This window comes from Schistocerca gregaria, chromosome 7 (genome assembly GCF_023897955.1).
Source record: "Schistocerca gregaria isolate iqSchGreg1 chromosome 7, iqSchGreg1.2, whole genome shotgun sequence".
In the NCBI taxonomy this organism is placed as follows: domain Eukaryota; kingdom Metazoa; phylum Arthropoda; class Insecta; order Orthoptera; family Acrididae; genus Schistocerca; species Schistocerca gregaria.
In genome coordinates this window covers 330,169,924-330,314,102 of record NC_064926.1, presented here as the reverse complement: position 1 = coordinate 330,314,102, position 144,179 = coordinate 330,169,924, and the positions used below count along the sequence as shown (strand labels likewise).

Sequence of the window (144,179 nt, the reverse complement as noted above, 5' to 3'; positions counted from 1 at the left end):
ATTCTGTCGACAAGACAACTAAATTTGACTGCTTTCATCCATATTCAACCTCAAGAAGTTTTTATCATCTTTAATGTGGTGAAACTCGGTACGCAAGACACTGCAGCTATGTGTCACATAAACTATATTGGCGGTGGACGTCTGTTATATGGTAGTGGTTTGTTTATCATGTTACCTGGATGAAATGGTGCTATAGAAACGACCCTGTGACAAGGACGTGGCATTTACCGATGCGGGCTGAGGGGAAGCCGTCTTCTCGTAGGCAGAAGGTAGGAACACGAGTGGTAGAAGAACTCACGTACCTCCGTCGGTCAGATCTCAAATCGTTTTTCTTACCTGATTGGTTTATTTTGTTCGGTCTGCTATTGCACCTCCCGTGTGCCCGGGGCCCACCCTCGATGTGACCATGCCCCTCTGGTGTCCAGCTTTTCCTTAAGAGCCGACCGGGGTAGCCGATCGGTTCTAGGCGTTTCAGTCTGGAACCGCGTGACCGCTACGGTCGCAGGTTCGAATCCTGCCTCGGGCATGGATGTGTGTGACGTCCTTAGGTTAGTTAGGTTTAAGTAGTTCTAAGTCTAGGAGACTGAAGACCTCAGAAGTTAAGTCCGATAACCGCTACGGTCGCAGGTTCGAATCCTGCCTCGGGCATGGATGTGTGTGACGTCCTTAGGTTAGTTAGGTTTAAGTAGTTCTAAGTCTAGGAGACTGATGATCTCAGAAGTTAAGTCCGATAACCGCTACGGTCGCAGGTTCGAATCCTGCCTCGGGCATGGATGTGTGTGACGTCCTTAGGTTAGTTAGGTTAAAGTAGTTCTAAGTCTAGGAGACTGATGACCTCAGAAGTTAAGTCCGATAGTGCTCAGAGCCATTTGAACCATTTTTTTCCAAGACAAGTTTGTAGCACAATGACGTGACCTTTCAAAAGACTTTCGTCATATTTTTTGAAACAAGTCTCATTGCATAGCATGTTCTTTTTCCTGAAATATGTATAAATCCCTTATCTGGCTGACTGCCGAGAAGTTAGCCATTCTCTTCTTTTCAGAGGTATGAGTTCGATCGCCAGATTCAATTGTACGAAGAAATATGCTGTTTATAGATTTTAGACTCGATGGTTTGCCAACTACCAAATGAAACAGTTTCTTCATCGAGTCTTCTGCATTTAAATTCTTAGATGACTGGCTCACAAAATATGTCTCACAAAAGGTTTCACATTAACAACCAAACATGAGTACTATTTACAACTGTCTTTCCAACAGTCCGTCATGAAACAACGCTTCTCGAAAGTGCAACCAAGAAGAAGGACAAAGATATACATACACATGTAACTAAGAACTTAGTCGTCGTCAAAGATATTCAGTGGAAATGTTACACTGCTTTTAGATAAATTGACATTTAATATTACAAAAGTTTGCGTAACATTTGTGGAGATTGTTTTACAACGCTAGTATATTTGTGTTTTAGTTAATTTAATTGCAAAGACGTTAAGTATCTGTTCAGTGAAAAGGTAGTTCACAAGCTGTATATGGATTGATTTTTGTAGAAATTTGCTACTTACATTAATGTGAAGAGAGCCATACCCATTGATATCGTAACTTTCATGATATATGTTCATCTTGATTACATCACAATATTCTGATCAATTCTGTTTACAGCAAAAATTCCGCTTCTAGTATAATATGGGTAATATTGCTATTACTAAGCAAGACTAATCACGCCTTAACATGGAAGCTTCTCTAATTAACTAATATCATAATAGTATCTCTTTCTGAATTGATGTTATGAATGCTGCCCACTGTTCTGAATTTGGCTGATCCCTTGCGCTCCCTGGATACGGCATGTAATTGCTCATTGGGTTTATTGAGGGGTTCATCTTTCTTAAAAAGCCTACAGATGTACACCAGTTCCCGCGTGAGTCTTCAGCCATAGCATTGCTTTACAGTACCGCCAATCTTCTAGAAATGAATAATGGTTTATCAGAGAGGATCACCAGCAGTAAGACGATGGCTGACGATTGTGTTGTCTAGTCGAAAGATCAAAGCTATATAACCGAAAGAAAATGTAGAATGGCTTGGGCTGTATTAGCATTTCCTTTGCAGAACGACAGCTCTATGGTGATTTTCGTTACAAAGATAAGGAATTATGTAGCATCCAGTTATAAGTTTAATGGTTAACTCATGATCCCCCTCACATGACCTACATATTTAGGGGTAATACAATGAAGGGCGTATCGAAGACTGACTTGTCAGTAGGACTCTGGGAAAATGTGGTGTCGGCGTACAGAAAACCGTGTGCAAGATGCTAGTGCAACCACTTTTGGTACTGCCGTCAAGTAGACCTCACAACCGACGCCGAATTTAGGACCGTCAGAGGTCAGTACAGTCCATACGAAACAGCAACTGAGATGCTTATGGTACTGAAATGGGAATATCGGGACGAAATGCAAAATTTTCGCGCGAAACCCTGCTGTGTAAACTTACAGAACCGATATTCAGAGGATGCTGTACAAACATTCTGCTGTTTCCCTTGTCTGTTGCGCTTAGTTATTAGTAGAGTAAGATAAGAGAAATAAAGGCGTATGCTGAGGAATGTAAACATTTTTGCCTCGCTCCATATGCGAATGGAAAAGGACAGAAGATCGTTAATATTGGAATGTAGTGCCCTCCACCATGTACTGCACAGTGGCCTGATAGTATATACACTGATGGTATCAAAATTTCAACATTAAGAAAAGTACAATCAAGGCTAAAAAAAGGGCACTGGCAATTACCAAAATGATAGTGTGTTGCGTCTTTCCCAGCCATATAATGTACAGAGAGAAGTTAAGAAGAGAATCAATATTCTACGCACAACATACTAGTTGGAGTGCAATATAATACCAATACTGAAGCTCTCCGGTTCTTCCACGGACAATGTATATTTTCCCAGGTTATGATATTTCAATGAACTGACATTAGAGGACCAAGAAGAAGAGAACAAATTTTCACATACTTGTGCCTTCTTCCGCAATTCAGGGCGAAGTAACTGTAGCAAGTTGTTAAAAGTCTGACTGTCCATTCGGAGAAAGTTCATGTAATGATCGTATTCTAAGTGTAATACTGTATTTCCTTTAGCAGGTTATCTTGGGTATATTTACACTGAGGCGACAAAGAGTCATGGGATACCGATATGCACATATGTAGATAGCGGTAGTATCACGTACGCAAGGTATAAAAGGGCAGTGTATTGGCGGAGCTGTCATTCGTACTCACATGATCCATGCGAATAGGTGCCTGACGTGGTTATGAACACACGACGGGAAGTAACAGACTTTTAACTAGGGATGGAAGTTGAGCTTAGGTGATTGGGACGCTCAGTTTCGGAAATAGTTAACTAATTCAATATTCCGAGATTTACAGTGTCAAGATAGTGTTGAGAATCAGAATTTCAGCCATTACCTCTCACCATGGGCAATGAAGTGGCGGACAGCCTTCACTTAACGACCGAGAACAGCGGCGTTTGCATACAATTGTCAGTGCTAACAGACAAGCAACACTGCGTGAAATAACCAGATAAATCAACGTGGGAAGTACAATGAACGTATTCGATAGGACAGTGCTGCGAAATGTGGCATTAGTGGGCCATGGCAGCAGACGGACGACGCGTAGCCTGCAGCGGCCGTCCTGGGCTCGCGACCATATTGGTTGACCACGAGACGACTGGAAAACCGTAGCCTGGTTAGAAGAGTCCCGGTTTCAGTTGTTAAGAGCTGATGGCAGGTTTGGAGTGTGGCGGAGACCCCACGAGCCATGTACCCAGTTTGTCAACGAGGTACTGCACAAGCTGCTGGTGGCTCCATAATGGTGTGAGATACGTTTAGATGCAGTGGACTGGGTTCTATGGTCCAACTCAACCGATCATTGACTGGGAATGGTTACTTTCGGTTACTTGGAGACAACTTCCAGCACAAACCACGATGGAATTTTTATGCATCACCGCCCGCAGTTGTTGACGACTGCTTTGGAGAACATTCTGCAAAATTCGAGCGAAAAACCTGGTCACCCAGATCGCTCGATATAAATCCCATCGAACATTTATGGTACATAAACGAAAGGCCAGATCGTACACAAAATCTTGCACTGAAAACTTTTTCGTAATTATGGGCGGCCACAGAGGCAGCATCGCTCAATATTTCTTCAGGGGACTTCCAACGACTTGTTGAGTCCATGCAACGTTGAGTTACGCCACTATACCGGGCGAAAGAAGGTATGACACGATATTTTGAGGTGTTCTGAGGATTTTCTTGACTTTTGTCACCTGTTTGTCTCTCTCAGTTTCAACCAGTTCCTGGACCAGCGTCTTGTTTCCTTTTACTTGTTTAGTAAAGTCAATACAAGAACTGCAGCGTCTGCATAGGTAGCCATTCTCACTTGTGTCAAAATACTTCGCGGCACAAACAGCGTCTGCTTCAAAAGTAAATTTAGAAACATTGTTGGAAGGCCGTGGGTTTGTCTGACAAACCTGTTGATGGGAAAGAGTGAATTTGACCAAGAAGTTTGATCAATTATGAGGGGCCTTAAGAAGAGCTGCAACAACGATTACCGTGTTTACAGTCACTGGTGCTCCAGACGTTGCAGCACTGTGTGTTGGGGATACTTGTCTTGCTGCAAACAAGCCCATTTTCTGTCTCGAGTAACGTGACGTGGCTATACGACATAGCGAGGGAGAGCAAACCATAAATATGTCCTCTCAGGCGCCAGTCACGTGGAGCTGTTCAAATACTTCATTGCGTCGAGTATGGCCCTCATGAACCCATCGATTCTACACGATGATAATTATTGAACTGCATGAAAGAACAACGTAATAACTTCTGAACGGTTTGCACTAGGACGTTCAAACTGCATGGTTGGCCACAGGGCATGATGGGAATTAGTAGGCGCATACCTGTTTCGGTTTAGTGACGAAGCCCATTTCTATTTGGATGGGTTCGTCTACAAGCAAAATTGTCGCATTTCGGAAACTGAGAACCCGCATTTCGCGATGGAATACCCTCTTCACCCTCAACAGGTGATTGTGAGGTGTGCAATGTCCAGTCACGGAATAATCGGTTTTGGAAGATGGTTTCATCCCCATTATCCACAGTGACCCTTATTTCGAAAAGATATGGATCATCCAAGACGGTGCTGGATCCCATCGATGCAGGAGAGTGTTTGATGTCCTGGAGGAGCACTTTGGGATCGCGCTCTGGCTCTGGGATACCCAGAGGCCACTGGCATGTCCCTCGATTGGCGCCATATTCTCCTGACCTGAACACATGCGGTTCCTATTTCGGGGCTATATTAAGGACAAGGTGTACAGCAGTAACCTCAAAACACTGCTGAGCTGAGGATAGTCATTCAGGAGGTCATCGACAGCATCGATGTTCCAACACGTTAGCGGGTCATGCAGCATTTCGCTATTCGTCTACGCCACATCATCGCCAATGACGACAGGCATATCGAACACGTCATAACCTAAATCCGACCACCTACAGTGACGTTTACATGTTGAATAAAGCTTATGTACTCCCTAGTTTGTAACTAATTTACGTTTCTGATAGCGTGTTGGACCTCCTTTTGCCCGGCGTTGTACCCGATATGGTATGGACTCCAGAAGTTGTTGCAAGTCTCCTGCAGCCATGCCGCCTCATAGCCGTCAATAGTTGTGAAAGAGTTGCCGCTGCAGGAGTTCGTGCACGAACTGATCTGATGATGATGATTTTTGGTTTGTGGGGCGCTCAACTGCGCGGTTATCAGCGTCCGTACAAATTCCCAATGTCGGGCGATTTGGGTGGCCAAATCATTCACTGGAACTGTTCAGAATGTTCTACAAACTAATAGCGAACAGTTACGGCCCGGTGGCATGGCGCACTGTTACCCATAAAAATTCCATCGTTGTTTGGGAACGTTAAGTCCATGAACGGCTGCAAATGGTCTCCGAGTAACCGAACAAAAAACAAGCGGTTCCGTTGGGACACAAGACTCAGTCCATTCCATTTAAACGAAGCCCACACCATTATGCAACCACCAGGTTGCACAGTGCCTTGTTGAGTACTTGGGTCCTGGCTTCGTGGAGTCTGCTCCACGCTCGAACCCTACCATCAGCTCTTAACAACTGAAATCTGGTCTCATCCGAGCAGATCACCGTTTTCCTGTTTCCTAGGATCCAACGGATACGCTCACGAGCCCAGGAGAGATGCTGCAGGCGATGGCGCGATGTTACCAAAGGCACTCGGGTCGGTCTTCAACTGCCGTAGCCTATTAACTCGAAATAACGCCACACTGCTCTAACGGATACTTTCGTCGTACGTCCCACATTGTTTTTTGCTACTATATCACACAGTGTTGCTTGTCTGTTAGCACTGACAAGCCGGCCACTGTGGCCGAGCGTTTCTAGGCGCTTCAGTCCGGAACCGCGCGACCACTACGGTCGCAGGTTCGAATCCTGCATCGGGCATGGATGTGTGTGATGTCCTTAGGTTACTTCTAAGGGACTGTTGACCTCAGATGTTAAGTCCCCTAGTGCTCAGAGCCGTTTGAACCATTTTTTTTTTTTGAGCACAGACCATTCTGCAGTAATGCTGCTGCTCTCGGTTGTTAAGTGAAGGCTGTCGGCCACTGTGTTGTCCGTGGTGAAAGGTAATGCCTGAGATGTGGTATTCTCGGCACACTCTTCATCCTGTGAATTGAATTCCCTAACGATTTCCGGAATTGGCATGTACCATGCGTGTAGCTCCAAGTATCAATCTGCGTTTAAAGTCTGTAAATTCCTGTCATGTGGACATAATCAAGTCGGACACCTATTCACTTGAATCACCTGAATATACGACAGCTCCGCCAATGCACTGGCCATTTATAACTTGTATACGCGACACTACAGCCATCTGTAGGGTAGGGTCGGCTAAGAGTATGAATCTGGCAAGAGTTCGCAGTACCATTTTTTCTACATTGGCAACAGTGACCAATAACGGAAAACTGCAATGGTTGTATATTGAATCCATCACTAGCAATCTTGAAGAGCCCTGCCAGATTTTTTGGCTGTAGCACGTAAATATGAGTTTTTATTTCAAATTGCGTAACCTTTAAGTTGTATATTGCAAGCAGTAGCACTGGCTAGGTATGCGCTAGAAAATTAAATTACGGGATATACATAAAGTCCGGGAACACTTTCAATTATTTATTGCACAAGAACCAGACATTATACAGATATCGTATATATGTCATTTTGAAGAGAAACCGAGAAACATTTTTTCATATATACCGCAGCAGAGTTGTTTGTTAATTTGCCGATAGTCAGCGCTAGTTGCAAACATGACGAGTTCAGATGCGGAGCGAGCTCCCGTGTGTTGGAATTCGACAAAAACGCCAGAGCTCACTCCGTGTGGCTTTTTTCTGTGAGGACACATTAAAGACCTGTAGTATGTACCACCTCTACAACGTGATGTAGCAGAGCTCCGGGAGAGAAAACGGGAAGCGACTGCCACAGTCGACGATACCGTGCTGGGACGGGTATGGCAAGAATTCGATTACCGTATTGGGTCTGCCCAGTCACTCATGGTTCGCATGTCGAATCTTTGTATTAAAAAAAAAAAAAAAAAAAAAAAAAAAAAAAAAAAAAAAAAAAAAACCTTTCAGAGTTTCTCTTCAAAATGCAATATGTAAGACATCTGTACGATGTTTAGTTCTTGTGCAATAAATAATTGAAAGTGTTCTCGGACTTTATGTATTGTAGCAGTTTGGTGCCTTTGAAATTCACACACATTTGAACATTTGAACAAAAACCAAGAATGTAACACAAATGAAGTTCGGGGAGCTAATTGCCGAACAGTTGTATTTGCCAAAAGAATCAACCACGGCTCGACAAACAGCGGAACAAAGCAGAAGCTGCTATTTGTGATTTTTTTTTTGAACTCTGTTGCTCATTGGTTAAATGTACGCTGTTAGATAGCGGGAAAGACTACGCGCGAACTCTTAACCCCCCCCCCCCCCCCACTCTCCCTCTCAGTTTCTAACAGTTACTAATCCAGGAAGAATCGTTAGACAGACAGATGTGAGTGATTTTGTTTCGAGTTGCATGCTCCAGAGCAGCTGAAATCCAAACAGCTGAGAAGTACTTCGAGTGAACGGGCACATTCAATTTCAGTCCGGATGTCTCCATAGCAGAAGACATTGCTGCATTAGAAAGCACTGAGAGCCGAATTTTCAACAACGTAAGAAGGGAAAGGCATTTAACAGGTTGCTATAGACAAATGCAGCTCCTCAGTGACAGATGATTTGTCTGTTCAGCCATTAGGTAAAACCAAGAGTCATGTCACTGATCGCGCAGCCCCTCCCGTCGGAGGTTCGAGTCCGCCCTCGGGCATGGGTGTGTGTGTTGCTCGTAGCATAAATTAGTTTAAGTAGTGAGTAAGTCTAGATGACCTGAGCAGTTTGGTCTCTTAGGAATTCACACACATTTGAAAATTTGAACAAAAACCAAGAATTTAACACAAATGAAGTTCGGGGAGCTAATTGCCGAACAGTTGTAGGGGTATCCAGTATTTATCCAATGAAAAAATATGATCGACACAAGGCAAAGAAGGAAATGTCAAAAAATCCGAGAAAAATGGATTCTTAGACTAACAGGCTTAACCAGATAAAACCAAGAAGAGACTAAATACTGGTACCAACAACACAGAATCTCTGAGGCTAATCTGGACTTAACAGCGCCGTAATCTTCAGGAATAACCAAGTCCAAATCCAAGGAGTCATCTCATGCCTTGAGCTGCCCAGGCTGTGCTGAGGTCTACAAAGAACCTGTCACGGGAGACTGGTGTAAGTGTGATAATTGCTCCTAATTGTGGAATGAAGAATGCACAGATTATGAAGAACATGGTGAGTTTTCTTGTGGTTTATGTTAACGCATACTCTTTGACTACATGTCACGTATTCTTACGAGACGATGTGGCTAAGAGTACGAACAAGTTGTATCTTAAGTATGTTGAGATTTGAGGTTTACGTCAAAAGTTATGCAGCTGTAACTGATTGTGTTGTTCCCAAACAATCCAGAGTTAATTTATTATAAGAAAAGTTTTTTTAAGCTTCTCATTTACTAGGTATGTGATGTTAATACTAAGTGCGTACTCTTTCCCGACTTGCCACTATATACAGGGTGAGTCACCTAACGTTACCGCTGGATATAATTCGTAAACCATATCAAATACTAACGAATCGATTCCACAGACCGAATGTGAGGAGAGGGGCTAGTGTAATTGGTTAATACAAACCATAAAAAAATGCACGGAAGTATGTTTTTTAACACAAACCTACGTTTTTTTAAATGGAACCCCGATAGTTTTGTTAGCACATCTGAACATATAAACAAATACGTAATCAGCGCCGTTTGTTGCATTGTAAAATGTTAATTACATCCGGAGATATTGTAACCTAAAGTTGACGCTTGAGTACCACTCCTCCGCTGTTCGATCGTGTGTATCGGAGAGCACCGAATCACGGAGGGATCCAAAGGGAACGTTGATGGACCTTAGGTACAGAAGAGACTGGAACAGCACATTACGTCCACATGCTAACACCTTTTTATTGGTCTTTTTCACTGACGCACATGTACATTACCATGAGGGGTGAGGTACATATACACACGTGGTTTCCGTTTTCAATTACGGAGTGGAATAGAGTGTGTCCCGACATGTCAGGTCAATAGATGTTCAATGTGGTGGCCGTCATTTGCTGCACACAATTGCTATCTCTGGCGTAATGAATGTCGTACACGCCGCAGTACACCTGGTGTAATATCGCCGCAGACTGCCACAATACGTCGTTTCATATCCTCTGGGGTTGTAGGCACATCACAGTACACATTCTCCTTTAGCGTACCCCACTGAAAGAAGTCCAGAGGTGTAAGATCAGGAGAACGGGATGGCCAATTTATGCGTCCTCCACGTCCTATGAAACGCCCGTCGAACGTGTGCCTCACCCCTCATGGTTATGTACATGTGCGTCAGTGAAAAAGACCAATAAAAAGGTGTTATCATGTGGACATAATGTGCTGTTCCAGTCTATTCTGTACCTAAGGTCCATCAACGTTCCCTTTGGATCCCTAGGTAATTCGATGCTCTCTGATACACACGATCGAACAACGGAGGAGTGGTACTCATGCGTCAACTTTAGGTTACAATATCTCCGGATGTAATTAACATTTTGCAATGCAACAAACGGCACTGATTACGTATTTGTTTATATGTTCATATGTGCTAACAAAACTAACGGGGTTCCATTTTAAAAAAGTAAGTTTGTGTTAAAAAACATACTTCCGTGCATTTTTTTATGGTTTGTATTAACCAATTACACTAGCCCCTCTCCTCACGTTCGGTCTGTGGAATCGATTCGTCAGTATTTGATGTGGTTTACGAAATATATCCAGCGGTAATGTTAGGTGACTCATCCTGTATATGCTTATCGCTATTCCATGACATTGGTCACCTCAATTTATAGCACAAGGAATGTAAGTAGGCTGTTTAGGTTTTTATGTTGGTAACGCCACGTAGTGCTCTGTATGAAAATCCCTGACTGCGCCGTGTGCAGTTTGTGGCTGGTTGGACTCATTGTTGGAATATTTGCTTGCGTAGTGTTGCGCAGTTGGATGTGAACAGCGCGTAGCGTTGGGCAGTTGGAGGTGAGCCGCCAGCAGTGGTGGAATGTGTCGAGAGAGATGCCAGAGTTTTGAGATCGGACGATCTGGACGTGTGTCCGTTAGAAAAAGGAAATTTGTAAGACTGGATGTCATGAACTGATATATTAATGACTTCTGAACACTATTAAGGTAAATACATTGTTTGTTCTTTATCAAAATCTTTCATTTGCTAACTATGCCTATCAGTAGTTAGTCCCTTCAGTAGTTAGAACCTTTTATTGAGCTGGCGGTATTGGCGCTCGCTATATTGCAGTAGTTCGAGTAACGAAGATTTTTGTGAGGTAAGTGATTCATGAAAGGTATAGGTTATTGTTAGTCAGGGCCATTCTTTTGTCAGGATTATTGAAAGTCAGGCTGCGTTGCGCTAAAAAATATTGTGTGTCAGTTTAGTGATGATCAGAATAAGTAAAGAGAGAACTGTCTGAGTACGTTCAGTTTTGTTCAGCTGTTTGAAAATCAAATAACGTAGAAGTTTACCAGCACAGTCATTCTTAACTTTTGAAGGGGAAGTTTCAGGAAGTGTTATTTTATATTTAAGGAATTGTTCCGCCATTCTCTTTGAGTTAACCGATAGAAAACTTAAATAAAGGTATCAAGGTGATGCTTTCAACCCTTTCTTCCTGAAAGCATATCCAGCCTTTAACCAGCTAGCTTAGTTAAACCACCGTCACGATGTTCCATGAGAAGCTCACTGCATCCGCAGCTACGAAAATGATCTGTCGCAGGCGCGGTGCGCTGATGGCCTGACCATGATTATATGTGTTGCATCTTGGCTGCTCTCTTCGAGGCTCTTTCTGTCTCGACCAGCATGCCGTCTGACGGCATTACTATCACGTGCCACTCTCACGAGACGAATGGACACATCTGCTGTCTCTGGTTCAAGTGTTCATCAGTACTGTCTGTCGACATACTTCCAGAATGATGATAGTGCTTGCGTGCAGGTGTTCCGCAGGGGCACTTTCGTGGCGCGACGTTTATCAGTGATAAGAAACTGTTTCCGTTCTGTAATCGGACACCGAAGAGGTGGAAAGTTCCTTAATCTATATAAATAAAAATCAGTTGCCGCATGTATGGAAGATCATCACTTGAGAACGGCTTGACTGATTTGGTTGACTTTTTTGGTTGTGTTTGTTATTGTCAGGACAAGGTTTGTATAAATAATTTTTTTTAGTCCAATAGTAAAGTCGGAAATTAACAGCAGTTGTCGCCTATGTGAAATATCATCAATTATTAATGGCTCGACAGATTTAGTTGGTTTTTGTCTTTGCTGAGTTCATAATTGTCAGGACAAAGTTTGTACGAAAGACACTTTTTGGATCATCAACCGGAAAAGTCATAAATTAAAATCAATCACTTGAGAACGCCTCCCCCGATTTGATTAATTTTTTAGTTGTCCTCGTAATTGTGGGTGGTAATGGTATTTTTGATATGAAAAAGAAAAAAAAATGCTTTCAGTCTGACAGTTCTGCTGTCATGTGTTTTCATAACAAAAAAAAGTCAGTTTGACGATACAGGAGGTTATAAGATGAATGTCAACTAAAGCAAAATAGGGATAATGGAATGTAGTCTAATTAAATCTGGTGATTCTAAGGGAATTAGATCAGGAAACGAGACACTTAAAGTAGTAGATGAGTTTAGCTATTTGGACAGAAAAATAACCGATGATGGCTGAAATAGAGAGGGTATAAAATGTAGGCTAGTAATGGCAAGAAAAGCGTTTTCGAAGTGGAGAAATTTATTGACATCGAATACAGATTTAAGTGTGAGGAATTCTTTTCTGAAAGGATTTGTATGGAGCCAAGTGAAACGTGGTTGATAGACAGTTTAGACAAGAAAAAAACAAAACCTTTTGAAATGTGCTACTACTGAAGAATGCCGAAGATTAGATTGGTAGATCATGCAATCGTGTAACTAATGAGGAGATACTGAATAGAACTGGGAAGGCAAGAAATTAGGGGCACAGATGGATAAAAAGAAAGGATTAGTCGTTGGGACACATTCTGAGAAAAGGGGCCACCAAATTAGTACTGGGAGGAAGTATGGGGAGTAAAAATCGTAGGGAGAGACCAAGAGATGAGTACAATAAGCAGATTCAGAAGGATGTAGGTTGCAGGAGTTATTTGAAGCTGAAAAGGGTCGCATAGGATAGTGTAGCATCGAGAGCTGCATCAGTCCAGCCTTCAGACTGAAGACCAGAACAACAACAACATACATAACATAGATCTAAAAAAAGAATTTCTTATTGTCAGGGATATTTAAACGTGTACTCGGTTATATTTAATATGCTGAATCTGAATCCCCAGTTGACTCTATTTTCTAAGATACAGGCTATCTCTGACATGTAGCGTTTAATCGTTAAATTATCAGTAAATCGGTGTGAATTCCATAACTCTGTATGACTATTCATTTTATATTTTGTGACTACATATGCACAAATGCAATATCTCATATGTTACACATTATATAGAAGGTGACATTATGTGATGAGGTAGTAATCTGAGACACCCTCTTTTGTCTCGCAATTTCAAGGAGAGTCAGTTGGTAACACTGGTGCATTGAAGGTCAGGGTCGCCCCCAAGCTAGGAACGAGCGTGTCAAAGGACGCGATAGGTGTAATAGATGTTAAAAGTTTTTGTTAGTGAAAAATTTCTCGTTCATCATATCAAGAAATAGTATTTCACGATTAGTTATTACATTATTGTTTGTTAAATGTAAGTTATAGATCATATTGTAATTACATTGTCTTACTGGATCCACCTTATCATATTTATAGTAATATATATTTTTGCAAATATAATTTTTATTTTATTTTATTCGTTTCATAGATAAACATGGGTTCTTCTCCTAGAGGTCGTTTTAACTCTCGTGATGTGTTTTGCTATATTAGAGGAGAATACACCCTTCGGGAACAATGGAAGAACATCACCGATTTTGTGAAAGAGGCCATCTTGCGTATTTTGGGATTAAACTGGGAGACCAAGATAAACATTGGGCTCGTTATAAAGTTTGCAGAAGCTGTGTCGAGTCATTACAACTATGGACTAATGGTAAGCGCAGGGATTTAAACTTTGGAGTGCCAATGGTGTCACGAGAGCCAAAAAAACCACTATAATGATTGTTATTTTTGCATCGTCAATGTAAAAGATTTCAATCACTGCAAGAAGCGTAAGTGGGAATATCTCAATTTAGAATCAGCAAAAGAACCATTAGTTGACAGGGACAAGCGATCTGTGAAAGCATTGGACAAAAATAACAATTGTTTCAAATATATGTGCAAGTCATTCACTGGATTCAGTAATGAAAAATTAAAAGCTGGTATATTTGATGGTTTACAAATTTGGAAGCTTATACATGATATAGAATTCATTAAAGTTATCAGTTGCATTGAAGCATCTGCCTGGAGCAGTTCTGTCTGTGTTTCCAAGAATTTCTTGGGTAACCACGACGCACATATTTATGAATAACTGTTGCAAAACATGCTCAGAAACTTCAAAAGCTTGGGGGCTAATATGAGCATTAAGATTCACTACCTCCATAGCCATTTTGATAGATTTCCAGGCAATCTTGGTGACAACAATGAGGAACAAGGTGAAAGAGTCCATTAAGGTTTTCAGATGATGAAACAACGATATCAAGGTAGATGGGACAAGCACATGATGGCAGACTACTTCTTCTATTACGTGCTAAATCAACAATGAAACTGCATTTTTGTGATCCTTTTCATATATTTTTCTCATTTTCATTTGTCTGTGTACACAATGTATCTCAATTAATATTTTGAATTTCTGTTTGTTTATCTAGATACTGTACGTTACCATAATAAATAGAGCCAATCTAGCCAAACAACCAACGTATTGGGATTCAGGGCCATAAAGTTATCCTAAATTCACTGTCAATTAATTGGCAACAAAATCACTGTTGACCAGTGTGATATATACATACATGTGTAATTTATAAAGGGGAAACACTGTTACTGAAAATCTCGAAAAGTTATTGCCCGATTTAGTACAAATTTTTACATGACACTAACAAGGATTCAGACGGACATAGGGTCTATTTTTCTTATATATAATGGTTCATGCTGTGGGTTTCTGTTGTCATGTCCTAGTTCATGAACCACAGGCAACGTATGGGTGGCCAAGTAAGTGGTTCTGACGGTCGGGATACCAGTTTCTTTGGAAAAAGGCTGGGCATCTCGGACATATTCTGAGTCGTGGTCACCTTTGTGCTCAGATGGCAAAGACTACCAAATCCACCGGTTAGTCCCTCAATCCTTAGGGGTAAAACTCAATGGGACCTGGGGCAAGTAAGGCTAGCAACCTGCTTCCATGGTACTTTAAATATGATGCTGGCAACAATCAGAGTAAAATGCCTTGGACCTTTGGAGGTGAGGGAGTCCCACCTCTAATTGACAAACCAGGGACTCCTAAGGTACGACTTGGCAAACGAATGGTAACGAGATGGGGAGCTATTAATATTCAGGTAAGGGGTGAGGAAGAGAATACAATGTCTACCTGACAGGAGTCAAAGCAGGAATAGCACAATGGGGTGTAGGGCTTTACATCAGGAAAGAAATGGAACCCAGTGTAGTTGCAATACGGTATGTAAACGAACGACTAATGTGGATAGATATGACAGCGTCTCGCAAGAAAATTAGGATTGTGTCAGTATATTCACATTGTGAAGGGATAGATCAAGATAATATGAATAGCTTTTATGGTGCACTCAGTGAAGTAGTTGTTAAAGGACAAGGACAGTGTTCTGTTCATGGGTGATTTTAATGCCACGTATGGAAATCGAACAGAAGGGTATGAAAATGTTATGGATAAATTTGGAGAGGATATGGAGGCCAACAGGAATGTGAAACAACTCTCGGATTTCTGTGCCAGCATGGGCTTAGTAATGACAAACTCATTTTTTGAACATAAGAACATTCACTGGTATACTTGGGAAGGCAGGGGAACCAGATCTGTCATTGACTATATAATAACAGATCAGGAATTAAGGAAGGCTGTGAGGGACACACGTGTATTCAGGGGATTCTTTGATGACATTGATCACTATTAAATCTGCAGTGAAACTGGTATTGTGAGGTCGAAAGTGCAGGAGGTCAGGTCCATATGTAGGATTAGGAAATCAGGCACAAGTACATGACAGGGATCTCAGAAAGGTACCAGTTAGTTGAATTTAATCAATTACAGTCATTGGAAAAGGAATGGACAAAGTACAGGGACACAGTACTAGAAGTGGCTAAAGAATGTCTTCGAACAGTAATGTGTAAAAGTAGGATGAAGCAAACAGCTTGGTGGAATGACACAGTCAAGGCAGCCTGTAAAAGTAAAAAGAAGGCATATAAAAATGGCTACATACTAGAACTGAGGTAGACAGAGAAAGTTATGTTGAAGAAAGAAAGAAAGCCAAACAGATAATTGCAGCATCCAAGAAGAAATCTTGGGTTGACTTTGGAAACAGGTTGGAGACTTTGGGTCAAGCTGCTGGAAAACCATTCTGGAGTGTAATTAGCAGTCTTAGAAAGGGAGGTAAGGAGGAAATGACAAGTATTTTGGACAGGTCAGGAAACCTTCTGGTGAATCCTGTTGATGCCATGGTCAGATGGTGGGAATATTTTGAAGAGTTACTCAATGTAGGTGAAAATATGATCAGTAATGTTTCAGATTTCGATTTACAATGGGATAGGAATGATGTTGGAAATAGGGTCACATTTGAGGAAGTGGAGAAAATGGTAAACAGATTGCAGTGCAATAAAGAGGCTGGGTGGATGAAATCAAGTCGGAACTCATCAAATTCAGTGGAATGTCAGCTCTTAAATGGCTACACAGGATAATAGAAATGGCGTGGGTGTCGGGACAGGATCCATCAGACTGGACGAAAGCAGTAATCCCACCAATCTTTAAACACGGAAACAGAAAAGATTGTAACAACTACAGAGATATCTCTTTAATCAGCGTTGTGGGTAAAATCTTCTCAGCTATTGTTGAAAGGAAAGTGCGAGTATTAGTTGAGGAGAAATTGGATGAAAATCAGTGTGGATTTAGGCCTCTTAGAAGTTGTCAGGACCAGATCCTTAGCTTACGGTAAATAATGGAGAAGTGTTACGTGTGCAACAGGGAATTGTATCTATGCTTTATAGATCTAGAAAAGGGATATTATCGGTTTCCTAGGGGGAAGTTATTGTTTGTTCTATGAGATTATGGAATAGGAGGCAAACATTTGCAAGCAATTAAAGGTCTTTACATAGATAGTCAGGCAGCAGTTAGAGTTGACGGTAAATTGAGTTCATGGTTCAGAGTAGTTTCAGGGGTAAGACAAGGCTGCAACCTGTCTCCACTGTTGTTCATATTATTTATGGATCATATGTTGAAAACAATAGACTGGCTAGGTGAGATTAAGATATGTGAACACAAAATAAGCAGTCTTGCATATGCGGATGACTTAGTTGTGATGGCAGATTCGATTGAAAGTTTGCAAAGTAATATTTCAGAGCTAGATCAGAAATGTAACGACTATGGTATGAAGATTAGCATCTCCAAAACGAAAGTAATGTCAGTGGGAAAGAAATATAAACGGATTGAGTGTCAAATAGGAGGAACAAAGTTAGAACAGGTGGACAGATTCAAGTACTTAGGATGGATATTCTCACAGAATGGCAACATAGTGAAAGAACTGGAAGTGAGGTGTAGCGAAGCTAATGCAGTGAGCGCTCAGGTACGATCTACTCTCTTCTGCAAGAAGGCAGTCAGTACCAAGACTAAGTTATCTGTGCACCGTTCAATCTTTCGACCAACTTTGTTGTATGGGAGTGAAAGCTGGGTGGATTCAGGTTACCTTATCAACAAGGTTGAGGTTACGGATATGAAAGTAGCTAGGATGATTGCAGGTACTAGTAGATGGGAACAATGGCAGGAGGCCGGCCGGAGTGGCCGAGTGGTTTTAGGTGATACAGTCTAGAACAGCGCGACCGCTACGGTCGCAGGGTCGAATCATGCCTAGGGCATGGATGTGTGTGATGTCCTTAGGTTAGTTAGGTTTAAGTAGTTCTAAGTTCTAGGGGACTGATGACCTCAGAAGTTAAGTCCCATAGTGCTCAGAGCCATTTGAATATATAGGGGAAGCGTAGTTACCACAAGTGTCAAGAAGTTCTTGACCGATTTAATTCAAATATTCCTGTAAACATTCAGACGGAAATGGAAAAGAGAGGGTGGAGGTGAGGAGGAGATGGACAGAGAGAGGAGGGGGGGTTATGGACAGAGAGATAGGGTAGGAGGAGATGTACAGAGAGAAAGAGAGAGGGAGAGAGTGAGAGAGAGAGAGGAGGATGAGAAGCTGGGCAGAGAGAGGGGAGGCGCAAGGAATTTAGGATGTATGTGCAATTCCTGTACATATTTAGCAGATGAGAAGCATTGCTGTGTTTACTAGTGATACATAAAATGCTCCATTCAGTATCCTACATCACTTATCCATTGCAACTGTTTTCCTCTGGTGCTATTTTTACTGCCATACATTGTTCACGTAATAGTTTGATCACGACCAGTGTTAAGGCCCACGCAGCGCAAGCTAGCGTTGATGACATTACAGACTTTCAGGGATGATGAAGGGTAAATGTATCATCGTCTTTTTTCTGTTTTCCGTCTTTCCCTTAGTTGCTTTAACTTCGTAGAGGTATTTACCGTCTGTGCAACTAACTGAAGGCATTGTCTTTATTGCCATACGCTTTTTCTCTGTTTTTTAGGTCAGTATCAATTTATGTAGTACAAATTTCCTAATGTGAACTTATCATTCGGTGTTATTTACGATTCCCAGGGCTGTTAACTCATGTGTGTGGTCCTGGAGATGTATTCGTTAGTTTCCATACTCCAACTGGCCGATTTCTGGCGTTCTTTCACCCACATTTGTCACATCATGTGTATCACTTGCAGTTTCCATTTTGCGATCAACATATATGTGTTTTCATTGTGTAGTGTTGGCAACTGTTGTTGTGTGTTTATCTGTCTTTAGTTTGTGTTTTGTTGTGGTTTGATATTTTTCATTTGTTGTGTGTGTGTATTTCCTATGTGTAATTCTTTCTTGAGAGGGTGATTTTTGTATGGATATTTGTGTGTGTGGGTGTGTGTATTTTGCTATGTATAATGTGTGGTTTATATGAATATTTGTGTGTGTGTATTATATATATATATATATATATATATATATATATATATATAAATATAAGGCAGAAAAATGACTTCCTCTCATGTTAAATCAGTGTCCAGAGGTGAAATAGTCCCCCATTCGGATCTCCGGAGAGGACAACTTGAAAGGAGGAAAAAAATCAAAGCGAGGATTGGTATCTGGAATGTTAGAACTCTGCTAGAAGCAGGAAAACTAGAAAATCTTAAAAGAGAGATGGAAAAGAATCAAAGGAATGAATGGAGTAGGAATGATTATGACAAAGGAATTGGCTAAATGTGTGGAATATGTAGACTATGCAAATGACCAGGTTATTGGTGTAAGGCTGAAAGGAGTACAAAAAGATTTACCGATTGTCCAGGTGTATATGCCAACTTCAGAACATGATGACCAAATTGTAGAGGAAAGATACAATGTAATAGAGACAATAATGGACGAAAATAAAAAAATGCTGCAAAATAGTAATGGGAGACTGGAATGCCATTGTGGAAGAAGGGAAAGAGGGAAACGTAGTAGGCACTGATGGTCTTGGAAAGATAAATGACAGAGGTGAATGGTTAATTGACTTCTGCAGGGAAAGGCAGCTGATAGCGGCAAACACATGGTTTAAGAACCACAAGAGGAGGCTCTATACTTGGAAACCACTAGGGGATAAATACAGAAACGAAATCGATTTCATACTGATAGAAGAAAGATACAGGAATGGAATCAAGAAGGTGCACACATTACCAGGTGCAGATATTAATAGTGACCACAACTTACTTATAGCAGAAATAGAAATAAGAATGAAAAAATTGAAGAAGGCGAACATGGTGAAGAAGTGGGATTTAGAGAAGATAAGATCCAACAAAGAACAAATTACAGAAATGCTCTCTCGGGCATTTCTAAACACATTACGAGACAAAGAACCACCTGATAATGTCAACGAGTACTGGAATATGCTGAAAGAAGGAATTATTAAAGCAAGACAGAAAAATATAGGATATGTAAAAGGGAAAAGGTAAAAAAAAACCGTGGGTCACACAAGAAATGATTTCCAAGATGGAGGAGAGAAGAAAATTGAACAACAAGAACACTGAAGATGCAAGAAAGTCACATTGAAGGTTAAATAATGAACTGCGAAGAGAAACAGAGCAGGCTAGAAAAAATGGCTAAAAGAGGGATGTGATGAAATTGAAGAACTGGACAGGAAGGGAAGATACGACCTACTATACATCAGAGTAAAGACAATGACATGGGGTCAAAACAGAGCACGAAGTGCTACTATGAAAATTTTGAGTAAAGACAAAAGGTAGTGTACAAAGATTGTGACGATGTCCTCCAGAGATGGGAAGAATATCTAAAAGAGCTATATGACACAAATAGCAAACCAGAAACTCTGGAACTTGAATCACACAACAGTGTAAGTGATGACAAGAAAGGATCAACCATCATAATGGAAGAAGTAAAGTCTGACATAGGTGCAATGAAAAATGGCAAAGCGGTAGGTACAGATACAATACCGGAAGAAATACTAAAATGCTTGAACCAAGATGGAATAAGAGAAATATTGAGGTTATGGAATAACATATGTGACAGTGGTGAATTTCCTGAGGACTTTCTGACAACAGTAATGATTCCATTACCGAAAAAACAAGGAACCAAGAAATGCGGCGGGCACAGGACAATCAGCCTCATTTCACATGCAGCCAAGGTGATCTTAAGAATAATTAATAAAAGACTTGAAATAGTAATGGAGGATAATCTTGGCGAGGAGCAGTTTCGCTTTAGGCGGAATACGGGCACCTGAGATGCAATAGGGCTCCTATGAGTCTTGGGAGAAAGGTTTATTGAAAAAGGAAGAGACCTATATATGTGGTTCATCGATCTAGAAAAGGCATTTGACAGTGTGGTTTGGGACAAGCTTGCGACTATAACGAGGGAAAAGAGAGTGGACTGGAAAACCAGACGACTTATAAACTCATTATATCTTAACCAAAAAGTTTCAGTTAAAGTGAGAGGAGAAAGTACAAACTGGATCGGACTAGGAAAAGGAGTAAGACAAGGATGCTGTCTATCACCTACTCTTTTCAACCTCTACTTGGAAAATGTGATTGACCAATGCTCATTAGATGACAAAGGAGTAGAAATTGGAGGAAGAAGAGTAGCGTGTTTGAGGTTCCTTCTAGCCACAGGGGAAAAAGAATTACAGGATTTGGTGGACACCATTGCAACTAACGGAAAAAATATGATATGAAAATTGACACAAATAAAACAAAAGTATTGGCACTAGGAGGAAATAATGAAATAAAAATTATGCTGGATGGAGAAATACTAGAACAGGTGCAAAATTTTAAGTATCTTGGAAGCAGGATAGATACCGACTGGAAGTGCACCACAGAAATTAAAACAAGGATAGCAATGGCAAAAGAGGCGTTTTAAAAGAAAAGGAGAATTTTCTGCAGCGGTCTGGACAGAGAACTCTGAAAGAGACTCATAATATGTCTTGTATGGAGTATTCTTCTATATGGTGCTGAAACATGGACTATGAGGAAAAAAGACAGAGAAAGGCTGGAGGCTTTTGAAATCTGGACATGGCGGAGGATGGAAAGAATACGTTGGATGGACAGAGTAAAAAATGAAGAGGTTCTGAGAAGAGAGGGAGAGAATAGACACTTACTAGATACAATAAAGAGAAGAAAAAGAAATTGGATTGGGCATGTATTAAGAAAGAATGACGGACTGATAAAAACAGTTTTAGAAGGTTATGTAGAAGGGAAAAGGAAGCGAGGAAGGAAGAGATTCCAGATACTGGATGGCATGATGGACGGTACAACATACAGCAGCCTTAAGAAGGAAGCAATGGATTGCAGAAAACGGAGAGGCAAAGGAGCTGATGTGTGTGTGTGTGTGTGTGTGTGTGTGTGTGTGTGAGAGAGAGAGAGAGAGAGAGAGAGAGAGAGAGTTATTGCTTAAATGGATTTAGTTCTTGAGTACCTTCTTTTCCATTGCAATGGCTCTTTGTATGTGAAAGTTTTCTTGCAATGTCAGGAGATTTATGTTGTATTTATTCACTTTGATAACTGTCATGTCACATTCCATGTTAGATGGTTCGTGTCCATGTTTTAGCAGGTGTTAAACGAAGGTAGAATGGCCATTTTCGTATTTCCAATTTTTCATATGTTCTTTATATCTAGTTTTTAAGTTCCTGCTTGTCATCCCCAGACGTACTGATTTACATTCTTGGCACTCTGGCTGCTATATACCTCCTCCTTGCTATTTATCTGGTTTGTCTGTTGTTTGTAAATGTCATTGGAGTGTGTTTCTTCTTGTGTAAGCTATGTGTAACCGCTGTTTCTTTAGTATATTTCCATCGTGTGTGCTGCTTAGTATTTGTATGTAAGAGTGTACAATTTTTTTCTGTTATTCATGTCAGGAGTGTTATTAGTTTGTGTTTCCATGTGTGCTGTAGTGTCTGTGGGGTTCTTTGGTGTTTGTGTTCTCTGCTTGTTTCGATTTTTCTTTAGTTGTTTTTTAATTTTTTAGTTGAGTTTTTGTACTATATGGCTGTTGTAACAATTTTTTGTGGCTATGAGTTGTACTGTTTGTAATTCATTTTCATAGTTTTCTTTGGTGAGTGGGATGTTATTTAGTCAGTGTAACATGTCTTGTAGGGCCGCTAATTTTTGATTTTGTGGGAGTTTGGAGGAAGCATCTATAATTATGTTTGTGGCTGTTGTCTTTCTGAAGATGTCAAATGTGTATTTATTGTTGTCTCTCTTTATTGTTATATCCAAGAAAGTATTTGCTTTTGTGTTTCTTTTTCCATGGTGAACTGAATATTTATGTGTATATTGTTTATATCTGTATGAAAATTATCAATTTTCTCTGTTGGTTCATCTGCCACACTGATTATATCGTCTACATATCTATACCAGTAATCAATATTGTAGCCTTTCTTTTTGATGACTGTATCAAAGACTGTGTTTTCTGTGTGGTCGATCAATACGTTTGCCAGTGTCCCTGAAATTGGGGGATCACATTGGAAGTCCATCTTCTTGTAAGTAAAGTTCCTTTTCAAATTGGAAGTAATTATGGGATGTGATTGCTTTGAGGGTTTTAGTTATTTCATTAATATTGTCTTTTGTATGTCAGTAAGTTTTCTTCAATTAGTTTTATTATGTCTGCTGTGGGTACTGAAGTGTACATGTTTTCTATGTCAAAATAGATGAATGATGCTGTTTGTGGGATATGTAAGTCTTTTATTTGTGTTTTGAGTTCATTTGTGTTTTTCAGTGCTCTGCTGTTTTTAATTTCATAATTTTGCTTGACGATTTTGTTGTTGTTTTTTGCCACATGGTGTGTTAATGAAATTAATAGCAGGCCTCAGTGGAGTGTGCAGTTTGTGGACCTTCGGTGGGCTTCTGAGTGTTGGTGCACTTGGATTCTTCTGTGTGATGTGTTGTTTTTGTTTATCTGAGAGTATGAGTCTGAAGTCTTTGAATTTGTTTCTTACATATGTCTAGAAGCGTGCTGTTGTATTAGATTTCAGTTTTGTGATGTTGTTAGAGGAGATGAAATCTTTAGTTTTTTTCTATTTATCGTTCTTTGTTAATCAGTACTGTGCTCTCCCCTTTATTAGCTGTTGTGACTATGATGTTGTTAGCTTGTAGTTTTTCATTTATTTTCTTAGTGGTTTTTTTGTGTTTGAAGTTGACTGTTTTGCTCTTTCCTTGAAATGATGATTACGTTATTTCTTTCTTTCTCTTCTAGTTCTCGTGATAGCCTAATATTTATAGTGTTATTTTCTTTTTTCTCGTCCTCTGTCAGGATGATTTCTGTTACTACAATCAGGTTTTCTATGTAATGGTTATCTATTTTCGTACTGGTGTTGTGTTTGTGCCCTTCCTCTGATAGCAGTATTTCTTTCTCTGTTAATTCAGTATCTGTGAGATTTATTAATTATGGGTGAAATTTGTGGTAATGGATGTGTTGCATTTTGTCATGGTTTGCTTTCTGGTTGTTTTTGTTGATGAGTGTTCTGCTTCTTCGTTTCTGTTTGTTCTGTGTATATTGCAGTGTTCTTGCTGTGATGGGTTTAGTTTTTTGTATTGTGTTGATTATCACTGTTGGTTGTTAATAAATGGTGGTAACTCAAGATGTACATCATATAACATCCTATTAAGTATGAATTTCTCAATGTAAAGCGATAAGATTTAATTTTTTAACCAAGTCTGTTCTTGCAATGATTTCGTTCTTTGTACAATGGCAATGAACAAACTGCCTTCAATTAGCTGCATAGACGGTACATATCTCCACACATGTAAATGTGTAAATCTGAGGTAAGGGACTTGGTCAGAAAACGACCGAGTCGAAAGGTATAAACGAAGATGAATCTTATGCCTTTGGCAGTGAAATATATGCACTGGTAATGCTGTTGCTAACACTACAGGACAGACAGATTAGATTAGATTAATACTAGTTCCACTGATCATGAATACGATATTTCGTAATGATGTGGAACGAATCAAATTTTCCAGTACATGACATAACTAAGTTAATATAACAACTTTATTTTTTTATAATTTGTATGTTTTTTTCTTTTTTTCTGAATTTATATCTAAAAATTCCCCTATGGAGTAGAAGGAGTTGTCATTCAGAAATTCTTTTAATTTCTTCTTAAATACTTCTTGGTTATCTGTCAGACTTTTGATACTATTTGGTAAGTGACCAAAGACTTTAGTGGCAGTATAATTCACCCCTTTCAGTGCCAAAGTTAGATTTAATCTTGAATAGCGAAGATCATCCTTTCTCCTACTATTGTAGTTATGCACATGGCTATTACTTTTGAATTGGGTTTGGTTGTTAATAACAAATTTCATAAGGGAGTATATATACTGAGAAGCTACTGTGAATACCTCTAGATCTTTAAATAAATGTCTGCTGGATGATCTTGGGTGGACTCCAGCTATTATTCTGATTACACGCTTTTGTGCAATAAATACCTTATTCCTCAGTGATGAATTACCTCAAAATATGATGCAATATGCAAGCAATGAGTGAAAATAGGCGTAGTAAGCTAATTTACTAAGATGTTTATCACCAAAATTTGCAATGACCCTTATTGCATAAGTAGCTGAATTCTAAAGTTTCAGCAGATCATCAATGTGTTTCTTCCAATTTAATCTCTCATCAATGGACACACCAAAAAATTTTGAATATTCTACCTTAGCTATATGCCTCTGATCAAGGTCTATATTTATTAATGGCATCATATCATTTACTGTACGGAACTGTATGTACTGTGTCTTATCAAAATTCAGTGAGAGTCCGTTTACAAGGAACCACTTAGTAACTTTCTGAAAGACGTTATTAACAATTTCATCAGTTAATTCTTGTTTGTCAGGTGTGAATACCATACTTATATCATCAGCAAAGAGAACTAACTTTGCCTCTTCATGAATATAGAATGGCAAGTCATTAATATATATTAAGAACAACAAAAGACCCAAGACCGACACTTGTGGAACCCCATTCTTGATGGTTCCCCAGTTTGAGGAATGTGCTGATCTTAGCATATTATGAGAACTGCTTGTTTCAACTTTCTGCACTCTTCCAGTTAGGTACGAATTAAACCATTTGTGCACTGTCCCACACATGCCACAATACTTGAGCTTGTGGAGCAGAATTTCATGATTTACACAATCAGAAGCCTTTGAGAGATCACAAGAAATCCCAATGTGTGGTGTTCGGTTATTCAGCTCATTCAAAATTTGATTGGTGAAAGTATATATGGTATTTTCTGTTGAAAACCCTTTCTGGAAACCAAACTGACATTTTGTTAGCACTTCATTTTTACAGATATGTGAAGCTACTCTTGAATACATTACTTTCTCAAAAATTTTGGATAAAGCTGTTAGAATGGAGATTGGATGGTAATTGTTGACATCAGATCTATCCCCTATTTTACGCAAAGGTATAACAATAGCATATTTCAGTCTATCAGGGAAAATGCCATGTTCCAGAGAGCTATTACACAGGTGGCTGAGAATCTTACTTATCTGTTGAGAACAAGCTTTAAGTATTTTGCTGGAAATGCCATCAATTCCATGTTAGTTTTTGCTTTTAAGCAAGTTTATTATTTTCCTGATTTCAAAGGAAGAAGTGCGTGATATTTCAGTTGTATCAAATTGCATAGGTATGGCCTCTTCCATTAACTGCCTAGCATCTTCTAATGAGCACCTGGATCCTACTATATCCACAACATTTAGAAAATGATTATTAAAAATATTTTCAACTTCTGACGTTTTGTTCATAAAGTTTTCATTAAATTTGATGGTAATACTGTCTTCCTGTGCTCTTGGTTGACCTGTTTCTCTTTTAATAATATTCCAAATTGTTTTAATTTTATTATCTGAGTTGCTGATTTCAGACATGATACACATACTTCTGGATTTTTTAGTAACTTTCTTAATATAGCACAGTAGTTTTTATACTGTTTGATAGTTTCTGGGTCACTACTCTTTCTTGCTGTCAGATACATTTCCCTTTTCCAATTACAAGATATTTTCATGCCCTTAGTAAGCCATGGTTTGTTACATGGTTTCTTACGAGTATATTTAACTATTTTCTTGGGGAAGCATTTTTCAAATGCATTTACGAAAGTATCATGAAATAAAGTATATTATAAATTGCCGTCAGGTACAGCTCATCCCAGTCTAACTGCTGCAGGCTTTCCCTGAAATTTGCAATTGTTAAATCGTTGACTGAATGTACTACTTTGGACGACTGTTTAGTATTGCTGAATGGAGCTATGTCATATATTGCAACTAGCTGTGCACCATGATCAGAAAGACAATTCTCAACAGCCTGAGCATTTATCTGGTTAAACTTATCTTGATCTATAAAGAAGTTATCTATCAGTGAGGTGCTATCCTTTACCACCTGAGTAGGAAAATCAATAACAGGTGTCAAATTGAAAGAACCGAGTAATACTTCAAGGTCATTTTTCCTATAGCCAGAGTGTCAGAGAATCTACATTCAAGTCCCCACAAATAATAATTTGCTTCCCCCTGTCTGACAGATAGCACAACAAGGAGTCCAAATTCTTCAGAAGTAGATGAAAATTTCCTGATGGGGACTTCTATACAGTTGCAATTATAAATGTGCCTTTTTTGATTTAAGCTTACTGGCACATGCTTCTATACGTTTTTCTACACAAAACTTTTTTGTTTCTATACTTTTGCACAATGATAACTTTTGACATATATGGCAACTCCTCCTTTCTCCATATTTTCTCTGATTACATGTGCAGAGAGCTTATATCCACTTACATTTATCTTATCCATATCGGTAACAATGTGATGCTCAGACAGGCATAGTATATCTATTTCATCCTCAGCTTCTAAATCTTCTAAACAAACCAGAAGCTCATCTGTTTATTCTTTAAACTCCCAATATTTTGATGAAATATACTTACATTATTTTTAATTATACTTTTATGAAAACCTTTCCTTATTCTAACATTTGCAGTACTCTCCTGTCTGAGTTTCTCATTGTGCTTAGGCATAGTTCCTATACCAATGGTCACATGGTGTTCAGAGAGGCAGATTATGTCATCTGGGTTCAATGACCTTAATTCATCAATGCGATTAACGAGGACTGAGATACAACTTGGTGGAGATAAAATTTCTGGTGATCGGTGAAAATTTATAATTGACAGCTGTGATTGGTGATCCAATGTGCTAGAATTGTGCTGTTTAATTTCTTTCCTAAACTGAAGATTTGTTTCAATTATGACCTCTCTTAGAACTTGACATCTTTCTGTCTTACCTATCCTAAAAAAGGTGCTGCTCCAACACCTGTAACCACTGGTATTTTACCATTCATGGCAGTGCCTCCCCCCTTAAATTTGTTGCTATTACCCCAGCCAGTTTCCCCTTCCCTTTCCTGTTGAGATGTAGGCCGTGCCTGGTATAGTCCCACCTACTGAGAGAATCAACAGGAACCACACCAATATGAGATCCCACAACCGAACCAAGCATCCGTTCCAACTCCAAATTAACTCTCCCAACAGAAGAGTTCAAATGAGGCTGGTCATGGCGGCTCAGGAAAGATACAAATTCAACATTGGTGTGTCTCGATGCCGACGCAATCTTTACCAGGTCACACTCTATACTGTACCCAGGCTCTCTATCGATACTGCTCCCTGGCACTCCCACAATAACCATGGTGTCTTCGCTGGTAAATCCTTTACAGAGTGAACCTAAATCCTCTATCACCTAATCCAGACTAGCACTTGGTTTGAAAAAAATCGTGACCTGGTATTCTGGTCCTAATTCCTCCTGCAGAAGTTGGCCTACACCTCTGGCATGAGAACTGCCTAACAACAAAACTTTCTTCCTTTTCGATGACTTTCCTACATTCTTTTTCAATTTCCTATTGAAAGTTTGTTGTGTCCTGTCTACACCTACCTCTGCTTGAGGCTCATCAGTTTCTCACTGAAGCAACAGGTCAAACTTATTTTTGACATTCACCACAAAACTGTCAGACTTAGTTCTAGGCCTGTTCCTTCTGTTACCTGTTGCCACTTCCCACCTCTCTTTGCCCTTCTCCCTCCTTAACCTGTCCAGATCTTCCCTAGCCTGATCTAGCTCAGCCTGAGGGGCAGCAATTTTCCCATCCTGTTCCACTATCTTCCTATCTGTGCTGCAAATCCTACATAACCACTGATGAGACTGATCCACTTTCCCGACACCCACGCCACTGCAGTCCCCCCAATGAAAAAAACTACTGCATCCATCCCACCAAACCCCGGAACTAACAATTCTATGGCAAGTCAGGCACTTCTCACTCATGGCAAAAATAATACTTTAGCTAGAATCAATCAATTAAATTGCCGAAAATCAAAAAGGACGTTACGAGAATTAGGCCTATAAACAAATGTATATAAGGAAGTTTCTGATATAAAGTTACGCTGTTTTTCTGAAATCTGTATTAAAACAATGAAGTTATACGCTATTTACGGTAGTTTACTTATTTGTTACCGAGCAACTAGTCAAATTACCGTGAAACAAGAAACAAACACGTTTACAAGATTTGAGCCTAAACGTGACTTCGCGAAGTTACGATCTTTCCGTGTTTTCTGAAAAAATACGCAAAGAAAAGTGAAACCTTTAACGGCAAGTCTAAACGATACACTAATGCACGTATTTAATTTGTTTTCGATGTTAAACTAAATTATATTCCTGTGTAATTCACTTAACTTTCTGGTAATAATTTATGGCGTCACTTACTCGGCGGCCATCTTGGACATTTCTAGACAGGTGGTAGTATGGACCAAAACTAGAAAAAAAGTCTAGTAAACATTGATTCTAAAATTCATTTCTTCAGAGCTATGAACACTTGTTCTTCTATACTGTGAAATAAATATCTTCTACTGCAAACTCTTTGGTTTCCATAATTATGGAGAATGTAGTACGAACCAAAACAAGGAAAATATATTCAGTGAATACATTGAGGTGACTAAAGTCATCGGACATCGATATGCACATATGAAGATGGTGGTAGTATCGTGCACACTAGCATAAAAGGGCAGTGCATTGACGGAGCTGTCATTTGTACTCATGTCATACAAGTGAAAACATTTGCGATGTGATTAAGGCAGCACGACGGTATTAACAAACTTTAATTGTACGAGTATGTCGAGAATACCAAATTTCAGGCATTACGTCTCTCCACAGACAACGCGTACTTTAGGACTGAGAGTAGCGGTGTTTGCGTAGAATTGTCAGTGCTAACAGACAAGCAACACTGCTTGAAATAGCCGCAGAACTCAATGTGGGGCGTACGACGAATTTATTTGTTAGCACAGCGGGGCGCAATCTGTCGTTAATGGGCTATGGCAGCAGACGACCAATGTGGGTGCCTTTGCTAGTTGCGCGACGTCCCCTGCAGCACCTTTCCTGGGCTCGTGACCATATCGGTTGGAAACTGGACTATTGGAAAACCGTGACCTGATCAGATGAGTAGCCATTTCATTTGTTTTGAGCTGATGAAGTTCGAGTGTGGCGCAGACCCCATGAACCTTGGATCCAAGCTTATGGTGGCTTCATAATGGTGTGGACTGTGTTTAAATGTAATGGACTGGGTCCTCTGGATCAACTGAACCCATCACTGATTGTAAATGGTGATCTTCTGCTACTTGGAGACCATTTGGAGCCATTCATGGACTTCATGATCGCAAACAACGATGTCATGTTACCGGCCACAGATGTTTGCGACTGGTTTGAAGAACATTCCGGACAGTTCGAACGAATGATTTGGTCATTCAGACATGAATCGCATCGAGCATTTATGGGACATAACTGAGAGGTCAATTCGTGCACATCACCCTACATTGCGAGTCCGTGCCACGTCGGGCTGTTGCACTATGTCGGGAAAAAGCAGGTTCCATACGATATTAGGAGGTATTCCATGAATTGTGTCACTTCATGCTCTAAAATTCATGCCTTAAAAGGTATGAGCACTTGTTCAGCCAATGAGATGAGTTTGACACTAGCGAAGATGAACAAGAGATCATAGTTCCCTAGGTATGCATTTTAGAGCCCATAATTACTAGATATTGTTTTCTTGTTTTGGTCCATGCTACTTGATCCAAAAATATGGAAACCGAAGAGAGTGCAGTAGAAGATATGTGTTTCACAGTATCGAAGTTGATCAAGCGCTGATAGCTCATAAGATACGTATTTTAAAGCCCATGTTTACTAGACAGATTTTTCCTTGATTTGGTCCGTGCTGCCACCTCCGAAAGACGCCTACCTTAAAATCTTAACAGCGAAGTACCGGAACACTCATTTCACTATCAGAGGTATAAGAACGGTTTTCGTATATAACTTTCGAGTCAGTCATTTACGGAGCAGGGAACTTTACCACAGATTGATACGTTGACCCATTTTTCATTACCCCTGAATGTTTGTAACTTCATCGCAGTATCATCCTTTATAATACTAGAAGTAATTGCGTCCCAGTAAACATTGGTTCGAAAACAAGCCATCTGCGAACGTGTGGTTGCGAACGCCACATCCTAGTTAGTATAAACGTATCTGAAACGTAAACTTGTCGGTTGATTCTCCATCTGATGGGGCTCAAAATTCATCAGTTTTTATCTTAGCGAACTTCTTGTTGTTGAAAGTTTTCCCCAAAGTTCATTGTCTTAGAGACAGACATTTTATTGTCTTTTTTTCCCAACACTCTGGTAAGCTTATAAATTCTCCTCACCTTGGCAACATCTGTAGGTAGGGGTGAAAGGAGTTTCTCGAAATTCAGTTTGATAAGGACGTACGTTACGTCAACAGTTTTTAAAGAAAGATTGTGTGGACTGTCAACTATCGTTCTAGGATCTATTTTGAAAAAAAAACCTTTTGTTAATTTAAAATCTAAAAGTATTTAAAATAATGTTTTTAAGCATGGAAATTTGTCAGTCAGTGTACTGAATAACGTTTGGAATTAAAGCCTACATGAACAGAAGATTTCTCTTTCGTACAACAGTCAAATTTGCCTTTTCTATTTCAGTTCAATACATAAAAATTTTGATCTTGTCTATTAGTTTTCAATTACTTCCATCACAGATTTTCTAAATTTTAACTACCGCCTTTGACGAGGATCTTAACAATGAGGCACTGAAGTTTTTCCATGACACTCTGTCATGATAATTCTCTTCTGTTTCCAGCACACGTAACTTTGATCACAACTTCATTTAAAGCTGTGCAGATGTATCTAACAGGACTCATGGCTATTACAAAAACCGGGTGTTTTTTTTCTTCAGGCTAAAATGATAATGTACTTAAGTTCCACAATGAGCTATGAATGGTTATCTGATAATTGTACCTGTAACAAAAAATATCGTGAACGAACTGCTTGTACGACATAAATAATATTAGGCTTGATGAAGTAATTTGTAAAGGCAGTGCCACAGGATGGACCCTGCTTCAAGTAACTTTCCAAGAAATTTCTCTTCATCACATGAGACAAATTGAAAGCTGGAATCTCTCAGTCCTCAAATAAAGAAACTGATGAAGTATGAAGATTCTGAGAAGACAATGAAGGAAAAGGGAAAAAGGTGCATGACCGCATTCCAATCACTTACTGAGTACGTTCTATGGTATAACAAAGATCCTAATTAAAAGGTCATTGTTGAAAAAAGTTGCAAAATTTCAAGAAGATGGGTTGTTAAATGAATGTGAAAGTCCACATTCTACACTCACATATCGACTACTTTCCGGGAATTTGGGACAGTATATTGTAGGGCAGAGTGAACGCTTTCACTGAGATATTAAGAGGAGGTTCCAGCGGCACTGGACAGCAGCCATGTTGGATGTTGACGAGGGACAGTCATCATATACAAGGATCTACAAGGAAGTCAAAGAATAGAAAATTTAAAAATTTATGAAACACTGTTGACTTCTTGTTTTTATACAATGTACTCACGAAAAAAATTAGTGGAGTTCTGAGGAGTTTATTTAAATGTATTTAATTTTTTAAATGTGGTTTGATTAAAAAATCACCTTGTGTGAAATAATGTCAAGATATATTTGTGGGTGCACAAGTGAAAATCGACAAAATGTTACTTCTTATTTTGTGAAAAAACCTGACGTGACAGACAAAAACGGTAGTTATTTCTACAGTCAGCATAAAACATTGATTCGAGAACACCTACTTTCAACAAATCGTCTGACAAAAAGTTTTAAAATGCAGGCTAGTGAATCTATAGGAGAAATATGATGCGAATAGCCATGTGCTTGTTTGTCTGGGGAAAGCGTAACAGAAATATTTTAAAAAAAAACTTAACTGGTAGAAATCTAAGCAGTACGTCCTACATCCGTTACGAACGGCCTTGGAAAACTCCAAGATTCATCTTGGAAACCACGAACGTTGTTCAGCTCCCACTGTGTAAGTCCCATAAAGTCGGTGCAGGTAATATTGCGGAAATAACAGCTCGTGCAGAGGTGCAGAAGCATTCATTCGTTGTACGCTCCATACGCGAACGAAAGAGTGAGGCGCAGCGCTTCATATCGTTCATATGTTAAATAAGGGCTGTTACGTTGTGAGTAGTTGAATGTAAAAGGCGTGGGACTGCACGGTTTAACACTAACATCGGATTGGCTATGACGTGTATTAGCCAGTCGGAGTACAGTTCGTTCAAGCGTATTCTGTGGGCTAAGAAATTTCTTTGTGAAGTCTAAAAAGTTAGTTAGGAAGTCAGCCATCAACATGTTCGGATGCGGATATAAAGAGTTCCGTACAGGTGTGATAATTCCTCAGAATAATGAAAATAAACTTGACTGTGGAATGCCGCAAAGTGGATGCAAACGTGTGAGGAAAACGAACAAGATAAATTGCGACTTTTATATGTACACTCTGACTTTTGAATAATCGATGTGGCATATTATACACGTCGTGATCGCCAGCTGAACGTTTGTAGAGGTCAAATTTTGCAGTATTTGAGCGAGCATTCCGTCACAGGTATTTCGCTTGGTAATCCTTCTGGTAATGGAGTCAGTTAAGTACCATAAGCTGGCAGTGATGAGTGACTGTGATTGCGTGTGTTTGTGTGCCGAAGTTATAACTTCAGATTAGCATGGACATGACGTTGTTTTCTGTGAAACAAATCTGTTCAAGCTGTCGCTCACAAAGTATCCATCGTTTAATAGCGCAGATAACCGGATACTAACATAACGCTTGCACGCGTTGGAAGGGTGTAATGCTACTGGTTTTACTACAGCTTTTCCAGTTGTATTCGTTTTAATCAGTGCAGGCTTATGGACTGGACTGCAGGAAGAAGAAATCACCCCAGTGTAAGTGAACACCATTTCTGCAGGGCGAGCGTGTTTTTACGTAAGTACCGTTTTGAAATTAAAAAAAGACGTGCTAAGATATCTCAATAATTTTATTTGTACATGAAAGCCTTTAAGTTAATCTACTTTCCTACATAATTTCCGTCAATATTGAGGCACTTGTCATAACGTTGTACCAGTTTTTGAATACCTTCCTCATAGAAGTCTGCCACCTGACTTGTTAATCACTGCATCACCACTGTTTTGACTTTGTCATCGTCTTGAAGATGCTGACCGCCCAGGTGTTTCTTCAAGTGCAGTAACTGGCCGCAAGATTAGGTTGTACAGAGGATGATATAGAGTTTCCCATCGAAAATATGTGATGAGATCTTTGGTCTGATTCGCCACATGCGGACGGGTATTGTCTTGCAGCAAAACGTTGTCCTTGCTCAACTTGCCACATCTTTTGTTTTGAATTGAGCGGCGCAGATTGTGCAATGTCTTACAGTAAGCTGCTGCATTGATTGTCTCATTATGAGGCAGAAATTCCACAAGCAATACTCCTTTTCTGTCCCAAAAAACTGTGCACATGATTTTCCGGGCAGAAATTGTTTGCTTAAACTTCACTTTTCTGGGTGAATCTGAATGCCGCCATTCTGTTGCGTTGATTCTGGTGTCACGTAGGCCACACATGTTTCATCGCCCATAACAATTTGGCTTAAGAAATTATCACTCTCGTTGTGGTACCACTCAAGGAAAGTCAAAGCTCTGTCTAAACATTTGATTTCGTGCACAAATCCGTCAACATTTTCGGTACCCAACGTGCGCACAATTTCGGTAATTAAAGTGCCTGGTCACAATGCCATACAACACACTATGAGCAACATTAGTAAAGTCATCCCGAAAGGAGGAAATCGTAAAGCGTCTGTTTTCCCTCACCTTATTGTCCACTTCCTGCACTAAACTTTCATTAACGACCGAAGGACGCCCACTCCATTGTTCATCATGCACATTTGTGCGGCCATCTTTAAATGCTCTCACCCACTTTCTTACCATTCCATCGATCATAATGTTTTCTCTGTAAACTGCACAGATCTCACGATGAATATCGATCGCTTTTAGTCCTTTAGCACTAAGAAATTTTATAACAGCCCGTACTTCACAGTCGGCGGGACTCACGATTATCGTAGGCATCTTAAACACTCAGTACACAACGTAAACAAGGAAGAATCAGACTGTAATGGCGTCAGTGCGTAGACAACAAATGTAGGTACCCAATGCGATTGCGCAAACGCCGACCGCAGCACTGCGGCCGCGGCGTGGCAAAACGGTACTTACTTTAAAAAACACGGCTTGTAGTAACCGCGACGTTGCAAGAGAAACAGACTGTAATTCGTCGTTCAGTAAAAAGAATACTCTGCTACGCAATATACGGTAATTCACAGAGCATGGGAGTGTGTTGTATCTTGGTACACATTTTAGGCTTCGCTGTGAGAGAAGTTTAATATATTTTCATATTCCGTTTTTTAATGATGGCATTCGTTTTTTATGTGCTGCAGTCTTTTTCAGAAATTAGAAAAATTACTCCGGAAAGTTAAGAATTTTTCCAAATGTGAAGACATGTTTCAAGTTACAACATGGTCATGTACATAGGAACAAATATTCTGTTAAGTTTTAAAAGCGTTGGGATCGAGAAAATCTTGTCAACTCTTTATTTAACAATCTGACTATTACATTATTAACTTACTTCACATCAATGTCCAGTAAGTGCAATCAAATTAAGAAGAAATATTATCAAAATCCACTTATAAGTTGCATACTTTTTGAAATAGTAGCTCTTGAAAACTAACACAAATTTCCACTTTTTAAGACAGAGGAAATTGTTAATACATTAAAGAAACCCAATTCATTAGCAAATATCACATGTTCCATGGAAAAAGGTCGTCTTCTGTTTCAAGATACAAGATGGCGCACGACCGACAAAGTGTGGGTTAACTGTCCACACATTATATAAATAGATCTAAAAGTGTATAACATTTTAATCACAATAAAATTCTGTACCTTAAATCTGTAGAACTAGAAATATTTACAACTGCTGCACAAAACACAGCCTCATGTCTAACAACGGCAAAAACTACAGAAACCTGCTTTTTGCGGTGCCTACGCATTTCTTGATGTGGTTCTCAAATCAGTCACGAGAGTGAAGTACGAACTAAAAATTATAGTGAGTTCCGAGATAGACTATCCTCTAGGTAGAGCACTCTCCCCTAGAGATTAAGATGTAGTTATACAACTCATGTAGAAAATAATACGAAACTAAATGTTGATTTTTGTAAAGTAATGGAGCATTTTGCACATACAAGAACGAAGAAAAACTCCTTTAAGTGAGACAGGAATTTAGGTCTCTAAGGAAATTAATTCATTTAGTTGATTATACAGGACGTCCCAGGAGGAACGGTCAGTATGCAGGGATATGACAGGAAAGATCACTAGAAGGAAAGAAGTGTAGTAAATATGAGCTCTAAGAAGCATTCCTTAAGAGGTGAGCACTTTTTCATCTTCGATACTGAGAAAGAAACCTCTTTTGCCGCAAGCTCTTTCTTCTTCGCGTTGCAGTGATCCTACAGCTGTCGCCTCATTCCCCATCTATGTCGTCAAATGCCTCGATCTCACCATTTTTCCTCATCCCATTCCATCTCTTCAATTCCTCTGCTCGCCATCGCTTCTTGGAGACTACTTGGTTACATTTTCCGTGGTCTTCCTGCTCTTCTCCTTTCAAGAGGTTGCCATGAAAGTACTCTGTTCGGCCACCTGTCTTCATCCATTTTTTTGATATGCCCAAGCCACCCTAACTGTCTTTCTTTTATTTTATACGTAATGCTATAATTAATCTGTGTCCTTTCTCTTATTTCCTTATTTCTTACGTGGTCAAGTCGGAAAACTCTACAGACTCTTCTCAAGTAGTCAATTTCTAAAACTCGAACCATTTTTTATTTCTTTTTGTGAGTTCCCGGCACTCACTTCCACATCTTGTTATTGGCTCAGCGATGGGGATTTGTATAAACGATTCTAATCCCTTAAACTCGTTCTTGAGGATCAAAGTACAGGCATTAAATTTTGGATAGCCACCCTTCCCTGCCTGTTCCGTTGTTGGTTATCTCTGTCACCTCTTCCATCAAGCGACAGGATAATATCCAGGTACTCTTTACACACTTTAATGAGGTCACAGTCCAAAGTGCTTCCCTCTTCTCCGCCACACAGGTATTCTGTCTCCTCAAAATTAATTTTCAAACTCCACTTTTCATACTCTTCCAGTAACTTCTTAAGCATGTAAGATATATTATCTTCAACGAACTGAGCATCAGCATGGAAAAGTGTATACATACACTCGTTCTCTATTTCAGTCTCGATACCCAATGCACTTTCTACACCACAGACCGAGTGCCTTCAGCACATACAATCTTAAAGAGTGTAGGAAACAGACGGCATCATTGCTTCAGTCCTTTAGTTATTCTGAAGGCTCCTCTAGAAATTTCTTTTGCAACTTCAATGACACATTCTGCTGAGCTGTAGAGATTTATGGTACTTCTTACATAAAATTTGGCATGTCCCCTGACCACAGGACCTCGAACAATAGGTTTAGTGGCATAGTGTCAAATGCCTTCTCAAGATCTAGGATAACCAAATGACTGCTTAGATACCTTTCCATCTCTTCTCCATGCTCTGTCTTATGTTAAGGATGTTATCTACACATGACCTGCCTCTTCTACAGCCACTTTTTTTCTCCACTTCTTTTACAAACTTCTCCAGTCTTGATTTTAAGCTACAAGCACTTTGCTTCTCGTGTTTTGAGACGTGGTACTATAGACCAAAACAAGAAACAGATATCCAGCAAACATGGGCTGTAATGTGCATATTAAGAGCTATGAGCATTTGCTCATTTTCGCTAGTGTGAAACATATCTCTTCTTCTGAACAAAATATGGGAAGCAAAGAGGTTGCACTAAAAAATATCTGTTTCACAGTATCGAAGATGAAGAAGTGCTCATGGTTCTTAACGGGTGCATTTAGAGCCCATATTTACTAAACACTTTGCTTCAAGTGATTGTTCCTGTCATATTCCTGAATCCTGATCATTCCTCTTGGAGCCACCGTATTTTTCTCTGATGTTCCATGTTATGTATTTGTTTGACGTTTCGTTCTTTTTGTGTCTTGCAGTACAATATTAGATAATATTTCACTTCTGTGCCTTTATTCAGTTTTTAAATTAAGAAGTATTTTATGTTTTTATTCTGAATGGAAGAAGACAGTTACTAGTTAAAGATTCTCATTAGAAGCAGTTTGGTTTTATATTTAATTAAAGTGTACCTTGAATACTGTGCAGCATTTGTTATAAGAAATGATACAGGGACGAACAGCTGTTTTATGTGTGGAAAAATCGGCAAAAATTGTTGAGATGGTACTTCAGCTCTCCAAAGTATTTGAAATAAAATAGACTGCTCATTTTAAGCTTTCTTTAGTTATTTTACATTTTGGCTGAATAGGAGGAGAGCAACAGGAGTACTAGTGTAATGTAATGTGTGTATGTGAGAGGAAAGCCCGAGGGATGGCTACTGACTTCTGGCTGTGAAAGACGGAGTGTGGGCAATGTTTTGGTGAGTTAGATGGAGTGGGTTTGGTTTGTAGGAAAGGCAGAAAGCCCCAACTTACGCGTCACCCCGGGGCTTCCACGACTGTACTTATGCCCTTGATCGGCGTGTACAACTGCTACCAGTCCCGACTGGGGTATGAAGCTGTATAAGGGTGTCTGGGGAGGAAAGGTCAATATTTTAAACAGTGAGAGTATAAGTAATTCTGAACAAAAAATGTTATATGAGTATAGGTCCGCAAATGCTACGTTAGGGAGGTATGGGTATTGAAAGGAACTTTAATTCTACAAAACTGATGTACACAACGTGAATGTATACGCAATACGTAATACAATCATCCGTTGTTTGCACAGTTGTGCCGTGTAAGCCGCATTGTGTGTTGCACCGGCGACGGATCGGTCAGCTGTGTAGTATATGGTATTAACTGTGTTCGTATAAGCGCTGCTACCAATGCCGCACGTCTACAGTAATCAGGAATACACAGATATGGCGTATGTTTATGGCTTCTGCGACGGTAGTGCTACCGCTGCAAGAGAAGAATACCACAGGCGCTTTCTGACTCGACGAGTGTTTGATCTCAGGGTGTTTACCTATGTGTTTATCACTCCGCGTGCAACAGGCTCCCTTCCAAGCATGCATTTTTCGTCCGAGCGTGCATGTCAACAAACTTCGCGAGAACAGGAAGAAATTATCGCAAGTTTTGAGCGAAGTCCCATTACGAGCATACGAAGAATGTCCCTGCGTATGAATGTCTCACAGACACGCGTATGGGAAACATTACATGTGGAAAACCTGTATCTATTTCACATACAGCCTGTCCAAAATGTCCACATTGGCGACAATGACCAACGACTTCAATTCTCTCACTGGGTACTTGAGAATAGTCATTTGCTTCCATACATACTAGTCACAGACGAAGCCCAGTTTTCACGACATGGAATAAACAGCACACGCAATAATCGTCGATGGTCACGGGAAAATACAAACGCTTCAGTGAATAGCAAATTCGAAGTTCGTTTTGCCATAAATGTTTGGTGCGGCATGATCGGTAAACTTTTGATAGATCCATTTATAATCAGTCAGCGATTAACGGGAGAGAGGTGCCTGCATTTTATGCAAAATTCATTTGTGGAACTATTGGAAGACGTTGATGTAGCCAAGCGAAGACTGTGCCCCTCCACACGTTACCTTACGTGTGAGGGACCATCTCAACCGCACCTACCCTAATCGCAGGATTGACCGTGGCGGTGCTATTAACTGGCCTCCAAGATCACCTGAATTACAACTCTAGATTTCTGTTTGTGGGGTTAGATGAAATAAGAAGTCCACAAAGTGCAGGTAAATACACGAGATGAACTGTTTCGTTGCATCGTGGGCGCTGCTTAATTGATTAGGAACCAACCACAGGCAGCTGAATAAGCAATACAACATGTTATCGCTAGAGAGCAAAAGTGCATTGATGTTCATGGTAGGATAGTCGAACCTGTTCTGTGGACTTACAACATCTGTGCGATAAGTGTTAAAGCCGTTTGTAGAAGACGTGGTACGTTTTTTTCAACTGAATACAGGTAACATGTATGTTGTAACGCATTATGTACTAATTGCAAAGTAAATAAACATTATGTAAAAACGTGTAACGTATCTTAGGACACTAGATACCCTTTTTCTTACTTGCCTGTAGTGACACAAGCTAGTGTTACCTTCTGGGAGGAATTTTGTATTTGACCGTGTGTTTGTCTAACGGAAGAAAGGGTGTCGGACAGTAATTTTGTAGATATTGCAATTAATAGAAAACTGGCTTTACTTTGGGGGAAATGAAAGAAGAAAAGTTCATAAAAATGAAACAATAAACGGTCGCCAGCGCAATTAGGCATATTAATTGGAAACATTATGTTTAAGAAAATTGAATATTAGTTGTCATAGTGACTTTCATTTCCGATTCCCTCTGAATAGCAATTTGGATGCACACGAATACAGAACGATCTAAGTTGTGGGTAGCAGTAGTTACCATTAATTCACCACCCAGATATCATAGTAAGCAAGATTGTACCCCACTCATCATAATAACAGTTACAATTACTATCATCACTTGATTTAGTACTGAGATGTTGCTGCAGGAAACACTGAACTAAAGTTGGGAATGAAACGATTTCTGGCTTAAATGATGTACAAATACCACAAATAAAATTCAATAATACTACAATTACTGTGCTTATATCCTCATTTATGGAATACATCAGATTTCTTTAGTAGCGACAATATTCCATTTATCTCTCTGTTGTTGGTGTTGTGGTCTTCAGTCCTGAGACTGGTTTGATGCAGCTCTCCATGCTACTCTATCCTGTGCAAGCTTCTTCATCTCCCAGTACCTACTGCAACCTACATCCTTCTGAATCTGCTTAGTGTATTCATCTCTTGGTCTCCCTCTACCATTTTTACCCTCCACGCTGCCCTCCAATGCTAAATTGGTGATTCCTTGATGCCTCAGAACATGGCCTACCAACCGATCCCTTCTTCTGGTCAGGTTGTGACACAAACTTCTCTTCTCCCCAATCCTATTCAATACTTCCTCATTAGTTATGTGGTCCACCCATCTAATCTTCAGCATTCTTCTTTAGCACCACATTTCAAAAGCTTCTATTCTCTTCTTGTCCAAACTTTTTACAGTCCATGTTTCACTTCCATACATGGCTACACTCCATACAAATACTTTCAGAAATGACTTCCTGACACTTAAATCTATACTCGACGTTAACAAATTTCTCTTCTTCAGAAACGCTTTCCTTGCCATTGCCAGTCTACATTTTATATCCTCTCTACTTCGACCATCATCAGTTATTTTGCTCCCCAAATAGCAAAACTCCTTTACTACTTTAAGTGTCTCATTTCCTAATCTAATTCCCTCAGCATGACCAGACTTAATTTGACTACATTTCATTATCCTCGTTTTGATTTTGTTGATGTTCATCTTGTATCCTCCTTTGAAGACACTGTCCATTCCGTTCAACTGCTCTTCCAAGTCCTTTGCCGTCTCTGACAGAATTACAATGTCATCGGCGAACCTCAAAGTTTTTACTTCGTCTCCATGAATTTTAATACCTACTCCAAATTTTTCTTTTGTTTCCTTTACTGCTTGCTCAATATACAGATTGAATAACATCGGGGAGAGGCTACAACCCTGTCTCACTCCTTTCCAAACCACTGCTTCCCTTTCATGCCCCTCGACTCTTATAACTGCGATCTGGTGTCTGTATAAATTGTAAATAGCCTTTCGCTCCCTGTATTTTACCCCTGCCACCTTCATAATTATCTCTCTAATAAGAGAAGATTATAGTGGGGACCCATAAACTGATACTATCTCAATAGGGAACTCTATGATTATTTCAGAGACAAAGTTGAATTCAACCGAAATTAATGTTTAGCCCCACTTGGAATAATTTATATTTTCATCCTTTAAAGCAAATTACTCAACACTGATCTATTTAACCTCGAAAAAAATTGTTCATGATAGCAATCAAGGCTAAGTTACGTTTCAAATAAGTTTAATTTATATGGCTTTTTCATCACCTGAGGAACAGGTATTTTAGACAGTAACATTTATACACTCTGCCACAGAATTTTTGCACACTTAATACACAGAACCAAATCACTAGTTTGTTAGAAACAGGATGCACACTTAGGATGGGATCCTGCATCGGTCTATGATTAGGATAACGTTAAGGTTCAAAACACAGGGTTATAGCGCTTGGATTATTATTGCAAAACATCCACACAAATTAACTGTTCCATGCTACAATACATATCTGTGTGCCTGAAGGTGGTGTAGCAGTGGCAGAAACAGTGGCGGCAAGCGACGTGGCGGCTAACTGTACCCACGGCTCTTGATGTTGAATGCTCTTTACAATTTCTTCTTAGCGACGGACTTTTATCGCACTAGAGCCATTCCTTATTGCAACAGTCGAATCCACACACGAGGCAAAATTCCATACAAAACGCTATCCAAATGCCTCCCTTGGCACCCTCGATGTATACCGTGCAACGGCTAGCCACTGACTGCGCACCGTCCCCACCAAGAAGCCGCCGCTTCCCTAGAGCTTTTATATTTCACAATACAAGTTCCCTCAGCATGAACCAGCTTCCAATACACAATTTTTTGAATCTTCCTGGCAGATTGAAACTGTGTGCCGGACCGAGACTCGAACTCGGGACCTTTGCCTTTCGCGGGCAAGTGCTCTACCATCTGAGCTACCCAAGGACAACTCACGCCCCGTCCTCACAACTTTACTTCTGCCAGTACCTCGTCTCCTACCTTACAAACTTTATAGAAGCACTCCGCTGTAGAGTGAGAATCTCATTCTGGAAACATCCCCAAGGCTGTGGCTAAGCCATGTCTCCGCAATATCCTTTCTTTCAGGAGTGCTACTTCCGCAAGGTTTGCAGGACAGCTTCTGTAAAGTTTGGAAGGTAGGAGACGAGGTACTGGCAGAAGTAGAGCTGTGAGGAGGGGGCGTGGCTCTTGCTTGGGTAGCTCAGATGATAGAGCACTTGCCCGCGAAAGGCAAAGGTCCCGAGTTCGAGTCTCGGTCCGGCACACAGTTTTAGTCTGCCAGGAAGTTACATATCAGCTGCGCTGTAGAGTGAAAATCTCATTCTGGACACAAATTTTTCTTTATGAAAATACATATTTCATAAAATTCCATTATTTTAAGTATCATCTAACTTTTTTCATACATACATTACAAACTTTAAATTTCTCTACACAAATCAATAACCTTAACTAACAAAGAACAAACAGTTAATAATCATAGATACACGTTTACATAATATAAACCTACTTACAGTCGATATTGGAGTTACAAACTGTACTTCTCTGTAACATTGTTCTCAAGAAAATGACGTTGCGGTCCAGTTGTATTCCGTATACGTTGACGTTGTGCACACCAGTTTTGCAGAATTAAAGTTTCTTTCAATAACCATACCTTCCTAACCGAGCATTTGCGAACCGATGTTCATACAATAAACTTTGTTCAGAATTACTTATACAATCACTGTGTAAAATGTTGACAATTCCTCGCCGACCACCTTGTATACGCATACGGATCTAACCAATGAAAATTTGTTTCAAGGCCGAGATTCGAACCCAGGTGGACTGAGGGGGGAGCCGTGCTGGGATAGTGCGTGCAGTTGTCCAAAGCCACTGTGCCAGGGAGGTGTAATGGATAGCGCATCTGCCCATTGAGCAGGAGACCTAGTTTCGAATCCCAGCCTTCGTACAAAGTTTCATTCGTCGCTTGAGTCTGCATGTATGCATCACAGGTGTTTGAGGCTTGAAAAGCTCTCTGGAAGCGTATAGTTTCATTTAATACCTTTGCCTCACGTAAACAACGTAGAGGATATAGAGAAGAGATAGAGATAGAGATAGAGAAGATCCAAAGAAGAGCGGGGCGTTTCGTCACAGGGTTATTTGGAAAGCGTGATAGCGCTACGGAGATGTTTAGCAAACTCAAGTGGTAGACTCTGCAAGAGAGGCGCTCTGCATCGCGGCGTAGCTTGCTGTCCAGGTTTCAAGAGTGTTCGTTTCTCGATGAAGTATCGAATATATTGCTCCCCCCTACTTATACCTCCCGAGGAGATCACGAATGTAAAATTATAGAGATTCGAGCGCGCACAGAGGCTTTCCGGCCTGTCGTTCTTCCCGCGAACCATACGCGACTGGAACAGGAAAGGGAGGTAATGACAGTGGCACGTAAAGTGCCCTCTACCACACACCGTTGGGTGGCTTGCTCAGTATAAATGTAGATGCAGATGTAGATGAAGTGCTCTACCCACCCCCACAATTTTATTTCCACCAGTACGTCCTACTTCCATACTTCAGAGACGTCCTCCTTACCTCGCGGGACTAGCACCCCCGAAAGAACGGATATCGCGGTGACATGGCTCATCCACAGCCCGGGGAACTGCTTCCAGGATGACCTTTCCGCATCACAGAAAGTGCTTCCCACATGTGCCTGCGCAATCAGCGGTAGGCAATCGAGATGCCCCGTCAGAGACGAAGTCCAGATAAGCCGGCGGGTACTTAAAGTGGCCGGCCCGCGGCGGCGGCACTTGGCGAGCAGGCCCAGCCACCACCGCCCACCATGCCCGGCGCCGCCTCCCCCGCGATCCTGCTGCTGCTGGTGGCGACCGCCGCTACCACGGCAGCCGCTGCTGTCCGCGGGGCCGTGCCCTACCACATGGAGGACGCCGACCTGGACACGGTAAGTCGCAGGCCGGCGGAAACTGCCCAGCCACACGCGGTCTGTGGACTCAGCCCGGTCAGAGAACAAGTAACCTTTAAATTGCGAGGTGTGAGCAGCTAATTCGTTGAATATGTAGCACTGCATATCCGCGAACGTGTGTAGGCTAAACCTCAAAGACAACAGATACGAAATAACCCTCACGAAATTACACTACTGGCCATTAAAATTGCTGCACCAAGAAGAAATGCAGATGATACACGGGTATTCATTGGACAAATATATTATACTAGAACTGACATGTGATTACATTTTCACGCAATTTGGGTGCATAGATCCTGAGAAATCAGTACCCAGAACAACCACCTCTGGCCGTAATAACGGCCTTGATACGACTGGGCATTGAGTCAAACAGAGCTTCGATGGCGTGTGCAAGTGCAGCTGCCCATGCAGCTTCAACACGATACCACAGTTCATCAAGAGTAGTGACTGGCGTATAGTGACTAGCAGTTGCTTGGCCACCATTGACCAGACGTTTTCAGTTGGTGAGAGATCTGGAGAATGTGCTGGCCAGGGCAGCAGTCTAACATTTTCTGTATCCAGAAAGGCCCGTACAGGACCTGCAACATGCGGTCGTGCATTATCCTGCTGAAAAGTAGGGTTTCGCAGGGATCGAATGAAGGGTAGAGCCACAGGTCGTAACACATCTGAAATGTAACGTCCACTGTTCAAAGTGCCGTCAATGCGAACAAGAGGTGAGTGAAACGTCTATCCAATGGCACCCCATACCATCACGCCGTGTGATACGCCAGTATGGCGATAACGAATATACGCTTCCAATGTGCGTTCACCACGATGCCGCCAAACACGGAAGCGACCATCATGATACTGTAAACAGAACCTGGATTCAACCGAAAAAATGACGTTTTACCATTCGTGCACCCAGGTTCGTCGTTGAGTACACCATCGCAGGCTCTCCTTTCTGTGATGCAACGTCAAGGGTAACCGCAGCCATGATCTCTGAGCTGATAGTCCAGGCTGCTGCAAACGTCTTCGAACTGTCCGTGCAGATGGTTGTTGTCTTACAAACGTCCCCATTTGTTGACTCAGGGATCGAGACGTGGCCGCACGATCCCTTACAGCCATGCGGATAAGATGCCTATCATCTCGACTGATAGTGATACGAGACCGTTGGGATCCAGCACGGCGTTCCGTATTACCGTCCTGAACCCACCGATTCCATATTGTGCTAACAGTCATTGGACATCGACCACCGGGAGCAGCAAGTAGCGATACGATAAACCGCAATCGCGATAGGCTACAATCCGACGTTTATAAAAGTTGGAAACGTGATGGTACGCATTTCTCCTCCTTACACGAGGTATCACAACAACGTTTCACCAGGCAACGCCGGTCAACTGCTGTTTGTGTATGAGAAATCGGTTGGAAACTTTCCTCATGTCAGCACGTTGTAGGTGTTGCCACCGGCGCCAACCTCGTGTGAATGCCTGTGTAATTATGCCTAACAACGAAAGTGACGCACCTGGAAGTCGAGGTCGAAACGAAATGAAGCTTCACACGTTGAGAGGGTACGTCATGTTATTTCAAGGAGTACAAAATCGAGTCAAATTTGCAAAGGCCTTGTTATTACGAGGCTACTTATACGTATGACGTTGTACCCCCTGTCGTCTGGATGAATCCACTAATTCGTCGCGCAGGGTCTCATAAAACCGTTGTTGCATCTTCTCCTGAGGTAAGCAGCCCAAAACTGCAACTAGTCCTACATATACTGGCACTAGGACGAAGATGACGTCTGGTCCCACATCTTTTCTATTTGGGGACAAATATGGAATCTTCCTAACTATGAGAGTACCTCAGCATCACGCAGACAGTTCATAGAAACACTTGTAACGTGTGGACGAACATTGTTCTGTTGAAAAATGACATCACGTTACTACTACCTGATAGTCTAACAAGCGAAAATTATGGGATTTCCATGTCAAAAGCTTCCACCGTCAGTTTACCAAAAACTGTGATATTATTTCTTTTTTGCTTCAGTATTCATATTAACTACAGTTATAAAGTGCAGGCTTCATATTCTGGGCTAACAGGTTACACTAAAGTATTTAAGTAAATTCTATACTTTTTCAAATTATTGAACAAACAGAACTGAAATAATATTTGTATCTTTTAATGTGAAAGTTTTTCGTCAGAAACATTAGTTATCCTATAGATTTCACTTTGCATAACAACTGCAACGAGGTTAAAATTTTTTGGTTCAAACGAAACAGCTCTGAGCACTATGGGACTTAACATCTGAGGTCATCAGTTCCCTAGAACTACTTAAATCTAACTAACCTAAGGACTACACACACATCCATGCCCGAGGCAGGATTCGAACCTGCAACCGTAGCGGTCGCGCGGTTCTAGTCTGAAGCGCCTAGAACCGCTCGGCCACATCGGCCGGCAAAAATTTTTCAAAATGTTAATTATATAATACAATGCGGAGCCGTCTGCATGATTAGCTGAGTGTTGACGTGTTTGCCTACCATGCAGCGGGCCCGGGTTCGATTCCCGGCCGCGTTGCAGATTTCCTCTTCTCGTGGACAGGTCGTGCGTTTTCCCCATCGTCACCGAAGCGCAAGCCGCCCAGGGTGGCGTCAACTGTAATGATTTGCAACCCAGCGGCCGAACTTCCCAGGATAGGGCTCCCGGTCAACAAAGCCGTACGATCACTTCATTTTTACTGAGGAGATAAAACTCACGGGATAGCGATATGCACTTTTACACATGACAGTAGTATCGATTACACAAGATTTAACAGGGCAATACATTGGCGGAGCTGTCATATATACTCAGGTGATTCATGTGAAATCACGTCCGTCATGAGTATGGCCCCACGACGGGTATCAACAGACTTCGAGCGCTGAACGGTAGTTGGAGCTAGACGCATGTGACATTCCATTTCGGAAATCGTTAGGCTATTCAATATTCCAAGATCCACACTGTTGAGAGTGTCCTGGGGATATCAAATTTCAGGAAAAACCTCTCACCACGGACATCGCAGTGGCCAACGGCGTTCAGTTAACGGCCAACAGCAGCAGCGTTTGCGTGGAGTTGTCAGTGCTAACAGACAAGCCTCACGTCGTGAAATAACAGTTGAAAATGTTCAAATGTATGTGAATTCCTAAGCGACCAAACTGCTGAGTTACTTACACACTACTTAAACTAACTTATGCTAAGAACAACGCACACATCCAAGCCAGAGAGGGGACTCGAATCTCCGGCGGGAGGGGCCAATAACAGTTGAAACCACGGCGAACGGACATCCTCAAAAACATACGTTTTTAATATTAGGTGCTTTCTGCTGCCACCTACTACCAGGTTCTCCATATCAGCGACGTCAATAGTCATTAGACATCGTGAGAGAGCAAAATGGGGCGCTCCGTAGAACTAAAGGACCTCAACGTGGTCAGGTGATTGGGTCTCATTTGTGTCATACGATTGTATATGAGATTTCCACACTCCTAAACATACCTAGGTCCACTGTTTCCGATGTGATAGTGAAGTGGAAACGTGAAGGGACACGTACAGCACAAAAGCGTACAGACCGACCTCGTCTGTTGACTGACAGAGACCACCGTCCGTTGAAGAGGGTCGTAATGTCTAATAGGCAAATATCTATCCAGACCATCACACAGGAAATTCGAACTGTATCAGGGTCCCCTGAAAGTACTATGACAGTTAGGCAGGAGGTGAGGAAACTTGGATTTTTAGGTCAAGCGGCTACTCATAAGTCACACATCTCGCCGGTAAATGCCAAACAACGCCTCGCTTGGTGTAAGGAACGCAAACACTGGACGATTGAACATGGGAAAAACAGTGAGTGGAGTGACGAATCAAGGTAAACAATGTGGCGATCCGATCGCAGGGTGTGCGTATGGCGAGTGCTCGATGAACGTCATCTGCCAGCGTGTGTAGTGCCAACAGTAAAATTCGGAGACGGTGGCGTTATGGTGTAGCCGTGTTTTTATTGGAGGGGCTTACACCCCTTGTTATTTTTCGTTGCACTATCACAGCACAGTCCTACATTGATGTTTTAAGCACTTTCTTGCATCTAATTGTTGAAGAGGGATTCTAGGATGGCGACTGCATCTTTCAACACGATCGATCACATGTTCATAATGCACTGCCTGTGGAGGAGTGGTTACACGACAATAACAGCTCTGTAATGGACCTGCCTGCACAGAGTCCTGGCCTGAATCCTGTAGAACACCTTTGGCATGTTTTGGATTGCCGACTTCGTACCAGGCCTCACCGACCTACATCGATACCTGCCCTCAGCAAAGCACTCCGTGAAGAATGGCTGCCATTGCCCAAGAAACCTTCCAGCTCCTGACTGAACGTATGCCTGCGAGAATGGAAGCTGCCATCAAGGCTAAGGATGGGCCATCACCATATTGAATTGCTGCATTACCGATGGAGGGCGCCACGAACTCGTAAGTCAGTTTCAGCCAGATATCCGCATACTTTTGATCACGTAGCGTATCTATTACGACAGAGTTGGAACACAACCTACGACCAGCTTAGAGACAGAAGTGATGACAATTACTGCAGGACCTGATCATCATTTAGCAGGACAATGGTCAAGCACGTACAGTGCAAGCTGTTATTGATTTGTTTGACTGATGGGGCTGCTAAGCGCTACACCATCTACTGCACTCACCTGACTTAAGCCCTCGTAAGTTCAATTCGGTTTCTAAACTGAAGGAAACACTTCACGGCATTAGCTTCAGAACCGCTACAAATTCGTCGGGCAACAGACAGCGCCGCTCGAACTGTCACTGGCACTGCTAAGAGTATCCTACGACTTCCACATCGCTGGCAACGGGCTATACACAATTCTGGTGACTACTTTGAAGGTCAGCAAAACTTCGAAACGCGTATCTATTTTGTACGAGCTGTAAATAAATAGTTACCACTATTAAAGTCCCAGCCCTCGTATTAATGTTTCACGGCAAGCAAATTACCCATCCAGCATTCTTCCAGTATTCGAGAAAGAGGGCACTTAGCGAATTCCAACAAACGTTACGCATAATATCAAACCTTTCCGAAACTTTTACTTACTGCACACTGCACAAAGTAATGAAAGGAAAGATGTTTATTGCTTATGGTATTTCCAATGTTCACGAAGTAAAACGGCAGTGTCAGGCATGAAATTTTAATGTGATTCTTTCCTACTACTAACGTTACTAATAAACATTTTGCAGACAGTACCGACATATACCACTGAATGCACCTGGACAATTGTATAAGTGTACGACAGATAGTTTAGGAGGAAAAGATACGTTACTTTTTTATAGCATAATTATGGTTTTGAATCTTCATCCATAAAGGTTTCACGTACTTAACGTCGAATGTTTAACGCATGAACTCATTTGTGAAGTAATCAGACAGAGGTCTGAAACTCTTCATGGGAGTTCGAGTCCTTAAAGAATCAGGGTGGAGTTACTGGTAGAGTCTAAATCTTTAAAATTCAGTGCTTGCCTTACTTACGTGTATTATTCGGAATCCCATCCCAGAATTTGTCGTCCTCCGGCTCTTTCCTTTGTGTTATAGAACAAAAGGAATATTTGTGACAGGATGTAACATTCGATAACACATTAATGAACTTGTGGCAAGCAGATGTGTGGAGCTAGTAGATAAACAGATGAGTCGGCAAAAAGACATAAGTGGTTTGTTTTCGCAAGATCTACAAGTTAACCTACGATAAATTCATCTTCGTAGCCCAGAAATTAAAAAGCACTTGAAACCCATGTGATACCAGCAACGCAATTATTTCCACGCTTATCTTCGATAACACTTTTCCTCTGACGATTTTTCTGTTTGTTTCACCTGTTGATTTAAGAATGCAGCTCACAACAAAACATTTGCACATCCGTTCATGTTGCTTTTGCAATTAGTAATCTGTCATTATGATTTTAGATGTATGCTACAGCTGTAATCAGGGAAACCATTATTTCGGTGAAGTTTTTTCTTAGTTTGTACGCTAACAAAGCATACCACAACGTTATCATGGAAACAATACTTTCTAAGTTACTCTCCATATGACGGTATTTATGAGAGACTTTATGCAGTTAATTGGTTAGGTGGTTTTGTTCCTTTTATGATTTTTGTAATAGTGTCAACTTGATATAGTAACTTTTAAATGTACAGTAAGATTCTGGGAATGCACTTTTCCACAGAATTAAGCAGTTCTTTTTCGCAGACGACTAAAGAGATTGTAGCTGTTTTCGACTATATACCGTTGTTGGACCAATGTGATAATCAACAAAATATGTAGGTGTAACTTTAAAGTAAAGAGACACACTTTTGATCGTCATAAAGACTTACTTCAGTCGAAAAGACCTAAGACATTGTTCGGAAACACCACCCTGATGACCCACAATGACTCCAAACCAGTGAATCACCGAAGTGATTCCGTACAGCTTGGAGGGTATTATAGAGCTGGCAGCAAAAACAAGAGCTGCGTTTTTGATAAGGAACCGGTAATGAACTTCCGTCACCATTCAGATGAGATCATTATCTAATAACAGACTAAATAAAAGATTATGAGGAAATGAAATAGATCTCAACTGTAACAAATGTTTGTTATATTCTTTCAGTTACATTAAAAAAGTAATATATTATCTCTTTAATAAATTTTGGAAAGAAAGCATCATATTCGATAAGAATGGAGACTAATAGTTTCAGAAAATGCATAAAATGATAACTGTTTGCAGATAGCGACATATGGGAAAACGTATAACTCACTCATGTAGGCTAAAGTTACATAACACACCCAGTAAGATTTCCTAGTATCCTAACACTGAAAAATTGAATATGGTTTACCACAGAACTGCTTGCATGTAATAGATTCTCCTGAGTGTAGTTCGATTAAAATTACTGATAGTTGACACTTCATGCGTTGGAGCTGGTTTCCTCCAACCAGAGGTCTCAACGTTACGCCGGAAACGTTCGCCGTTGTATCAATTGGTCAGTTAACTTCCGGCAGTTTTATTAAGTATTTCATAATACATGATAACCACATCAGAAACCTCCCACCCACCTACGCTAAGGCGCACGCACACAAACAAACCAACACACACACACACACACACACACACACACACACACACACACACACACGTAATGATGCTAACACAAAAGCTTCATACACAGCACTAAATACTTCCACACAAGACGCGATTCAGTGTCATATATACAGATATACAGTTACTACACCACAGAGAGTGCCTTACATCAGACAAGCTTCGCACGACACTGCGTGAAGCCGAATTTTGTAAGGCTGCAATTCGTCGCTGTGACTGGGTCACTACGGTCGTAATTATACCTAAGTATTTTACGGAGTGGTTTGGCGTAGCGCAGTGGTCAGCTCATTATTATTTTATTTATTTATTTATTTTATTTTTTATTTATAAATCGAACCAAAATAAAACAAGGAAGCTTAGGGCTTAACGTCCTGTCTCGCAAAAAAAAAACTGATTATTATTTTTATTTAGGTATTTGATTTAAATGCCATTTTTTAATAATTTTTGTCACGTCATTTTCCGTTATCGTATTGATCTTTTTATTTGCTCTTCTTTTTCTTCCCATCATTCTGTTTTCGTCTGGTATCTGCCTGTATCGCCTATAATCTGTAACCATGTGCCACCCAGGACTACTCATCGGTTGGTAACGCGGCAGTTCGTGTAGCCAGTGTGAGGATACTTTCAGGTAGCCACTGATAGCGAGAAATTACTGTTTGCTTTTAGCGTTGAAACTGATTTTTTCCGTCTTGAGTTTGCTTGAAAGGATTAGCTTTAATCGCCCGGGAGAAAAGCGCCGTTTTCTCGGATGTATTTCACATCACGAGATTGTGGTTAGACTAGGACGTAATTAGAAATTCAGGGTTACAAAACGTGTCGTCTGCCATAGTTCAGTCGTTGGTCGCTTAAAATCAGCAATCTATGGAGCATTTCCCACTTCCGTCGAATCTCGCGGCGGCCGCTTGCAACACAGCTCCGCGTTACACATAAACACTATTTGTGAAAACACGCCGTGTTTGTGGTTCAAATGGCTCCGAGCACTATGCGCCTTAATTTCTGAGGTCATCAGTCGCCTAGAACTTAGAACTACTTAAACCTAACTAACCTAAGAACATCACACACATCCATGCCCGAGGCAGGATCCGAACCTGAGACCGTAGCGGTCGCTCGGTTCCAGACTGTAGCGCCTAGAACCGCACGGCCATTCCATCCGGCCCGTGTTTGTGTGTCAGGTATAAGCGAGAGGTAGCCGGCAGCCAACGTGGCAACACTGCAGAGGTAAGTTACGCGTCAACTGTCAAGTAATTTTAATCGGACTATAGTATCAATATGTGTAAAAGAAAGCGTATATGTAAAATAAGTACACTTCTAACGAAACCAATTTTAAATAATAAATTTCCTCTAGGGGTGATATCTAGTGTAAAACAGCTACTGTACCTTTCGTCATGGTGTCTTCAGGAGCACTGTAGGCTGTTGAATGAACTGGAGCTGCAAATTTATCTCATATGACCGTCTGATGTACGCAGATCAAGAGATCTGTGAGGCAGAGTTTTCTAACTTTTGCCCTCACACTTCTGTACCATTATTTATTTTAAGTAAATACATTCAGAAAATATAAATATTTTTTCGAAAATTTTACACGAATAAGACTGATTTATTGCTTCAATTATCTATGCTCTTCTGAAATAATTAATTGCTTATTAAGTGTTAATGATTATACAATAGCTGAATGTGTTGTGATGAAACAAACTTTGGATATAAGTGCAACGATCGCCGCATACCACGAAATGTAATGGTTAGCTACTGAAAATAGTCCTGAAATACAGTAGCTACTGTCGGATAAGATGTTTGTACACAATATTTCCTCGTTTGCAACTAGTAATAATAATGTGTACTGGAATTTCTTTTACGTATCTGACTGCATTCGTACTACGTTAATAAAAATAACGTCGTATATTAGAAAGTCTAGTATAAATTATTATCCCAGGGAAGAGTTTATTGGTAAAACAAGACACGTTTCCTTTCTTAGTTTCAAGAAATCGCTATTTTCAACAGAAGTTAACAGAACCATTTCAGCTATATCTACATGAATGCTCTGAAATTCACACTAAGTGCTCGCAGAGGGTCCTTCTATGCATATTTAAATGATTTTCTGGCAGAAACTGCCTTAAAACCGTAGCGCTTTTTATTTATGAATCCAGGAATATACTGATGCTAATCATCTAAAACAAATTGCAATGTTTTGTTGCAGGTTTGCAGACGTAGTCCTCAGCATATCTTGTTGTTTCAGTGTCTGATCATTACTGTTCCCAATATGCCTCTCCTACTGTACGTCTGAGTGGGTACAATATTTTGTGCACAAGAAGCAACCCTTGAACCATCGCTCGTACTGTCTTAGTTTTCTTCCAATATAGTTGAGTGCTTAGAAACTTAATTATAAAGTACTAACAGGTGATATTTAACACATAACACTGTGAAAGATAATACAATAATATTTCTGACTGTTCCCTAGCAAAGTAATTACACGCTTAGCCCAAATTTATTTGTTTTTACCTACGGATAGTGTACATCATCTCTATATATCGCTACATCGAAACATCATGGATTATAGGAAAACTGAAAAAAAGACAATCGAAGTGTCTGAAATGTGGCGTTGGAGGAGGATCTTTTAAATGAGCTAGAGTGATAAGATAAAAGAGAGGAGTATTATTGCAACGTAGTTTATATTAAACACGATTTCCTACGTGGGAGATTCAAATGAGAACCTGAAGTGCAACAAAAATTCTAAAAGTTGTACTATCGATTTAGCAATTGGTAAGAGTTATCATTGTGTTTCGGCAAATGACCAATAGTTGGTAGCTTGCCTGTTGTTGCACCATAGAAAAGGAAGCTGTGTTATTTGCGAAGATGGCAGCCTCATTGTCTACTTGCCCCAACTTGGACCAACAATCAGGCATTTGTTTCTTGAAGAGTGAGTCTCTTAAAAATATAAAAATGCATCACAGCATGAAACTACAGTGGATGATTCGCGGGTGACTCTGCAGAAAATGTACGGATGCTGTAGAAAGTTTAAAAGAGGAATAACTGTTGTAAAGATGGTCCTCGTCCAGGTATGCATACCACGCAGTGTTTTGGCCTGTGAAGGAAAACAGGCGAATTACTTTAAACGAAATGGCAATTATTTTGCATATTAGTGTTAGTTAAGCACACAATGTTGCCCTTGATGTGCTGCGATCACTAATGTGTCCGCAAGATGAGTGACACTTCTGTTGAGTTATGAATTAAGAGATCGCTGCATGTATGCCTGTGAGGAACATTTGCATCGTTTACAGATGGATGGTAAAGGATTTCTGGAGAGATGAAATCTGATTGCATTATCTCTAACGAAAGAATTAAACAAGGGATGGCGCCACAAGTCTTCGACAAAATAGGAAAAAAAATTGATGAAATCTGATTGCATTATCTCTAACGAAAGAATTAAACAAGGGATGGCGCCACAAGTCTTCGACAAAATAGAAAAAAAAAAATTGCGTACTCAACAATCGGCGTGAGAAGTGCGCACTCAACAATCAGCGGGAGAAGTCACGCTCGCTCTCTTTTTGAAGGCAAAAGCAGTAATTTTGGAGCATTACATAGAAAGGTGATTAACAGTGATCGGGATTTCATACTCATATCTGCTACGAAATCTCCTTCGCTCTGCAGTCGAGTGTAAACGACTTCTGACTATAGGTGTTGTGTTGCAATGTGATGCTGCTCGCCTCCATACTGCCCTTTCAACCGCAGCAACAATGCGGGACATGGAATCTGACTGTCCACCTTACTCACCAAAACCTGCCCCAAGTGGATTTCATGTGTTCGGGCGACTGAAAGAAGGGCTGGGAAGCAAGCATTTCAGAAGCCATGGAGAAATGAAAATCGTGTTGCGCAAGCAGTTGCACCCACAACCAAAAGAATTCTTCTTACGAGGTATTCGTGCATATTCGAAGCGGTGTAATGCGTGCATTACATGTCATGGGGACTTCGCCGGAAAATTATGTATCTGCAATTTTTCTGTGTTACCTCGTTTGCAGGGTAATAAACCAGTAAACCTTCGATTGAGAGACGAACTCTCATGTAAAAACAGCTTCATACTTTTGATTACTTTACACATGAGTTAATGTGTTAAATATTGTACCGTAAGCACGTAAGCCAGGATACCTTAGGGGTTGCGAAGCAACTCAAATCGCTTGATACGGGCAAGTCTTCAGGTCCAGATTGTATACCGATTAGGTTCCTTTCAGATTACGCTGATACTATAGCTCCCTACTTAGCACTCATATACAACCGCTCGCTCACCGATAGATCTGTACCTACAGATTGGAAAATTGCGCAGGTCGCACCAGTGTTCAAGAAGGGTAGTAGGAGTAATCCATTTAACTACAGACCTATATCATTGACGTCGGTTTGCAGTAGGGTTTTGGAGCATATACTGTATTCAAACATTATGAATCACCTCGAAGGGAACGATCTATTGACACGTAATCAGCATGGCTTCAGAAAACATCGCTCTTGTGCAACGCAGCTAGCTCTTTATTCGCACGAAGTAATGACCGCTATCGACAGGGGATCTCAAGTTGATTCCGAATTCTAGATTTCCGGAAAGCTTTTGACACCGTTCCTCACAAGCGACTTCTAATCAAGCTGCGGAGCTATGGGGTATCGTCTCAGTTGTGCGACTGGATTCGTGATTTCCTGTCAGGAAGGTCGCATTTCGTAGTAATAGACGGCAAATCATCGAGTAAAACTGAAGTGATATCAGGTGTTCCCCAGGGAAGCGTCCTGGGACCTCTACTGTTCCTGATCTATATAAATGACCTGGGTGACAATCTGAGCAGTTCTCTTAGACTGTTCGCAGATGATGCTGTAATTTACCGTCTAGTAAGGTCATCCGAAGACCAGTCTCAGCTGCAAAGCGATTTAGAAAAGATTGCTGTATTGTGTGTCAGGTGGCAGTTGACGCTAAATAACGAAAAGTGTGAGGTGATCCACATGAGTTCCAAAAGAAATCCACTGGAATTCGATTACTCGATAAATAGTACAATTCTCAAGGCTGTCAATTCAACTAAGTACCTGGGTCTTAAAATTACGAACAACTTCAGTTGGAAGGGCCACATAGATAATATTGTCGGGAAGGCGAGCCAAAGGTTGCGTTTCATTGGCAGGACACTTAGAAGATGCAACAAGTCCACTAAAGAGACAGCTTACACTACACTCGTTCGTCCTCTGTTAGAATATTGCTGCGCGGTGTGGGATCCTTACCAGGTGGGATTGACGGAGGACATCGAGAGGGTGCAAAGAAGGGCAGCTCGTTTTGTATTATCGCGTTATAGGGGAGAGAGTGTGGCAGATATGATACACGAGTTGGGATGGAAGTCATTACAGCATAGACGTTTTTCGTCGCGGCGAGACCTTTTTACGAAATTTCAGTCACCAACTTTCTCTTCCGAATGCGAAAATATTTTGTTGAGCCCAACCTACATAGGTAGGAATGATCATCAAAATAAAATAAGAGAAATCAGAGCTCGAACAGAAAGGTTTAGGTGTTCGTTTTTCCCGCTCGCTGTTCGGGAGTGGAATAGTAGAGAGATAGTATGATTGTGGTTCGATGAAACCTCTGCCAAGCACTTAAATGTGAATTGCAGAGTAGTCATGTAGATGTAGATGTAGATGTAGAAATGTTTAGAAAAGGCTTGAAATTATGTTTAAAGTTCGTTCAAAGCCGCTAAGTGCTCTCATGAACTAATATCGGTAAAATATAGCCTGGGTATTTGTCTGAAGACATATACACAGTTTCACGCATCTTAATGTTTATGACGTCGTGTCTCCCAAACTATGTCCGCCTGCTTAGCTGGGTGGTAACGTGCTCACCTCCCATACAAGCGGGCACGGGTTCGATTCCCGGCCGGGTTGGAGATTTTCTCCCCTCGAGGACTGGGTGTTGTGTTGTCCTCCTTATCATTTCATCCTTATCACCGGCTCGCAAGTCACCCAATGTGGCGTTGACTGAAATAAGGTTGCACTTGGCGCCCGAACTTCCCCGATTGGGGCCTCCCGGCCAACGATGCCAAACGCTCATTTCATTTTTTTCCTGAACTATGTGTCGTAGAACGAGGTATTGTAACTTTGCCGGTACATTCACTGGTACATGTGATTAACAGCTGTGAAATGCGTTGCGAACAGTTAGTACTAAAGAAGTAATAAACTGAAACATCATGCCTGATGCGGCAGGCTTACTGCATGAACAGCGAAAACCTAGTAGGCGAGAAACTTTTTTCGTTTCATCATTTTGTGGGGGTATCAGCGAGAAAAAAATTCGCAAAGATTTGAGATTATGTGTTAAGTTTGCTGGAAGTCATTACGTGCTCTTATTCTCAAGTACTGGATTAAGGTAGTCTGGGAATTTGCACGGGTAGAGTTATGCGGCCTCAAGACATTCACACATTTTTATATCTGCAGCAGTTGTCTTGCCGTGTTGAACTTTTCACATAAGATTATAGCACCTAATGAGCAAATTGTCAGCATTTTAGACTTTTTCCGGCCGTTGTGGCCGAGCAGTTCTAGGCGCTTCAGTCCGGAATCGCGCTGCTGCTACGGTCGCAGGTTCGAGTCCTGCCTCGGACATGGATGTGTGTGATGTCCTTAGTTAGGTTTAAGTAGTCCTAAGTCTAGGGGACTGATGACCTCAGATGTTAAGTCCCATAGTGCTTAGAACCATTTGAAACATTTTTAAAATGTTTGAACTCGGTCACTACTTATATGAAATACTGAAAATCCAACTTTCGTTGCCCCTGAACGGCGTTAGATACGCAACCTGCAAATTTCGATCCCGGGGTGGTCGCTTAGTAATACAGATGACTGAGAAACCACTAGCTGTAGGAGCATCCTTAAACAATTAAGCAGTGTCTGACAGAATCTGAATACAGAATTTGTGAATGAGCTAGCTCCCATTTCAGACACAGTATACCGTACATCCCTTGAACAAAATACTGTGTCCTCTGGCTAGAAGAAAACACAGGACACCGTAACGGAGTCATGACGAACATCCAGCGACGGTAACTTGAGGTGTCAGTAACGAGAACGGGCATGTGATATGTGTTGACAGGCGCAGCTCCTGAGGAAGTACGGCTACCCGGTGGAAGAGCACTTCGTGACGACGGGGGACGGCTACATCCTGCGCATGTTCCGCGTGCCGTCCAGCCCCAAGGCGAGTGGGGGCTCCGCCTTCCCCATCCTGGTGATGCACGGACTGCTCGCCAGCTCCGCAGACTGGGTCGTCATGGGGCCCGGTGAGGCTTTCGGTAAGCTCCACCTGCAGTGTTTATTTTATTTATTTAACCTGGCAAGATTAGGGCCATCAGGCTCTCTCTCACGTCTAACCAGCCGTTCTACTTATTTTACATCCATATGTTTTAGCAGGCATGTTAAAGTATATCTACACTCCTGGAAATTGAAATAAGAACACCGCGAATTCATTGTCCCAGGAAGGGGAAACTTTATTGACACATTCCTGGGGTCAGATACATCACATGATCAAACTGACAGAACCACAGGCACATAGACACAGGCAACAGAGCATGCACAATGTCGGCACTAGTACAGTGTATATCCACCTTTCGCAGCAATGCAGGCTGCTATTCTCCCATGGAGACGATCGTAGAGATGCTGGATGTAGTCCTGTGGAACGGCTTGCCATGCCATTTCCACCTGGCGCCTCAGTTGGACCAGCGTTCGCGCTGGACGTGCAGACCGCGTGAGACGACGCTTCATCCAGTCCCAAACATGCTCAATGGGGGACAGATCCGGAGATCTTGCTGGCCAGGGTAGTTGACTTACACCTTCTAGAGCACGTTGGGTGGCACGGGATACATGCGGACGTGCATTGTCCTGTTGGAACAGCAAGTTCCCTTGCCGGTCTAGGAATGGTAGAACGATGGGTTCGATGACGGTTTGGATGTACCGTGCACTATTCAGTGTCCCCTCGACGATCACCAGAGGTGTACGGCCAGTGTAGGAGATCGCTCCCCACACCATGATGCCGGGTGTTGGCCCTGTGTGCCTCGGTCGTATGCAGTCCTGATTGCGGCGCTCACCTGCACGGCGCCAAACACGCATACGACCATCATTGGCACCAAGGCAGAAGCGACTCTCATCGCTGAAGACGACACGTCTCCATTCGTCTCTCCATTCACGCCTGTCGCGACACCACTGGAGGCGGGCTGCACGATGTTGGGGCGTGAGCAGAAGACGGCCTAACGGTGTGCGGGACCGTAGCCCAGCTTCATGGAGATGGTTGCGAATGGTCCTCGCCGATACCCCAGGAGCAACAGTGTCCCTAATTTGCTGGGAAGTGGCGGTGCGGTCCCCTACGGCACTGCGTAGGATCCTACGGTCTTGGCGTGCATCCGTGCGTCGCTGCGGTCCGGTCCCAGGTCGACGGGCACGTGCACCTTCCGCCGACCACTGGCGACAACATCGATGTACTGTGGAGACCTCATGCCCCACGTGTTGAGCAATTCGGCGGTACGTCCACCCGGCCTCCCGCATGCCCACTATACGCCCTCGCTCAAAGTCCGTCAACTGCACATACGGTTCACGTCCACGCTGTCGCGGCATGCTACCAGTGTTAAAGACTGCGATGGAGCTCCGTATGCCACGGCAAACTGGCTGACACTGACGGCGGCGGTGCACAAATGCTGCGCAGCTAGCGCCATTCGACGGCCAACACCGCGGTTCCTGGTGTGTCCGCTGTGCCGTGCGTGTGATCATTGCTTGTACAGCCCTCTCGCAGTGTCCGGAGCAAGTATGGTGGGTCTGACACACCGGTGTCAATGTGTTCTTTTTTCCATTTCCAGGAGTGTAGTACGAAAAGTGAAATAAGCAATTGCAAAGGCACACTTGGGAAAATACATACATGTAGAGTTTATATTCTTAGATGATAAGTACTGTTATAATTAGACATAATGAAAGAGACAGATTTTAGGTAGGAGTGCTAGCAGTAGGGGGTATGAGGGAAACTGATGGTGAAGGGAGGAGAAGAATAGAGACATGATGAAACATAATTAAGGAAATATAAAGGAAAAGAAGACTGCGTGGATAATAGAGATAGATGAAGAGGAAGAAGAGAAAGGTGCAAGAAAGGAGACACTAGCTTTGCTATTTGACATAGAGGAGGATTGGTATTATACATCAATTTTGTGGAAAACGTTCTGGGGATGATAATAGGAAATGCTTCAACTTCTTAAAAGCAGGAGGGTATAGAATTTCGCTCAGGGTAAGGGGCAGTTTGTTCCAGAGGCGGACAGCGGCAGCTGAGAAGGAGTTTGCAAAAGTCACTGTCTTGTGAGTGGGCACAGTTAGGATACCAAATAAGAGTGACCTCGTGTCTCGATTATGATGGCATGAAAGATGTTTAAACTCTGAAGCAAGGTACTGGGGTGCTTGCTCGACGAGCAGTCGGTGAAGTAGACATAGAGTGTGGTAGTCACGCAATTTGCCCGGCCGCAGCCACCCTAGCTCGGAGTATAAAGCGCTAACATGATCATATCGCCGAATGTTGCAAGTGTAACGCACACAGGCATTCATGATTAGTTCTAGCCGTCTTTTGTTTTCACTACTCATGCCTTGTTGAATTACATCAAAATTGTTTGGCACTCACAGCAAAACAATACCCTGTAATTTGTCACAATTGGGAGTTGTACGGTGTTCGTAACGTCTGGAGGCAGTCCACCTTTGAGCCGTTCTGCTCATGCCCCCCCCCCCCCCACCACCTAACACTCAGCAACCATTGAGAAGTTGCCTACCTCCAGGTGCCTTGCCATGAATAGAGCTGGACGTTGATAAATGCTCTCCTCCAGACTGTAATGTCGTCATACTTCAATTTTTGCACGCATCACAACTTTGTAAAGCTTGCCAACATGCTGTAGTTGGATCGGCGTAAACTGATCGATGACAGTTTCAGTGGGCCGGGCGTGGCAGCTTCGCGCGCGTGCTTCAACTAATAATGTAACGCGATTTTGTAAATGTCTCTATGTCAGCGGCTCAGTGCTACAACATCTCTGTAGACTGCTGCTGCTTTCGCCAGAGGCCGATAGCGCTTTGGAGATGAAGCTGGCAACAGTGCTACGAACTGTCGGGATTCTTCTTACGCTGTCTCGACTAAAGCTGTTCATCATCTCTCTGTAGCCAAATGTAGGCAAACTTCATCAACTCCACGATAACCTGCCGCTCTTTCTCTGCCCAGAGGTACCTCCTGATATCTACATCTACATCTACATCTACATCCGTACTCCGCAAGCCACCTGACGGTGTGTGGCGGAGGGTACCCTGAGTACCTCTATCGGTTCTCCCTTCTATTCCAGTCTCGTATTGTACGTGGACAGAAGGATTGTCGGTATGCTTCTGTGTGGGCTCTAATCTCTCTGATTTTATCCTCATGGTCTCTTCGCGAGATATACGTAGGAGGGAGCAATATACTGCTTGACTCTTCGGTGAAGGTATGTTCTCGAAACTTCAACAAAAGCCCGTACCGAGCTACTGAGCGTCTCTCCTGCAGAGTCTTCCACTGGAGTTTATCTATCATCTCCGTAACGCTTTCGCAATTACTAAATGATCCTGTAACGAAGCGCGCTGCTCTCCGTTGGATCTTCTCTATCTCTTCTATCAACCCTACCTGGTGCGGATCCCACACTGCTGAGCAGTATTCAAGCATTGGGCGAACAAGCGTACTGTAACCTACTTCCTTTGTTGTCGGATTGCATTTCCTTAGGATTCTTCCAATGAATCTCAGTCTGGCATCTGCTTTACCGACGATCAACTTTATATGATCATTCCATTTTAAATCACTCCTAATGCGTACTCCCAGATAATTTATGGAATTAACTGCTTCCAGTTGCTGACCTGCTATTTTGTAGCTAAATGATAAGGGACCTATCTTTCTATGTATTCGCATCACATTACACTTCTCTACATTGAGATTCAATTGCCATTCCGTGCACCATGCGTCAATTCGCTGCAGATCCTCCTGCATTTCAGTACAATTTTCCATTGTTGCAACCTCTCGATACACCACAGCATCATCTGCAAAAAGCCTCAGTGAACTTCCGATGTCATCCACCAGGTCATTTATGTATATTGTGAATAGCAACGGTCCTATGACACTCCCCTGCGGCACACCTGAAATCACTCTTACTTCGGAAGACTTCTCTCCATTGAGAATGACGTGCTGCGTTCTGTTATCTAAGAACTCCTCTATCCAATCACACAATTGATCTGATAGTCCGTATGCTCTTACTTTGTTCATTAAACGACTGTGGGGAACTGTGTCAAACGCCTTGCGGAAGTCAAGAAACACGGCATCTACCTGTGAACCCGTGTCTAAGGCCCTCTGAGTCTCGTGGACGAATAGCGCGAGCTGGGTTTCACACGACCGTCTTTTTCGAAACCCATGCTGATTCCTACAGAGTAGATTTCTAGTCTCCAGAAAAGACATTATACTCGAACATAATACGTGTTCCAAAATTCTACAACTGATCGACGTTAGAGATATAGGTCTATAGTTCTGCACATCTGTTCGACGTCCCTTCTTGAGAACGGGGATGACCTGTGCCCTTTTCCAATCCTTTGGAACGCTTCGCTCTTCTAGAGACCTACGGTACACCGCTGCAAGAAGGGGGGCAAGTTCCTTCGCGTACTCTGTGTAAAATCGAACTGGTATCCCATCAGGACCAGCGGCCTTTCCTCTTTTGAGCGATTTTAATTGTTTCTCTATCCCTCTGTCGTCTACTTCGATATCTACCATTTTGTCAACTGTGCGACAATATAGAGAAGGAAGCACAGTGCAGTCTTCCTCTGTGAAACAGCTTTGGAAGAAGACATTTAGTAATTCGGCCTTTAGTCTGTCATCCTCTGTTTCAGTACCATTTTGGTCACAGAGTGTCTGGACATTTTGTTTTGATCCACCTACCGCTTTGACATAGGACCAAAATTTCTTAGGATTTTCTGCCAAGTCAGTACATAGAACGTTACTTTCGAATTCATTGAAAGCCTCTCGCATAGCCCTCCTCACACTACATTTCGCTTCGCGTAATTTTTGTTTGTCTGCAAGGCTTTGGCTATGTTTATGTTTGCTGTGAAGTTCCCTTTGCTTCTGTAAGCAGTTTTCTAACTCGGTTGTTGTACCACGGTGGCTCTTTTCCATCTCTTACGATCTTGCTTGGCACATACTCATCTAACGCATATTGTACCATGGTTTTGAAATTTGTCCACTGATCCTCAACACTATCTGCACTTGAGATAAAACTTTTGTGTTGAGCCGTCAGGTACTCTGTAATCTGCTTTTTGTCACTTTTGCTAAACAGAAAAATCTTCCTACCTTTTTTAATATTTCTATTTACGGCTGAAATCATCGACGCAGTAACCGCTTTATGATCGCTGATTCCCTGTTCTGCATTAACTGATTCAAATAGTTCGGGTCTGTTTGTCACCAGAAGGTCTAATATATTATCGCCACGAGTCGGTTTTCTGTTTAACTGCTCAAGGTAGTTTTCAGATAAAGCACTTAAAAATATTTCACTGGATTCTTTGTCCCTGCCACCCGTTATGAACGTTTGAGTCTCCCAGTCTATATCCGGCAAATTAAAATCTCCACCCAGAACTATAACATGGTGGGGAAATCTACTCGAAATATTTTCCAAATTATTCTTCAGGTGCTGAGCCACAACAGCTGCTGAGCCCGGGGGCCTATAGAGACATCCAATTACCATGTCTGAGCCTGCTTTAACCGTGACCTTCACCCAAATCATTTCACAATTCGAATCTCCGTCAATTTCCTTCGATACTATTGCACTTCTTATCGCTATAAACACGCCTCCCCCTTCACTGTCCAGCCTATCTCTGCGGTATACATTCCAATCAGAGTTTAGGATTTCATTACTGTTTACGTCTGGTTTCAGCCAACTTTCTGTTCCTAGTACTATATGGGCGTTGTGACCGTTTATTAATGAGAGCAGTTCTGGGACCTTTCTATAGACGCTTCTGCAGTTTACTATTAGCACATTAATATTGTTATTCCTTGTTGCATTTTGCCTACTCCTGCCTTGCCGCGTCTCAGGAGGCGTCTTGTCGGGCCTAGGGAGGGAATTCTCTAACCTAAAAAAACCCCATGTGCACTCCACACGTACTCCGCTACCCTCGTAGCCGCTTCCGGCGTGTAGTGCACGCCTGACCTATTCAGGGGGACCCTACATTTCTCCACCCGATAGCGGAGGTCAAGAAATTTGCACCCCAGCTCTCCGCAGAATCGTCTGAGCCTCTGGTTTAAGCCTTCCACTCGGCTCCAAACCAGAGGACCGCGATCGGTTCTCGGAACGATACTACAAATAGTTAGCTCTGATTCCACCCCGCGAGCGAGGCTTTCCACCTTCACCAACTCCGCCAACCGCCTGTACGAACTGAGGATGACCTCTGAACCCAGACGGCAAGAGTCATTGGTGCCGACATGAGCAACAATTTGCAGTCGGGTGCACCCAGTGCTCTCTATCGCCGCCGGTAGGGCCTCCTCCACATCTCGGATGAGACCCCCCGGCAAGCAGACAGAGTGAACACTGGCCTTCTTCCCCGACCTTTCCGCTATTTCCCTAAGGGGCTCCATCACCCGCCTAACGTTGGAGCTCCCAATAACTAATAAACCCCTCCCCCCGTGTGCCTGCTCGGACCTTGCTGAAGGAGCAGCCACATGTCCACTCACAGGCAGAGCGGGCGATGCCACACGGCCAGCCTCCACATTGACCCTCCGCCTCGTGCGCCGCGAACGCCGCTGAACCCGCCACTCCCCTTGGGGAGAGGGTGGCCCAACCGCGCCCGGTACCCGCGAAGATGTCTCGACAGCAGGGACAGTGGGTGAAGCATCTAACACCTGGGGTGCACCATGCGACGCACCAGACTCCCCACTGCCGCTACACTCCGAGGCAGCAGCCTGAAGACGGCTGACCGCGGCCATCAACACGCTCAGCTGTTCGCGAAGAGTGGCCAGCTCCTCCTGCGTCCTTACACAGCAGCCACACATCCTAGCCATCCTAAGAAATCAATTTACTATAGAGTGTTAATCAGCTTTTAACTAGACTGCTAATTCACTAAAGGCGGTTGATTATTGACTAAACTGTGATTGCTAACCACTTCTTGTAGAAACAAGGAAAATAGCACTACCTGTCTCTGGACGGTATTGAAAACAAACACTAGCACTACGAGCACTATGGCTGACTAAAGGGACTCTCTGACTGTATTCAAAACTAACACGAAATCTATGGAACACTTAATAGCACTACTATTAAAGCTTCCTAAAAGCAAAAACACGCAGAAGAAGAAGTGACAAGTAAGAAAAATACAGATAATACTTAAATTAAGGTAGCTCGCTGCACAGCAGACGTGAAGCAGACGGCGGTTAGGGCGACACTGATACGCAATGCAGAAGTAGTAGTACTAGTAGTAATTTTACACATAAACATGTTACTTTTACAAGGGTACTGGACATTAGGAAAAAAATTGTTTCCTTTAGTCTACAGTCACACAATTGTTTGCTCTAATGACTACCAGATTCTGCACCAAGTACCATAAACAACTCATTCCTTGGCGTGAAGTCGTCAAACTGGCTTACCCAAGTTCGCTATCTGACCAAAACTGTCTGGACACCCCTATTTAATTCGGTATTGACCACTGCATGTCACGAGAGGCGAATCTGTCAGTATCAAAGGAAGGAGGGAGGGGGGGGGGGGGGAGATGGCGTTGTCCGTTGTCAGTAGAGAAGCAACAACAGTGGAACAGGTCATTTAGAGTAGCTCAGTCACTTCCAACATGGACTAGTCATTGTTTGCCACCTGAGGAACAAATCCATCAGGGATATATTCACCCTCCTAAAGCTGCCCAAGTCGACAGTGATGTGACTGTTAAGTGGAACAGCGAAGGAACAATTAAACCAAGACCAGGCAGGCCTGGCAAACTAACGCCGAAGGGCAACCGAATATTGTGGAAGGTGGCCCTAACATCGCACATGAAATCAACGGAAAGAATCGCTCGTGAGTTAAAAAGTGCTGCGAGCGGTCCATCTAGTACAATGACTGTGCACAGAGAATTAAAAAGATTGGGTTACAACGGTGTAGCAACTCTTCAGAAGACACACATTTCCGCCGTCAATATTAAGCGAGGCTTGAGGTGGAGTAAAGAGCGACGGAACTGGACGGCCGATGACTGGAAACGAGAGGTATGGATTAATGAATCACGGTATACACTAGTGTGGCTATTTCTAAAAACATCGGTAATTCAATATACCGATATTTAAGAATGTCGCTACAGCGATCAATAAATCGAAAGAAGTATCGACATATCGACGTAAAACACACACATCGAAAAAAGTTTTCCATCACCTCGGTCCCGAGAGTTCCGGTGCACGTACAGAAAATTGGAATAGAGATCAGCATAAACAGCATTTCCGCCCTTTTTACTGCTCATGAAAACTACACATTCATGTCCACCATACAGCGAGACCTTCAGAAGTGGTGGTCCAGATTGCTGTAAACGCCGGTACCTCTAATACCCTCTTGCCTTGATATACGCCTTTGTTCGTCATGGCATACTACCCACAAGTTTATCAAGGCATTGTTGGTCGAGACTGTCCCACTCCTCAACGGCGATTCGGCGTAGATCCCTCAGAGTGGTTGGTGGGTCACGTCTTCCATAAACAGCCCTTTTTAATCTATCCCAGGAAGGTTCAATAGGGTTCATGTAAGGAGAAAATGCTGGCCACTCAAGTCGAGAGATGTCGTTATCCTGAAGGAAGTCATTCACAAGATTTGCACGACAGGGGCGCAAATTATCGTCCATGAAGACGAATGCCTCGCCAGTATGCTGCCGATATGGTTCGCTATCGCTCGGAGGATGCCATACACGTATCGTACAGCTACTACGGCGCCTTCCATGACCATCAGCGGAGTAAGTCGGCCCCACATAATGCCACTCCAAAACAGCAAGGAACCTCCACCTTGCTACACTCGCTGGGCAGTGTGTCTAAGGCGTTCAGCCTGACCGGGTTGCCTCCAAACACGTCTCCGACGATTGTCTGGCTGAAGTCATATGCGACACTGATCGATGAAGAGAAGGTGATGCCAGTCCTGAGCGGCCCATTCGGCATGTTACTGGGCTCTTTTGTACCGCGCTGCATGGTATCGTAGTTGCAAAGATGGACCTCGCCATGGACGTCGGCAGTGGAGTTGCCCATCATGCAGTCTACCACGACGTCTTGTGGGTTCACGAAAAGCATTATCGAACATGGTGACATTGCTGTCAGTGTTCCTCTGAGCCATAATCCGTAGGTTGCTGTCATCCACTGCAGTAGGGGATTAGGCGGCCTGAGCAAGGCATGTCATTGACAGTTCCTTTCTCTGTATCGCCTCCATGTCCGAACAACACCGCTGTGGTTCACTCCGAGACGCCTGGACACTTCCCTTGTTGAGAGGCTTTCCGGGCACGAAATAACAATGCGGACGCCATCGAAGCGCAGTATTGATCGTCTAGGCATGGTTGAACTACAGATAACACGAGCCGTGTACTTCCTTCCTGGTGGAATGACTGGAACTGATCGGCTGTCGGATCCTCTCCGTCTAACAGGCGCTGCTCATGCATGGTTGTTTACAACTTTGGGCCGGTTTAGTGACATCTCTGAGCAATCAAAAAGACTGTGTCAGTGAAAACAATATCCACAGTCAAAGTCTGTCTTCAGGAGTGCTGGGAGCCGGAGTGATGCAAAACTTTTTTTGATGTGTGCATTAGTAGAGGTTGAGAATCAGCTATCGACAAGATACGTTTTGAATTTTATCAAGGTATTACAGAAAGAATAATATCATATTGAATAAATTGGAAAGTCATGCTCTGAAACCAGACAGCACTAATTTAAGAGATCTAAAATAACTAATATAGAGCGTTCTCTTATTCTCACAGTAGAGTTTCTAAGGTGCACAGTTGGTTATTGGAACAGAAAATGAGGATTTGCTTGTAGCATTAAATAAGATTTTAGCTGTAGATAATAATTTATCTGGTTATGGTAGTCAAAGGTTACTAATTAAATACCCTTACCAATAAAATTTTGGGAGCAAAATAAAAGTGCTTTATGACAGAATCTTTCATAATGATGCGATTTATAAAGAAAAATGAGTAGAGATTAACAGCGCACATATTGTAAATCAGAAATTCGTTTCCCTCTTGGATTACTTACAACCTGTTTTTCTGTAGATGAGATAAGGGTAAAATTACACAGGACTAAGGATAAATAAGAACTGTTGTTGAACGTGCATTGTGTAAGAGAGAGAGAGAGAGAGAGAGAGAGAACAGTGAGGGGGAAAGGCAGGGGTGGGGTGGGAGAGAGCTGCTCTCCGTGGCAGTCTATCTGCTGGGCAAAACCGTCTTCCTCCTCTCAGTATAGCTCACAGAGTTTAGAACCAAGAAAAAGCACATATATAGCGAATGCAGGAATGGGCTGATGGAGGCGCACTGAGTAGTGTCCTGAACACGACGCCACATTGACAGGTTTCATGTTATTTGATTTATTTCGAACGATTCCGAGTGCATTCTTACACATTCACAACTCTATTTAGAGGCAAAATGTTGAAAGTTTAAAAAAAAAAAACTGTTTGGCATACAAAAATAACGATATACTATCCTGTGGTATTTTACGCCTATCTAATGTGTAGCGTTTTATTGTTATTACATCATTGTTATTGGTACTCTGCTGATGACACAACCAGCGTAATTTTAGGAAACTACTGGTGTCATCACCAGCAAAGCCAGTATATATCTGAAACATCGAAGCGTTCTGTAGACGCAGTTCCAGTGTTTACGTGTTCTGCTCCCACAGCGTACGTGCTTGCGGACGCCGGCTACGACGTGTGGCTGGGCAACGCCCGCGGGAACACCTACTCCAGGAACCACACCTCGTTGGACCCCGACAGCAGCGAGTTCTGGCAGTTTAGGTGAGGCGCAGAGCTCGTGCCAAACATTCTTCTTACTAATATACCTAGCATCTGAGTAGGACTCGTACAGCAATAAACATGTGTGTTACACTTGAAGCATTACATACAAATTTCCAGTTACCATTCCACTTGTGCTGTTCCGTTCGTACACTTATGTACATTCACAACACCCCCACCACACATCGAGTGTAGAGTATAGACACAGTCTGCTGCGAGTGTAAACAAAAAAGAACTTCAAAAATGACTCTAAGCACTATGGGACTTAACATCTGAGGTCATCAGTCCCCTAGACCCAGAACTACTTAAACCTAACTAACTTAAGGACATCACACACATCCATGCCCGAGGTAGGATTCGAACCTGCGACCTAAGCAGCAGCGGTTCTGGACTGAAGCATCTAGAACCGCTCGGACAGAGCGGCCCAAAAACGAGTACTTAAGACTGGCTAAAGTGCGAGTAGCTGAGTGGAGGAACAAACTCCATCTCCCTCTGGGGTTGGTAGCCTACGTCGATGTTCTGTGCTTCTCCAAAAGCATAACTGAAATGTTCATAAGAATCACCAATTAGTCTTTTCACTCAGTTCATAGTAAGAAAAGAAAACAAGTAACGAACAACACAGAGCATACCTGAGTACACGTGGAACTTCCGCATTATATGTAAAGAACGACTGTTCTGGTAAACTTCTACGTTATTTGATACTGAAACAGCTGAGTAAAACTGAACGTTCTCACACAATTTTGTCTTTATTTATTCTGATCATCACCAAACTGGCACACAATATTTTTAGCGCAGCGTAATCCGACTTTCAATAATCCCTACAAAAGAATGGTCCTGACTAACAATAACCTAAACCTTTTATGAATCACTTACCTCACAGAAATCTTCGTTACTCGAACTACTGCAATACAGCGAGCGCCAGAACTGCCAGGAAAATAAAAGATTCTGACTACTGGAGGCACTAACTACTGATAGGCATAGTTAGCAAATGAAAGATTTTAATAGAGAACAAACAATGTATTTACCTCACTAGTCATAATATATATAGCAGTTCATGACACCAATTCTTACAAATTTCAAAACTCCGCCATCTCTCTCCCCACGTCCATCACTGCTGGCGGCTCACCTCCAACTGCCCAACGCTACGTGCTGTTCACATCCAACAGCCCACACTACAATAGCGAATATTCCAACAATGAGTCCAACCAGCCACAGACTGCACACAGCGCACTCAGCGATTTTAATACAGAGCGCTACGTGGCGCTACCAACATAAGAACCTGAACAGCCTACTTACACACAAAGCATTCGGTAACGGCTTTAACTAGTTGTCAGTGTCGTAAACGTGGTAGTTCAGGCGCGTCCGGTAGCAGTATCTAAGCTGTCCTCATGCACGACTTAAAAGCTGAAGTGGACACGTAGTTGCACGAGTTTTGTGACGTCACTTCCTGCCATACTTGAAATACAAAATAGCGCCATATTGGATTTCGTCGTTTTTCAGTCGAAGCTCACACTTGGTGGATTTTATAACTAACGTCTTATGAATATACACTGGAGACAAAAAAAATCACAACACCAAAAAAGAGTGTGCTAAATGAAAGTTTTTAGGCTTGTTTCTACATCTCAAAGATGACGTCTATGCAAATTTCGCGGCAGTCGCATAAGAGTGGCCCTCGTAGCGTCGCTGTGAGGACACAAATCGGGTATGCTTTAAATACACACTGCAACGATCGCGAACGTTCGTTGTCTTTGAAATTGGACGTGGTGAACTGACGTTAGTCAAGATTGCCTTTAAGGCTACAAAGACGCCATTATCAACATCTCAATTTGAACGAGGTCGTGGAACAGGGCTATGAGAGGCTGGGTGTTTCTTCTGTGATATTGCAGACAGACATGGCAGGAATGTAGCCACGGTTCATGACTGCTGGCAGCGGTGGTCACGAGAACGTACGTCACAAGAGAACCAGGCTCTAAACGGCCGCCGGCCGGAGTATCCGAGCGGTTCTAGGCGCTACAGTCTGGAACTGCGAGACCGCTACGGTCGCAGGTTCGAATCATGCCTCGGGCATTGATGTGTGTCATGTCCTTAGGTTAGTTAGGTTTAAGTAGTTCTACGTTCTAGGGGACAGTATGTGTAGATGACGTTCTGGATATCGTTGGAAGCTGCTTACGGATGATGCTGTTATATGTAGAGTAGTCGCAACTCCTGTAAAATTGTAGTGAAAGTATGCAAGAAGATTCTGAAGGGTTGATGATAATCGACTCTCAATATAAATAAATGTTAATTAAAAACTACTCCAGTTGTTTTTTTAAGAACTTTATTAGTCACACGACCGACTTCGGCCTTTATATTATGTAACTATCAAATTTTTCGGAAACTGCCGAATTATAATACATAATATGATGGTCACATAGATCTTTTTGTTTTTATAATACGAGATGAGAAAGAATGCTTGCAGATATGTAGCAAAAGCGCAGAAATAATGCACAACTTACGTTATGCTGTAGAGAAGCAACATCAAATAATAAAAACAGTACAAGTCAAATGTATCTCAATGACCAGATCTCATACAAACTAAGAAACCTTTTCAAAAAAATTGGTGTAAAACTCGAATGTCAATAGTGTTCCTCAGTCTGGGATCCTTATCGGGTAGGACTGCTGAACAGAAAATATCCAAAGAATAACAGCGTGTTTCGTCACGGATTCATTTAGTAAGTGTAGAGGGTGGTATGAAGAGCTCCTGAAGCTACAGTGGCAGGTGCTACAAGAGAAGCATAATGCATCGTGGTTTGGTTCAGTGATAACATTATAAAGCTTTCATTCCTATTTTGAACCAACCCCCCTTCCCCCCTGACTTGGCTCCTTCAGATAACGTCTTTGCATCTCCCTGAAGGCACACATAAGTGGAGTTAAGTTTTCACCCCACGAGCAGGTGCAGAAAGAGGTTCTGGAGTGGAAGAAGGAGTTGGCGAACGAGTTCTTCAATGAGGACTTAAAGAAACTCGTGCCACGGCTCACCACGTGAACTCAACGGGATGGCGATCATGTAGAAAAATAGTCAATTAGTGCATCAACAACATCCTATGACTTTCGCAAATAAAAACTTTCTAAAAAAATACAAGCATTTACCTTCTGAACATGCCTCGTACTACAGTTACTACTTGCTGCATATCTTCACTTTTCTCCACAATTTACTGTAAGAGATGTATACCATCCCACCAGAAAGTTCTGTGACTGATTATATTACTGGCGTATAGGCAACGTCAGCAGACTAACTACGGATCAAGCTTGAACCAACAACTGTAAACAGCAGATGTACATTCAGTTAATCAGTCGTGAACAGATAGTGTTAGGTAGTGGACGTGCAGCCGTTTGTCAACGCTGTGTCGCAAATCGCGATGGAGCAACATGTCTATATCAAGTGTTCAAGACATTCTCCAGAACATTACGAAGAAGAGAAAAGTGTGTGTGGAAAGTTTGTCTCACTCACGTTCACTCCCTAACATCAACAAAGACAAGTTGACGCCTACCATGGCTTGATTAAAACAAAAAACGTGGCCAGTTATTTTCTGGAAAGATCATCATAGATGACGAGACTGGGTGTTGTCAATACCAAATTACCACAAAACGACAAATCGCAGATCGAAGGAGGTGCTAATGTCACATGTGAATTAAACAAAATCCCAAGGAAGGACTCTTCTAATAGTTTTACGTGGTTGTATGAACATTCTGATCGTTGTACTCCAGTGAGGAGAGACAGTTTACAACACCCAAAGTATTAAAACCGTGATCTTAACTTTTCTCTAGTTTGTAATAGTCCAGTCTCAAAACGTTTCGGACTGACGTGGTACAACTTTCCCACAAAGGGATTATTAGTGATGATTGCATTCACACTTACAAGAATATGACAGGTACGCCCATTTTTTTCTGCCAGGTCAGCCTTACTTTGTATTTATGAGTCGTGTTTTTTTAAGTAAGGTCTGTTTGAACATAAGTACACAACGAAACGTTATAACAAAAATGTAAATTTATTTTCAGAAAGTACATACTTCACTCTATTTTTCGACATAGTTGCCATGTTTGTTGAAACATGTATCATACCTCTCAACCAATTTTAAAATACCCTCTTCATAAAGGCTTGCCGCCTGCTCAGATAACCAAGAGTTCACTGTCGTTTTCACGTCGTCTTCATCATTGTAACAGTTGACACTGAGGTGTTGTTTGAGGTGGAGGAACAGATGTTAATTGCTCGGCGCAAGATCAGGACGGTAGGGTGGGTGGTCTAAGACTTCCCAGCCAAAACGGTCCAATAAATCGCTTGTCTGACCTGCACTGTGAGGTCTTGCATTGTCATCGAGAAGGACAATTCCCTTTGTCAGCATGCCAGGTCTTTTGTTTTGAACCGCTCTGCGTAGCTTTCTCAGGGTTTGGCACTATGCTTCTGCGTTGATAGTGGTTCCTCGTTGCATGAAGTCCATCACCAAAACACCATGCCTATCCCAGAACACCGATGTTATGATTTTGCGCTGGGACAGAGTCTGTTTGGCCTTCACCTTTACAGGCGAGTGCGTGTCTCTCCATTCTTTTGCTTCGATTCGGGCGTGATATACGAAATCCATGTTTCGTCTCCAGTTACGATCTGATTCAAGAAGCCGTCACCTTCGTGAGTCAAGAACTTCATCGCACACTCGAATCTTTGGTTTTTGTGGTCCTCTGTTAGGAGTTTCGGGACCCAACGGGAGCACAGTTTCCTAAGCCTGAAGGTGTTCAGAAACAATTTAGTAAAGCACTGATCTCGACACGTCAGGAAATTCGTTTGAGAGACCTGTTATTCTGAAGCGCCTGTTCTCACGAATCCTCGCTTCAACTGAAGCCACCAACTCGTCTGTAATCAAAGAAGGGCGACCGGAGCAGTCCTCATCATGGACGTTGTCATGGCCATCTTTGAACTCTCGTGCCCACTTACGCACTTTGCTTTCACACATAACAGTATCATTGTACGCTTCGCAAATCTGTCGATGAATTTCTGCAGCAGACAGGTTCTTTGCTGACAAAAACCGTATCACTGAGCAAACCTCACACGCGGCGGGCAAGTTGATAGTCTTAAGCATTGTGAAAGCACAGAACAGAACTGTACAGGTTAGCTACAGAGCTGAAACTGAGCACAGTTGTTCACGAGGCATGCCGGGACACGACGCACGCGCTCGTTGCGGTATGCGCGCGAACTACTAGTGTCTACGACAAAACGGACCTTACCTAAAAAATAAGTCTCGTATTTGTCATCTTCCCCCTTTATGTGTAGAGGCAATTCTGTTTCTACAAACACCAACCACTTACGTGCTCAGAAGTAAAAACTCGTCAGATTAAGCACGGTGTTTATTCTGCATCTAGCTGTTACGTATTCTTACAGCTGGCACGAAATCGGCTACTACGACCTGCCTGCGATGATCGACTACGTCCTCGCCCAGACGGGTCAGTCCGACCTGTTCTACGCGGGCCACTCGCAAGGCACCACCTCCTTCTACGTGATGGCCTCCATGCGCCCAGAGTACAACGACAAGATCCGCGTCATGTTCAGCCTGGCGCCAGTGGCCTACATGGACCACCTGGACAGCCCGCTGCTGCAAGTTGTGGCGCAGTTCGTCGACCAGATCTCGGTGAGTTCTTTCTTCTAAGAATACTGCTGTTACGAGTCACTCTGTAGCCAAAGACGCCGGACACTCACTGTTTTATGTATCTAATGTGGCAACCATGAAACTAATAGTCTGCATGTCCTTACCTACTAATATTACTGCGTTTAATGTCCGAAGATGGATGGAGGAGAGGGGAGTGGGCAGACCATTTGAGCTATGACCATTGAAATCACACTTAAGGAAGACGATACATGGTCTTTGGAGGAGCTACTGTGGCTTTTAACTGCCAATCCATATCGTCCCAAAGATCTTGTACTGTGTTCAGGCTACAGTCTGGAACCGCGCGACCGCTACGGTCACAGGTGTCGATTTGTTTGCACTCTCTGTAGATTAGTTCAGACGTTCTTTGCACAACAGTTTTTAGCATGGATAGGGACTGCAACAGCTGTGTTCGGATGCAGGCTGAGTTGGCATCCCTTCGCTCCCAGCTTCAGGCAGTGTTGGCTTCGGTCACACAGCTTGAGGCTGTTGCCAATGGGTTTCACTGTGGGGGTCCGGATGGGGGTTTGTCGGGGACGGCCAGATCGTCCCACGCATCCCCCGATCGGACTACGACTGTGGTTGCCCGGGATACGGCCCGAATTGAGGCTGATCCCTCACCTGTGGTAGAGTGGGAGGTCGTCTCAAGGTGTGGCAGGGGGCGAAAGACATTCCGGAGGGCTGAACGGAAGGCCTCTCCAGTTTCTCTGACGAACCGGTTTCAGGCTCTGTCTCAGACTGATACTGATCTTCGGCCTGACATGGCTGCTTGTCCTGTTCCAGAGGTTGCCCCTCAGTCGCAAGATCCGGGCGGTCGCAGAGGGTGGGCTTACTGGTAGTTGGGAGCTCCAACGTCAGGCGCGTAATGGGGCCCCTTAGGGATATGGCAGCAAGAGAGAGGAAGAAAACCAATGTGCACTCCGTGTGCATACCGGGGGGGAGTCATTCCACATGTGGAAAGGGTCCTTCTGGATGCCATGAAGAGTACAGGGTGCACCCATCTACAGGTGGTCGCTCATGTCGGCACCAATGATGTGTGTCGCTATGGATTGGAGGAAATCCTCTCTGGCTTCCGGCGGCTATCTGAATTGGTGAAGACTGCTAGTCTCGCTAGCGGGATGAAAGCAGAGCTCATCATCTGCAGCATCGGCGACAGGACTGACTGAGGATCTTTGGTACAGAGACGAGTGGATGGTCTGAATCAGAGGCTGAGACGGTTCTGCGACAATGTGGGCTGCAGATTCCTCGACTTGCGCCATAGGGTGGTGGGGTTTCGGGTTCTGCTGGATAGGTCAGGAGTCCACTACACGCAAGAAGCGGCTACACGGGTAGCAGGGGTTGTGTGGCGTGGGCTGGGAGGTTTTTTAGGTTAGATGGCCTCGGGCAAGTACAGAAAGGACAACAGCCTCAAAGGGTGCGGGGCAAAGTCAGGACATGCGGGGACCAAGCAGCAATCGGTATTGTAATTGTAAACTGTCGAAACTGTATTGGTAAAGTACCGGAACTTCAAACGCTGATAAAAAGCACCGAAGCTGAAATCGTTATAGGTACAGAAAGCTAGCTGAAGCCAGAGATAAATTCTGCCGAAATTTTTACAGAGGTACAGACGGTGTTTAGAAAGGATAGATTGCATGCAACCGGTGGTGGAGTGTTCGTCACTGTTAGTAGTAGTTTATCCTGTAGTGAAGTAGAAGTGGATAGTTCCTGTGAATTATTATGGGTGGAGGTTACACTCAGCAACCGAGCTAGGTTAATAATTGGCTCCTTTTACCGACCTCCCGACTCAGCAGCATTAGTGGCAGAACAACTGAGAGAAAATTTGGAATACATTTCACATAAATTTTCTCAGCATGTTATAGTCTTAGGTGGAGATTTCAATTTACCAGGTATAGACTGGGACACTCAAATGTTTAGGACGGGTGGTAGGGACAGAGCATGGAGTGACATTATACTGAGTGCACTATCCGAAAATTACCTCGAGTTATTAAACAGAGAACCGACTCGTGGAGATAACATCTTGGACCTACTGATAACAAACAGACCCGATCTTTTCGACTCTGTATGTGCAGAACAGGGAATCAGTGATCATAAGGCCGTTGCAGCATCCCTGAATATGGAAGTTAATAGGAATATAAAAAAAAGGGAGGAAGGTTTATCTGTTTAGCAAGAATAATAGAAGGCAGATTTCAGACTAACTAACAGATCAAAACGAAAATTTCTGTTCCGACACTGACAATGTTGAGTGTTTATGGAAAAAGTTTAAGGCAATCGTAAAATGCGTTTTAGACAGGTACGTGCCGAGTAAAACTGTGAGGGACGGGAAAAACCCACCGTGGTACAACAACAAAGTTAGGAAACTACTGCGAAAGCAAAGAGAGCTTCAGTGCAAGTTTAAACGCAGGCAAAACCTCTCAGACAAACAAGCTAAACGATGTCAAAGTTAGCGTAAGGAGGGCTATGCGTGAAGCGTTCAGTGAATTCGAAAGTAAAATTATATGTACCGACTTGACAGAAAATCCTAGGAAGTTCTGGTCTTACGTTAAATCAGTAAGTGGCTCGAAACAGCATATCCAGACACTCCGGGATGATGATGGCATTGAAACAGAGGTTGACACGCGTAAAGCTGAAATACTAAACACCTTTTTCCAAAGCTGTTTCACAGAGGAAGACCACACTGCAGTTCCTTCTCTAAATCCTGGCACAAACGAAAAATTGGCTGACATCCAAATAAATGTCCGAGGAATAGAAAAGCAACTGGAATCACTCAACAGAGGAAAGTCCACCGGACCTGACGGGATACCAATTCGATACTACACAGAGTACGCGAAAGAACTTGCCTCCCTTCTAACAGCCGTGTACCGCAAGTCTCTAGAGGAACGGAAGGTTCCAATTGATTGGAAAAGAGCACAAGTAGTCCCAGTCTCCAAGAAGGGTCGTCGAGCAGATGCGCAAAACTATAGACCTATATCTCTGACGTCGATCTGTTGTAGAATTTTAGAACATGTTTTTTGCTCTGGTATCATGTCGTTTTTGGAAACGCAGAGTCTACTCTGTAGGAATCAACATGGATTCCGGAAACAGCGATCGTGTGAGACCCAACTCGCTTTATTTGTTCATGAGACCCAGAAAATATTAGATACAGGCTCCCAGGTAGATGCTATTTTTCTTGACTTCCGGAAGGCATTCGATACAGTTCCGCACTGTCGGATGATAAACAAAGTAAGAGCCTACGGAATATCAAAACAGCTGTGTGCCTGGATTGAAGAGTTTTTAGCAAACAGAGCACAGCATGTTGTTATCAATGGAGAGACGTCTACAGACGTTAAAGTAACCTCTGGCGTGCCACAGGGGAGTGTTATGGGACCATTGCTTTTCACAATACATATAAATGACCTAGTAGATAGTGTTAGAAGTTCCATGCGGCTTTTCGCGGATGATGCTGTAGTATAAAGAGAAGTTGCAGCATTAGAAAAGTGTAGCGAAATGCAGGAAGATCTGCAGCGGATAGGCACTTGGTGCAGGGAGTGGCAACTGATCCTTAACATAGACAAATGTAACGTATTGCGAATACATAGAAATAAGGATCCTTTATTGTATGATTATAAGATAGCGGAACAAACACTGGTAGCAGGTACTTCTGTAAAATATCTGGGAGTATGCGCGCGGAACGATCTGAAGTGGAATGATCATATAAAATTAATTGTTGGTAAGACGGGTACCAGGTTGAGATTCATTGGGAGAGTCCTTAGAAAATGTAGTCCATCAACAAAGGAGGTGGCTTACAAAACACTCGTTCGACCTATACTTGAGTATTGCTCATCAGTGTGGGATCCGTACCAGATCGGGTTGACGGAGGAGATAGAGAAGATCGAAAGAAGAGCGGCGCGTTTCGTCACAGGGTTATTTGGTAACCGTGATAGCGTTACGGAGATGTTTAACAAACTCAAGTGGCAGACTCTGCAAAAGAGGCGTTCTGCATCGCAGTGTAGCTTGTTTGTGCCAGGTTTTGAGAGGGTGCGTTTCTGGATGAGGTATCGAATATATTGCTTTCCCCTACTTATACCTCCCGAGGAGATCACGAATGTAAAATTAGAGAGATTCGAGCGCGCGGAGGCTTTCAGACAGTCGTTCTTCCCGCGAACCATACGCGACTGGAACAGAAAAGTGAGGTAATGACAGTGGCACTTACAGTGCCCTCCGCCACACACCGTTGAGTGGCTTGCGGAGTATAAATGTAGAACTGTAGATGTAGGTTCGAATCCTGCCTCGGGCATGGATGTGTGTGGTGTCCTTAGGTTAGTTAGGTTTAAGTAGTTATAAGTTCTAAGGACCTGATGACCTCAGAAGTTAAGTCCCATAGTGCTCAGAGCCATTTGAACCATTTGAACTGAGTTCAGGCTTGGGCTTTTACACTTACATGTAGACTTCTCAAGCCACTGTGGCATTGTACAGTGTGTGATTTGGGGAGGAGGGGGCGATTCCAACCAACATTATCGATTTTTTGTCCTATTACGTTCACGTACTGAGTGAGGGAAAGATACTGTCATTCTCTCTCCGTACGTGACCCAGTGTCTCTCATCTTAATATCACCATCTCTATACGAGACATGCGATGGTGATAGTAGAACAATCGCACAGTCTTCTTCGAATACAGGTTCTCCATATTTATCCATTAGCGTTTCACGAGAACCACTTTCTCCACCTTCCAAAGATTTCCATTTAATGTCCGCGAATATTTATTTAACACTCTCGTGTGGACCGCCTTTCTCAAATTTTTTGGGTTCCGTCCTCATTCTGTAGAAACGGAACCCTTTTAGCATCTTTTTATTGTCTGTCTGTCTGACTGTTTAGACCCCTATTGCTCAGGAACGGGTAGAGGTACCAAGTTCACATTTATGCCACATCTAAGGTCTAAGATACAGCAGCAATGTAAAAACAATAAGTTTCTAAGTGAATGTAATCAATAAAAAATACGGTCATCTATGTGACATATTTTGATACTCGCAAACTCACTCATCAAAATCTATATGGTACTTCGCGTTGACTCAGAATCACGATATTTGACTAAAAGCAAGATATTACAGAACAAGTAAAGTAAAAAATCGGAAATTGTGAATTTGTAGTTATAACAACGAAAAATATAGGTTCGTTATTTATTTTCCGCCTGACTTTCTGTCTGTATGCTAAGACTCCTTTTTCTCAGGAACGGGTTAAAGGTAACAAGTTTAAATTTATGCCACGTGCTAACATCTGCTGTCCCCTGGCGGTGTAAAACATTTAAGTTTCCAAGTGACTGCAATCAAAAGATCCGGCTATTTATGCCACATATTTTGATACTCACAAGCACACTCATCAGAATCTGTTCCGTACTTCTTGTTGACCTACAGTTATGAAATGTGGCAAGAAGAAGGTTTCGCAGTACAGGTTAGGGAACAGACAGTGCAAATTATCTAGGAATTGAATTCGAGAGTTTTGGAGTTCCCGACACCGATCTCTTGCTATTATCGACATCAGTAACAGACAAAAACCCTCGAGATTCTCGATTCGCAGTATGGCTGAACTATCTATATACGTAATTAAGTTTGTACGGAACCCTCGGTGCGCGAATTCTGTTTGCATCTATCCTTATTTTTACTTTGGGGCCCAACAAAGTACGTTTCAAACATTCACGTCACCTCTACATGTGATTTTTTTTCCTAGATGCAAAAATAGTAAACACACAGAGCACATAAATACTTTTTTACAATGGAACGACTATGACTTTTGAACAGGAAAATACGGACACAAAGTAATGGCGTGCACTTAACTTTTTATGTTCCAAATATTTTGTCTGTGGAAAATTAGAAGACATTAAAAATCTCACGACGCACTTGACATGTACTCGCGACACACCCACGCATAGCGACACCGCGGTTGAGAAATGCTGATGGACTATAATGACTGTAACAGTTCTAGCAACGTGTTTGAATTTGTTAAGTGATATACAGCACATAAAATCAAGTCTGAGGCCTGCGATCATTTTTATGTTAATAATTGGCAACCAATTCTGTACAGCATTGGTTGCCAATTATTATTGAATTTGTTAAATTTCTACTGTAATGAATACTTCATAGTCTCCAAATGCTGGAACAATGCTCTAGAGTCTGTCGCACGAGCACCTTGTAAGCAACTGCCTTTACGGAAGCCTTTCAACAAATCTGTCTTGCATTCGACTTCAAGAAGCTAAATATACCAAACTGACCCGAGTTTCTACAAACCGCAATTTAAGGGAAATTATTTTAATTTTTTTGTGAAAAAATGGGGTCGCTCGACCCCTGCAATTTCATGATGACCGTGAAAAATAGTTCTACTGCCCTCTCTGCGAGGAGCTTTAATTGCTGTCGAGGAGACACAGGATGCGGATCTGTAATGTCGTCCATGTGTTTGGATGGTCCTGTCTAGTAAATACTAGACAGAAAGCTTTTTAAGGGTAGGCTTCAAGATAAAGAAAGAAAAAGTGCTACTGTAAACCTGGAAGACAACCCCCAGCTATTGTCACGGTGTGTAATGGGACAGATACGCTTGCCATCTGACACGGACTTATTGGGCACAAGGATATGTTAATGTCGGTGTAGTTATTGTCATTCCAAAGCATAGAAGACGTCTCCTTGTGCGAATGTAGTGCTGTACTTCATGCAACACGACAAACTCGACGTCAGGGAAATCAAATTTATTACGAAATGGACCTCTCAAAATATTTTACTTATGTGTCCTGTCTGCGTTTTAGGTGTTACGCAGCAAGTCAGATTTCGTACCCTCAAGGCTTCTCCCAAATCTTGTTCTTTGTGGTATGGGGATGTGTTCTTGCCGTAGAGAGTACTTCTTAAAAGCAATATCTTTGGTCGGTTGTTTTTCCACCTATGGGTTGTAATCCAAGTTTTCCAGATAGAGAACAACGTGGTTAATCCAAATTTCGAATTCTTTTAGAATCACATGTTGATTTCTTGGAAACCTCCGTGAGAAACTTGAGGCGCAATTCATTTTAGCTGTTTAAGGTTCGTGGGTAGCTGGGGCGTTGCTTTCGTTTGTGCTGCTTATAGCCGGCGCACATGCGTTGCATTTTCGTATTCCTAGGATGGAGCCGCGTATGTATGCGATGCAGCATCTCTTACTATCGTAAACAACACTCATCAAGCATGTTTCACTGCCATGCACTCCAACCTACACTCAGTCGCAAAAGTATTGGAACAGCACGTAACGGCGCATAATTTTGCAGTTTGCGCATGAAAGAAACAGAAATTTCACTTTGTAACGTGTTTGGGACTCTGGGTACGACGTGGCAACGTGAAACACGCGTCAAATAAGAAGAATTGTTATTGGACATTTCCTGAAAACGTGATGGGAAGGCGCAACAAAAGTATTCGGACAAAGGCGGACAACGTGAGAGAATAGTTCATTCCGAGACGCACAGAGGGTGAAGCGACCGCAGTGTATCCGACATTTCCGCGAGTCGATAGCGATGATTAGTAAACACGTATCGCGAGCCTGTGCAGGTCGACGATGGGACGCAGAGGGAAGTGTTCCACGTTCGAGCAAAGTTGTCGTTTATCATCACGCGAAGGGGAAAACCTGCAGGGAAATTGCCGCAGTATTGAACATGAAGGAAAGTACACTTCACGACATTATTAAACGGTTCGAGGAAGAAGACCGATTGGAATTCCGTTGCAGTACAGGACGGCCACGGACGTTTTCACAGACAGATGAACGTGTGGTTGTGCGAAAGGTACAACACAATCCGAAAATATCCGCCACACGAATTAAACGTGACGTGCAGGGAGACCTTGGAATAAAAGTTCATCCCGAAACCGCGCTGAAAGTACTACGACGATCGCAGTGCCATGGTCGAGTGGCACGTCGAAAGCCATTCATAAATGCAGTGAACCAGAGGAAACGTATGCAGTTTGCGAGGGAATACGCCGAATACGATCAGGCTTGGTGGAATCGGGTGATATTTTGCGACGAATGTAAATTTGCATTATGGCAAAGCGACGGAAAGGCAAACGTGTGGCGAAAGACCAATGAAGAGCTGAATCCCAGGAACCTCAAACCAACAGTAAAGTTTGGAGGTGGGAACATCATGGTGTGGGGATGCATGTCCGGCAATGGTGTGGGTGATTTAGTGTTCATTGATGATACGATGAACAAGGAAGCGTATTTGAATATAGTGCAAGGACATTTGTAGCAGAGTGCACGACATCTAGGTATTGCGAACAACTTTCATTTTTATCAGGATAATGATCCCAAGCATACCGCACATGTTGTACAAATGTGGCTGCTCTTCAATTACCCGAAAGTATTGCACCCCCCTCTCCAATCACAAGACCTTAACCCAATCGAACATTTGTGGGATAAATTGAAACGGACCCTCCGCGCGGACAACATCTATACGAAGGAGACCTTGAAAGAGAAACTGCACCAAGAATGGGCAAATATAGGCTCAGATTTCACGAAAAAACTCGTGGAAAGTATGCCTAGTAGATTGGAGGAGGTATTGAAAATGAAAGGTGGACCCACAAGGTATTGACATTTTCGTCGTGCAACTTATGAACATATACTGGACAGTGTCCGATACTTTTGTAGCAGCAGGGTGTCCAGGATGTTTCATTTTTGTTGTTAATTTTTCTGTTATTTATGTTTTGGGAACGAAATAATACAATAATTCTTTTGTAATTAATATTGTTACGCATATATATTGCTAATAAATATGTTTGGATTTCATAGTCTGTGTTTCTCGAGTACTCAGTGTGAAACTTCCCACTGTCCGAATACTTTTGCGACTGAGTGTATATGCACCATGTGGTATGTCTCATCACTCAGTAACACCTGCCTCTGCTAATCAGTAGAACAACGGTGGAATTTTAAATCTCTCAAAAATCAAACTTAAGTCTTATGATCACTGCATTCTGGGCAGCAACGCGTACCCTATTGCTATCAGTCTTTTATATTGTGTGATTTCTGTTTCACGGGAATTAGAACGTGGTACAAGGCACATTTCTCTGCCTAACGTGTCAGCTGAAGACTAGGTTACTAGTACTAGCGAAGGCGAAAAAGGGACAAACGTAAAATTTGTATCCATTACTTCAATTTACCTCTATAGATCAACGGAAGAATAGGATACTAGTACTAGCGAAGGCGAGAAAAAGCGACAAACGTGAAATTTGTCTCCTGTACTTTCTTTGACCTATACTGGTCAACTGGAGATTAGGGACTAGTACAAGTGAAGGCGAAGAACATGACGAACGTAAACTTTGTATCCTGTGCTTGAGCTGACCTATACAGGTGAACTAGAAAATAGGACACAACTTTCGTAGTTCAGCTAAGGCACAGCATGCCAGAGTTATGTACGACGGTTGTTTTTCTTTTCGCTAGTACTAGTATCCTATTCTTTAGTTGTCTTGTTGTTGTTGTTGTTGTGGTCTTCATACCTGAGACTAGTTTGATGCAGCTCTCCATGCTACCTTATACTGTGCAAGCTCCTTCATCTCCCATTGCTTACTGCAACCTATATCCTTCTGAATCTGCTTAGTGTATTCATCTCTTGGTCTCCTTCTATGATTTTTACCCTCCACACTGCCATCCAATGCTAAATTTGTGATCCCTTGATGCCTCACAACATGTCCTACCAACCGGTCCCTTCTTCTTGTCAAGTTGTGCCACAAACTCCTCTTCTCCCCAATTCTATTCAATACCTCCCCATTAGTTATGTGATCTACCCATCCAATCTTCAGCATTCTTCTGTAGCACCACATTTCGAAAGATCCTAGTCTCTTCTTGTCCAAACTACTTATCGTCCATGTTTCACTTCCATACATGGCTACACTCCATACAAATACTTTCAGAAGCGACTTCCTGACACTTAAATCTATACTCGATGTTAACAAATTTCTCTTCTTCAGAAACGCTTTTCTTGCCATTGCCAGTCTACATTTTACAACCTCACTACTTCGACCATCATCAGTTATTTTGCACCCCCAAATAGCAAAACTCCTTTACTACTTTAAGTGTTTTATTTCCTAATCTAATTCCTTTAGCATGACCAGACTTAATTCGACTACATTCCATTATCCTCGTTTTGCTTTAGTTGATGTTCATCTTGTATCCTCGTTTCAAGACACTGTCCATTGCATTCAACTCCTCTTCCAAGTCCTTTGCTGTCTATGACAGAATTACAATGTCATCAGCGAACCTCAAAGTTTTTATTTCTTCTCCATGAATTTTAATACCTACTCCGAATTTTTCTTTTGTTTCCTTTACGGCTTGCTCAATATACAGATTGAATAACATCGGGGAGAGGCTACAACCCTGTCTCACTCCCTTCCCAACCGCTGCTTCCCTTTCATGTCCCTCGGCTCCTATTACTGCCATCTGGTTTCTGTACAAATTGTAAATTGCCTTTCGCTCCCTGTATTTTACCCCTGCCACCTTTAGAATTTGAAAGAGAGTAGTCCAGTCAACATTGTCAAAAGCTTTCTCTAAGTCTACAAATGCTAGAAACGTAGGTTTGCGTTTCCTTAATCTTTCTTCTAAGATAAGTCGTAAGGTCAGTATTGCCTCATTTGTTCCAATATTTCTACGGAATTCAAACTGATCTTCCCCAAGGTTAGCTTCTACTAATTTTTCCATTCGTCTGAAAAGAATTCGCGTTAGTATTTTGCAGCTGTGGCTTATTAAACTGGTTGTTCGGTAGTTTTCACATCTGTTAACACCTGCTTTCTTTGGGATTGGAATTATTATATTCTTCTTGAAGTCTGATGGTATTTCGCCTGTCTCGTACATCTTGCTAACCAGACGGTAGAGTGTTGTCAGGACTGGCTCTCCCAAAGCTGTCAGTAGTTCTAATGGAATGTTGTCTACTCCCGGGGCCTTGTTTCGACTCAGGTCTTTCAGGGCTCTGTCAAACTCTTCACGCAGTATCGTATCTCCCATTTCGTCTTCGTCTACATTCTCTTCCATTTCCAGAATATTGTCCTCAAGTACGACGCCCTTGTATAGACCCTCTATATACTCCTTGCACCTTTCTGCTTTCCCTTCTTTGGTTAGAACTGGGTTTCCATCTGAGCTCTTGATATTCATACAAGTGGCTGTCTTTTCTCCAAAGGTCTCTTTAATTTTCCTGTAGGCAGTATCTATCTTACCCCTAGTGAGATAAGCCTCTACATCCTCACATTTGTCCTCTAGCCAGACCATCTTAGCCATTTTGCACTACCTGTCGATCTCATTTTAGAGACGTTTGTATTCCTTTTTGCCTGCTTCATTTATTTTCTCCGTTCATCAATTAAATTCAATATTTCTTCTGTTACCCAAGGATTTCTACTAGCCCTCGTCTTTTTACCTACTTGATCCTCTGCTACCTTCACTATTTCATCCCTCAGAGCTACCCATTCTTCTTCTACTGTATTTCTTTCCCCCATTTGTGACAATTGTTCCCTTATGCTCTCCCTGAAACTCTGTACAACCTCTGGTTTCATCAGTTTGTCCAGATCCCATCTGCTTAAATTCCCACCGTTTTGCAGTTTCTTCAGTTTTAATCTACTGCTCACAACCAATAGATTGTGGTCAGAGGCCACATCTGCCCCTGGAAATGTCTTAGAATTTAAAACCTGATTCCAAAATCTTTGTCTTACCATTACATAATCTATCTGATACCTTCTAGTATTTCCAGGATTCTTCCATGTGTACAACCTTCTTTCATGATTCTTGAACCAAGTGTTAGCTATGATTAAGTTGTGCTCTGTGCAAAATTCTACCAGACGGCTTCCTCTTTCATTTCTTTCCCCCAATCCATATTCACCTACTATGTTTCCTTCTCTCCCTTTTCCTACTGTCGAATTCCAGTCACCCATGACTATTAAATTTTCGTCTCCCTACACTACTTGAATAATTTCTTTTATCTCATCCTACATTGCATGAATTTCTTCATCATCTGCAGAGCTAGTTGGCATATAAACTTGTACTACTGTAGTAGGTGTGGGCTTCGTATCTATCTTGGCCACAATAATGCGTTCACTATGCTGTTTGTAGTAGCTTACCCGCATTCCTATTTTCCTATTCATTATTAAACCTACTCCTGCATTACCCCTATTTGATTTTGTGTTTATAACCCTGTAGTCACCTGACCAGAAGTCTTGTTCCTCCTGCCACCGAACTTCACTAATTCCCACTATATCTAACTTTAACCTATCCATTTCCCTTTTTAAATTTTCTAACCTACCTGCCCGATTAAGGGATCTGACATTCCACGCTCCGACCCGTAGAACGCCAGTTTTCTTTTTCCTGATAACGACATCCTCCTGAGTAGTCCCCGCTCGGAGATCCGAATGGGAGACTCTTTTACCTCCGGAATATTTTACCCAAGAGTACACCATCATCATTTAATCATACAGTAAAGCTGCATGCCCTCGGGAAAAATTACGGCTGTAGTTTCCCCTTGCTTTCAGCCTTCGTCTTACATAGTACAAGATACAAATCAAGTGGAGAAGAAACAGTTCAAATGGTTCAAATGGCTCTGAGCACTATGGGACTCAACTTCTGAGGTCATTAGTCCCCTAGAACGTAGAACTAGTTAAACCTAACTAACCTAAGGACATCACACATCCATGCCCGAGGCAGGATTCGAACCTGCGACCGCAGCAGTCGCGCGGTTCCGGACTGAAGCGCCTAGAACCGCTCGGCCACAACGGCAGGCTAGATATTTTTGAATCAAAGCTTTGTCTGATAGTGAGTCGTTCCAATTACTGTTTCATTAATTGGAACGACTCACTATCAGACAAAGCTATGATTCAAGAATATTCACAAATTATTTAAAATTACTACAAGCAACAAAAGTGTAGACAATATCTATCTCTTTAATAACACATTCGTTTATTTTTATTCACGATTATACCGCTTCGCCACAGAAGATAACCAATATATTATCAATGACTAAGCAATGACGTCATTGATGAAAGCTGACGAGTTATATCCCATTCTTCAGTCGACCCTTCTTTTATACGTCTGCAACCGCTGTCACAATAATTTTATTGAAATAGGCTATTTTTCTACATGATATGTTTTATTTGAAATGTTTCGTTTGGTTGAAATTTAGCTAGCATTATCACATAACATCATACGAAAAATGTTAGAAGTTTTTATCCGTCAGCATGGCATGATACACACGGGAGTGTAGAATATATCACATTGTAATGGCGTCCCGTATTCCCGTCGACTGGTCCAATACCGTACATTCAAAGAGAATAGTTTTAACATCTAGAACGAAAGTTTTAGCCCGTAATAGGCTTTAGTCTCTGTACAAGCTTGCATAGCGAAAGAATGATCTAAGCTCCTTATTACTAAACTGTCAGTGACTCAGAAGAGACCTGAATATATAGCCAGAAATACTTTTGATCAGTTATAGAATCATCTATACAGCTGGATATAATGCAGCTTCCAGACTTATCCAGCTAAAAATCGAAAATCACATTCTGCTCCTTTAGCGTATCCTGCACCTCTTTGAATCTATAGGAATAATTTCTTGTTATTCTAGTTTTGGATATGTGCTCTTTGTGAGTTTCTTCATCTCTAGATCTGTCTGTTTGCAGTTCCTCACTCAGTTGATTGGCTTGAATGAATTCCTGCCAAACAGTGAGTTCATACAGATGGTGGGAGACATCATGTGCAACGATGACGCTTTCACCCAAGACATCTGCAGCAATATCATGTTCCTGATTGGCGGGTACAACCCTGATGAGATGAACACGGTAAGTTCCAGAACTCCACAAGAAGGAAATAAATGTTTTTCTGTTTAATTTTGTATTTATTAGTTGTATACAAAAATTTGTCTCCGGAAACACACTTTTTTTCGAAAACCCGTATTCCAATTATAACCAATGCAAATAGTTTGCAGCGAAAATGATATTTGCAATGTGCACAGAACAAGACTTGCAAATTAATGCTATGGCAAGAATAAAATAAGTTTCTAGCTCGTGATTCTCGTATCTAAAGGCCCCTATAACGATTAAACTTGATTGCCAAGTTCGCTATTGATTGTCCACAGCGCTGTCGAACAAGCGCGCCGACGTACCAACAAAATTTGTCAAATTTAATCTCATTTTTGAAGCAACTGGTACGCTATGTGTATCGTATCGCAAAATATTCATACACGGTGTATGAAGAAACAAAACAAAAGAAAGGCTCTGGTCCAGGGAATGGCTGAAAGTGAGGGATAAATATACCAATGAAAATCTGCTAGACGAAATATTACACTGAAAACTTGATGATTACATCAACTTTCCCCGTAGGGACCTCCAAACTTTTAATAATTTGTTAGAATTACTTTACACTCACTTTGAAAAAGAAGACACAGTTATGCGAAAATCTGTTCTCTTAGAATTGTTAATGTAATGAAAGTTCATTAAAATGCCTCAACGTGGGAACATTACCTCGTCCGCGGAAGAACTGTGGAGCTTCGGTCTTTTTGTTTCCTTGCACTCCCGCACCTATGTTGTACGTAGAATATTCATTTTCTTCTTAAAGTCATCCTACGTGATATATATGTATGCGGAAGAAGCAATACCTCTACCATTTTGGTAACTGCCAGGGCTCTTTTATTTTTAACCTTGTTCGTAGTTTTTACAATTGTGGAACTCACGATACAGTGAGATAAATTATAAAGAGAACTTTTTCTCGCTATACATGGGCGGCGTTGCATCAGCGCAAACAACATACGCCATCTTGTCAAATCGACTGTTAATCAAACACGTCAAACAAAGCCCTACTCTGCCAAATATTAGACAAAACTAGTGAAGATTGGAAAATTGTTTGCTCGTTTAGAGACGCCTTAAGAATTAGAGGCTCCAACATATGGAACATGTCAGAATAACCTTCCAACTATAATAAAACAATTTTTATGATAGACCTTATTTTAAGAAAACTAACACATCACTTGTACAAACAACTTTATCCTTTTCATGCTGCTCTTGCAGTATAGGTAGTAAGTTCTTTATACGAGAACGATAAAGTTCTGTAATAAGGGAAACGAATTTATTTAAATTTATCAGGAAAACAAGGACAACTTGCTGCAAAGTGAAGGCTGTAAAGATATGTTACTGTGCTGTACATTTAAATGTCGTCCTAGATCCTTTGGAAAATGCAGTACAGCACATTTTTGTGTCTATTTATTTTAATTTTATTTTCGAAGGGAGGGTATAAATGGCACATCTTCATAGAACATGTCGCTACATTAAAAGAATAAAAATTGAGGGCAGTGGACAACGATAGTAAATATAATAATAATGCCTGAACAAGGCGTTAAATTCAGCTTAATAATTACGAATAGAGAATGGCTCATTGTAAGGAACCATTTTGGCATTCACGTTCGGGGAAGTCTTGGAAATTCGAAATAAGAAAGACTGACATCAGTAGTGTACTAATCAAAAGAAATTTTGAATGAAAAAATACACGTCAATGATGTAATATTCTCCAATATTTATTACTTCACAAATCGATTTCCGTCTGGTACGAAGATAAATATGTTTGGTTATGAGGTTTTTTCGAAATTAAAGATTTTAAACAGAGCAACTACAAAGAATCTCATTTGATTTCCGAAGATGATAATTACTGATGTTTGATGCAGCAGCTGAGGGTTTATTTCAGTAAAAATTGCGATGCAAAAAGATTTAGATTAGCTAACGTATGTGACACCTTAAATAATGAACTACATGATAAATTACAACAATTATTCCGAGAGGGAAAATAATTTGCACAATATGTGGTAAAATTTGGTAGTATGTTCCAAGGGGGTGATGGAGTAAGATAATCTTCTCCTTAAAAGGGCCAGTATTACAAATAGCTGCACTATGACAAGTGAAATTAAGCACGTAAATGAGATAACTATAACTAAGCAAAGTAAAATTTTAACAGGACACGCCACACAACAGTAACTGAAACAAAGGAAAAACGGTGCAAATGAGTAGGAGGGGTAAAGCAGGTGGTCTCAAAAGTAGAGTCTCCCTTTGTAAGTCTTTTAACTGCTACGTTGTTCCTTGAAGGATATGGATACTTCCCTGCAGAGTAGCCAGTATAGAATTTGCCACGACTACAAATGATTTTGTGTATTCCACTGATTCCCAGTTCTCACAGATGACAGAAGATTAACAACACACATTTGCCTAACACAAAATTATTATAATGTGGAAATTATTCTACCAAGAATCAACGGAATAGTTCAATTAATGTGATCATAGGTAAGATATGTCCTAAATTTCATTGTTATTTGTAACAGGTAAACGTCATCTAAATGGACACTAGGTATACTTTCAGGTAACAGGATGTTGACATGGGAGAAGACTTTAATTTGGTGCCGTAAATATGCAAGTTATTACTGTTTCAGTTATTGTCAAATACTTTTGAAAATATGTTGCTGCAGAGTTGCAGACACCAGTGTGAATGCGACACAGGGAATGGTGATGTAAAATGATGAGTAGTGCGGCTGAGGTTTATTTGTGTGTATGTTGCAGACGATGCTTCCTGTGCTGTTGGCTCACACTCCTGCAGGCGCCTCCAGTAAACAGCTGATTCACTACGGACAGGAGATCAAGAGCGGTGAGTATGTGACACTTGAGTCTTCCCAAACAGAATATAGAGCACCGTGTGTGTGTGTGTGTGTGTGTGTGTGTGTGTGTGTGTGTGTGTGTGTGTGTGCAAGGGAGAGAGAGAGAGAGAGAGAGAGAGAGAGAGAGAGAGAGAGGGGAGAATTGATTGGGGGGGGGGGGGGAGATTTGTCAGCTCTATTGTTTCAGCGAAACCAAGTCATTAGGATCGAATAGAAGGGACATTAGTGTTTAACGGCCCTGCGGCAACGAGGTCTTTGGAGAAGGAAGCACAAACTCACATTAATGAAGGATGAGAAAGGAAATCTGCCGTATCCTTCCTAAGAAATCTTTCGAGCATTTGCCATGAGCGATTGTGGGGAATCCTGAAAAAACTTATACCTGGACGTTAGGACGGGGATTTGAACCATCGTCCTCACAAATACCAGTCTAGTGAGCTAATCAGTGAGCCATCTAGTTCGGTTGTAGGGTTCACGGAACTCTAACTCAAAACGGCACACGAAGAGAATCGAGTAACTGCTGTAAAGTATAACAAGAGATAAACCAATAATGGAATCGACGAAGAGGATTCTGGCAGCGTACGCTTGGACGGCGAGGAAAAGAGAGAAACAGAAACGGAGAGCCTTTCGAATGTGGTATTGTAGAAAGTTGATAATAGAGGACGTTGAATTACAAAGAGTTTGACATAGGACCAACAGGCGACGAAAGAAGAACAAGGAAATCTCTTACCTTATGAAGCTATGGGACGTGCTTAAATGCAATCGTTTTTCGTGCGAGGCTGTATTTTGTTGACAAAAAAAACTAGCTAGTCCTGTACTTCACAACGGGCCAATATCGACGTAATTGCCATTTTCAAATGTGCCTTGTATTGTTGTTACCCTTTTGCTAGCAAGAAACATGACAAGTGGTATCGAGTCAGGTGCATTACTCATTCAATGCGTGCGCTTAAAATTAACAAAATAAAGCAGAAGTCATGACAATCAACTGAAACGAGATTTACAGAAGTTCATTAAAAACGACGAATTGGCAATTATGGCAGATACGGACGTTGGATGTAAGTGCTGCTCTTAGATGAAGAGGTTGGCAAGGAGAGAAATTCGAGATGAGACTGAAAAAGACACTACAGTACTTACGCAATATTTTCACAAAAGGTAGGCGAAAAGAGAAATACGTAAGAAAGCAGGTCAGTACAACAAACGGAACACTCCCCAACAATAAGCAAAAAAAAAAAATAAATAAATTAATTGCTCAGCTGCTATTAGGACTCGCGCCTGACGATACCGCCTCAAAATTGATTATGTACATAGACGGTTCATTAACGCTGGAGATACAAAGATGAGCGGCGCGTTTCGTCACAGTTATTTGGTAACCGTGATGGCGTTACGGAGATGTTTAGCAAAAACTCAAGTGGCAGACTCTGCAAGAGAGGCTCTCTGCATCGCGGTGTAACTTGCTAGCCAGGTTTCGAGAGGGTGCGTTTCTGGATGAGGTATCGAATATACTGCTTCCCCCTACTTATACCTCCCGAGGAGATCACGAATGTAAAATTAGAGAGATTCGAGCGCGCACGGAGGCTTTAGACAGTCGTTCTTACCGCAAACCATACGCGACTGGAACAGAAAAGGGAGGTAATGACACTGGCACGTAAAGTGCCCTCCGCCACACACCGTTGGGTGGCTTGCGGAATATGAGTGTAGATGTAGATGTAGAAATCAAGAATATCGACGATTTTTTTTCCTGTTATCGACAATGATACTGGCAAGATATCAATCCCGGAATTCCAAGGCTTTTGAGACTGGTTTAATTTTAATTTTGAACCCGGATAACGAATGACAAAACAAATATTTTTTTCGTGTGGTATAACTACAGATCTACGTTTCTGTGATATCTTTCTTTATTTGTACTGTGAAATCTTGCTTCTTGCCAAAGTTCATGACTCTTGGTCAACGGAAAATATCCTATAGATTGTAATGAGTGAGTTTGCGAGTGTCAAATTATGTGACATGAATGGCCGTATCTTCTGACTGCAATGCCTTAGAAGCTAAAATTTTTTTCATCACCAAAGAACCACGGACCAACGTAAGTGACACATATTTCGACTTGATACATCTACCCGTTCCTGAGGAAAAGGCCAGACGTACGGACAGACAGAAGTCAGACAACAAATGACGATTTTTTTGTCTGGTGTATTTATAGATTCACAATTTCTGGAGTTTTACTTTAATTGTGCGGTGAAACCTTATTTCTTGTCAGATTTGAGTATTCAAGTCCAGCTGGAGATATCCTTTAGGTCTTGGTGAGCGAGTTAGCGAGCATTAAAATATGTGACGTAAATGGTAGTATCTTTTCACTGGATTGACTTAAAATCTTAGACTGGGTTGACTTAAAAGCTTACATATACTATACCGCCTAAGGACCATAAACCTTAGTATGTGACAGAAGTTTCGACTTGATACCTCTATCCTTTTCTGAGAAAAGTGGTCTTAACAGACCGACGGACAGGCAGATAAGAAATTACAAATAAATTTTTTGCTTGTGCTGTACTTACAAATTAACACTTTTCGGTGTTTTCACTTAACCGTGCTGTGAAATCTTACTTCTTGCAAAATTTCAGTATCTTAGGTCAGTGGGAAGTATCCTATAGGCTCTGATGAGCGTGTTTGCGAGTATAAAAATATGTGACTTAAATCTCCGTATCTGTTGATTGCACTGACGCGGAAGCTTAAATTTTTTAACAGCCAAGGGTCCATACATATTAGTATAAGATACACTATGTGATCAAAAGTATGCGGACACGTGGATGAAAATGACTTCCAAGTGGCAACCTCCATCGGTAATACTGGAATTCAATATGGTGTTGGCTCAACCTTAGCCTTTATGACAGTTTCCACTCTCCCAGGTATACGTTCAATCAGGTGCTGGAAGGTTTCTTGGGGAATTGCCGCTCATTTTTTACGGAGTGCTGCAGTGATGGGAGTTACCGATGTCAGTTGGTGAGGCCTGGCACGAAGTCGTCAATCCAAAACATCCCAAAGATGTTCTATAGGATTCCAGTCAGGACTCTGCGCAGGCCACTCTATTACAGGGATGTTACTATTGTGCAACTACTCTGCCACAGGCCGTGCATTATCAACAGTTGCTCGATCGTGTTGAAAGTCTCTCCAAGTCTATTCAATACCTCCTCATCAGTTAAGTGATCTACCAACTAATCTTCAGCATTCTTATGTGGCACCACATTTCGAAAGCTTCTATTCTCTTCTTGTCCAAAATATTTATCGTTCATGTTTCACTCCATACAAATAATTCCAGAAACGAGTTCCTTGCACTTAAATCTATACTCGATTTTAACAGATTTCCCCTCTTCAGGAAAGCCTTCCTTGCCATTGCCAGTCTACATTTTATGTCCTCTCTACTTCGAGCATCATCAGTTATTTTGCTCCCCAAATAGCAAATCTCCTTTGCTACTTTAATTGTCTCATTTCCTAATCTAATTCCCTCAGCATCGCCTGATTTAATTCGACTACATTCCATTATCCTTGTTTTGATTTTGTTGATGTTCATCTTATATCCTCCTTTCAAGACACTGTCCATTCCGTTCAACTGCTCTTCCAGGTCCTTTGCTGTCATTGACAGAATCTACACCTACATCTACATTTATACTCCGCAAGCCACCCAACGGTGTGTGGCGGAGGGCACTTTACGTGCCACTGTCATTACCTCCCATTTCAGTTCCAGTCGCGTATGGTTCGCGGGAAGAACGACTGTCTGAAAGCCTCCGTGCGCGCTCGAATCTCTCTAATTTTACATTCGTGATCTCCTCGGGAGGTATAAGTAGGGGGAAGCAATATATTCGATACCTCATCCAGAAACGCACCCTCTCGAAACCTGGCGAGCAAGCTACACCGCGATGCAGAGCGCCTCTCTTGCAGAGTCTACCACTTGAGTTTGCTAAACATCTCCGTAACGCTATCACGGTTACCAAATAACCCTGTGACGAAACGCGCCGCTCCTCTTTGGATCTTCTCTATCTCCTCCGTCAACCCGATCTGGTACGGATCCCACACTGATGAGCAATACTCAAGTATAGTTCGAACGACTGTTTTGTAAGCTAGTGTCATCAGCGAACCTCAAAGTTTTTATGTCTTCTCTATGGATTGGAATACCTACTCCGAAGTTTTCTTTTATTTCCTTTACTGCTTCCCCAATATACGGATTGAGTAACATTGGCGATAGGCTACAACTCTGTCTCACTCAGTCCTCAACCACTGCTTCCCTTTCCTGCCCCTCGACTCTTATAACTGCCATCTGATTCTGTACAAATTGTAAACGGCCTTACGCCTGCCACCTTCAGAGTTTGAAAGAGAGTGCTTCAGTCAAAATTGTCAAACGTTTTCTCTAAGTGTACAAATGCTGGAAACTTAGATCTGCCTTTTCTTAATCTGTCTTCCAATTGACTCACGTGTTCCAACATTTGTAAGGAATCCAAAGTGATACTCCCCGAGGTCGGCTTCTACCAGTTTTTCTATTCTTCGGTAAAGAATTCGTGTCAATATTTTGCAGCCGTAACTTCTTAAACTGATCGTTAGGTAATTTTCACACCTGTCAACACTTGCTAATTTGGGATTGGAATTAATATATTCTTCTTGAAGTCTGATGGTATTTCGCCTGTCTCATAGATCTTGCTCACCAGATGGTAGAGTTTTGTCATGGCTGGCTCTCCCAAGGCTGTCAGTAGTTCTAATGGAATGTTGTCTAGTCCTCGATCCTTGTTTCGACTTACTTTTTCAGTACTCTATCGACCTCTTCACACATTAATCATATCTGTTCCATTTCTATAATATTGTCCTCAAGTACATCGCCCTTGTTTAGACCCTCTATGTACTTCTTCCACCTTTCTGCTTTCCCTTCTTTGCTTAGAACTGGTTTTCCATCTGACCTCTTTATACTCGTACAAATGGTTCTCTTTTCTCCAAAGGTCTCTTTAATTTTCTTGTAGGCAGTATCTATCTTACCCCTAGTGATATATGCCTCTACATCCTTATATTTGTCCTCTAGCCATTCCTTCTTAGCCATTTTGCACTTCCTGTCCATCTCGTTTTTGAGACGTTTGTTTCCTTTTCGCCTGCTTCATTACTGTATTTTTATACATTCTCCTTGAATCAGTTAAATTTAGTATATCTTCTGTTACCGAAGGATTTCTACTCTCTTCTTTTTATCCTACTTGATCCTCTGCTCCTTTCACTATTTCTCTCAAAGCTACCCATTCTTCTTTTACCGTATTTTTTTCCCCCGTTCTTGTTCGTCGTTCCCTAATTCTTCTCTATGAAACACTCTATAAATTCTGATTGTTCCAGGTTATCCAGGCCCCATCTCCTTAAATTCCCACCTTTTTGCAGTTTCTACAGTTTTAATCTATAGTTCATAACCAATAAATTGTCATCAGGATCGACATCTGTCCCTGGAAGTGTCTTACAATCTAAAACCTGGTTCCTGAATCTCTGTCTTACCATTATATAATCTATCTGAAAACTTCCAGTGTCTCCATGACTTCTTCCATGTATACACCGTTCTCTCATAGTTCTTAAACCAAGTGTTAGCAGTGATTAAGCTGTGCTCTGTGCACAATTCTTCCAGGCGGCTTCCTCTTCCATTCCTTACCCCAAGTCCATATTTACCTACTACTGTTCCTTCTCTTCCTTTTCCGTCTACCGAATTCCAGTCGCCTATGACTATAAATTTTTCGTCTCCCTTCAGTACCTGAAAATTTCTTGAATCGTGTCATACATTTCTTCAATCTCTTCGTCATCTGCGGAGCTATTTGGCATATCAACTTGTACTACTGTGGTAGGTGTGGGCTTTGTGTCTATCTTGGCTACAATAATGCGATCAGTATGCTGTTTGTAGTAGCTTACCCACGCTCCTATTTTTTTATTCATGATTAAACCTACTCCTACATTACACATATTTGATTTTGTATTTATAACCCTGAATTCACTTTACCAGGAGTCGTGTTCCTCCTGCTACCGAACTTCACTAATTCCTACTATATCTAACTTTAACCTATCCATTTCCCTTTTAAAATTTTCTAACCTACCTGCCCCATGAAGAGGTCTGGCATTCCACTCTCCGGTCCACAGAACGCCAGTTTTCTTTCTTCTGATAACGAAGTCCTCCAGAATAGTCTCCGGCCAGAGATCCGGATGGGGGAGAATTTTATATTCGGAATACTTTACCCAACAGGACGCTATCATCATTTAACCATACAGTAACGCTGCATGCCCTCGGGAAAAATTACTACTGTAGTTTCCCCTTGCTTTCAGCCTTATCTAAATATTTTCTGGCTGACGTGCTTGAAGTCAGATATTTAGCACATTGAATCATTCTTAAAGTAAATGTGAAGCTCTGTTATAGATGGAAGTTCGATGCTCTATCGTATCGGGGATTTACGGGCATTGTTCTAACCCACCAATGTTCTGAGAGGAAGGTTGTAAATGTCTCAACCTCAGCAATTAAGGGCACTTTAACAAGTAACATAGCGCTTATAAATGGAACAACCATCAATGGAACCAAATTAATTTCTTCATTGATATAATTAATCCGAAGTATTACATCTATTAAGTAGTATAGCTAAAATACTAGCTGGACAAATGTCTGTGTTGCAGCTTCCCGCAGGCGGTATACACGTACGTGAAATTACTGTCCAGACACTGAAATATCAGCTTGCTGCAAAGCATGAGAAATGCTCTTCATCACAAAACGAAATCGTTTCATATCTGTTTGATTGATTTACAGTTACCAATGAACTGTAGCTTTCTCTTGTTATTTACTTTACCAACCAGTGAGCTGTTTGGTAGTTCCCCTTTCTACCTCTATAAGCTGCTATTCTCACATATTTTACTACAATACTATTACCGCAGTTTTTCTACAAAAAAGACTGAATTCAGCCCTTACTTAGACACTGATAAGTGTGTGGGATCCATATCATGCTGGACCAGCAGGGGACTTCAAGTGTATCAATAGTGTCTGGGCACCCATTAGTAGACACCAGTACAGGGTGAGTCCACCCTTCCCTTTGGTGGTGGCTTGAACTCTGCAGGAGGCATCTTCAGTGAGGTGCCTGTGGATAAATGACAGGGCTTTCTTCCTCGAGAGCCGAAACCGGAGAAACTAGAGGGCTCGGACGCTGGGGTCTGGAGCGAAGACGACGTTCCAATTAATCCCAAAAGTATTCCATTGGGTTCAGATCAGACTCTGGGCAGATCAGTCCATTTTACGAATGTTATTGTCCCAATCCATAGCCTCACAGATGCTACTTTATGCCAGGGTATACTGAAATACTGGTACGAACAATCGTCGTTCTCCTTACTGTTCCTTTGCTGCACGCAGTACAAAAAACTGTGAAATGGTAATTAGGAGGATAAAAAAAATACAGGACTAGTGGGAGTAGGACGCGCGCTCTGAGGCTACTGTGCAAAGTTTATTATGTGACTCAATAGTCTGATGTAAGTCTGTCTACTGGGTGCCATTTCAGCAACTTGAGTGTCCCTAACCCAACACAGTTATCCAGCCTGAGAAAGCGGACATACAGTTAACCACTACATTCAAACCACGTGTTGTTTCTGGAAACTCCTCACATTGTTGGGAGGTGAAGATCCAAAGAAAAGCAGCGCGTTTCGTCGAAGAAGTAGCTTGGTCGGCGCAAGAGCGTTACCGAGATGCTCAACAAACTTCACTGGCACACGTTACAAGAGATGCGTTGTGGAGCACGGAGAGATTTGCTATTGAAATTTCGAGAGAGCACTTTCAGGGAAGAGTCGAACAACACGTGTCCTGCTTCAGCCCGACATGTCCACCTTTACGGTCGTGTCCGGCCAGATATATAGAAGCCCGACTTGTCCGCGTTTCGTTGGACATTTTAGCATTCAAGTAACAACGTGCAAAAAGGCCCGTTCCGAGATAATGACTTAAGTCTGCGGAATATGTGTAACGAGAAATACTGTAGTGATATACAGATACATCAACCATTATTCCTATGCCCGAGTCCTATGTATTTCTTCGTAGGTAGAACGAGCCAAACGCACAGTGTCATAAACACACTAAGCGCAGAGCGAGCGAGGCAAAGTAGAGTGAGCCCATCAGCTAACGCCAACCCGCTACGTTTAAGTCTCACTCATACCAGTGTTGAGATACGAAAGTGCATAATGATATTGAAACCGGCAGAATATAACTTTGCAATTCCAGGTCGTAATTCCAACGTCGAAGGGTGTTCTCTTTCATGAACGCCCAATGGACAACGGCACGCAATACATTCCAAAACGGACACAGATAATGAGGGAATAGTGTTATTTAATATTATATTGTGAAGAATGCCACGAACTGATTTTCAAGAAAAATAATGTTCTTGATAAAGTGGGTTCCAATGAGAAGTATTTCATTAATACTTAAGTACAGATTATTGTTATATCTTTAAAAGGCTAACTGAAATGACCAAAATTGTCGTATATCTTTTTCGTTTTCCGTCCCAGAATGATAGATAGTTGTTTATTTTGGTTTATGAAGATCTTTTAGTTTATTTTGATATAAACTGCCTTAGCAGAAAGGCAGTAATAAAGAAAACTGAGCAGTTAGTTGCCAAATTATAAAGCTGTATACTAACTGCATTTTAGTTTAAGTACTTTTAAAGTTGACCTCGCAAGAAACTGACTATTACTGGTTATTAATAAACGACTGAAAATACCAACGGACCGTATTTTCATCTAAAATACAGTCCGGCCTTTCGCGCAAAATATCTTTCTAAATATAACGCCGAGCTGGGCTTTTCTACTAGGGTGGTGCGTAAGTTTGTGGCGTTTTTGTTTTGATTGTTGGTATTACGTTTGCTGTGGGTTCATTTATCGATTGTTACTTTTGGCTTGTAGTTCATTGAAGTTATTGGAGTTCGACAATTCTCCTTAAATCATAAAAAAGAACTGACGTATTGTTTCCAATAATAATTGTAATACAAAATTGTACTGTCGTACTGAGAAGGCAAACATTATAACATTGGTAAAGTGAATAATCTGACTGCGAGAATTTTCAATGGTATAGGCTGCCTAAATAATGAACTTTGACATGAAACCTACGACCCGGTTTTGCAAAACTGATCCCGGATAGCAGAACTAAAACTGATACAGAACACAAAAAGCTGTAACTGTCTCTGAATGACAAAAGCTGGCCCTGTTTGAATAAAAAATCCCCCTCGACAGCTGATTGATTAGCGCGGCCGAATGCTGCGCAATGGTGCCCTGTTCGATTCCCGGCTGGGTCTGAGTTTTGCTCCGCTCAGGGACTGGGTGTTGTGTTGTCTTCATTATCATTTCATCCCCATCGACACGCAAGTCGCCGAAGTGGCGTCAACTCAAAAGACTTGCACCAGGCGACCGGTCTACCCGACGGGAGGCCCTAGACACACGACATTTCATTTCATTGAATAAAAAACAAAAAAAAAACATCAAAATATTTAGTCCTTACCTCCATTCTGCTCAAATCTGGGTAACGCGTTGCAGTACTGCTCTGTCTTGCGTGCCGCTATGCTAAAGTTGCAAATTACTGTACCTACCCTGAGACACTCGTGAGGTGCAATGAGTTCTCTATTCGTTGCAAATCGAAGTATTTTAGGAACACACTTGGTTCCTTTTCAACTTCTGAAAAAACCTTGATCAATTAAAAATTGTAAGAGAAAGGCAGGTGAGAAATGGCGCTGCAAAAATAACAGATTCACTTCAAAAAAATTACCTTATAATTCCTCATCACGTAAAGAAAAGTTTCCATTACACTTCCTCCTCCTCAGATCAGTTATCATTACATAATCATATTAATTAAACACATCGATAAAATGAGACTTTACATTTGAAACATAACATTACAGCTGTGATGTCGTAGACTTTCCCGGCGTAATAACGTCTGATATTCTTCACGGGTTTGCAGCCGGAGCATGTCGTCGTCCAGACGCAATATTTCGGGGTGGACCAGCTGGCCGCCATCTTCAGGTGAGTTAGTGCTAGTGCACTGCCTCGCCGGAACTGAATTCCAGCCACGAATCCTTTATACGCCATTTGAAAGAAGAACTTGATCATTTGAAGATTGTTTTTAAACAGAATGGATATACGGAACAACAAATATGCCGTGCTCTTCAGTTTGGTCCGTCACGGGAGCCAGTAGAGGATACTTTTGAAGCTGTTGCTTATTTACCCTTTGCGGGAAGTATACCAACCAAAATTTCAATAATTTTAAGAAAATATAATACTAAAAGTGTTTTTACGCCGGTGGCCAAGACTAGACCGCTTCTTGGCTCAGTTAAAGATAATTTGGGCTTGAGGAGGCCCGGGGTTTATGAAATTCCGTGTTAATGTGGAAAGAGGTATATTGGTCAAACTATTCGAACTATTCAGGACCGGTGCATGGAACATCATCGGCACACTCGGTTGTTCCAGCCTGAGAAGTCCGCAGTGGCGGAACACTGCCTTAACGAAGGACACAGGATGATGTATGACAAGACACAATTGATCTCTCGTCTTCTCGCTATTGGGAATGTGTTCTTAAAGAATCAATTGAAATTAGATTATCCAGTAATATTATTAACAGGGAGAAAGGTTTTCCTCTAAGTAAGATATGGAATCCGATTTTGTCCGACATTAAACAACAACGGTCTTTTTTTCGATCATTGGATTCTTCCAACTAGTGCTGTTGCGATGTATCGTTTCTGCCGTCTTCTCCCACCGGCGCGCTGCATGTCTGCTTACCGCCAGGAGGCGCTGCCCATCATCTCACGCACGCGCGGTGATCTGTTCATGGTGTATAAAGGTTTCCGTCGTTGTGGGTGGAATTCAGTTCCGGCGAGGCAGTCACTAGCATTAACTCGCCTGAAGATGGCGGCCAGCTGGTCCACCGAAATATTGCGTCTGGACGACGACATGCTCCGGCTGCAAACCCGTGAAGAATATCAACATTACAGCTGCTTCCTCATTTTCACATAGCTAACCACTATCTGCTACTGTCTATGCACACACCAAAGATGATAAGCTTACCCTGCGATACAGCTTACAACATGGCTGCTCGCTCACATGTAACGGCTCGAAAGCAAAGATACGACATTATTGTGCAATCGATTAATCTTCAAATGACACCCATAAAGTTTACATATCATCATCTCGTCATATTGAGATAGCGAATGGAGCTGTGGCCACTAGAAAATGGAGGGCCAAGTGGAGGAATCGGAAACATTTCCGACATATTCTTCTGACTGAGTTCAATAGATGAGCGGTAGCAGTGGAGAGCCAGAAACATTTGCGCCTTGTATGAGGATAATGCCATTGGACAGAGCACTGCACTTTCTCGTTTTAAGAAGATTCGTTTTGATGGCTCTGTATTCAGGAAGACTTTCGGGATTTGATTCAGATTATTTAAAAGGATTAATCCAGGAAGAAGCAAGTCATTGTGATCAAGAACTGGCAGATGTGATGAACTGTTGTCATTCGATCCTCTTGTTACATTTGCATGCAATGGGGACGGTTCAAAAATCGAGTGCTGTTTACTACATGCACTAAGCCAAAATCACAAAAAACAGCAGGTAGCCACATATGCATCTCTGCTTGCCTGTCATCCATAAGCTCATGAACAACACCTACAATTCCTCTCTTGTATCATTACTGGCGACAAGAAATTGTGTCTTTATGGTAACATAAGGAAAAGAAAGAAACGGTTGAACCCAAACAAAGCCGTAGCTCGCCGTACAAATAGCTGCGAACATCCACAACAGATAATGTTAAGCATCTGGTGGAACAGCCGCGATGTGGTGTACTACGATTTGGTTGCCAGAGGTGTAACGCCTCTACTAATATTTACTGTCAGCAACTGAGACGTCTTGCAGACGCAATGCAAGCCACGACTAGGAAGACTGGGTGAAGTGATGTTGTTCCACGATAACGCCCGCCCGCATTCTGCTAGACTGACAAAAAACGCTGTGGGTCGGGAAGTCATTCCGCACCCACCTAATTCACCTAATCTTATGCCTTCGGGTTTTAACCTTTTCCGCTCTCTATCGGACAACTTTCAAGCACCTTTCCGAAATAATTCTTCGCCTGAAAACCACTTGATTTCTACAGTCGCAAAATCGAAAAGTTATCCCAGCGTTCGCAGACTGTTGTAACTAGTGAAGGAGGAAATACAGACCAAAAGTAGCTAAAAAGCTCCAATAAACATGGGTCCACAAATCTACCGTTGTCGAGATACAACACATCTTCTGTTGCGATTCTTCAGTATCTAGGAACACATGCTATTTCTGAACGTTGAATCAGGTGTTCGAAATGTTGTCCATGCAGCTGAATGCAACATTGACCTTGTCTCTGAAATAAGCTGCGAATCCTCTCAGGAGCCCTGGAGATTTTGACATGACCCTACACACAGGAATCCATGGGATTTAAACCCGGGGACCTTGGAGGCCATGTCACAGGCCCTCATCTACCTACCCAGTGTTGATCATACGTTCGAGTTAGAAGCCAGCGCACTCGTGAATGATAGCGAACTGGAGTACCGCCATGCATGAACCACATGTTCAGGCGTTGGTTCAGTGGTACTTCCAGATGGAAGTACAGTCCACAGAAAGCACGTATAGTGCTGGCCGGTTGCCTCTGTGGTCGAAGTGTGGTCGAGTTCTGTGGTCTGCGAGCAATCCTGCCCAGACTCTGCTGATGTCATGATAAATGTGTTGCATTAGGATTGACATCGGACCAAATGTGACAGTTGTTAAAAATATCGTCACGGGTAAATCCAGCCTCATCCGTGAACAGAATACTGCCTACAAACAGGGGATTCAGGGTACACTATTGTTGCACCCATTACCAGAAATTCTGTCCAGGAGGGAAGTCTGCATTGTGTAGGGCTTGCACTCGCTGGAGAAGATGTGGATAGAGTACTTGCCGATGTAAAATCCGCCGCACACTGCTGTGACTCAGGACACGCTCTTGGGTAGCAATACTACTTGTTGAAGTATGCAGACATTCGTGTATAGTGCATAACACCCTTTCCTCAACATGGGGTATTGTGTACCTGGGTCGACGTTGTCGTACCTGGTGTGCGAAACTCCCAGTTTCTCCAAGGCACTGACATTTATCGAGCAACGAAGTCATCAGAACATCAAAATAAATTGCAAAACAATTTAGAAAAGGTATCTGTATGGTGCACAAATTGGCAATTGACCCTAAATTACGAAAAGTGTGAATTCATCTACATGAGTGCAAAAAGGTATCCGTCGAACTTCGGTTCAACGACAAATCAGTCAAATCTAAAGGCCGTAAATTCAACTAAATACCTACGAATTACAATTACGAACAACTTAAATTGGAAGGAACACATAGAAAATATTATGCGGAAGGATAACCAAAGACTGCATTTATTGGCAGTACACTTAGGAAATGTAACAAATGTACTAAGGACAATGCCTACTCTATGCTTGTCCGTTCTCTTTTAGAATACTGCTGCGCTGTGTGGGATCCTTACGAGATAGGATTGATGGAGTACATCGAAAAAGTTCAAAGAACGGCAGCACGTTTTGTATTATCGCGAAGTAGGGGAGAGAGTGTCACTGAACTGGTACAAGATTTGGGGTGGACATAATTAAAACAAAGGCGTTTTTCATTGCGGCGGAATCTTCTCACGAAATTCCAATCACCAACTTTCTCCTCCTAATGCGAAAATATTTTGTTGACACAGACCTACATAGGGAGAAACGTTCACCATGATGAAATAAGGGAAATCAGAGCTCGTACGGAAAAATATAGGTGTTCGTTCTTTCCGCGTGCTATACGATGTTGGAACAATAGAGAATTGTGAAGGTGGTATAGACCCTCTGCCAGGAACTTAAATGTGATTTGCATAGTATCCTTGTGGATGTAACCGGCTAAATGTACCCCTGCCGGGCTGCTTGCGGCGAGGAAAAACTTCTTCATACAGTCGTGCTGCCTCAAGGGCGCTGCCATTCGCTTTGCCATACTTGAAGTGCTTTTGAGCGTACTCTCCTTTGGTGTAATCTCTGTCCATAGTCGCTTCACGTTCGTAACTGATTATGAGATAGGTAGGGCAAAGAGCACGGAGGGGGAAAGGGAAATAGTGCGCTTGCGTAAACAAACAGTCGATCCCAAACTTAGAGATAGCAGCGTAAATACCGCGGTGTCCAGGGGCGTTTACATTTGGTTTCCAACCCGAATTAATGCCACCCCCCTGCAACGATTGATTTGCCGATCGTTGTTTATTGGAGAGTTTTATCTATTTATGGCCTGTATTGGTTCAAATGGCTCTGAGCACGATGGGACTTAACTTCTGAGGTGATCAATCACCTAGAACGTAGAACTACTTAAACCTAACTAACCTAAGGACATCACATACATCCATGCCCGAAGCAGGATTTGAACCTGCGACCGTAGGAGCAGCGCGGACTGAAGCACCTAGAATCGCTCGACCACAGTGGCCGGCTGGCCTGTACTTTCCATTTCTGAATTATTGACCATCACTTCTGAAACATCCAGTATTATTGCGGAAAAACGTTACGAACTTGTGGAACAACCAAATAGTTTTGGACCTAGCAAACGTAGGCGCGGGGATATCAGTGTTTTCCCGGAATGCAGACATATACCTACAAATAAACAAAAAATAATAGTGTAGCTTTATGTTTAAAACTTTCTTACTACCCCTCGTAGTATTGATTTGTGGAGTGTAAGTGTGTCTGCAGAACAGGCTGGAACATTCTCGCTTAGCAAAAATAAATTTAGCTAACGCCCAGACAAGTTCGTGAACGCCACGTACCGTTGCAGGTCACTTCCGGCAGTACGACTACGGGATGATGGGGAACATCCAGAGGTACGGCAGCATCGCCCCGCCAGACTACGACCTCAGCAAGGTGACCGCTAAGGTGGCGCTGCACTACAGCAACAACGACTGGTGCGCCGACGTCCAGGTAAGCGCCGACGATCCGCTCCTATTCCTCGATTTAAAAAAAATTGTAAGCAAAGCGAAGTAAACAAACTAGTACGCAAAAATAATGACAGTCGAAATTTGGAGAAAGGGGTGTTGCCTGTTTCCACTTGTCTGCGCACACAATATGGCTGCGGCAGCAACAGTCAGACGCTTCCGTTCTGGATGCATTCACACGCTGCACGACAACGTGCAAAACTGGGTACGCTTAGCAGAGTTGGAGTAGTCCTATCGCTGTTTTGTGCAACTATTTTAGGACACTCTGAAGCGTTAACGCGCCTGATAGAGTAACGACGCGGTTGTTTGCATTACCAGACGCAAACGTCGTCTGCAACTGACCGTACCAACTGGCACCTGAGGCAGCAGAGCCACAGGACTACGATGGACAGAAAAAGAGGCGTGAACAAGCTCATTCTCTGGCGCCCGCTCTGGTAGCAAACCTGCAAACAAGTAGCTGTCTATCTATTTAGTAATCTGATCCAGGTAGAGTTTCCAGTTGCTTAATTTTCTAAAGCCGAGAAAACGTCAACGTTTTACGCAGACTAATAGACATTAACTTCATGATCTTCCAAACAACAGTTCTCACATTCATTAAGAATAAAAGCTAAAGTAATGAATTAAAATATCTGCCAATGCCGCAACTTGGACGCAGTCTCCTGCTTGCTGGGTAGATGTGTTATTCAGCCCATCTTGCTTTTCCCCCTTCTTAAGTCGTCAGTATGGTCGAGGCCCTCCGATACGGTAGTGCTACCACAGCTTTGTACTTAATGAGGAAACCGTGCCTTTGCCTCACGTAGGTGATCTATTGATCTGATGTAATTAAATTTTTCTGCAGGCATATTGAGTCTCAACTTTATCTTCGGTAAGTGGTAATTTGGATATTTGTGGTAAGTTACTATGGGATCAAATTGCCGAGGTCGTCGGTCCCTAGTTTTACCACACTACTTAATCTAACTTAAAATAACTTACGCTAAGGACAACACACACACCCATGCCCCAGGGAGGACTCGAACCTCAGACGGGGGGAGCCGCGCGAACCGTGACAAGGCTCCTGAGACCTTGTGTCTACCCCGCGCGTTCTTTGGTACGGATAGAAGCTGAAGTAATGAATTAAAATTTTGTGCCAAGGCTGCGGCTTGAGCTTGGGTCTGCTGCTTACTTTGTGGGTGTGCTACGTACTACATCACCCTGGCCTTGTGGCTAAAATAGCCAATCTGGTGTGGGGGATAACACGTCTGCCCAATAAACGAAAGACCTACGTTCAAATTCTGCCCTTGGCACAAATTTCGTTCATTACTTCAGCTTCTGTCCTTTTAGCAGATAAAGTTGAGACTCAATATTACTCCAGGAAAATGTAATTACATCAGATCAATTCTCACAGTGTTGTATTCCATGAATATGGGGTATTCCATGAATCTGTCAATACTCAGATTTTAAATTTTGGTAAATCGTTGTGCCAACAGTGTTTAAATGAAAACACAGTTTACAGTGAGTGAAGTAATAGTGAAAAGCTGTGGATAGGTCCGTAAAACAAATAAAGTTCCGTAATAAGAGGCCTTTGGTTCTGTAGAACAGGCATGAGCAACCTTTGGTAACCCGTGGCCTGAATCAGATGTGTACTTATCTAAGCTTGTGATATTACTGATGAATGGAAATTGTTTATGCAGTTGTTCATTGAAGGAATACTTGCGCTTCTTTGATGAATAACTAAACTTAACTAAGGCAATATAGCGTAACATTACGTAGCACACAATACAATATGACATAATTTTTCACTTTCAGATGAGATATGTTGACAGAAACCAGTTTTATGTCTAGTGCGTAACAATGTAAATGCGTATTCTGTAGTAAGAGTACGAACTCTTTGACAAAAAGTTTTGCCAACTGAAATAAACCTAGTAATAAAATATATCGATATGGGTGAAATAAATACATAATTGAACAGCCCTTTATCTACGATATTTCCGAACTGGGGCAAAAACTTGATAGTGGCGCTCTGCCTCCCTCCCACTATAGAGTTTGAGACAGAACGTAAAAAATTTAAAAAAATCGATTTTCAAACGTGTTCATTTTGTAGCGCACATTTTTCTCGAGAGTTTGTTGTATAAAACATATATGTTTGAGGAAATGTAAGACAAGTTATTTGGTGTTAATTGTGCCTAAGAATAGTGTCGCGTCTCTTCACATTTCTTCTATCGCACGTCACTGCATTTCACTCTTTGGTATTCAAACTTGTATATTTTGTAATGGAATCCATCAGACCTATATTGAAGACAGTGGAAATTAAGATTGGAATAATAGAGAACTGTGAAGGTGGTTTGATGAACCCCTGCCAGGCTCTTAAATATGATTTGCAGAGTTTCCATGTAGATGTAGATGTAGAAAATGTCCTTTGGTGCCTACTCCCAGTCGGCCGGATTGACGTCCTACACCCCTTCAAAAAAGGGCTCTCATTAACACTGGGTGGGATGGTTTTTGACCGAAAGAATAACAACCCTTCAAAAGAGTCTGCACTTTTTATTGACTATTAGATAATAACTTTATCTTTTGTGTGATATAAAATTAAATATAGGAAACATAAAACCAGCAAAGATAAGAGACAAGCAAGACAGGACACACGTCTTCAATTCTTAGGTCCCACCATTTTTTCTCTAACCTTGGTACAGCCTTTACGGTATGCCTTCATTTCTGCGAAGGAATCTGTTACTTCATCAAAGGTCGTCAAACGTTTTACTACATGGAAAAAGTCATTGTCTCATACTGAAAAAGTTGTTAATACGAATAACACCGATGAGTGATGCGGTTTCTGGATATGATTGAGACCATTTTTTTCTGTCCGCTATATAAAACGAAATAGCCCTTCCTAATATGCAGCGAGACTGTTTTGCCACAAACGTTCATTTTTATCTACATCATTTACATAAATAATACGACAGAATATAATTCACGAAGTATCAGTATCAAATGCTTATTAGGTATATCATAAGCAAAAAGTTTTATGTTTGGAAGTAGTTTCACATTTATTCGTAAGTTCCAGTTTCTCAAGCATGAGATCGAAAAGCAGTAGTGCGAAATTTTTATATAAATTTGGAATCGACAGATTCTTCCATATAGTTTGTACAATGTTGCTGTTTCTTCTCCTCCCTCGTTCTAACAAACAATCTTGTCCTCACTAATTCTGTAACTATCCCTTCCATTGTCAAAACTTATTCTCTGGTTAACTTCACTAACCCTGCCAGGATCACCGCTTTAGTTATTCCTCGTTTATTTTCTGGCTAGGCGTTATTACGTGTTCGTACAACGCATTTTCCGCGCTGTTCCGAGAATAGAACTTACGCAGCAACTAACTGGAGACTGTACAAATGACCCTTACGAGTTTAGCGATTTGGCAAAAATTTTCTGTCAGAATTTCATTTTCTTGGATAAACTGAGAAGATTATATGTAATCCTTCTCATCTTTTATTCCTGTTAGTCGTTTATTCCGATTCTGGTAGTTGAACATAAGGCTTACACTAATAGTTATAACAACGCTTATCATTCGCATACACAATAAACCACATGAATACAGCGATTGGCATTCGTCCATTCAGATTTACTTGGCTCTGCTTGTTTAGCCCCGCCCCCTTTTGTCTGCGGGAAAGTTCTTTATTTCTTGATGCGACGGGGATTCCCCTTTCAGATACATCACGTACACTATGCGCACATTCAACAATCAAGAACATGAATCTGCCGCACCCTAAAATTGCCGCCGGGGAAGATAATCCTATTTGCCCTCCCCCCACCCCCTAATACTGGGCCTGAGGATAAATCGCTTGAGAATTGTTAAACTGGGCAGAAACATGCGTCCGGAATTACTTCTGAAAAAATTCAAGACGGAGCTACAAAAATCGTGACTGACTCCCGAAAAGGTTGGGGATGCATTAATGATTTACTATGAGTATTAGTGGATTCTTCATAGACTATGACTTTTGCTAAAGTCATAATTATATATTGATGAAAGGCTCCAAAAGCATCCGTTGAAACACATGCGTTTGAAATCTGATTGAAATTACCTAACTGACAGTAGTCTGGAACCCAACAGGAATGGATTGTGAACATGTATTTTAACTCATCGCTTATGAGTTTTGTCCTGTACTGAACGTTTTTGACTGCTGGAATGTAAATTTAATTCAGCTGCGAGAATGTAAACTCAAAAACTTTAAACCAAACGAAAACTGCCTGAATTTATGTATCACCAAAAACTGAATCTGGTGTAACACTATTAGTTTTAAATTGGCCCTGATGATAAACTAACACTTTATCAGCTTGAAAATAATGGTTCCTGTGTTTGATAAATGCCATCCCTCCCCTCATAACATTTCTTACCTTTATATGTGCAATGCTCTCTACTAGTACTTTAAATTACATAGTTAGCAAACAGCTATTGTGCAAGGCTGTTGCTTAGCGTACATTATAATTAAATGGAATATTACTGAGACAATAACTTCTTGAGTAAAATAGTTAATCAAAAATTACATGGATCTGGGACCTAGTATTGACTTCAGGTCAATAATAATATGACACTAACTTTAGAACTTGTATTTTGACTCTTTGAAAATTAATAATTCTCACAATCAACACACTCAGTAAAATGATTATGCATTAACAATTCGCTTTACAAAATCATTGGATTTGAGTGCTATACATCATCGCTTATGACTACACGCATAGCGTTAGTAACAAAACAACTTTCTTTACCTTAATTATTGCCAACTTCTGTTGATATTCCTTTTACAGTTAGCAAACACCATAGTATGATCGAAATAAAATACTCATTAGTGCCCGTAGAGAGTAAGTGTATATGCAGCATACATCAGATACAGCAGATCTTTACACTCAAGAGTCCTCCATACATCTCTCGATCTAAAGTTACTCTAAGACATTATCCATAACACCTTGAATCAGCAACCGCTGTTAAACAGAGAAGCTGCTACGCAATCTATACTACATTTGCACATCTGTGGTTCAATATAATATTTTATTACAAAACTTGAATTAATTTACCCTATATACAAGGTGCGACCGTAAAGAAATGAGACTGATGTGAAAAAATGTTGCTTACCGTTTTAGTCATGTTTAGTGTTGTCTCCTTCTAAGTAGTTACCTTCTGACTGCACACACTGTTTCCAGGGCTGTTACGGCAATTGGCCATAATAAAATAACAAAATTCTTAACATTACATACACATAGGTTGATAAAAGTTCGGGAATGTAGCATAAAAGAGATAATTAATAAATAAATACAAATATTCGTGAGCATCTGGCTGAATAGCATAAATGTATCATGGGTAATTTGTGAAGCATTTTCTTTAACTATCTAACATCTGTGGTTAGGAATCATGAATGTACATATAGTGAGGCATGATAGTGCTCAAGTGAACTATAAAACTTTGAAATGTAGCCTAATATTTAAGAAAAACACAATAGTATGAGCAAATCGATCTTTACAAAGTACATGGAAATTAAAACAACCTGAGTTACACAACACAGAGTTATAGCAAAACATTACTAATTATTTATAAACTTGTTAAGAAATACAGTGCTTATGTGCACTAATATGTGAGATCAAGTATAACGCTCATTTCCATAGTTTTGACTAATCATAGGCATTGTTACACGAAGCATAGTGTAAGTATATCATGAGTATAAAATATAAAAAGTGAAAAAGGCAAGGATAATGGCATTATTGAGGCAAAGTTAGAGTCTGGATGGTCTGCAAATCGAGGATCCTTAGACATTGGTTCATATTTCTTCCTGAGAGTATTAAATTTTTGAGTCATGTTATCTTGAATATTTTTTGAACGTCACTAGCTGTGTCAAAGTAGAGAGATTTAGCACTGAGCAGACTCATTGGTGGCAGCAGTAGATATAGTACCTAATGACAACTTAGCCAATTGTATATTAAGTGCTGCCTAGTACAGTTGTGAGTGCACTGAAAGGTGCCATTACAACTCTCTCATTTGTTGTGCATTATCGTTGACATCAGTAAGCTTTCATATATTTATATTGATGCACACAAGTAAACAACTGTATGTTTCACGATCATCTCAGTGGATAAGGTAAAGAAGGACAACAGCATAAAGAAAAATGGGACTTAAAAAGACATTAAATGCTTTTAAGATTGCAAAGTATGACAGTAGTGGACATATATATAAAATGCTAAACTTATGCAGATAACAACTGCATTATTTATGGGAGCGCCATCAATATTTAAGTGAGAAATTGTGATCATAGTTCATTATCTAAGAATATGATATAAAGAGTACGTTTCAGACTCATAGTTGAGCTATTCTAGTAGTAAGTTAGTGATAAATACATTTACTGGTAGTGACTGTCCACAGAATAGTAGTTGTTACATGTAGAATAACAGTGGCTGTGGCTGTGCCTGTAGACTTGGAAACTTAACGTATGCAGGCAATAATTCCAGAAAATAGTATATAAAGATTGACAGTAATAAATGACAAAATACATAGTTCATAATTAATCAGTCAATATGCTGTCAGAGCTCATATGAAAAACCAGTATAGTAGAATACCTCTCTAGCATATGAGATTTGAAAATGATGTTTGTTGCAAATATTGGCTATACATAAGTAATATATCTGATATAGAGAAGTGAAAATAAAATAATAATAGCAGATGTAATGAATGCACATAACTACTGGGAAAAGTGGGAATAAGGCAAAGGAAAGAGCACTTTTGCTGCAAAAGAAAACCATTATCGTCTATAGTCATCAAACTGGTCAGTCAAAATAAAGCAAGATAAACATGTGTGATCACAAGACTAATCTAAGCATAGGCATGAAAATGTTAAAGAAATCTGAATGACTTAACAACTAGAAGCATACAGTAGAAGTGTAGATTGCAAAGCATGTAAAAAAAAAAGAGTGAATTGAAATAGCTCATTGTACCTGTAAAGCATGATGGAATTATTATGCTGGAATTGTTAATGGCATACTTATTGCAAACAAAAGTAATACAAGCAAGTGCTAAATGTCAATGTACACATAATGTAAAAGCATCATTAGTTCATGAAAATGCAGTATATCAAGCGGAACAGGTGTGATTACTCTACCACTCAAAACCAAATCTTTTCTTTTTAATACAGAGAGTAATATATGTGTACACCAAGTTATTTCATGTTCTTACACAATAGTTAAAATGGTATTTGTACCTCTGTTAATCCATTATTGTGTTTTCATTAACTTCAGATTACCATAAAACATTTCTCATTATAACAGTGTGACCTCTGTGCCATCACTTTTCTTTACCTTATCATTCAAATATAATCATTATTATCATTAGTATAACATCATTGTGTCTTCATTATTATCACTTCATAAAATATTATCTAATCAAATTGAAACTTGTATCTAGCATATGTAGAAAAATCGTAGTCATGCGGCACACTGAGAAAGAATTGATTAGGGACAGCATATAAATGAGTTTGTAGTACACAGATGTTACTCTCAAGTTTATACTTCGTTGTTCCCTGTAAAATTTGCAAGTTAGCAAGTTTAAAGTTATCAAACATCATAGTATCTTACGAATAAAAGAATCATAATTGCCCATAACGAGCAAGTATATATCCAGCACACATCAGATACAACACATCTTTTCACTCGAGAGCCCTCCATACATCTCACTATTTGAAGTTACTCTAACTGTTACTCTAACACATTACCCACAGCATCTTGCATCAGCTATCGCTGTTGAACAGAGACACTACTACACAATCGGTATTACATTTGACCATCTCTGGTTCAATATAATATTTTCTAACAAAACTTAAAGTAATTTACTTTGTACAAATCTTTCACTGTACAAGATTCAGCCGGAAAACTAATGGAACAGACTCACAACTAGTTCGAAGCAGACAGCATAACTCTTACTCTTACAAACACTAATATCGTCCATTCCGAAACAAATAAAAATGATGTACAAGTAGCTGAAGTAGAGATCAATGAGCATACGTTGGCTGACATCAGATACATACATGTTTACACTTGAGAGTCCTCCATACACCTCTCGATCTGAAGTTAAAAATGATGTACAGGCAGCTGCAGTAGAAATCAGTGAACATGGGTTGGTTGACATCTGTGAAGTTGGCGTCCATATAGATAACAAACTGAGTTGGCACTAGCACACTGAAAACAATCAAAAGGCTCAATTCTGAGTGCATTTTACTTAGAAATACGAGTATGATTCAAAAGGCTCAATTCTGAATGCATTTTACTTAGAAATAAGAGTATGATTCACTGTATTGACTTGCAGTCAGCAATGCAGGCATACTTTACATACTCTTACTCACAGTCAGTACTATCGTTAGGCACAGGTCAGCTAAGTTCGAAAACAGTATTTATTTTACAGAAGCATGTGGAAAGACTATTGTGTAAAGTTTTTCCCCGAAAATCTTGCAGAAACCTCTTCCAAAACCTTGGATTTCTTACACTTACGCGCCAAAAATATAAACCCTACTCCTTAGTGATTTTGTGGTTCAGAGTAAGACTGACTTCAAAATGAACTGTAAAAACCATAACTACAATATCAGATTTAAAAATAATTTCCGTTTAGCATATGCGTCCCTGTCTGCAGTTCAGAAACGAGTTTTATATCCTGGCATAGAAGTCTGTAATAGGTGGCTACTTGATAACAAACAGTAAATTTGAAATTAAGGTTGTACAACAAAGTAAAAAACACACTATTAGTGACTTCTTCTGTAATTTATCAGTGTATTTAGAATCATACACTCCTGGAAATGGAAAAAAGAACACATTGACACCGGTGTGTCAGACACACCATACTTGCTCCGGACACTGCGAGAGGGCTGTACAAGCAATGATCACACGCACGGCACAGCGGACACACCAGGAACTGCGGTGTTGGCCGTCGAATGGCGCTGGCTGCGCAGCATTTGTGCACCGCCGCCGTCAGTGTCAGCCAGTTTGCCGTGGCATACGGAGCTCCATCGCAGTCTTTAACACTGGTAGCATGCCGCGACAGCGTGGACGTGAACCGTATGTGCAGTTGACGGACTCTGAGCGAGGGCGTATAGTGGGCATCCGGGAGGCCGGGTGGACGTACCGCCGAATTGCTCAACACGTGGGGCGTGAGGTCTCCACAGTATATCGATGTTGTCGCCAGTGGTCGGCGAAAGGTGCACGTGCCCGTCGACCTGGGACCGGACCGCAGCGACGCACGGATGCACGCCAAGACCGTAGGATCCTACGCAGTGCCGTAGGGGACCGCACCGCCACTTCCCAGCAAATTAGGGACACTGTTGCTCCTGGGGTATCGGCGAGGACCATTCGCAACCGTCTCCATGAAGCTGGGCTACGGTCCCGCACACCGTTAGGCCGTCTTCCGCTCACGCCCCAACATCGTGCAGCCCGCCTCCAGTGGTGTCGCCACAGGCGTGAATGGAGGGACGAATGGAGACGTGTCGTCTTCAGCGATGAGAGTCGCTTCTGCCTTGGTGCCAATGATGGTCGTATGCGTGTTTGGCGTCGTGCAGGTGAGCGCCACAATCAGGACTGCATACGACCGAGGCACACAGGGCCAACACCCGGCATCATGGTGTGGGGAGCGATCTCCTACACTGGCCGTACACCTCTGGTGATCGTCGAAGGGACACTGAATAGTGCACGGTACATCCAAACCGTCATCGAACCCATCGTTCTACCATTCCTAGACCGGCAAGGGAACTTGCTGTTCCAACAGGACAATGCACGTCCGCATGTATCCCGTGCCACCCAACGTGCTCTAGAAGGTGTAAGTCAACTACCCTGGCCAGCAAGATCTCCGGATCTGTCCCCCATTGAGCATGTTTGGGACTGGATGAAGCATCGTCTCACGCGGTCTGCACGTCCAGCACGAACGCTGGTCCTACTGAGGCGCCAGGTGGAAATGGCATGGCAAGCCGTTCCACAGGACTACATCCAGCATCTCTACGATCGTCTCCATGGGAGAATAGCAGCCTGCATTGCTGCGAAAGGTGGATATACACTGTACTAGTGCCGGCATTGTGCATGCTCTGTTGCCTGTGTCTATGTGCCTGTGGTTCTGTCAGTGTGATCATGTGATGTATCTGACCCCAGGAATGTGTCAATAAAGTTTCCCCTTGCTGGGACAAAGAATTCACGGTGTTCTTATTTCAATTTCCAGGAGTGTAGATATAAATTCTGGTCGACACTAATGTTCATATTAAACACCTTTTTAACTTTTACAACAACTGAGAAGGGAATTTACTTCAGAGGAATCTGGAGTCGATTTATAATAAGATAATTATTGTACTTATTATAGCTGCTTATACAGTATGTCAGGAACGTTGATGTATAGTTACAACGTATGTTGGAAATAACGTCCACGGTCGGCTATGGAAATCGGAACACGCTTAATTTAATTGGAAAACACTTTCTGGAGATCTGATTATGATATGTATCTCATGTACGCAGTTATTTCAGTTTTCAGTTCACAAAGAGTGCATGGGTGACTACGTCAGACTACAGAGTTTGCTGCTCCTCAGATAAAAACGTCTGGTGGAATAAGGTCCAGTAGACGAAGGGACCATAGTTTTTTGAGATGACACTTTCTCCAAAAACCCTTCGAGAAGACTCATCATGTTGTTACCTGTTTGTGCGGAAGCGTCATCTTGTTGAAACCATGAGTAGCAGTGCCAGATTGATAATAAGAAGCCCTTAGTTTGCTTTAGGCCTCAAACTTTAGGGTATAAAATTAAACAGAACATTCCGAAATTACTTTTCTCGATTTAATTTGGGCAGATTTAGAGATAAAACTAGTCAAATCAATTACCCTAACCATTTCACGTTCTATGTTCATTAAGGTGAGGTCGTTCAAGCACATATCAGAGTATAAAAATAAACTTGGTCTTGCCTGTGAGCTCAAAAATCGCGTTGAACAACGAAACTATCGCCCAAACGTTGATAAGTGCATTTCCTTAAAAAGTTGCTAAATATTCTATCAGTAATAGCTCAAATGGCAAAATATCGCCAATCTGGTAACCTATGTGGTATTCAGTTACGAAAACCATTTCCGGTACGGAAAGATGGCGAGAGGTTTGTGAAGAGCGGAAGGGGTATGCGATGACAGCACATTCTACAGTTCGATCCTTTCTAAAAGGTTTCTTCAGCGGGTTGTTTGCATGCGTCCGAGCCAGCTGCGCCCTGTATTCCCCCTCCACGTCGAAAATGTATTTACGCTCTTGTAATACTATAATAACTGTACAATTCATCCTTAATTATACCTGTATTCATTTACTATCAAATGACTTAACATTCACAATTAATAGAAAAACATGCAGTGTCAGAATTCAGTCTTTTGTTATGACGCACTTAATTTTATTTTAAAATAATGTACAATAACCAGTTTTCCCAGAAACTTTAGTGAGCGGGATAGCCCTGCACGTTGAACCACTGAGCTAGCAATCCATGGATTAGGGAATCGAGATGGTTTGAAACCATCCGCCAGCAACCTTGAAAACGGCTTTGTGTGGTTTTTCCATTTTGTTAGGCAAATACTGAGGTCGGTCCCTTACCATAGGCCACAGAAATTTCCTTCCGAATTACTTTTCTCCCTGACTGACCCAGTTCCCTTAAAGATGCAGCACTTCTGCTTAGATGAAGAGAGCTACATCGAAGGCGAGCTGAACATATCTTCAGAGACTCCCGGCATAGGACACAGCCAATTCCTTCCGAATTAATTTTCTCCCTGACTGCCCCAGTTTCCTTAAAGATGTAGCACCTCTGCTTAGATGAAGAGAGCTACATCAAAGGCGAGCTGAATATATCTTCAGTGACTCCCGGCACTAAAAGCCACAGTATAAATAAATAATAATCCAAGTGCTCATCATTCAGGCTCTTGCATTGGCCTGCGGGAACATTCTTTATTGCGGGAAATGATCTTTTTACATTGCAAGAAGTGACAGATGTCTACTTAAATAAGGAGATTTGGGAAAGTGTAAGGTTGAATGATTGAAGATCCTTTGCATTTTCTCCAGCAAAAATTGTTTTAGATTCTCTGTCGAACAGAGCTCCCTTTGTTTCAAAACCCTGTAGGTAATAATCGCGCTCTCCCGAAAAATTCGCATTCGGCTATTTCTGATCACTTTCTCAGCTCAAATTCAGACTGAATGAAGATGAGTATAAAATGACCTTTGAGGGTGAAGAGGAAATGGAACATGATTGCTTCTTAGTGGTTTGTCAAAATACAGCACTCCTCAGTAATGAGATTATGTCTGTATTTGGCGAAAACTCCGAAATCTTTGTCGAATAAAATGTTTTACCGTCCATTAGGGAAATTTTCAGAATTTCATTTTTAAGATTTTAGCGTAGAGCATGTGGTACCCATACACTTGATTTTTTAATCTTTTCCATTGCACGCAAACGTCGGACTAACTGTGTATGATCACGGTTTATCACATTTGCCAGTTCTCGAGCCACTGACGCTATTATTGTGGATCAATGCGGTTAAACGAGCTTCATCATATCCTTAAGGTCACTAACGTCAAAACGATTCTCCTTAAAAGAAGAAAACCATTTTATTGTCGTGCTCTGTGTAAAGGCATTTTCCCCCTTCATGGGACAAATGTTTCTAGCTCTCCGCTGCCGTCACCCCTCTATTCAACTCACTCAGAAGAATGTGTCGATTGCTCCACTTGGCACTCCAGTTTCTAGCGTCTACGGGTCCACCAACAGGCTCGAAATGACAAAATGACGATATGTTAAGTCAAACAGCAATAGTGAATTACAAATAAAAAACATCAATCGATAAATGAACCCACAGCAACCGGAATACCAAAATGCAAAACAAAAACACTACGAACTTATGCACCATCCTAATAATATTTGTGAGTCACCATTGAAATCGGCTATCTCACACAAGTACTAAGGTGTAACGCTTGGTAGGGACATGAAGTGGAACGAACACATAGGCTCTGTTTATTGGTAGAATATTGGGGAAATGCAATCAGTCTACAAAGGAGACTGCTTAAAAATTACTTGTGCAACCCATCCTATAATGCTGCTTAAGAGTTTGGGACCCATACCAAATAGGCCTAGCAGCGAATGTTGAACGTGTACAGTGAGGGCTGCACGAATAGTCACAGGTTTGTTTGACCCACGGAGTATAGATATAGATGTAGAGGTAGAATTTTTCTCAGTAATGTGTTATTTATTCTTATACACCCTGACAAAGTTCTCTTTTGTTATTATTGAGCGAGGTGGCGCTTTGGCTAGCAATCGGGAGGACGACGGTTCAATCCTGCATCCGGCCATACTGATTTAGGTTTCCCATGATTTCCCTAAATTGCTCCAGGCAAATGCCGGGATGCTTCATTTGAAAGGGCACAGCCGACTTCCACGTCCTTCCCTAATCCAATGAGATCGATGACCTCACTCTCTGGTCTCCTCTCCCAAACAACCCAACCGCCTTTTCGTTTGTTATTAATATTTCTTATAGAAATTTGCTAATCAGTGATCTGATTCGTTCTAGGACGAAATTTAATGATTGATAAATACATGAACATAGCATTATGTATCAACTTCTCATTATTTAGTCCTCTCCGGCCTCTGGTGGCCGAGCGGTTGTAGGCCCTTCAATCTGGAACCGCGCGACCGCTACGGTCGCAGGTTCGAATGCTGCCTCGGGCATGGATGTGTGTGATGTCCTTAGGTTAGTTAGGTTTAAGAAGTTCTAAGTTCTAGGGGACTGATGACGTGAGATGTTACGTCCCATAGTGCTCAGGGCCATTTGAACCATTTTTATTTAGTCCTCTGCTTTATAACACAACAAGAAATATTCTAATACATATTATGCACAAAAGAAGAAGCTGATAACCTGCGGGCAAACTAACACTTGAGGCCGTGACGCTCATTTCAGTGTCATGGTTCACGCGCTTGCTGAAAACCGATTACTTCTGTTCCAGGACGTCGACAGGCTGTACAAGCAGCTGCCAAACTGCATCGGCCGCTTCCTCGTCACACAGGACACGTTTAACCATCTCGACTACATGTGGGCCATCCACGCGAGGGACCTGGTGTACAACAAAGTTGTCAGTCTGATGAGCCGCTACGTGTGACCTGTAGCAGGTGTTCTCTTCAAATTCATCAAGATGGAAATACTATGTTAAAAAAAAGATATGTCAAAAGATGTAACCAACTTTATCAATAAATATTATAAAGTCTTAATTTCTACCGTTCGAATATTCATAATGAATTTAAATTAATTTCTACATTTCATCTACTGGTTTTATCCATTTGATTGTCCGCCTGCTTAGCTGGGTGGTAAAGTGCTGTGACGTCTTGTGTCACACGTTACGTCGTATACAAAAGAAATTACTACATATATATTTTATATATTTTTATTTTTAATTTATCAGCAATATTCTTTCTCTCAGGTATATATCTATTCTTATCGCTTTTACTTAAGTGCATAAGTAAATATGAAACGGATTCTTGAAGGGCCTCAGTTATTCATGTACCAACTTAAGATTTGGAACGTGATGACTAAAATATAGTTGCCGTTAACTGAATTGAATGTAATTTTGTTAATTTCTATTTATTGGTTGCAAAGCAAGACTTGAGAGAATTTCGATTGTTGCCGTGGAGCGGCCAAGATAAAACTTACTGAACTCATGGAATCTGTATAGTTTAAAAACTTGAACTTTAACGTAAGTTAATTGTCTGTTGCAATTTAAAAGGGTTCTTATGACGAAATATCTCGCATTTACAGTTACTGTTAAACACTGAAACACTTCGGCGCGTAATGGCCGACCAGAGGCTGCATCGTAAGATGAGCTTCTCGCAGCGCAATTTACTGAAAAAACGCTTATTAAAAATAATTAGCCACTGCGAGCATTTGAGGTGACAACTATTTTATTACAAAATTCATTTTGTAATAATAAGTTTATTTAAGCAGAAATACGAATAACGTACATAAAATATATGTAGCCGCTGAATGGCTGCCTTCCACAAAATACGTCCTTCCTCCTCGGCTGTACAATCGCGTCTCTTTCGATCGTTTTTTATTTTCATAGACATTAAATAAAGATGCTATCGCTGCATATCAGTTGTTTCAAGAACATTAACTATATCTTTTACACTAATTATATTCATAAAATCGTAAACTACGATTTACAACGGCTAAAAATGCCAATATTTATGTGACGTAACGTCTCAGTGCTTGTCTCTCATACACTAGGCCCGGGTTCGATTCTCGACCGGGTTGGACATTTTCTCCGCTCGGGGACTGGGTGTTGTCATCATCATTTCGTCCTTATCACCGGCCGCAAGTCGCCCAATGTGGCGCCGACTGAAACAAGACTCGCACTTGGCGGCCGAACTCGAAGGGCACCTCCCAGCCAACAATGCCATACGATCATTTCATTTAATCCATTTTATTGGTCCGTTGCTTTTCTTGATGTACCCTTGCGCAAAACTTAAACATGAAAGTAAATTCGGCACCATTTGTCACTGGCAAGTAACATAGCACAATGAAACTTGTACCATACATAGAAAGAACTGCTACAGTATAGTACAAAAGGTAACTGAAAGAAATACGCAGTGAGACGCACAGGAACTACAATTTAATTCAAAAACAATAATCACATTGAAGTCCCCGCGATTTATGATGGTCTCCTGGACATTACAAACGCTGGGACATGGTTCTCTATAGCGTGCGTGATCACCACGAAAGGCAATGCATGCTCTGCAATGAGCCCGCTTGCTGACCACAAGTTTGGTGAGGAATACTAGCCGTAGGGCGTTCTACTTCCCCAGCAGCGTGGTTTACAACTGTTGAATGCTTTTAGCTGCATATGGCCGTGCTGCAAAACATCATAACATCTGAACCACCAATACGACCACGTTCGCCAATGTAACAGGGTGCTTTACGTGTTCCTGCCTCTCGCCAAGTGAGGATGCGTCCAACTTTGTCGAAAATGATTTTTTGTGGTCCAGGTGTGGGGAGGCGTAATGTCACATGGGAATAATCTTTGTACACAGAAACTCACCGGTCAACGGTATTATGAGCCTGTACTCCTTTCCCACACGTTTCTTTTCAGGGGTACATTCTGCCCTCAGTTCAGTTTTATGATTGACAGTCCGCGTCCGCATCAAACTTATAAGACTACAACTAATATTATAATTTAGTATGCTTTCACCCAAATAACAGAAAACCCTGTCTCTATGTTGCCATATATAATTGGAAGGAACACATAGCAAACATTGTGCGGAAGGCTAACCAAAGACTGCGTTTTATTGGCAGGACACTTAGAAATGTAACAGATCTACTAAGGAGACTGCATACACTACGCTTATCCGTCTTCTTTTAGAATACTGCTGCGCACTGTGGGATCCTTACCAGATAGGAGTGACGGAGTACATCGAAAAAGCTGAAAGAGGAGCAGTACGTTTTGTATTATGGTGAAATATGGGAGAGAGAGTCACAGAAATGATACAGGATTTGGGATGGACATCATTAAAAGAAAGGCGTTTTTCTTTGCGACGGAATCTTCTCATGCAATTCCAATCACCAGCTTTCTTCTACGAATGAAAAATATTTTATTGACACAGACCTACATAGGGAGAAACGATCACCATTATAAAATAAGGGAAATCACAGGTCGTACGGAAAAATATAGGTGTTCGTTATTTCCGCGCTATACGAGATTGGAATAAAAGAGAATTGTGAAGGTGGTTCGATGAACCCTCCGCCAGGCACTTAAATGTGATTTGCAGAGTATCCATGTAGATGTAAATGTATAACCCTCTTACTAAATTTTGTATAGTTTCCAAATTAAATACACTATTGCAGGATAGTGCTGTTAATAGGGAACGTTAATCAATAGAGTTACTATTTTTACACGATTGGACCGTGTGTTGTGTCTAATGGATAAGTAAATCAGACTATTCAATTCTTTTGCTAAGATATTACTCAGCGGTTGGAAAGAAACGCAGTATGAATAGTATGGTATTGAAGATAGGACGACTCAGTTCCAAGTTCATGTAGTGGTTTAAAATATATACTAACGGTGGCCAGTCTATCCAGACAATGAAGCAGCGAAGTATTGGAAAAGCAGAAGTATGAATGTTGCCTCCTTTCTTGCTACTGTTTACGTCGCTTTTTCGAATGAATGCTACTCCACCCCAACACTATTGGTGCAGACACTGAATTGTTTGACTACAAAAAAACCAGGCGGGACCTTTAGAAACGCGCTTTCCATAACCAACAAACTTAAATGCTAAAATACTTAGATACTAAAGCACACGCGTTTTATAGTGAATATTTCACTTCAAGAAAACCTCTTTCTTACTGGAATTTACTTTCAAATGCTATTACTCTTTGAGCTATCTCTGTACAGTCATTTAACAGATTATAGTAACTTTGCTTCACTCTGACTGAATTTTACGTAAGCAAACTTTTACTATAACACTTTGAAATAGTTAAGAAAACTTTTAAAACAAGAATAGTTTGACTTTGTTTCTCTGTAACGTACTAAAGCATGGACGTGTGAAACGTCCCCTTTGAACAATTATACTAGACTGGTCTATGTGAAACGTCCTCTTTGAACAATTATACACGACTGTGCTTAAATTGACACAATAGTTTTTAGCGCAACGCAATCAGACTTTCAATAATCCCTACAAGAGAATGCCCCTGACTAACATTAACCTATATGTTTCACAAATCACTTATCTCACAAAAATCTTCGTTACTCGAACTACTGCAATACAGCGAGCGCCACTACTTCCAGCTAACTAAAAGATTCAAACTACGGAAGTCACTACCTACTGATAGGCACAGTTAGCAAATGAAAGATTTTAATAGAGAACAAACAATGTATTTACCTTTATAGTCATAATATATATATCAGTTCATGACACCAATTCTTACAAATTTCAAAACTCCGCCATCTCTCTCCCCACGTCCACCACTACTGGCGGCTCACCTCCAACTGCGCAACGCTACGCGCTGTTAGTATCCAGCTGACGCTGCCCAACACTACAATGGCAGACAACAATGCAAACCAGCCACAGACTGCACACGGCACAGCCAGTGATTTTCATACAGAGCGCTACGTGGCGGCGGCGTTACCAATAAAAAATTCAAAACAGCCTAGTTACATAGCCCCCATGCTCCCCACAAAAAAATTACAAATTGTTTTGGGAATTTTTCATAATTAAAATAACAAAGAAATGAAATGCACACACTTATCGATACAATGTTGGTCAAAAGCTAAAATTTTCCCACACTCCATAAAGACAGTCCTGATCGTTCATCACAGTAAAATAGCAGTATTTTTGCTCAATGTCAGAGCAGTAAAAGAAAATGCACACGGAAGTAGTGGATGTCCATGCAGTCTTGAAGAGGTAGTGTTGTCCTTTGAACGGAAAGACAGTGCTGACTCTTGACATGCTGACAGGTAATGGGCCACAAACCCACAGCAGAGTCAGTCGAAGTTTTGAAGAATATTGGTAGGTTGGTCATCACAATGCAAACCCACTGTAGTCCTAGTAGAGAGTATGGTATTGGTGGGCCATCATAGGTGCAGACCCACTGCAGTCCTTGTAGAAATAATGGTATTGGGGAGTCATCAAAGGTGTAGACCCACTTCAGTCCTTGTAGAGATAGCCAGCAGCCATCTGTTTGATTATGCAGGCGCACAATCACCAATGAAGAGTCTTGCGGATAATATAGCAAGTCCATAACCCACCACTTGTCCACTCACAAAGTTTTGGAATTGTCCTTAGAACCAGCAATGCTGTTAACCAGTCCCTTGCTGAATTATCAACACACTTGCAAACACTATCAGTCCCTACTTCTCACATATTGTGCATATACTATGACCAACAGAAACGTGTGCAGTGAAATGTAATTTACAAGTTACTTAATTTGATGAGCTGGTGTCAATTACAATTTTATAACATAAGAATACAATAACAAAGGTACAAAATATATCATTAAAGAACATAACAATACAGATAACATTTGCAGTAATACAGGCTTTACAAAAGAATCGAAATAGCAAATACATCAGTGTTACAAAAATTACGACATACGTACATAGATAAAAGATCAGAATAACTTTTGAAACATCAACTTCACACATGAGCATTAGAACAAAACAGAATAAATAATGTGTAAACATCTTTACAAAGCAACATAAGTCTTATCAGATAAACATATAAAGACCGGTAGAACATAAATACACAAGGGTACACAAATACATAGTGGGATAACAGAAGGAAAGGACAGGGTTTGTTTTCAGTGTAATATTTGGTACTGCAGTCCAACTCAAAACTTCATTCTGTAGATCTTTCGTCATATCTCAACATTTGTTTCCACCAAAAATATCCTATCCAAGCATGTTTTCTGTATTTTGTTCACATCCTCTTTCAAAAATCGTTTTTATCCACTGTACACTACTTTTTTTTTGTTGGACAAATCATTTCTTATAGCTTCTCAATGCATTTCTTCCAATTCATCACAACTCGTTTCCTTTTATAACCTACCCCATCTTAAGCTAACTTAAAGCTACTGAGCTCAGATGCTAAACTAAGGGACGAGGCAATGAAGCAGCACAAAACAATTAATACAAACAGCAATAACAAAAAAAACAATAAAAATTGGCAAAACAAGCAGCAGTAAATGTAATAACTTATATCTAAACATGACAAACCCACAAGCAGAAAAAGATAGTACACTAAAGACAACAATGCAGATAAGAGAAATGTATATTCACATCTTAATGTCTATGAAATTAAAGTGGCACACTACAAAAACTAATTCTAAAAAAATTACCAAGTACTGGAAAAGAAAATTATATATGCAGTTACTGTTACTAGTCCCTTCTTTTGTTCTTTCCTTTCAAAGTGCTCTTTTTTTTTAAGAATGTGGATCATAAAATTATTATTTAACGTATCTGTTGACATAAAGTTTTCACATTAGCAAATGCATTTAATTTTTTTTATAAAACCAATGCTGTAACACAGCTGGAAAACAGATATCAAATGAAACAAGCAACTATTAAAGGCAAAGCATAAAAATATCATTCAATAGTCATGTGACATTTAATAGGATAGTACAAATTCTCTCAACTCTCGTAGAAAGATGCTTGTCATTATCAGGTATGCAGATGTAAGAAAATATCTTTCCAAGTAATGAGCGTGTCGTTTTTGCGATGCTTTCTACAAAGGAATGTCAATAGCGAGGATAATGGCCTCTTTACTTTTTTTCTCCACCTGTGCCTCTGAAAGGCACACACTAATGGCTTGTTTCCAGGTGGCTGTCGCCCAGCTGGGTGCCCACGAGGCATTACTGCAGGTGGTCACTTAACTTTCTTACCGAAATATTTACGACACCAATTTCCGCTACAGTGGCAGTCTCATATAAAAATATTTTCACAGGTTGAGAATTTGCGTTACAAATATGTAGAAAATAAAATCCTATAAATATAATAGTGTCCAAAAAATTTTCGCCAGCATAGTGATACATTCACGCATATACACACATTTCATAACTCTTAAAGCACGATTCTTGGTTTCCAACAACCTTTTTCACAAACCAGAGTCCCTAACCACTACTCATTATTCCTTACCTTATTCGTAGACACTTCTTCAATATTTCATCATAACAGATACGTTTCATAATCAAATAACTCATATAGCATCAGCTTATTGATCATAAACATATCACAACAGCATAATACACATAGTCATCGTAATACTAACATCATAACACCTCAGTCAAATTCTCAAAATCGTCGTAGCTTCCTCCAATAATTTCAAAACCTAAAAAAATTCTCTGCTCATGTCAAAAGTGTCATCTACCTCAAACTTACTTTAAAAATCGTGATTCCATACCAAATACATCATTCAAAGCTCTCATAGTATCACAATGGTTCTGAAAGAGTATGAACAGTTCACAAAGTACAGACAAAATACAATTTCGTAAGTGTGAAGTAATCCAACTGTGTAATTGTGTAAACATGTGTCACTGATGTAGAAAAAAATTTGTTTCTTAGTTAAATAATCAGATAGCTGTGTAATTTTGTGTTAGAGAAATATGGTACCGATGTGTAAAGTTGTATAAGCAAATACCATATTAGCTAGGGCTCCTTGTGCTTGCCAAACACATGGTACACAAAGAAAGCGTGTACCCCCCTGAGGATTAATGTAATTATACCCTCAGGTGTTACAGATTACAGGAATGGAGTGAAATGTATCATGGAAAACTTTCTATGTAATTCAAAAATCTTGAAAAATAAATAGTTCAAGTACAACATTAATCACTCAAATTTGTGTCCTGTAGCGCTAAATGTGCGTCTTCCTGTAAGATAATTCTGTGGAAGTGTCGTAGTTATCGTCCTCCGAAAGCTAAGTTCTGCAGAAGTCAATGTACTTACCTCATGATAAACAAAAGTGAAATGCTTTGCGTATAAATATCTTAGTTATTACGCTTATTGCCGTGATGAGGAAAGTACTGTGCTGTAACGTATTGTTGTGCTACGGAAAAGGCTGTCTCGTTGTACCTATACCACAAAAGTTACAACTAAAACATGTTTTCCTTTCCAGAAGAATTCAGAAAAACAGTGCAGATATAAAACAGAAACGCCGCAAAAGCACAATGTAAATTGTGTCACACATTAGTAGCGTCGTGATATAATAGTGTAGATATCAAAGAAACCAAATGCTAAGTCATCTTTAATCTCACAGAAAGTACTTCGAATAAAGAATGTCTTTTCAACTAAACCAAAATGTTGCATTAAAACCTCATTAACAGTATATGTTCCAAGTATGTAAGCCTTATAGTCGTTACGTAATCGTGCAACTAATAAGCAAGAATGTACAAATAACAACACTGTGTCATCTGTTCACTATAACAATGCATTCGTAATTTCTGTTTAAAAATGTCCCCTAGGTTCTAGACTGGGTAGTTAACTTCAAAACATTGTTGCATGTTAACAGTTTCTCAGTGTGACAAAGCATACTAGAAATGTGAAGTGAAATGTTTTATGGCAAAGACAAAGTTAAAAAGCAGATTATATTTCAATAAACGGTTTTACATGTGAAATGTGGTGTAAATCTTTACTCTTCCTAGTACGCAGAGTTTCAATTTCAACGCAATTATCATGTGACATACGTCGGATTCTGTAAGGTCCATTGTAAACTAGAAAGAATTAGTGACTCAAGTGTTTCTTCTTATGTGACAATGGATGAGCTTTAATGAGAACTTTCTGACCAATACATAATTTCTTTGCATTTGCTTTACCGTGTAATTTTCTCCTTTTGTCTGCAGCAGAATTTATATTTTTAATAGCCAAATCAATCATGACTTTGTGTCGAAGTTTACGTGTATTCGGAAAAGGTACAAGCTCTCTGATTCTGTTCGGTGGTTCTTTATTCTTCAGTACAAGAACAGGTGGTAAAGCAGTGGAGTCATGAGGCATTTCATTCAGCACGTTTTGAAATAAGTGTAAATATCTGTCCCAATGCTGATGCTTTCTGTGACAATAAAGTCTGCAAAGCTTATTGATTTCTTTCATAATCCGTTCAGACGGGTCACAATGTGGTGAGTACAATGAAATAAAAACAGATTTGATTTTATGGTTACGAAGCATGCGTGACCAAACAGCACATCTGAATTGCGGTCCGTTATCTGAAATGACTTTACTAACGTGTCCAACTTCACGTAAGAAATTTTTAACAAAGGCGTTGGATACAGACCGTCCAGTGGCTTTACGTAACGGAGTGAAAGAAACAAATTTTGAAGTAAGTTCAACAGCGACTAGAACGTACGAAAATCCATTAGATGTTCTAACAAGCGGTCCCAAGAGATCAACAGCAGCAAATTCTTTTAATTTAGTAGGAATGATAGGAAACAATGGAGCACTATGCGAGACAGTAGATGGTTTCGCCTTTTGACAAAGTTTACAAATAGACAAGACTCTTCGAATTCTCTTTTCCATATTGTTAAAATAACAAGTCGTTCGAAGAATATGATGACATTTTCGTGGACCAAAATGTGCATAGCTGAAATGAATGTACCAAATGAGCTTATTAACAAAATCGTCTGGAATGCAAAGTACCCATAGCTTGTCATCAACAGTGCATCGTTTGAACAGTATGTTGTTTCTAACCAGATAATAATGCCGAATCTGTGTGTGTGTCTTTTCTTGCCATTTACTTTTGATGTCTTTCCAAATCGGATCTTTATCTTGTTCATGAGCAATGTCCTTTAAAGATGTGGTGATGAAGTTTTCAAAGGCGACTTTCTGAATGTAAAGAATACTGAAATTTTTCTCGAGGTTGCTTTCTGTGTTACTTTTCTCAAGCCCAGCAGGTGCGCGTGACAGTGCGTCCGCAACAATGTTCTCCTTGCCGGGAATGTAGACTATTGTGAAGTGGAATTCTTGCAGAAACAATGCCCAACGTTTTAATCTATCATGATTTAATTTTGAAGACATAAGAAATTGTAATGCACGATGATCACTGTATACTTTTACGTACTTACCATAAAGAAAGAAACGGAATTTGTTAAATGCCCAAACGATAGCTAAAGCTTCTAATTCAGTAACGGAATAATTTTATTCAGATCTTGTTAGCACTCGGCTAGCAAAAGCAATGGTTTTCTGAAAGGTAGTGTCATGTTCTATGGCTTCTTGAAATAAATGAGCACCAAGACCGACTTTAGAAGAATCTGTGCTAAGGCAAAAATCTTGTGAGAGATCTGGATGAGCTAGTATTGGCGCGTTAAGTAGCGATTCTTTCAATGAATTGAATTCCAACTGTGCTTGTTCGTCCCAGTTCCAAATAGTATTTTTTCCAGTGAGAGAACAAAGTTTTGGTGTAACTAGAATTTGCATATAAAAATTTACGAGACCTAGAAAACTGCGGACTTGTTTTTTTGTGGATGGAACTGGAATGGCTCTGATTGCTTTTAACTTTTCAGGATCCGGCTGAATGCTTTCAGAAGAAATAATATGTCCCAAAAACTTCACCTTTGTCTAACCGAATTCAGACTTTTCCAAGTTAACTGTAATTCCAGATTCTGCAAAAATATGTAACACGCTGTTGAGGATGCGATTATGTTGTTCCCATGAGGCTTCTGCTATCAGAATATCGTCCACATATAAGGTGATGTGACGTTTTAAGAGCTTAGGTAATATGCAATTTAGCCCGCGAATGAATGCTGCCGAAGAAATGTTCAGACCAAAAGGAAGTTTCCGAAACTGATAACAAACGCCGAAACAAAGGAAAGCTGTGTATTTTCTACATTCTGGATGAAGTTCGATCTGATAAAAGCTGGATCTGAGATCAATGGAAGACAACACTTTTACACCATTAAAATTTTGAAGAAGTTCTTTCGACGTTTGCGGCCTGTCTGTTTCAGGAATAATAATAGTATTGATTTGTCTCGAATCTAAGACAAGCCTGATCGATCCATTTTTCTTCTCAACAACATGTAATGGATTGTTATATGAGCTTACTGCAGGCTCAATAATGCCTTCGTCAAGCATAGATTGTATTTCTGTTCTAACACGGTCCCTATAATGTGCTGGAATTACGTATGGTCTAACACAAAATTTAGTATGCTCACGAACACGAAATTGGTACTGAAATCCCTTGAGTGTTCCTGTTTTGTGAGTAAAAACTGTGGAATGTGCTTGTAAAATCTCAAAAAGGTCCTGCCTATCAGTGTCATTACAATTCTCAATTGTTTGAATTTTATTCTGAATTAACTCATTAGTTTCAAATATGCCGTCGATATCATCCCTGTCAGTACCTGCAGAGTGATTGTTAGTGTCTAGTTCCGTAGAAAATTCCGAACTGTAGTCTAACAGAAGTTAAAGCCGATTAATTTCCTCGTCATGGTTTGAGAGCGAATCTTCAAATTTCAAAGCTATTGACTTAACTTCTTTCTCTAAACTTATTTCAGCATCGTGAAAGTTTAAGATTTCTTTGTATTCATTGAAAAAGTCTACTCCCAATATAATTTCCGTCGACAACAATGGAACAATAAGAAAGTTCATAGAGAAGCTGTGGCTTTGACAAGAGAATTCTAAGTTGGTTTGTTGGCGTACATCTACACTTTTCCCAAAGATTGCACCTTGTAATTTAATCTGATGAAACGGAAGTGTGGGGCAATCGTTCGATTTGTTGCATTTGCTAAAGGCTGTTTCACTAATGACTGAAATGGGACTGCCAGAGTCAAGAACTGCCGTAAATTTTACGTCATTCACTGTAATGTGAATCACAGGATATGCAATGTTGTTATGTTTTACGTCGTGTTCCTGGAGTAAGATGTCCCTAATGTCTTCCATTTTTACGTAATTACTAGCTACGGCAGCTGCGTCGTCAGTTTCAGAAGTACGTTTCGTGGCTGCCAGCGGTATGAGTCATTGCCTATTGTGTCTTTGTTGGCGCGCGTCGTTATTGGGATTTGGAGACCTAACTTCTACAAATTCACCTTGTCGAGAGGGCCCTGCTCTGTTTGAATCCCGCCAGTTCTGCTGCAATTCAGGTCTGTCGATACGATCATATCGTCTGTCGTCATGTCGGTAGATTCCATAGTTTCTTTCTTGTCGGTCACGTGGTGGAGAATTTCTCTCTGAATCGTAACTGCGCGCTGGACCGTTGCGTCTAAAGTTATTCTGTCTCCCTTGATAGTAATTATTTTGTTTCCCATATTGTTTGTTTCTCTTATTGTCTCTGTGATAGTCACTACCGCGGAGAGGTGATATTTCCCTGTAATTATTACTACTCTGCCAACGGTTGTCATACGGGTGGTGTCTGTTTTGGTCACGATTTGTATTGTGAGAATAGCCTTGTCGTGTCCAGTTATTATTTCTTTCATTGCGGAATTGCGACGGATGTGACCTGTAATTGTTGTGTTCCTGTTTTCGCGTTCCGCAATTGTCAGTGTCAATTTCTAATTCTTGTAAGAGCCCCTGAAAAGCTTCAATGTCGTCTTTGCAACGTCCTGCCAAAATAATATGCCGTAAATGTTCCGGTAATTTGATTAAGCAAATGCGGATGAGTTCTGAGGGGCTGTATGGGTTTGACAGGTACTGATTCTTGTGCAACATGTTTTCAAAATATTTCACAAGACTGGAAAATTCAGATTGTTCGAAATGTTTCATCATTATGATGCCATGTTTTACTCGGTCTTGTGTAGCTTGAGACCAAAACGCTGAGAGGAAGGCATGACAAAATTCTCCTTCGCCGTGGCAATCGTGAATGAGCGATCGCATTCTTACAGCTGGTTCATCCTCCAAGTAGCCACACATAAATTCTGATCTGTGTTCTAATGACCAGTTGGGAGGAAAACAATGAGAGAATTGATGAAGCCACGCTTGTGGATGAATGTCGTTGCCAGAATTCTTAAATGTTTTGAATTTACGTGTAGTAATGAACAGCTTATAGTCAAAATCATCATGTCGGCGAGTCGCATGTCGGTCATTGTTACATCGTTTCGGCGGTTCCATCTCAAAATTCAGTGTAACTTGTCAATTTCTTTCATGATTTCCGAAATGCCCTGTGTTATTATTTTGTGATTTTTCTGTATTGCTATGTCCCTCTTCCCGTACTGGGGCGCGAATGTCCTCTGAAATATGTAATTCTTGTATTACTTGAGCCAACTGATCTTGTACTTCCCGCATTTCTCTTTTGTACTGTGTGTTGATTTGATTTTGATTCTGTTTGAATTTTCTAATTTGTTCATGCTCTTCAGTGTCAGTGAAGGCTACAGGTTTTGTGTCATTCAGATAAGTTAGTGAACTGATCTGAAAGTTCGGCTACTTTATCCGATAGTGAAATTATTTCCTCTTTGTGTCTTTCTGAACCAATTTTCAGAGTATCTACTGTGTCCTTTAAGTTCGCTTGAGTTTTTGCAAGTTGCGTAACCGAATCGGTAGATGCAACTGAGTCAATTTTAGCTTGCAAGGTCTCATGATTTTCATGAACAATAGTTTGCAGTTCTTTTATGGCTGCTTCGTGATTCTGTAATGCATTTTCATGCCGCGAAAAAATAGGTTGTAAATGCTCACAAATTTGTGTTTTTACGTCATTACAGACTTTTTGACATTTCGATTCGATGTTATGTAACTCATTAGTTAAATCTTCACGTGTTTGTTGAAGTGTGGTGTCTAACTTTTGAAGCTTTTGTTCCATTGTGTCTAACTTTTGAAGATTTTGTTCCATTGTGTCTAACTGTTGCTGTGTTTGTCTCTGATTTTGTTTCATTTGCTGCATTAATTGCAATAATAATGTATTAGTGTCTGGAATCTGTTCCTCTATGCTTTTCGGCAGTGCATTTGCACCGGCAACATTCACATTTTGACAAGCAGAAAATGTGTCTTGACTTATTTGAGAAAATGGTGAGGACGCAAAACATGAATGTACAGTATTTCCTAGATTGTGTCCTGTCGTTTCGGATTCCTGACGCGAGCTGTTGCCGACCGATCGATCGATAATGCTTCCCTGTTCACTAATTGTCTCACTGTCTACACCATTATTTGCAGCCCGCTCCATTTCCCTATGCACTGTTACCAAATTACTACTTTGAACATTAGTTAATTCATTCCATGGTGGCGCTAACATACTGCTTTCGTCTTCACTGTCAATTCTCAGTTTATTTTGGAGCCTAGTATTATGTTTTTCACACGCCATTATTGTCACAATGTTTCACACGACAACACAGAAAAACACAATTTGAAGAGCAAAAATAAGAGAACACATTAACATAGCACTGAAAATAATATCTAGTTAATTGCAAGCGCAGCTGCGAAATACTTGGTGCAAATCTACATGCTTGCCACAACTGTTTTACTGTACAACAATGAAAGACTACAACTACAAAGGAGATTCTCTCTACAATTACGCACTAGCAATAAACAAAGTCTACACTTATTACGCAAACTACAAGAAAAAAATCAGAAGATTCCAGTGAGGTATCCTCGGCTAAGGGTCGACATATGAAACGTCCCCTTTGAACAATTATACTAGACTGGTCTATGTGAAACGTCCTCTTTGAACAATTATACACGACTGTGCTTAAACTGACACAATAGTTTTTAGCGCAACGCAATCAGACTTTCAATAATCCCTACAAGAGAATGGCCCTGACTAACATTAAACTATATGTTTCACAAATCACTTACCTCACAAAAATCTTCGTTACTCGAACTACTGCAATACAGCGAGCGCCACTACTACCAGCTAACTAAAAGATTCAAACTACAGAAGTCACTAACTACTGATAGGCACAGTTAGCAAATGAAAGATTTTAATAGAGAACAAACAATGTATTTACCTTTGTAGTCATAATATATATGTCAGTTCATGACACCAATTCTTACAAATTTCAAAACTCCGCCATCTCTCTCCCCACGTCCACCACTGCTGGCGGCTCACCTCCAACTGTTCACCGCTACGCGCTGCTAGCATCCAGCTGCCGCTGCCCAACACTACAATGGCAGACAACAATGCAAACCAGCCACAGACTGCACACGACACAGACAGTGATTTTCATACATAGCGCTACGTCCGCCGTTACCAATAAAAAATCCTAAACAGCCTACTTACACGTGTTATTACTCTTACTAAAATTTTCATTACACCTTTCTGTAAAACGACTAAGACAACGGTTCTTTAACTATTGCTCAAGAAGAAAATATTTATGAACTCTTTAACTTTATGATGCAAAATTACATTTAAATTCACTCTATTCATTTTACATTTTTCCATTACTGAGACGTAAATTCATTAATACAGGATTTAATCCCTCAAACATATATCTTATTATTTACACAAAAACAATTTAAATGGTGCCCCTTTATATTAACTTAGCTCTTCATAAGTCTGTAGAACAGGTACTCGGATTAATCAAACACCAAGAAGGAACCCTATACAGGTGTATGATCAGGATGAAATAACACGGTGAACCAAATTCTTTTAAGTTCAAGAATGATTATTCACTAATAAAACACAGTTAAAATTAATGGTTCAAGCTGTACAAAATTAAAACATCAAAATAAAAAATATTGTCTGGTATTTGTAGGTTTGAGTGTGGCGAACAGATATAACGGCTACTCTACCCACAGTACGTCCTACAAGCCGTCGTTCAGTTTTACCTACAGTATCCCAACAACTCACAGCTATGTCGTAAGCCATTTTCAGTCTTCACCCGAGCCATTTTTGTCTAAATTTGCAGGCACAGCTTCTCCTGTTCCACAAGAGCGTTGCCTCAATCACTGCTGCATACAGACTGTGTGACTTACTTCCTGCGCCTGCTCTAGGTAGCGCGCCAGTTCGCTCTTGCCACCTTTTCCACTCCCCAGTGCCACTTTCGTTTCAAACAAAAGCACACTGGCTTTTGCATAACACCTATTTCTTACTTTGTTCCTAAGCGCGATCATTTCTTATAGTTATCAAATTTACATCAATAGTTTATGTATAAAAATATTTTTAAATACAAAATGCCACCAGAAAATTATTTAGCGTAATAAACAATTTACATAGTATTTTACATACATTACTCACATGCAATACAAAGAACTTTAGCCTCCAGTATAACACACTTTACTTTAAACATACGGAAAATATAGTACCAATATGCGAAAATTTTAAATCAGAAAATTATAAAAAAATTAGATCAACCATAATCAAATTGTGGTGTCGATAGTTCCGATGTCATAGCGTAGGTGGACGCTCGTAAGTTGTCGCTACAGGAGCGGACGAACTATGCCGACCACAGCGCCCTCTTGCCGACGCTGTGGAGCTCAACGAGAGCCGCTCTGCTTTCTGCCCAATTGATCAAGACCAGACGACCAAGCAACTTAGCTTCTACTTCATAGGGGGCTAGTCATTACAGACTTTGTCTTTGTTACTTCAGCGATAGTTTGTCCAACTACTAGTAACTGTTAGCTTTGATACTGTAAGGTGTCAGGTAAATCCAACACCTTCCATGAAAACCCTGACATGATAAGCAAGTCCAGTAGTATGTGACATAGCACCGAATAAATCGTGACATTAAATTAACCAAAGTAATACGAGTAACGAGTGAGCAAATGGAATACCACATACTAACACAAGAATACCTAAATGCATGTCGTACCTTCCCACCGAGAGACCGACGCAGTTCCGAGGGGAGAAACGAGAACAGAAGCTGAGAGCAGAACCGTGTTAAGCTAGAAGGCCCTACGATAAGGAACGGACTGGACACCCACGTCACCAGCTAACCACTAGGGCTCACCACCCGCACGTTTTAGCGTGAGACTTTTTCGCGTCTCAGGTACGTCAAGGACCAACCCCCAGCCCATGTCAAAAGATAGAGCCCTCCAGAAGAACAGTATAGATCTTACGATAACGCTAAAAGGACCACACCAGCTGCAGGTTTTAGCGTGAGACTTTTTAGCTTCTCTGTTACGTTGCAAACTTTAAAAATATTGCCCCACCACGAAAAGTATAAGGTTTCTCATTGGATAGACAGAATTTTTGTAGGCGGAGCTTAAGGTTAAGATTGAGACCCTGATTGGTCAGATGAAAACACAGCCAGATAGTTTTTTTAAACCAACTTCGGTAAATTGTAGTAAGGAGAAGTTAGGAGAGTTAGTTCCGAGACGGCGAGCTGGATGGCTGGAGCGCCGGCTGCTGTCGCCCTGACGCTGCCTAAACACCGACAAGGTAATGAACGCACGCGATGCCGCATTTTTGAGCGCATAAGGCTTCACTCAGAACTGCAGAAGTCTCATCTGTTACACCCCCTTTTTGCGTAATACTAGTGTCGATCGTTAATTAAAACTCATGGTGTTCACATTTGCCACTTGAAGAACAGATCTGAAACGCAATGATTTTTCTTTTATATAGTTATTGAGAAGCCACATCAGCCACTGTAATTTACGACAAGTTAGATAAGTAATTAAAGATAATTGAGGGTCACTGTAGACTATTTTGATAGTTTTCTCTTTTGTGAAACTTAAATTAAACCTAGATTATAGATGTGATATGGCATAGGTCATCCTTCGATCGATTGTAGAACTTGGAAACCCATTCAGGGAATATTCGTTCACATTTTTGTTGAACGCAGTTGGTTTTTACCATCCTGTATTAAAACATTTCCTTTTATCAATAGTGCAATTTATAAATGATGTTTAGTGAGTAGAATAAAATTTCCAATGGTAAACTTAACTGCTTTTTCGACGTTATTTTACCAGCTAACTAAAAATAGGAAAGCCTTGAACCCTTTCCACTATATTTAGTTAGTATTAAGATTCTTTTACAGGGAGTGCAGTGGAGCTGATGCTGAGATCATTATGTATTTGGTTATATCATCGCTAGTCTCACTGAACTATTCTGAATTCTACATGTCATGTGTGGTCTGGCGTCTCCTTAGAAGCAACAGGTCCCAGGTTCAAACTAGTTAATTCCCTAAAAAACACGCTCAGAGCGTCGTTGCGCGAAAGTGGTAGGGAGACACGATATAGAACAAACAGACACCACCATGAATGTTTAGAATACGTCGACAACGTCTTCGCACCTACGTGCTCATCTTTACCACAAGTTGCATATATGTCATTGAGTAATATTCTCTATTAAATGTGCTTTTACTTTACATGCAGAACCGAAGTGCTTTACCTCTTCTGCTCCTATTCGCTTCCTCCATTCGGCCTATTTTACAGATCACAGGAGCAGACCAACCGCGCCGCCTTCCAGGCGGGATATAAAACAAATAGTGTTATAAACTACGTAGTCGGAGGATCTCTTGGAAGGAGAGGATATTCGGTGAATGGACTTACTTGCCAGTCTCCCAATTTAAATACCCGTCGAGCAAGTGTGGGTTGCGGCGTTTAGGAGACGTACTGTAGCAAGTCCGCATGTAACAAACAGAACCTAGTAGTTGTCCATCGTGCTAGTGAAGAAATGGAACGCCCTGTCCAATATCTCCTTAACAATGTTATGGCCAGCATGGGAGCACGTTGTAGGGCACGCACTGCCGGTCGTGGTGATGACACACCCTATTAAGTACCATGTCCCGTCTTTTGTAACGTCGAGGGGCCATTATGAATCGCAATGACCTTAGCGTAACTACTGTCCTCCAATGATAGTGTCGTCTCATTGTGTATTTCTTTCATTTGCCTTCTACAACATATTGCAGAAGTTTTTTCTATGTATGCTCCAAGTGTAATCAAGCCTTGTTGCTTGGTAATGAGACATAATACGAAAGCTTCTTGCGTTCTTATGGTTTGCGCTCTAGCGTATGTCAGTGATTTGCCACTTAACATGTCGGATGAGTCACAAACTTTGTTTTCGGAGATGACGCAAATGTTATTGTGAAGACGTGGAATGTAATATAAATGAAGATTGTAAAATGCGTAACGGAGCAGATTACTCCGAGTCTTTATTCTTCACAGGCACTTAAAGAGGTCTGAGAGTGTGTGTTGCCATGTAGCCGAAAGAGACAGTAGTTTTTTTGTACCGCATTCGCGCAGCTGATGCTGAGCGCTGGGACAGTGGACTGGCTCGGTGTGCGATCGGTACTTTACCCTCAATCCCTATGAAACTAAATAAACAGTATTAAAATTTTATTCGATCTTTTCTAACCCCACATACAGGCATGTTCTGATATTACAACATCACAGTTAAAACCTCAGTTAATTACCTTCAATACTTTCTGAGATATAAATTTTTTACCTAAAACTCATAATATCTTTTCTGTCACTGCAAAACAGAGCTAGAGATTGTAATGCATTCACTTATAATCTCATTTAAAACTATAACGAAAAAGATTCAGCACATATAAATCGTCTTTCTCTAATTTTGTTTGTTTGCGTTACAATAATTGGATGATGTAAAATTAATCGCTTTAAAATAATTATTCAATTATGTTTTGCTGTGTGAGTGTTGTGAAGAGGCTGAGAGAGTGTATGGACCTGAAGTGTTGACGTTTTATTTTATAAAAAACTGCGTGAAAGTATTGAAACTTATCTTAATAAAAATAATGTTGCTTCCTGTCAATGTAAGCTGTCTGTTCAAACATTCGTAATGGCAACGAACTTTTGAAGTGATAAACTGGCCCTGGAAAAACTCAAAGTTCTCGTTTTTAATATTTAATTTTGGCTTGCCTGTTGCACAATGGAAACACCGTGACCTTGCGTTTGTCTCGAAAGCGCGTCGCATTTGATGAGCTACAACTAACAATTGAGATGCATCTAGAGCAGTGCGCTCTCTTTGGAAAAAAAAAAGGCGGACGAATACTAGTTCATAACAAATACGAAAAATATACTTATATGGATATGGTGTCTGTTCTTTCGGACACGTCCGAAAGAACAGACACCGCTGATGACCTGCAGCCGTCTAGAACGAAATTAGAATTATATTAACATCTCCAGCTGCTGGCGGGCGTTGATATATATCTACGGACACAGGTGAAAATGTGTGCCCCGACATGGACTCGAACCCGTGATCTCAAATCTACGTTGAAAGATTTCATTGTGGCACACTCCTATCCTGGAAAGGAACTCCTCACTGTAGATGAGAAGTTCTTATCTCTTCGTAAACTCCCCCGCCATTTCTTCGTGTTTTATTAATGTAGTCTATAAATTACGTACGCATTCGTTCCTTGAACAAGTAGCTTTAGTTTGCATGGTCCCTGGGAACCTGAAAAATAAAAAAGTAAAAATACATAAAAGTAAGATAACTAAACGAGCCATTCGTTTTCCGTACTTTTACTTCCAATCCTAATTTTGAGGACCACCTCCGCAACACTAATCTGACCGTCACGTCAACAAGTATTCGTCATTGTACTCGTATATCTAGTGTAAGGAGTACCAGAACAACATATGGGAAGCCATGCGGGTGAATATCGGAATATATATGCAAAGGGCAGGTTTCTGCCCGCAATTGGTTTTAGGATGTTTTTCTGCTATCCATGGCTTCTTTCAGCCCTGGCATTACCCTAAATCACTGACCGATCATAAGGGTAGTCTTATCAAGCTCAAAATTTTCATGTTTTTCAAGGAGCGCCATCGTAGACAACAAAATCACCACTTCTTGCGAGCTGATGAATTCTGTAGTATATCTAGCGACGAGATTCTTGAAACTAAACTCGAATCGTGCTGCATGCAGTGCCTGCCGAAGTAAATTTAATACATCTGTATTCGGTTGTCTAATAGCAGGTGCAGTGTTTTTGGCTGCTGTAAGTAATAACCGACTTATATGGGCGATGATTTCAGTACGTTAGTATGACTGTTACTGTTATTTTCCGGAAAAGACATTTTTCTGTCTGTCTTTTTTCTTAACGTTCCTAAAACCATTTACTTTGTTCTTGGAATGTTTTACCCTTTGTGCTTAGTGAGTGAATTGTGAAGTGGTTTGTGATGTATAATTTACAGTAGCTGACACACACAGTCAGTACACAGAATATCTCTTGTAAGATCTGCACGACTCACATTCCTGGGAAAAGAACTAATCCGTTTCCACCCTATAGTCTCGATCAGAGAATCTAGTCCAACAAATTCGGGAGAGCCTGCACAGAATGCGTATCAGTAGGTCAGAAGCACAAACCTTCAAAGTATCTGAAAGAAACAATAAGTACTCTGTGTAAGGTTACGTCTGGTTGACTGGCGAGACGACCCACAATATTTATCAACAACACTGAGATAGAAAAGACAACGGCCTTGCAACAGTGAATACACCAGTGCCCGTCAGCTCAATGAAGCTAAGCGCTGTTGGCACTTGGATGGTTGGCTGCCTGGGCCGCCATGCGCTGTCGCCATCTTTCGGGGTGCACTCAGCCTCTTGATGCCAACTGAGGAGCTACTCGATCGAATAGCAGCGGCTTCCGTCAAAGAAAACCATCCTAACGACCGGGAGAGCGGTGTGCTGACCACACGCCCCTCCTATCCGCTTCCTCATCTGAGGATGACATAGCTGTCGGATGGTCCCGATGGGCCACTTGTAACATGAAGAAGGAGTGCCTAGTGCTGAGGTAGAAGCATTGTTTTCGTAACGTATGTGCAGGCACAACAAGGTTATCTCAACTCTAACACTTGGTCGAATGGCCAAACGTAATTGAGGAGTAAAATTATAATAAACTAGCGCCCCCCCCCCCCCCCCCCCCGATTTCACACGTGTACCATTAAGTATTTACTGTCGGAGTATCAAAATCCCTATAGTAGTTCCTGAGATTAGCCTTCACTTCTTCTAATTCCTGCTTTGTTTCGGCCTTATCCTATATCTTCACGTGGTCGACATGTTGTCTACTGGATTTGGTAATGTTGATAGTAGACGGTGGCCGGATGCCCGTTCTGCAACCATCTCTTATCCACAGAGACTTAACTAGTGCATCCCAGCTGTCTTCAAGTGAGGCGACATTTGGCGACCAGTCCCGTATGTATCTAGTCAGGTGTGGGAGGCTGCCTAAAAACAACATCCAGGCTAGCCAGCACATCAGTCCTCATCGTTAATCCACTGGGCGAATTCGATCAGACGCCATTACACCTCCCCAGATCCCGGAAGAGGTGTAGCCAACGAGTGCGGAAATCTGGGTAGGTTGAGATTAGCCTTCATTTGCAGATAGAACAACATGATGGGACACTTTAATTCATTATAGTTCAGCCAGTTTATACGAAGTATTTATAAGTAAGTTATACAGGGTGTTACAAAAAGGTATGGATAAACTTTCAGGAAAAATTCCTCACACACAAAGAAAGAAAATATGTTATGTGGACATAAGTCCAGAAACGCTTACTTTCCATGTTAGAGCTCATTTTATTACTTCTCTTCAAATCACATTAATCATGGAATGGAAACACACAGCAACAGAACGTACCAGCGTGTCTTCAGACACTTTGTTACAGGAAATGTTCAAAATGTCCTCCTCTAGCGAGGGTACATGCATCCACCCTCCGTCGCATGGAATCCCTGATGCGCTGATACAGCCCTGGAGAATGGCGTATTGTATCACAGCCGTCCACAATATGAGCACGAAGAGTCTCTACATTTGGTACTGGGATTGCGTAGACAAGAGCTTTCAAATGCCCCCATAAATGAAAGTCAAGAGGATTGAGGTCAGGAGAGCATGGAGGACATGGAATTGGTCCGCCTCTGCCAATCCATCGGTCACCGAATCTGATGTTGAGAAGCGTACGAACACTTCGACTGAAATGTGCAGGAGCTCCACCGTGCAGAAACTACATGTTATGTCGTACTTGTAAAGGCACATGTTCTAGCAGCACAGGTACAGTATCCCGTATGAAATCATGATAACGTGCTCCATTGAGCGTAGGTGAAAGATTATGGGGCCCAATCATGACATCATCAACAATGCCTGCCCAAACGTCCACAGAAAATCTGTGTTGATGACGTGATCCCACAATTGCGTGCGGATTCTCGTCAGCCCACTCATGTTGATTGTGAAATTTTACAATTTGATCACCTTGGAATGAAGCCTCATCCGTAAAGAGAACATTTGCACTGAAATGACGATTAACACATTGTTAGATTAACCATTCGCAGAAGTGTACCCGTGGAGGCCAATCAGCTGCTGATAGTGCCTGCACATGCTGAACATGGTACGGAAACAACTGGTTCTCCCGTAGCACTCTCCATACAGTGACGTGGTCAGCGTTACCTTGTATAGCAACAACTTCTCTGACGCTGACATTAGAGTTATCGTCAACTGCACGAAGAATTGCCTCGTCCATTGCAGGTGTCCTCGTCGTTCTAGGCCTTCCCCAGTCATAGGCTGGAATGTCCCGTGCTCCCTAAGACGCCGATCAATTGCTTCGAACGTCTTCCTGTCGGAACACCTTCGTTTTGGAAATCTGTCTCGATACAAACGTACCGCGCAACGGCTATTACCCCGTGCTAATCCATACATCAAATGGGCATCTGCCAACTCCGCATTTGTAAACATTGCACTGACTGCAAAACCACGTTCGTGATGAACACTAACCTGTTGATGCTACGTACTAATGTGCTTGATGCTAGTACTGTAGATCAATGAGTCGCATGTCAAAACAAGCACCGAATTCAACGTTACTTTCCTTCAATTGGGCCAACTGATGGTGAATCGAGGAAGTACAGTACATACTGAC

The 144,179-nt window shown here is 41.3% G+C and overlaps 1 protein-coding gene across 1 annotated transcript; it reads left to right on the top strand.

Annotated features, from left to right (window-relative positions):
• Positions 1–44,461: 44,461 nt before the first annotated feature.
• Positions 44,462–121,269, top strand: LOC126282032 (lipase 3-like). The gene is made up of 8 exons (XM_049981439.1): positions 44,462–44,609; positions 58,818–59,013; positions 69,615–69,729; positions 75,137–75,383; positions 89,014–89,172; positions 91,930–92,014; positions 106,869–107,011; positions 121,008–121,269. Exons 1-8 carry the CDS (start codon positions 44,490–44,492, stop codon positions 121,158–121,160), a joined length of 1,218 nt encoding a protein of 405 aa, XP_049837396.1. The 5' UTR covers positions 44,462–44,489; the 3' UTR covers positions 121,161–121,269.
• Positions 121,270–144,179: the final 22,910 nt, after the last annotated feature.

Bases quoted from the DNA above. Each gene is read 5' to 3' on its own strand.
- LOC126282032 (XM_049981439.1), top strand. From the start codon at position 44,490: ATGCCCGGCGCCGCCTCCCCCGCGATCCTGCTGCTGCTGGTGGCGACC. The intron at 89,173-91,929 runs GTAAGTTCCAGA...TGTATGTTGCAG, and splicing joins ACCCTGATGAGATGAACACG to ACGATGCTTCCTGTGCTGTT. The intron at 92,015-106,868 runs GTGAGTATGTGA...GTACCGTTGCAG, and splicing joins CGGACAGGAGATCAAGAGCG to GTCACTTCCGGCAGTACGAC.